Consider the following 144179-nt stretch of genomic DNA (forward strand, 5'->3'; position numbering starts at 1 on the left):
GCCACTTACGTATAGGGAAGCTGATGTACAATTTAAACAGATTGTTATTTTCATGGGAATTGTTACATATGCATAATAGAACTAACTATTTTACATTACGGCGAGTAATTAACCATAGTAAAAATACTAAGAAAACATAAGAAAATTATGTTTCATGTTGCGTTAGAGGTATTTGTTGCGTTATACTTTTTGGTTATGTTTAGCTTTGAAATTAATACGTAAATACTTTTTAAACTTACACTTTTACTGGAAAACTTCAGTAAAAACAATTTTTTTAATTAACTTTTCGGCAATATCGCATTGAGTTTTGATTCCGCGTTTGGACTTACATTGTGACAACACAATGTATAACTGCCCGTGAGTGAATGTCTTTTCTTTCTCTCTAATAAATAAACTGACTTTTTAAATTTGATAATTGTCATAGCACAAGCTATTCTAATGGGAAACTGTAAATGTTTTAATACGAATGGCATATCAAGATCTCCTTTGATGTCTAATGTTATCCACGGAAGATGTACTACATTACCTTTCATGTCGCCTGTTAAAATTTTGCATGTCAGAATACAATTAATCTTGTCCTATTGTATAGCCCACAGGACAGCAGATTCAGTCCTGGAGGGCCGCAGTGATTGCAGGCTTTTGTTCCAACCCAGTTGCTTAATTAAAAAACAATCCTTATCAATTATTTAATTTCATGGCTTGCTAGTGCTTTAACTCTGCCATGTCAAGTCATTCTCGTATCCTAGATTTTTTTTTCCTTTCTAAGGATATCATCCAAATGATTTGAAGTCTAAAACAGATGAGTTATTCTCTGTGCTTCACTTTTTTTCTTCACTTTCCTTCCAAGTATTTAATTAAATCCAATAGTGCATGATAAATACACACAGGTGTAAGTGGAAACAAGGTAAATGGAGAAATGATGTTTTCTTTTGTCATTTGCATCTTATTGCTAATAAGGACCAATTAAAAAACAAGACTACAGCTGTTTAAGACTAAAATAAGCAATAAGCGTTCAGAATCTTAATGAGCGAGACAACTAAAGTGAAACAGAAGTGTTACTTGAGCAATAAGTGTTTCTTATTAAGCAATTGGTTTGGAACAAAAATCTGCAGCCACTGCAACCCTCCAGGACTGAATCTGCCCACCCCTGGCATAGCCCATCACTCAGACATAAATTACGCAATAACATTACATCCTTCTTTCAACAGTAATTCGGCTGGTGGAAGACCAGACTGTGTTAATGGTTGTAGATATTCTATGGGATATTGTAAGTTGATGTTTTCTTCTTCCACACCATCACCACCAACTGTTTCAGCATAGTCTGTTGATACGCATTTAACCAGTTTCCCGTGTAACCGATCGACAATTTTCGCGTTAATTCATTTGACTTCATCGTTGTACTCATTTCTTCTGATGAAATTCTTCAATAAGATTTGGACATAATAAGTCTTCTTTTATTGGGAACTTAAAGTGAGGAAAACTTACAAATTTATAAGACCTGAGAGTGCAGGAACTGTGTCTGACAAAAGCATTCACACGAATGAGAGGTGAGAAGACCGTGGGTGTGGTTGAAATTTCATAGAGTGTGCAGAATGCACCACAGTCGTAACATACAACTCCATCGCTGAGACAAATGAGGGTCAAGTAGCACATACGTCCTCCTCCTCCTCCCTTATGAGCACTGCTGGTGGAAACCCATGGCATTTCCATCCCTTCTCAAAAGACTTTTATCACTCCAGCTGAAACATAAATCTCATCACAAATTTGTCATTTGCTTACTTATTTTCTGTCCTATTGTAGCCATAAATTTTAAGTGTGCCACTGTGATCTGTGACGGTTATTTATACACATTATTTTATTTACAATGGGTATCTAACTGACAGAGTGAATCTAACAGGGAGTCAACATGAGCCACGTGTTACACAGCACACATGTGCCCTGTTTGGTGCTGATCAGTAGCTAAGGGGGCCACTATCAGCTATTTAGAGAAAAAATATGCAAGCCAGCTGACAGAGAGAGAAAATGGATCTTGCCATGCAAGCAACCTGAACTCTGGCAGGCCATTAATGGAGAGCAGGTGGGTTGTGTGCTATTCATGCTTGAGCAGAAAAAAGATTGTTTCTATGTTTGATTGTAGACCTTGGAATTGTAGAAACTGTACAAAAGCTCTGACAATTGCCCTGAAACTTGAAAGCTTACCTACAGACATAGTTCCTGCATCACGCTTTCGCCAATAGCTCTCATCCATCCATCCATTATCCAACCCGCTATATCCTAACTACAGGGTCCCGGAGGTTGCTGGAGCCAATCCCAGCAAACACAGGGCGCAAGGAAAGGAAAAAATCTCGGGCAGGGTGCCAGTTCACCACAGGACACACACACACACACACCAAGCACACACTAGGGACAATTTAGGATCGCCAATGCACCTAACCTGCATGTCTTTGAACCGTGGGAGGAAACCGGAGCACCCGCAGGAAACCCACGCAGACACGGGGAGAACATGCAAGAACCCATGCAGGGAGGACCCAGGAAGCGAACCCAGGTCTCCTTACTGCGAGGCAGCAGAGCTACCACTGCGCCACCGTGCCACCCTGTTGTGACTGTTAAGCTGATATTAAACAGAAGCTAAGTATTTTTGCTGTAGTATTACTGATTCTTTCTTCCTTTTAGAATCACAGCCATACTACTTGGGAAGATATAATATTTTATTTTATAGATATATTTATACAGTACATACTTTTGCTTTAGTAAAGGCTGCAATCTCTTAAGTCTTTTTGGGCTACTTTATTTTTTTTTTCCTTTTGTCTCAGGGCTGAATGTTTTTCCAAAAAACTCAGTTTTCTGAAAAGCGCACAAAGCAATGGTTTCACACATAAATTAACATAAAATACTTATTTAAAACAAATGTCAATCTGCCTCTACAGTATGTAAATTCACGTACTTAACATACTTATTACATACCTGTTTGTCTCATCAGTCATAAGCTGAAAGACAATTTCTAGAAAAAAACAACTTGAAGTAGTCAAGTGGCTGGTAATCTGTAGTGTCCACAAGTACGCCATGTTGTTTGATGAATTCCAGTAGTCAGTTTGCCTCCCATGGATCTACGTATGTCTGTGTAGTTCTTCCTTGGCTGATTTATCAGAGTTAGATAAGTCAAAATCCAATTCAGCAAAAATATGCAAAAAATACAGGGGGGAGTCAAGCTAAAGTTAGAAAATGGGATTTATTAAAAAATGGAACAAACCTTAACAAAACTGATGCTGTCATTTCTCAATGGAGTCTCCACCCTTCTCAATGCACTTGTGCCACCTGCCTGGAAGTGTCTAGGTTTCAGCAGAATAAAAGGATTTGTCTTGCCCTTGCAACCATTCGTGCACCCGAGTTGTTGTTGAACACTACATGCCAAGGGGTACTGCAGTCACTAGTGCAAGTTACTGTGACTTGCTGGATACCAATGTGAAGTTTGCTATTCAATCCAAGAGGCGGGGACTGCTGTCTCAAGGAGTCCTTTTGTTGCAAGACAATGCCCATCCACACACTGCTAAGAACATCAAGGCTTGTCTGGAGAAACTGAAGTTTTTTAGGTATTGCCACATTCTCCTTATTCGCCAGATTTGGCACCGTGTGAATTCCACATTTTTGGACCACTAAAAAAAACATCTGAGTGGTTGTTGATTCAAGACAGATGACGACGTGAAGAAAGCAGTGCACAAGTGGTTGCAAGGACAAGACAAAACTTTATATTCTGCTGGATAGGGATGGGAATTGATAAGATTTTCACGATTCTGATTCCATTTTCGATTCTGTTTAACAATTCGATTCTTTATCGATTCTCCTATCGATTCTTATTTTTAAAAAAGGAGAACACACAGGTCTCTTAGCTTAGAACTTTGTTTTATATCTTATCTTTGAACAAGATAACCTTACAAACCCAACAGTGAGATCTTAAGAGATCCACAGCCTACGGCTCCTCGATGGGGTGCCACGGGGTCCCCAGAAAAAAATTTGTAAATGTAAAATAATAATAAAATAAATATTCTTCTATAGCAATAACAAAGTATAACATAAATTATTCTGTGGCAATTACACAAGAATGTCCAGTAACATTTACACTCTCCTTTTTAAAAGTATATATGAGCTGAGCACTCAAAAATAAAACTACATCAGCCAGCAACAAATACAATCAACTCACGTCCAATGGAAATGTGCACTGTGCAATTCTGCAACCATCAACTATTTTGACAGCTACATCCATGTTGGCCGCATTATCAACAGTGGCTGCCACAACCTTGTCTTTGATACCATACTCCTCCAAGATCTCATCAATCTCCTCTGCTACAGCTGTCCCTGTCTGTGCCTGGTACACTGGTTTGGTTTTGAGGACTTTTTCTTGAGCCTGGCCATTCCTGACATAATGCAGCGTTACTGTGAGGTAATGATCTTGACTAAAACTTGTCCATCCATCTGCAGTGACGGCTGCCTTGAACACATGTTTCAGCTCAGAAATGGAAACGGATGAAACATCTGGTAAGAGGAGAACATGCAACTTTGACATTCCCTGACTTAGCCTACAATTAAACACACCCCGAAAATCGGGGGCATCTACTGTGGCAAATGGGTGCAAGCCTTTTACCACAAACTTAGTCACTGCTCGGTGACATTCGTCTATCCTGGCCTATGTCATTTTACTTTTCCCCGCCTCTGTGAAAGGAGAAGCTACCGGTAGACTGCAGCGAGAACTGCCAGCATCTAAGCCAGCCAGACTCTGTCTGTCTCTCTCGTCATGGTCATCTAAATGCAATGCACAGTAATAGCAGATTTTGCAATAAGGCAAATCGCGCTAACATAATATGCAATGTTAGTTGATTAGTTACCTGCCGTATTAACGGGAGAGGACGTGCAAACGTTACCGCTGCTGCTCGGTTGAGATTCACTAGTCCGGAGCGGATCAAAAACACGACATTCATTTAAGGTTATCGCGTGTTTTGTGAGCAAATGCTTTTGAATATTCGTAGTGTTTCCTCCCTTTGATGAAATATCTACTTTGCAAGTATTGCAAGTTGCCCTGTTGTCTTCCTTTCTCGTAAAGTTTAACCAAACTTTTGAGCATTTGTGCCGCTTAGGCGCCCCATGTTTCCTGCTGGGTAAATGACGCTACGCAACGTGGTGACGTCATTCGAGGCGACTGGAATCGATAGGGGAATCGTTTGCAAAAATGGCAAACAATTCCAAGGAATTGAAACAGTGGGAACCGGTTCTCAACAAGAACCAGTTTTCGATTCCCATCCCTACTGCTGGAATCCTGGCACTTCTATGTAGGTGGCGCAAGTGCATTGAGAAGGGTGGAGACTGCAATGAGAAATGACATTATCAGTTTTGTTAATGTTCGTTCCATTTTCTAATAAATGCCATTTTCTAACTTTAGCTTGACTCCCCCTCGTAAATAAATAAATAATACACACTGAGTATTTTGCTTTGTGCATTCTCTTTGCTCTCTCACCTGATATGAATACCATTCTAGATACTGTTTACTCTATGCTACTCATGCACACGGTGGAATTCGACATCAAGTCAATGAGTTTAATAGTGCTCCAAGCAAAGAGGATCTACCTATAACATAATGGTGAGTTTTATTGACCTTTACAGCTTTTTTTCCTCCCTCAACACCTTGTGTTCACAAATGTCGACATCCGCCCTAAAAGAAAACCTCTTCCCAGGGAGTGTGTTCACCCTGCTGGACACACCTAAAGAAAACTTTATTAAGACCTTTTTGTTAGCAATACAATAAGCATTCAGAAAAGATGGAATGGATTTGTGGTAAGATCTACTTTTAAAGAGTTTTGGAGTGACAAATGTAAAGATCTTTTTCATTTTTCACATGCTTATAAAGTTCTATCTATCTATCTATCTATCTATCTATCTATCTATCTATCTATCTATCTATCTATCTATCTATCTATCTATCTATCTATCTATCTATCTATCTAAATATTTAAAACATTGTAATAATTATTGTGGTCTGATATTAATTTTGTTTTGTTATACACTCCTTTCTAATACTTTTGAAATAAAAGTCACCTTCACATCATTTTGGGTTCCGTAGGTGTTGAAGTTAAAGTACACAAAGCTCCAGTGAAAGTGAGCTTGTCTCAGTTTTTTTTTTGACATGTATATCTATAAAATCTAAAATTGTAATGGCCTATATTCCAATTTAGACTATACCACAGAAAACAGCAAAGTTTTGTAGAAATAGGTGTGGAGGTTTGAGCCATGCATGAATAAAGAGACAGAAATTCAGTTTTATATGTATGGATTATTACAATTTGTTTTGATAACTAATGTTATTGTTAAGCTAAATCTGTCAATTCAACATGCGATTTGGTGTTCTATGATCACAAATAAGGGTCATTTTTGGGGCCAGGGAATGCTTTAAAATGTTTTCCATTTAAATTGTAATTAGTTGCTTACATTATGAAAATTCAATTCACAAAGAGTTTTTTAGGAATAGATTAGCTCCTTCTTAAAAAGAGGAAGTATGCATGCCTCTCATGTCAGAGCCTACCCCACTGAATTGGGATACAATTAATAAAATGTCTGCTTATGTTGAATGTCACTGCTTAGGTTGTAGATACTGGACTTATACTTCAGTGATTGTAATACAAATCAAATTAGTTGGTCAGAAATTTCAGGTTTATACAGTAAGAATGTTTTTGTTTTTAAACACACTACTAGCAAAGTATCTGGGTATAAATAAATGGGGGAAAAACCCTGTCTTCAGCATGGCTAAACACATAGTTTTAGAGTAACGCATAATCCTGTGAGAAAATAAAGTATTCAAATTAATTGAGAAGAAAATGCTGTATGTACCTGCAGTCCTAAATACGATTACACTTTGGCTGCTACAGTGCTGGTAACACTATCCTCACATCAACCCAAAAGCATCTCATGCTGCCTGATGGGAACTATAGACCCCATACGAACAACACTAACCCCTAATGTTAAATTGCACCTAATCTTAACCATTATACTATATGCCAGCCACACTGACCCCTAACCTTAACAACACTGACCCCTAATCTTACCCATAACTTCCACTGCACTGGTGTAGACCTGCAGTAACGTATGGTGCTGTGGCTCTGCAGTTGGAAATTATTGTTTTTTGAGTTGTCCCCTTCTCATTATAACCCCTTTTCCAGATACACCATATAGTCCATATTTTGAGTTGCACTAACGGTGAGGCACGTGAAACATTTTGGGAAAATTGGAAAAGTTGTCTTTGTGTGATTAGTGAGAAAACAAATAGATAAACAAATGGCTTACCATTTTATTTATATAGATATAAAAATGAAGCATGGTGCTTTATGCTTTGGCTCCAAACTTTTTCTAGCAGTGAGTAATACAAACCTCTACCTGCCACAAGTTTAAAAAAGATGGACTGAAGACCTCAAACAAGGATGACCCTTGAAAACATAGTCTTTGCCGAAAACTGTATACTCTTCACACAGTGACTTCAATGTGAAAGTAGAGTGGGCTGAAGATTTTAACCTGTAATGCACCTAAAAAACTCAGAATAAAAAACAAAACAAAAAAAAACTTGTAATTGCTGAATTACATTGAATACAATCATAATCGTTTTTTTTCCTTGTTTATAGTACATAGGAAAATGTTACTTCTCAAGGGTTGATCTTTGATGGCTCATGAAACTTAAAAGAGATTCTCGTTTATGTTTAATTTAAGAATAAACTTTGTCTTTATCTGAAGAAACACCTTCAGATAAAAAGGAGACATAAGATACAACTGAGGTAAAAGGAGTCAAAAAATAAGAATTTGTTTTGAACAGCATATGATATTTTATGAGATCTCTTTCAAGACTTCATATTTTCACATATTATTGGACTGATGCCTTTATCCAGGTGACTTATAACATTTGAGATAAAATCAGTTCTATTTCTTTTGTTTTGCTAATTGGAGCGCAAGCAGGGGAAGTAGTCTGCTTGTGGTTACACAGTGGTGTCAGTAGTGGGATTTGAACACAAAACCTCAGGATTTGCCACATTACCTGCCTTGTCTAGTAGAATGAGTATGGTCTAACTGGAACACAGCAATACAAATGAGAGCAACTGATAGTATTATTCAGAAGGAAGGGCTACAGCTTTGTAATCAGAGTAAAGTGTTTTATTACTACCGTTAATACATTTCAGCATATTTTACTAAGCACAAAATGCTAATACTTTGAAATTGAAAAAAAATGTCAAGACACTACGTGGAAGATTTGAGCCCATTGATATGACTACTGGTGAAAATACTGGGGTGTTTTTTTCTCAGAAAAAAAATCGAAGAAGTATTAGAAAAAAGACAATGTCTCAATTTTATTTCTTTCTGATCTCATTGTTGTTGAGGAGAAACCAAAAAGATATTAAGAAGATCTCTTTTTTGATTTTTCATTCCTATTGGAGAAGTAATATAGGATGTGTACAAGCCAACTTGATACTTTGCTGTGTGAGGTGCCAGTTGATTGTGGTAGGGAAGAGCAAATGGTCAAGGAATAATATACAGGAATACACTAAACTCATTTTTTCTTTTTCCCATGTACAGTTAGAGCAAAAATCTTATATATGGGACCTTAATATTTATTTTTCATTACGCCTGATTGTTTGAGACATTGTGTGTCAGCTCAGAAGCCACCTAAAGATGTAGACTGTGTTTGAAACAATGTTTTGGCTGAGCTGGACGTGATTTGAAAGTTGTTATAATAAAAGAAAAATCAGAAATATGGCATCATGTTTCATTGTCTATGACAAAGAAATTCATCTTTGCTTCCTGTGATGGATGCTTAACCACACTAGCATAAAGCAGCAGTATGTCAGAGATCTCAGGGTTAAGAAGCAGAAGTCTGTCTATTTTGCTAATGATGACTCAAACTAACTGGCAAGCTTTAATGTTTTTTTATCCTTGCTCCCTGTCCTTAGCTGTTTTGTAGTGTGTGTAAGACAGACTTTGGCAATTCAGTTATATGGGACAGATGCACATCAGACCAGTTCTGCAAAGCATAGAACACTTTGTGTTTTATTGTACACGGATAAATAATGGGTCCATCTACTCGTCTGCATCCACTTACTGCTATTAAATTTTAGTCCTGTGTTGCAAAAAATTGAGCAATTCAGACCTTTACTCTACTGGCCTTCTCTCTGGTGCCATTAAGGTTTATAGCAAAACTGCTTCTTTCTCACCACGGTCTCTTTCAGATCCCAAACTGTCACCTGTTAGGACTGGACTCCATTTTTGATTTTGACTTTTTTTCTCATTTATTCTAGTAATCTTACACTTGATGATTTTGATATTCATTTGCTGCAATTCTCTTTTAATTTGAAGGTTTGGCGAGTCAAAATCTGGACACACCAAAAAGTGTTCTGAACTTTAAATGTTTTTTTAATCCTTTAAAGCATTTTTATACGGTACAGTCCATATCATTTTATTAGGAACAGTTTTCTTGTTGAGATCAATCAAGACTGGAGGCTTAGGAGAAAAACCAGACACAATTCTCCAATACCAGCCAACCAGTCCATAAGAAGGGCCATGCAAGGCCTAAGAAAACTGGACCACTTCTGATTCATCCACCTGTGCTCATATAACATCTTGTCCTGAAATGTATCCCAGGTATATCACCTCTGACTTTGCCAGTGAAACTTTGGATGGATTTACAGCTAGTACAGCTTCTTTCAGTCTACAGTATTCAACACCAGGAATACCTGCTGCAAACGATCTCTCCAGGATTTACTGTATACAACCATATTGTACAAATACGCTGCTGCAAAAGCATTAGTTACAACCAATACTTGGTCCATCAATAATAGAAAAGTGGCTGTAGCTCCATGAAGTTCAAACAGCAAAATGGCAAACTGGTAGAAATCAAATTGGGTCTGAAAAGCTGTATACTGTCAACTTTTAGCTACAAGGGACACTTCCCAGTACCTAAAACACAGATCTAATGTGCTGGTATACTAACCCTGTCCAATCCTTTCCACCAGCTCTTCTGTACATGATATAGGATAGGGAACAAATTTTGACATTGAATTTAAACTTCGAAAAACTATACAGAATCTGATGCCCCTATCCTTCTTAGGCACTAATATAACTGGACCACTCCATTTACTATTTACATAACATCTAACTCCAGCATTACTAGTATTTCTTCCTTGAGAGATTAAACCATCTTCTGTGGAAGTCAATTGTAGTGGCCATGAGGTTGTTGCCCAACATGCCCTAAATCTTTTTTGTAATTTGATGCTTCACTACTCTAGGCCTTTCCATTGTTCTTTTAAACAACCCTTTTGGGAAAATAGTTTGAAGATAAAATGCTTGTTTGTTATTAGATGACTAAAATGTAAATGATTATGTCTTTCAATCCTTAGATATCATGTGAATCCTTTTTCTGAAATATCCATATAAAAATTTGCCAGAAAATGCCACTTCCCAAGTAAGTTAAAATGATACACCTGTTTTTTTTCCTTTTTTTACCTGGTGTTTCTATAACAGCTTATTCGCATGTAAAGACAGTAACAATAGGACTTGTTCTCCAGGTTAAAGTGTATGTTCTCTGGCTGTTTGACCCTACAAAGTATTTTGATCTTGTTGGGACCAAGTCATGAGGTGATGGACTCATGTAGATAGCTGTTCAAATTTGCTTCTAATCTGCAAAATGTAACTGACTACACCATTTTGATCCATCTACCATGACTCTCCAAGGACATCTAGAGCAGAGGTTCACAACCTTTTTCATGCCAAGGCCCCTCCTAAGAGACTTTCCTTAGGTTGAGGACCCCGTACCTATCACCACCAAAAAAAATGACATATTCCACATGTCTATAATAAACTGCTATACTTCTACTGTTAAGTGCATGTGACAAAACAATACAAAACAATGCACTTTTACTATGAAAAAAATAGACTGCTCATCTATACATATTAATAAAAGGCAAAGCCCTCACTGACTCACTGACTGACTGACTGACTGACTGATTGACTGACTGACTGACTGACTCACTCATCACTAATTCTCGAACTTCCCGTGTAGGTGGAAGGCTGAAATTTGGCAGGCTCATTCCTTACAGCTTACTTACAAAAGTTAGGCAGGTTTCATTTCGAAATTCTACGCGTAATGGTCATAACTGGAACATATTTTTTGTCCATACACTGTAATGGAGGAGGCGGAGTCACGTATCGTGTCATCACGCCTCCTACGTAATCACGTGAACTAAAAACAAGGAAGAGATTTACAGCACGAGTCAAACGCGGGAACGAAGGTAAATGACGTTAATTTTTGACTGTCTTTTAATACTGTGTAAGCATACATATTAACACATGTGCAATTAAACGTGTGCATTTACGGGGTGATTTCTCAGGCTTAAAAGCTCGCCTTTTACTAAAAAGGTAAATGCAAAACTATTTTCAATCAGTTTAATGAAACGCTCCCGTTAAGGATTGCAATAACATATTCGCGAGATAAAAGAACGAAGTAGGGGGAAATGACGGAAGAGCCGCAAACAGCGAAGAGCAAAAAATTAATTAAACAATTGAGAAGGGAGCGAGTGAAGCATACAAGCATGTTCATAAGGGAAACAAAGCACGGTGTAAAACATAAGTTTAAATTAAGTTTATAGAAACGCTCCCGCTGTGGATTGCAATAACATATTCGCGAGATAAAAGTTTAATGAGAAGACACGAGGTATAAACGAACCACACGCCGTGGCGCAACGTTAGGGGCAACAGTTTCAACCATTCTATGATCTGCTTCTCGCAACTGAAAGACGGCACATGGCGGATGTTAGCCGACTTGCTGACCGCAACATTAGGGGCTTCAACTCTGGCGCTGACGCCACATCTCAGTGCCAACACTTTGCAGACTCTACTTAAAAGACACGCCCTCCTCACTGGACAGTTAAAAAGACCAATCAAACTAACGATGACATCAAGTATTACCCAATCAAAAGTAGGAAAGGAGGCATCTTCATAAAATGCGTGTGGGATGATTTGCATGAGACGCTGATAAAAAAAATACGGGACAAATCCCGTCCAGTATTGATTCAAAACGGGACGCGCAATTTCATTCTCAAATGCGGCACGATTCCGTATTTTAAAGGACGGTGGCAACCCTACAGTGCCAGGTAACCACCCATACAATCAGATTGTGATTCAGACTAGGAATGCAATGAATGTAATTACCCCGATCTACATACAAGGCGAAAGTCTTGCAACATTCAAAGATGATGGTTTGGGATAAGTACACCATACAACATAAAAGAGCTTATGAAGCCTTGAACCGAAAAAAGCAACATCTCAGAGATCGTAAAAAAAAAATAGGAGGTAATGTCGTTTTACTCGCTGTAGATTTTAGTCAAACATTACCAGTTATTCCACGAGGGAGACCAGCAGATGAACTCAACGCGTGTTTAAAATCCATGCTTCTCCCACGCTCGGTTATATGTCGCGTGTTCTCGGGTAGGTACACCAAAAAATGTATACATTTAAGCATGTAATGGGCAAACAAAAAATGAGGTATACCCGAAGGCACTGCAGTAGTACTTAATCTAACTTTACTTCTTAAATGTTAATGTTTTACTGTTTAATAATTTATACGCTTCTTATATGTTGTTCAAATTCTTTTATCAAAATACCAGTGACAGCGCAATGCACGATAACATGGAGTGAATACACCATACGCATCCGCCCACAGCCGCCCTGGTGTGCGCAGATAGGAGTTGATTCTACAATAAAATAAAATAAAGATAAAAAGAATAATACAATCATCACCCATAAAGCGGATAGCAGACGTGACGTACTATATGTGTACCAGATTTCAAGTCAATAGGTGAAACGGTTTGCGAGCTACAGGTGATTTAAAATCCTGGACAGACACACAAATTGCCACGGTAGCAAATTACAGAAGAAGATTTTACTGTTTAATAATTTATATTTATATGAAATGTGCTTCTTATATATTACTTCATATTCTCATATAATAATGATGTTAATGTTCATATTGATTTCTATGTTATTGAAACTGCATGTATGTGTGTATTTGTATGTGTATATATATATATATATATATATATATATATATATATATATATATATATATATATATATATATATACTAGCAAAATACCCGCGACTCGCAGCAGAGAAGTAGTGTGTTAAAGAGGTTATGAAAAAAAAAGGAAACATTTTAAAAATAACGTAACATGATTGTCAATGTAATTGTGTTGTCATTGTTATAAGTGTTGCTGTCTTTTATATATATATATATATATATATATATATATATATATATATATATATATATATATATATATTATATATATAATATACACACACACATAAACATTTATATACATATACATATATATACATATCTACATATATACATATCTACATATATATACACACATACATAAACACACACATAAGACTTATTGACTGAAACGGGTTTTCACGAAAAAAGTTAGGGCTTTGCTACAGGATACACCCTCCACAAGTTAACCAAGTAAAAATAAAATATATATTTCTGTTTTATTTAAACCTTTTAAGTTCATATGCATAGCCCCATTTGGCTGTTTAATTTTTTTTTTCTTTCTTCAGTAATATTTAATCTCCTTAAAGAAAAAGAACATATCCATTTTACTTTTTTTGTATCTCTGTAGTAATATTTTAGTGTAAAAGAATAACCAGTATTTAAACCTTTTATGTTACTTTATACATTTATTTTACACAATGTTGAAAAATTAATAAGAAAGCTACATATTTTGGCAGCTGCTGCTTTCATTTTCAATGAAATGAAAAAAGCTCTCCAAGAGAAAACGTCAATGAAGAAGAAACAGTTTGCACTATCTAAAAAGGAGAAACCCTCATTTATAAAAGTTTGCTGCAGATGACTTAACTGAAAATAAATGAATAGTTCCTATGTGTATAATACATATTTATCTATTTAACTTATACCTTTATTCCACCAACTTACAGCATCTGAAGTACAATTTGTTACATTACTTTTGTTTTTTGCAGCACAGGCAGGTGAAGTGACTTCCTCAGGGTCACACAGTGGTGTCAGTACCAGGATTTGAACTGACAAGCTCCGGGTTTGCTGAAATATTACTGAAGAAAGAAAAAAAACGAAAATGGGCAAATAGGGCTATGCATACAAATGTCCATCCATCCATTATCCAACCTGCCATATCCTAAATACAGGAGCCAATAAGTAGATATGTATATATACAGTATATATATATATATATATATATATATATATATATATATATATATATATATATATATATATGTGAATGTATGTATGTATATATCTATGTCTATATATATATATATATGTAGATATGTAAATTTGTATATGTATATATATGTTTATGTGGATGTGTATATACGTATGTATATGTAGATATGTGTATATGTAGATATGTATATATATATGTATATGTATATATATGTTTATGTGTGTGTGTGTGCATATTATATATATAAAAGACAGCAACACTCATAACAATGACAACACAATTACATTGACAATCATGTTACGTTATTTTTAAAATGTTTCCTTTTCTTTTTCATAACCTCTTTAACACACTACTTCTCCGCTGCGAAGCGCGGGTATTTTGCTATTTATCTCTTTATATAAAGGAGAGTTGGGATCCGAGAGACTGTGTTTGTGTGTTTGTGGAGGGATGGAGAGTTAAGGCAGGTGTTGGAGTCACGTGATCATCTCCCCTCCCATTCACCTCATTTCATTCAATTCATTTCGCTCGAGCTGAGCTCCGCAGTTGGCGCGGTCTTGCTGTTCTTGATTTGCTTTTCACATGGCCAAGTATACGTTGCATGCTCAAGAGTAAGCTCAGCGCAGAACTTGGTCATATTACAACCGGAGGGGCGAACTGACAACATGGTATACAAAGAGATCCTTAACAAATAATTATTGGTATAATTTCCCTCAGTTTATTATATAAAATTTTAAAGCAGTACTTCGCCGCTGCGAAGCGCGGTTATTTTGCTCTATATATATGTGTGTGAATGTATGTATGTATATATGTATGTCTATATTTATATCTATATCTATATCTATATATATAGATATATATATATATATATATATATATATATATATATATATATATATATATATGTGTGTAGATATGTAAATTTGTATATGTGTATGTATATATATATATATATATATATATATATATATATATGTATATATATATATATGTATATATATATATATATATATATATATATATATATATATATATATATATAATGTATATATATATGTATATATGTATATGTGTATATGTATATATATGTATATGTAGATATGTGTATATGTAGATATGTATATATATATACAGTGGAACCTCGAGATACGATCACCTCTGTATACGAGAAATTCAAAATACGAGGAAAGTATGAGCGAAAATTTCTGATCTAAATGCGAGCATTGGCTCGCGTAACGAGCCAGGCTGTGGGTATAGCTCTCAGCTTAGCGAGGGGGCGTGGTAGCAGTTGCGAGCCGCGATCTGCGGTGTCTGCGTTTCTCACTTAAGTGCACAGGTGGGAAACTGCCCACATCCATGATTGTTCCTGTGGCTGATGGGCTGCAGCTGCCATGTCCTCCCCGCATATATAGAGAAGCGCGAGCCGGTTAAGGGGGAGAAGAAGAGAGAGAGAGAGAGAGAGAGAGAGAGAGAGAGAGAGAGAGAGAGAGAGAGAGAGAGAGAGAGAGAGAGAGAGAGAGAGAGCATGCAGGAGGGCGGACGGGCAGGCAGGCAGGAGAGCAGGCTCGCGTATAGCTGAACAGTGAGCTGAACAGACGAGCCAAACAGCTGAAGCAGGACGGTGTAGAGAAGGTCAGCTGCATTAAGAGTGTCTCGCCTGTTGCAGAGCCCGCAGGTGAGACGCTAACAGAGAAGAAGCACCGGGGATTGTCGTCTGTTTTTTAAAGACTGCATCCTTTTGACGTTTTAACCTCGTGTTAAAGGATTGTTATTCTTGTGTATTTTAAACCTCCACTTCACAACTGTTTTAAGGATTATTTATTTAAACATTTATTGAATGCTCTACTGCACTTTGGACACCTGTTTTGATTCTTTTAATAATCAGTTATATTATTTACCAGTGTTATTTATTAAAGGTAGACTACAGTATATATAATTTATCAGTGTTATTTGTTAGGAAAATTGATTTTTATGTTAATATATTTGGGGTGCGGAACGGATTAACTGGATTTCCATTATTTTCAATGGGGAAGTTTGTTCTAGATACGAGAAATTCGCTATACAAGCTCAGTGCTGGAACGAATTAAACTCGTATCTAGAGGTTCCACTGTATATATATGGTTACATAACCTCTTTAACACACTACTTCTCCGCTGCAAAGCGCGGGTATTTTGCTGTATATATATATAAAAGACAGCAACACTTATAACAATGACAACACAATTACATTGACAATCATGTTACGTTATTTTTAAAATGTTTCCTTTTTTTTTCATAACCTCTTTAACACACTACTTCTCCGCTGCGAAGCGCGGGTATTTTGCTAGTAATAAATAAATAATTTAAACTCACCCTAGCCCTAATGAGACTTTTGGGTTTAGGTGTTCTTACACAGTTTGTCCACTCTGGATTACAGTTGGTTTAGTGACAATCTAAAAATCTTTTTACACATTTAGATGTAGTGTGTTTTTCGTTATCAGCACTTTCAATGCAGAAAAAACTGCCTCGCACAGGTACTGTATGTTGCTGCAAATGGTAAGAGGAATCGGATGACTTTTTCACTGAAAAATAGGTATTCATTTCTGAGATTGCTCCAAAATTCTGACAGTGGAATGAAAGATAATTGCATGTTCAAATTTCAAAAAGTCTTTGTCTATTTCAATTAATACTTCTTGTGACCTCAAATGAAGACAATCCTCTCCGCTTCTGGACTCAAATTGGATTTTTCATCCAGTTTAAATGATGATTATCCAGATTATCTAGGAAACAGTTGTTAAAATATTCCGTCAGGTGTGTCAGATGTGACAATATTATAGGCAGGACTATGTCTGCAAGTGCATTGGGTGCTCCTAGCTCCTAGTTAAGGAGCGGGAACATTACAGTATTTCTTTTGTTTAGCTTTTTCTCCCAAAGTCTGATTTTTTGTATTAATGCACAAACTTTGTCTTGCAAATTAAATATGCTGTGATCGCAGCTCTGCATGCTCTGATTTAAGGTATTTAAAAGTTGAAATACACAAGCCTCAGAACCCACAACTGGTTGTCAAAACAGCAGTTCTCAGACGAGAGAAATTCATGCAGCTCTTCGAAGAGACTTGTTGTGAAACTGCCCCATGAGACAGCCACTGGACGTCAGAATGCAGCAGAAGGCTTTCAAAACTGGTGCCCATGTCACTGCACAGTTTGGCAAACAGCCTGTGTTTAAGGGGACATGCTTTGATACTATTTACAACTTTAACAATGTCTTGAAGAACTTGTTGCAATTTGTCCTCCAACCTTTTAGCGACAAGTGCTTCTCTGTGAAGCATGCAGTGTGTACCCATGGCACCTGGAGCTCTGGCCTTTATTAACGTGACAATTCCACTATGCTAGCCTGTCATGGCAGTGGTGCCATCAGTACAGACACCCAAGAAATAAGACCAGTCAATTAAATTTGCCTGCATGAATGACTTGATCTGTTGTCTTCCCCCAAATTTCTTTGCAGAATAAAAGCTCCTTAACAAACTTTCCATCTCCAATAAATCTGACATAGACATTAAGCAATTCTGCATTTTCTACATCTGTGCTTTCATCCAACTAAAACACAAATCAGTGGTTGTTTTTACCTATTCCAATAATAAATCTGTTACATCCTCAGCCATGTACAGATATCCGACACACACAGTGTTGTAAACAAAGGGAAAGTGTCAATTTTATGGGCAGCTTCCTCACCAAGCAATTCCCAAACTATGTCCTTGGTCACCGGTAATATCAGATCTTTTCCAACCATGGTAGCTTTCTTTGAACAGGCAATGCTATACGACGCCAAAAAAGATGCCTTCAGTGCGATCTCTGAAATTGTTACTTACTCTGTGAAAGTGCTCACTTGTTTCATAAACAGTGCTGCTTTCCTTTTGGAAAAAAATCAACATTTTTCCCAACATCAGCTGGATGCTTTTGTTCTAGATGTCTTTTTAGTTTAGATGTTTAGTTTAGACATTTGTTTGACAGAATTACCTGACAAAGAACTTATTTGGGGCAATCAAGTCTGTCTTTTTTCTAAGCCAGCACAAAGCCAAACTCTATAAATAAAGCTTCAGACTTTCAATATTTAAAATTTTGCTTTAGAATATGACTCATTTGATGAATTTAAAGCAGAATTTAAAGATTGGTTTTCTTCAGAATATTTCCTTTTTAAAAAATGATCTATCATTAATGTACAGTATAAATAGTTATAATAATAATAATAATAATAATACATTTTAATTAATAGGTGCCTGTCTTAGCACTCAAGGTTACCTTACAATGAATTAAACAACAGTAATAAAGATAAAAACAAATAGGACAATAAAATCAAATAGCAATAAAGGTACAGAAGTAGTAACAAACATAAAAGGTAACTGGCTATAACAGTGATAAACTCAAAATTTGAATGCCAGTTTGAAAAGATAGAGGGCAGTTTTAAATTCTGTTATTGAGTCTAGCTGATGGATAAGAGAGGGAAGAGAATTCCAGAGCTGAGGAGCACTATGAGAGAATGCTCGAGCTCCCATAGAATAGTGTGGCACAGAAGGCAGAGCTGCAGATGAGGATCTGAAGGAGCAAGAGGGAGTGTAAGTCTGTAGGAGATGTAAGGTTGGGAGGAGCAAGACTGTGGAGAGCTTTAAATGTTAAGAGCAGCATTTTGCTTTTGCATTCGGTAGTAAACAGGGAGCCAATGAAGCTGGGAGAGAATAGGTGTAATATGTTCAATGGATTTAGAAGAGGTAATTAATAATAATAATAATAATACATTTTACTGCGGTGGGTTGGCGCTCTGCCTGGGATTGGTTCCCTGCCTTGTGCCCTGTGTTGGCTGGGATTGGCTCCAGCAGACCCCAGTGACCCTGTGTTCGGATTCAGCGGGTTGGAAAATGGATGGATGGATAATACATTTTATTTATATAGCGCCTTTCCCATGCAGCAGAATTTTGTATAAGTTTTAAGCAATGGATAAGTGTTTAGGGATGCCAAATAGAATAGTACAGGGTGGTTCACAATAAAGTGGCCCTCCTCCACTGAGATGACTGCATTACGTGGTAAAGAGAAAAATTATCAAATTTGGTACTCACATTTACAGAAGATCCAGAACGTGATCTCCTTGTTCGGCAATACATCTCTGTGTCCGTTTTAGCATGTTCATGTACACTCTTTTCAACATCATGAGATTGATTCTCTTTTTCGTGGGCCACCCTGTATTACATTAATCTATACATGAAGTGACTAAGGCATTAACCATTACTTCATTACTGTGTTGTGTAAGAACAGGACGAAGTCTAGAAATGTTTCGGAGATGGAAGAAAGCATTCTGAGAAATATTATTAATATGGGAAGAAAAGAAAGGGTACTGTCTAGAATGATGACCAGGCTCTTAACCTGGGAAGAGATGTTTGTGATAGTGGTGTTAATTAAAATGGAAGAATGGTTAACCTTAGTGAGTGTTGTTTTTGAACCAATGAGAAGCACCTCAGTTTTATTGCCATTTAATTGAAGAAAATAATGAATCATCCATGACTTTATGTCTTGGAGACATGCCATGAGAGTATTTGGAGGGAAAACAGAAGTGTGTTTAGTGGATACACAAAGCTGTGTGTCACCAGAATAACAATGAAATTTAATACCATGGTGTCGAAAGATATTGCCTACTGGAAATATGTAGATTAGAAAAAGAAGCAGCTCCAAAACAGAGCACTGCGGAAATCCCTGAGTAACGACTGCATTCTCTGACTTAAAGCCCTTTGCTTGAAGAAACTACCTCCTATCAGTTAGGCAGAGACAAAAACCATTGCTGGACAAGGCAACGGACACCAAAACTAGCTAGATGTTTCAAAAGTATCTGATGGGATGTGGTGTCAAATGCAGAGCTGAGATCAAAAAGTACAAGAACTGGTAAAGCCCCATGTCAGCTGTCCGGAGTAGATCATTTGTGATTTTGGTCAGGGCAGTTTCTGTGCTGTGTTTAGGATGAAAGCCAGATTGAAACTGTTTAAAAAGGTTATTTTTTGAAAGAGGCACTGATGTTGGGAGGCAACTATCTTTTCTACAATTTTTGATATATGAATGGCACATTTGAGACAGGCCAATAATTATTAGGGTGTAAGCCAGTTTTTTTCAGAATTGGAGTAATTGATTTAATCAGTGGGGGACCATGTCGACAGTAAGGGAAGAGTTAATTATAGTAGTTATCATGGGAGAGATATATGATAAACAGGACTTGACAAAGCTTGTAGGTAATGGATCCAACTAGCAAAAGGAAGAATTACAGTTACACAGTTATAAGCTCCAAGATACCATTTTCAGCTGATAAACTGAACTCTGAGAGTAAGGTGATTGGTAAGAGGATATAGGTGATTGTGGAAAGAGATAGAAGAAGCAAGCTCAGTTTTTGAGTATGTTTTATCATTCAACACACTATTTCTAGCTTCCTGTGAACTTTTTTAATGTCACAATGCAACATGTGTATGACTACAGTAGCCTTTGAGTAGCATTTTAAAAACGTTTTGAATAGGCATAATTGGTAAGTGCATGAACAAAGAGACGTTGATATTATTAAAAGTCAAGGCGAACTACAAAACTTTTTTATTATTTACAACTTTTTTAAATAATAAGATTGTTTTATTCTTTCACCCATTTTGCCAAGGACCCCCAACATATCTCTCAGGACCCCAAGTTGAGAATCACAGATCTAGAGAACCTCTACTTTCCTTTCCATACACTAATTCAAAGAGACACTTCTCCCTAGATTGTACTGTATATGCAAAAAAGCAAATAAGGAAGCCACTTCCCTCAATCTCCTCCTGTTTCATCCATATATTTCTTGAATATTTCTTCCAAAATTCAATTAAATCTTTCAGCTAATTGATCTGTCTGGAGATGGTATGATGTGATCCTAATACTCCTAATGCAGTTGTGGATAGGAAATGTGTAAACTGATCTGTGTTAATGTGTTTTAGTGTGTTCACTCTGGAGAATAGCTACATTAGAGCTCTTGTTGTGGTCCTGTCTTCACCTGATGAAGAAGAAAGGTTAGGGGTAATGCATCATGAAATCACAAATAAGGGAAATATAATAATTGCCCACCTGACTTTGTCCTAATGGCACAATTATGTCTGTCATTATTCTCTCAATAGGCACATCTATTACAATTAAAATCACCAAAGGAAACCTAGATGTTCCCTTAGCCCCAGGCTTTTGGCATATTGGACAAGTCTTGCAGTAATTTTGCACATCACAGTACAAACCAGGCCAGTAAATTCTTTTTGTATTTTTGTTTTTGCACTGCCTAAACGCCCTGCCCATGGGACAATATGATCAAATTTTAACACTTTCTTATTTCTGGGGGCATGCTCTAAATGATCTTGTTTCCCTCCTCTCCTTACAGTAAACCCTTTTTCAATTTAAAATTTTCTTCATTGGTAATCCCTCCAGTTTTTGCTGCACTCCTTCCACATCTGACAACTTACAAAAATAAGTTTGTAATGACAGCTTATCTCTTTGCATCCTTCACGTTTTGTGTATTTTTTTTTTTTTGCGCTCTGGTTCATTTTCCTCATCAAATAAAGACATACTGCTCCAAGGGACTGTTGTGTCGTACTGCATTTTCCTCTGTGATCTAGTACACACTAATTGACAACATTTCTAGTCTTTCAGGAACACAGGAAACTCCAGCCCTAAAACCACTGGTTTAGGTAATTTCTCCACTAGACCAGCAGTTAACATAAATGTCTGCCTTAGCATTCCAGTGGATACAGTACTTCTGAAGTTGGATTAACACTTCTTCACGATGGAAAGACTTAATTCCCACTATGGATGTTTCATTCCATTGATCAACTAGTACTACACTTTACTGAATTAATGTCTGAGTACTACCAGTATCCAATAATGTTTCCACCAGGTGTCCATTTACTAACACCTGGACCACCATCTCTAATCCTTTCTCTAGCCTTGGTTCTGTCTTAAGTTTGTTTCTGTCTCAGTATAACATAGCTGAGCAGACTTACTTCACTTTAAGGAACACATGGCCAAAATGCTCCTCCAAACCACACTCCTAACACACCTTCTCTTTTAGTTGAATGTTATTTGTAGGGCCATCATGTCATTTAAGAGTGCGACCACTGCTATCCAAAACCCCGGCTGACTTATCCTGACTGTGTGTCCTGGCTGTATATTTACTACAGGTTATTGAGTCCCACTTGAGCTATAATCATCATCTCAACCAGTATTATGTATCAAGTTGAGATTATGGTTTTTAGTTTTATTTTTGAATTATTATTTTTCATAGTTTAATGTATTTTCTATTATTTTTGTAATTATGTACTGTGTTTTTAAGTGTACCTCCATTCCATGTATATTGTGGTGGGAGCATCAGGAGGCCGGGCCACCCTGACATCACCACTGTTGGGACCTCCTTCTGCGTTTATCTGGAGGACAGAGTGAGTGATCCAGCCAGTTGGTTTGCATTAGGAGTCTTTTTGTAGGCATTATTATTATTTCTTGTTTTGCTTGTTACTGGATTTTCTTACATGCTTTTTTTATTTGCCTTTGGAATTTGTTTACTGGTTCTTGGTTGCTTTTGATTTCCCTTTTTTGTTCTTTTTAGGATTCTCTCTGTTATTCCTATTTTGTTAAAGGAAGTTTTCCTCTATAAACATTCTTTTTTTTCCTTCTGTTTACAAGTCAGGGGTCTGTGGTTATTTACTCCATTGTTGGACATTTGTATATATTTTGGGAAATTGTTAAGTCATTTTTTCTAACTTTGGGCCTAGCCAGGATGAAGCCTGAGGTCAGTTGTCTGGGACAACAAGTTGTACTAAGTGTTGCAGCAGCTGCAAGACGTAAAGATTCACACTATCCTAATACTGTGTGAATGTTGATGTTAATGTCAATTTATTTATAGAGCACATTTAAAACAATTAAGCAATGCTATATCCAAATGCTTTACGTAGAACATACAATTAACATTAAATAAAAATGAATAGAATAAAATACAATATAACACAATACACCCAGCAGTAAACTGAAACAAACCACTGACTAAAAGGGGAGAATCACCAGTATCATTGAAGGTCATGGAAAGCTAGAGAATAAAAATGAGTTGTCAGTCTAGTTTTAAACAGATCAATTGTAATTAGGTAAAGAACTACCCAGACGAGGTGCAGCAGCTGCAAAAGCCCTGCCTCCCCCCCTTAGTTTTACACTTAGTACAAGAGACCGCAACAGACAACTACTGCTAGATCTAAGCTCTCTGGATGGCTGGTGTAAAACACACAATTTAGATAAGCAGATGAGAGCATACCCATGTACTGATTTAAAAAATAGCAGCAAAATTTTAAAATCAATTCTGAAACTAACGGGCAGCCAATGTAAACAGGCTAAAATTGGAGATACAGAATCAAAAAGCGAGCAGCATTCTAAACAAGTTGCAACTTGCATATCAGGAATTTGCTGATCCCAGAATACAATGAGCTATAGTATTCAAGTTGAGAAAAGATAAAAGTACGAGTAACTTTCTCAAGATCCCTAGAAGATAAAAAAAGGCCTAACCTTGGCTAAAAGACGAACCTGGAAAAAGCAATTCTTGACCATAGAATTAATCTGTTTCTCAAATGATAGGTTACTGTACTTTGTTTAGTTTATTTTGGGGACCCACTCACAGATGGAGTCACATAATATATTAACTCAAATCAGTAGACAATAAAGAATATATTAAACAAATAAAGAATGCAAAAAAAAACAATTGTTAAACAAACAACACCCACACAAATGTCCACCTAATTACCCTGATGGATAGTTAATTAATTAATGCTGAACAAGAAGAAACCAGACAAAACACTGAGCACAAAACAGTAAACACACATGGTCAAAGTCCAAATTCAGTCCAATACAACAGATGCAGATGATGATAGTGAGTGGAATGAAAAACCCTGTAAATAGCCCACTGAATGAATTATAAAGTTTTGTCCTATTGATTTGAAGTGATTGGAAGCACTACCCTGGCAAAAAAATCTTCAGCCAAGAAAAACTCACTTGAAGAAGAAGGCACAAGACAAGAACATAAATCCAGAAAAACTGTAATCTGAGGTGGTTGTTGTAATCCAATTGAGGGTGAAATTTTGAAACAAAGGAACATAGATGATTTCCTCTGAACACCTTATGGCTCCTTTTTAAAAAAAGTTATGGTACTTGTAAAAGTTAGCTTTTTTTCAGTTTTATTCCCTCAGTCACGTTCACATTCTCCCCATAAATTTACACCCGATCTGACACTGTTTCAAATAATATTGCATTAGTGCAATGATGTTTTCTGATTGGTACTATTCAGGTCATAAAATGATTTCTTCAAAATGTCACATATATTTTGTCGCTTTCTTTTTTCTGCCCGGTGCTGTGTTGACCATCATGGACCACAAGGCGTGAGCTTATTCAGTGCGAGCAGGAACACGCAGTTGGCCGGTTGCAGTGTGCTACAACATGCTGGCTGTGATCAATGCACATGTACTGTACAAGGCATGCACGGGTCCACTGAGAAAAGAAGAGTGTTCTTTGCTCACCTTACAGAGGAATTTCATTGTTGCTTCTTACAAGAAAAGGCAGTGGAAAAAGAAAAAGAGGATGCAACATTGACAAGCTTCTGTTCCAAGACCGCCGTTTCCCCCAGGAAAGCCAACTCAGTCAGTGTCAGACGCACCTTCAATGTAATAGGAACCAGAGCAGAGAGAGAAGTGTGTACATTGCAACAGGTACACATGTCATAAATGTAGGAAGGACAGTCCTTGGGTGTGTGGGAACTGTTAACATTTGAATTAATGATTGCATATAGCTTGGAATTGATCTCTCTGTACTATTCTTTCCTCTACATGTCCTGGAGTACAAAAGAAACACCACCATGCACCAAAATGTGGAGACTGGGCAAGATCGGAAAAAAAAAAAATATGGTCACTGATTAAACTGCAAGAAGGCATGCATGTGAATGAATATGAATAATGTGAATAATGTTGCATCAGTGCCACAGTGTTTTTTCCGAAATGTACTATACATGTCATAAAATGAATTATTCCAAATATCATATATACATATTTCTCTGTTCTCTTTTTTGTCAGTGCAGCTTTGATATCATGGACCATAAGGTGCATACTAATTCAGTGTGAGCAGGAACACTCAAGAATAAAACTGAATAAAAAAAAATTCAAGTGACAATGAGATACGAAGAAGGCAGATTCATCAGCATTTGTGTGTCAGCTTTTATCCCTCCAGATCAGAGAATTTCCAGTTCCACTGTCTTAAAAACAGCACTCACTTCTATAGTTTTTCCCAGTTTCAAATAAAAACTAACAGTGTCAGATCTTTGGGGGATTGTATTGTGATTATGACTGAGAGAATAAAAGTGGAAAAAAACGCTAGCTTTTACAAGTCGTATAAATTTACACCGGCTGTTACAGACGCAAATCAAATGTATGTTTTTATTGCATAATATTAACAATAAGAGCAGCTCACTACTCAAAACAGTTAATTTTCACGGCACCCATGATCAATCCCGCAACCTTTTGATTACAAATCAGAAGTTCTTACCACTGCACCATGGAAGCTGTCGTACTGCACTTGCCCATTTTGTGAAAGTGTTTTTTTGATATTTTGTCTTCAGCTTTTACGCATTATACAATTCATGTCTACATTTTGTCATTTATTACTAAAACAAGAAAAAGTTTCTGTTTTAATGATGTGTTTACGTAGATTGTTGTAGATAAAGAACACACATGAAATGCATGTATTCCGAATAACTATCTATTATTTCTCCTCTAAAACAACAACATTTATTTATATAGCACATTTTCATACAAATGATGTAGTTCAAAGTGTTTTACATGTTGAAGAAAGAGAAAAAAGACAAAATAAACAAGAAAATAGAATTAGGGAACACTAATTAACATAAAATAAAAGTAAGGTCCAATGGCCAGGGAGGACAAAAAAACAAAAAAAACTCCAGATGGCTGGATAAAAAAAAAAATCTGCAGGGGTTCCTAGGCCTTGAGACCGCCCAGCCCCCTCTAGGCATTCTACCTAACATAAATAGATAGATAGATAGATAGATAGATAGATAGATAGATAGATAGATAGATAGATAGATAGATAGATAGATAGATAGATAGATAGATAGATAGATAGATAGATAGATAGATAGATAGATAGATACTTTATTAATCCCAATGGGAAATTCACAATAAATAAATATAAATGACCTCATAATCAGTCCTCATTATATTCAGGGTACACATAGAAGAATTGATGATGACGGTCCTGCTCCACCACTTCACTCCAAGATAATCAAGACTTGAACTAGGAGAATGTCTTGCCCTATCGAACTGTGAACTGATTTAAGGTGGGCCGGATTTACAAGTTTTTTCGTAGGCTTTGGTAATTCTAGTGTTAAGACGTACACGGAGTTCTTTCACTTTATCATAGTCTAGAGCATCATTTAGATCCATGGCCAAATTATGCACTTTGTGCCTTGCCTGTTAATAATGGCACTAGCTGTACTGGGTAAGTGGTGAACTGTCAACAGACATTGAAAATTTAGCAAATACTGCTCAATATCATTTGCTTCTTTCAGTGTAGGCAATTTCACATTTTGGTTAGCATTAACATAGTGGGCTAGGTTTCTCACCTCTTTGCAATTGCTATAACTCATGTTGCATTACTATTCCCTAGTCTTGTTTCAAGGAACCATGTTTCAACCTCTCCTTACAGCTTTGCTGCACTTGTTGGTAGGACTTGAACATTTGTGCAGAACTACCAATGTCTTCAGTGCCCATTTGAACATAAAGATTTTATTCAAACATTGTTTCCCCTGCACCTCCTTGGTCATCTCTCCCTCCATATGGACTTCTATCAATAGCAGGTTCAGTGGTCTCTGCTGACTTTTGATTTGGAGCCATTAGGGTTGTGTAGCAAAACTGCTTCCTTCTCACTACATTCTCTTTTGGATCCCACCTCTGCCACCAAATGTAGCACAAACTCAGCTGTTCAGGCTACTGTAGCAATTCAGTTAAATAGCAGAGATGGACAATCAGACTAGTTCTGTCAATCATGGAACGCTTTGTGTTTTATTGCCCACAGCAGATTCCACAAATAAAGTGTGGACCACAACCCTAATTATGGTGTGCTTTGAGGAGGTAAAGAATACAAAAATACATTACTCTTTAAAAGTTCTGTTTACATTTAAAACTTCACATAGAATTAATTATGGGTAAGTACAAAACAAATGCCTACTTTGTCCAAACCAACAGCCTTATAAACCCTATATAGTTACACACCCCTCCTTAGGACATCTTATTTAGCAAAGCATAAAATGACAATGGCTATTTAAAAAAAAAATTAAATAAAAGACAAATAAAATATACAGAAAAAAAGGAAGAGAAAAACCAAACACATAAGTTAACATTATTACCTACTACTAAGTTAAAGAAGATAATCATAAATTACCAACACAAATGATTAACTTTCCACCTCTTACAAATATGTGTGGTGTGCTCCTAGTTTATTTCACATCTCCTGCTGTGTGCTCCCTTAAATCCGGAAGACCACCCACACATTCACTGCAGCTCCCCATGCCGGTAAGGCCTCATCCCATTATTTTATGTTTTAAGGGCAAAGGTCAATGCACTATTGAGTGAAAGAAAACAGACTGAAAAACTATGCATCCTACAACAATTAATACAAAATAAATAAGTAATAATTACTTCCAATATAAAATAAACAGCATATACTGATAATAGAAGGTATACAAATTTCAGGATTTTCTAATGTTAAGTACCTGTAATGACAGCCTTCTTCACATGGTGGCTAAATGTTTTTGATTGATGATACAGTGTTTTCTTTTTTCCACTCAGCTTCTTCTAATACTGTTATCTTTCTTTAGAACAAATCTTTTTTGTGTCTGCTTTGATTGTTGCCTTACAAGTGATGTTGTCGGGTAATTTTACATAATTTTTTTAATAACCAAGCTGTATGCAACACATTATTTAAAAAGGGTAGGTGGTTGTCCTCAATTGTTTTAACGAATGAATTAATAAAGTAATTTATGAATTAAATGTGCTAAAATGGTTTTAGTAAACATGCCATTTTAATAAATACATTTTCAGGTGAGTTTGTTAATGTATAAAAGTTGCTACATAAAAATAAATCACTATATTGCATAATCTTAAGTAGTCACCATCCATCTATCTTGAACGATAATGTTACTCTTAAGTAGTGCTCACAGGGTAATCAAACTGAAAATGTTTGCTTATAAAGCAAAACGTTTGCACACATGAATCTGGACAATGGAGACAGCATTGGTATGCATACTGTACAAATAAAGTGCCTTCACATGTTATCATGTAACATATGGCTGCATCTGAAACTTGCACAGTGTATTCCAAATTTTATTTTTATTGCAAAATTGCAAGCGCACAGGACCCCAACCAATACTTGCCACCATTCCGTCGATTATCAAACCTGCTTAAACCAGGTCAGGGCAATGATGAGCCATAGCCTATTAAATCTATAACACAATAAAGTGTGTAGAAAGTGGAGGAGCCTGAATACTTTATGAATCCAATGTAGATGTCCATGATTCCTTAAAATGTTTTGTCAAAGGCTCTGAAAAGAAACAAGTGCAGTCCAGTATAAGGTTCAAAATGTGTTACTTCAAATTAAAACTCCTCTGTTTTTTCAAAATCCAGCCATGGATTTCAGATATTGTTCCTATTAGTTATTATCATTTGTTCATATCTTAGTTTTTGGAATGAGAGGTGAAAGTCAATTGTTACCTTGAACGCTCTGTATAATTATTTTATGAAACCCTTTTTTATTAACAGCTATAGATATCTGACTACAAATACACTGAAACTCAAACCTAGAACTATGAGGCAGCAGGAGGGTGGCACAGTGACACCTCAAGACAGCTCTGTGTATGACAACCAGAAAAGGATGTACAAATGTAATCTGCATTACTGATACACTCTCAATACAATAATGGAAATACTGAGTGTGACCATCAAGGTCAGTGGCAGCAGTATACAACGTCTGCCTCTCTGTTTGTCTTTCTACCGTATTATTAAGTTGGTGGACCCAGTGAGGACACCCACAGAGATGTCTTGGGTGTCGCTATGGGGTGTGGCATGGGCAGGGACTCCCTGTTTCAGGAGGCATCTATCTAACCCGGAGGTGCTTCTGTCAGGCTTTGCCCCGGTATTGGAAGTACTCCTGATATAAAAGCAAGCCATCCATCCTTTACCAGGGAGTCAGAGTAGGCAGGCAGAAGGCCAAGCTCAACTGGAGGAGGCAGAGGAGGATTGTTTATTGAAAGGCTGTGGACTGGTTGGAAAAGAGGTATTTTGTGAAAATAAAAACCTTTATTTTACACCTGAGACTTTTTACACTATCTATCTATCTATCTATCTATCTATCTATCTATCTATCTATCTATCTATCTATCTATCTATCTATCTATCTATCTATCTATCTATCTATCTATCTATCTATCTATCTATCTATCTATCTATCTATCTGCAGATCTTATTTTTTATCTCCAGCTGTCTGGAGTTTTTTTTGTTTTTTCTGTCCTCCTTGGCCATCAGACCTTACTTTTATTCTATGTTAATTAGTGTTCCCTAATTTTAATTATTTATTTTGTCTTTTTTCTCTTCATCATGTAAAGCACTTTGAGCTACATTGTTTGTATGAAAATGTGCTATGTAAATAAATAATGTTGTTGTTGTTGTTGAATGCCATTTTAAATCAAGGTGTCCCTGTGTTTGCTTGTATGAACTTGTCTCACACAAAAATGAATAAAGCTGTATCAAATATGTCATCTTCTTTTTCTTCTTTCGGCTACTCCCGTTAGGGGTTGCCACAGCAGATCATCTTCTTCCATATCTTTTCTTGTTCTTGTTACACCCATCACCTGCATGTCTTCTCTCACCACATCCATAAACCTCTTTTCCTTTATCCTTTATCACCCTAACCTGCTGCACATCTTTCCCAGCTCAATGTCAAATATGTCATACTCTTGAATAAATCACTCATGGCTTTGTTTACTCTATAAGGAAAGTTCATCCAAATTATTTACCCCAATTGTCCCTGGAATTCAGTTTATGGTTACCATGTTCCCATCTCCCTACCAACTGAAAGAAAGAAAGAACTATTGCCAACAGTATTCTCTTTTCATGAAGAGATGCCACCAGGACTGTTTATTCAGGCTCAATTGTGTATTTCTGTTGGTTGAAAATAAGGTGCAGTATGATTGTTATGATTTTGAGTTTTATTTAATATTTTGTGTAATTCAGTGATCCCTTTTACATAATATACTGTATATCGTCACCCTGCCAAATAAATGAACCAGCCACCGTGGCACAGTGTTGGAGAAATCGCCTGGAACACTTATATCTGAGGTTTGATCCCCGTGAGGGGATGCAAAAGTGCATACACCTGATGAGCCCCAATAAGGGAGAAACATGTGTCATGTACTCTTTGTATCATTTGGCAGATACTGTATCACATATGGGGCGGCACGGTGGCGCAGTGGGTAGCACTGCTGCCTCGCAGTTGGGAGACCTGGGTTCGCTTCCCAGGTCCTCCCTGCGTGGAGTTTGCATGTTCTCCCCGTGTCTGCGTGGGTTTCCTCCGGGCGCTCCGGTTTCCTCCCACAGTCCAAAGACATGCTGGTTAGGTGGATTGGCGATTCTAAATTGGCCCTAGTGTATGCTTGGTGTGTGGGTGGGTGTGTTTGTGTGTGTCCTGCGGTGGATTGGCACCCTGCCCAGGATTGGTTCCTGCCTTGTGCCCTGTGTTGGCTGGGATTGGCTCCAGCAGACCCCCGTGACCCTGTGTTCGGATTCAGCGGGTTGGAAAATGGATGGATGGATGGATGTATCACATATCTATGAGCTACTTGTTGCGACTGAGAGGACATGGCGGATGTTTGCTGAATGGCTGACCAACCACAAGTGTTACCTGGTAAGTAGCCACCTAACAATCAGATAGTGATTCAGACTTAAAAAAATACATACATACATACATACATATATATATATATATATATTGTGGAAAGTATACCCCCGGACACAGACAGACAGACACCAGAATGTCCAAAACACACTTCTTTATTTCTTCAAAGCACCACAATGCCTTCCTCCAACACTCTTTTTCTCCTTCCTTCCTTTCTTTTCTCTTTCTCTTTCTATTTCCGACCTCCTCTCCTCACAAGCTTCATCTCCTTCCTCCCAACTCTGGCTCAGCTTCTGGAGGGAGGCGGTCCCTTATATACCGGCCCGGATGAGCTCCAGGTGCTCCCCCAGACGACACTTCCTGGTGTGGCGGAAGTGTCGAGAGAGCCCCTGGAAGCACTCCAGGTACCCCTGGGAATTCTTCCAGCAGGACTTCCGCCACACCAGGACCTCAGCTGTCTGGGCGCCCCCTGGCGGTGGCCACGTCCTCCGGTAGGGATGAGTGTCCCAGCTCCAGTCCAGTGGCCCATAAATAGCCCCAGGCGGCTGCCCCCTTGTGGCCCAGGGGAGGTATTGTCCATCACAGGGACCATCAAGGCGTCCCGGCTGGGTAGGGTCCCCATCTATCTGGGACTATATATATATATATATATATATATATATATATATATATATATATATATATATATATATATATATATATATATATATATATATATATATATATATATATATTTTGCAGTTGGAGATCCACAAAGGGAGAAAAAACGAATCACGTATCATAAAATAGTTTTATTCCTGAGCTTTCAACCCCTGTCAGGGGTCTTCATCAGAGGATAATGCTTAGACTTACAAGAATCAAAGGCAATATATAGCAACACATTCAGTGGGGGGTGGGTGGAGGTGACTAAGTCCGTATGATCAAAGGGGGGGGGGGGGGGGAGGACCGTATCACAGACCTTCTCTTCCATATATATATATATATATATATATATATATATATATATATATTTATGTATGTCACACATATATATATGTTTGACCTTAGGTGCCACCATTTTCTGCACGATTGTTTAGCCATATGGGTGGCATCCAGAGTCATACTATGCATATCATTAGGGGTCAAGGATATCAAGGTCAGCTCTAGAATCCAAGATTAGATAAAAAATGTGTTGGTGTGTGATTCTTGCTATAAAAGTTTTCCTGGTTAACAACCTCGCTTATGGTATTCAGATCTTTCATTTTTGCTTAGTGTTTCAACTCTGGATGACAGATCAGTTAGACTTTTGGATAGGGCTTCAGCTTGATTTTTAAGCTACATTTCAGCTGCCTGATATTGAAGGTGATGTATTTTCATTTTTCAACTTGTGTTCTGTGAGTTTTCAGATGTAAAAATGGATTTTTCTTTGTGAAGTTCTTGATGTTGTTTTTCACTTGATTGATATTGGTAGTCAAACGACACAGAGATGTTTTTCTATTGTCCGTTGAATCTCAACTCAATAAAGATACCGCAGTGCTAGAAATTTGCATTTTTGCCATAGTTGTCATTGATTGATAGATAGATTGATAATGCCTTTTCAGCTTTGATCACTTTAGCTAGAGTAAAAACATTCATAGGTCAGTCTATCTATCTATCTATCTATCTATCTATCTATCTATCTATCTATCTATCTATCTATCTATCTATCTATCTATCTATCTATCTATCTATCTATCTATCTATCTATCTATCTATCTATCTATCTATCTATCTATCTATTATTATACAGTGCCTTTCACATCTATCTATCTATCTATCTATCTATCTATCTATCTATCTATCTATCTATCTATCTATCTATCTATCTATCTATCTATCTATCTATCTATCTATCTATCTATCTATCTATCTATCTATCTATCTATCTATCTATCTATCTATCTATCTATCTATCTATCTATCTACTGTATCTTAGGCTACTTCCACATTACTGTGTTTTTGTTTAAAAACACAGACATTGATCTTGGTTTTCACCTATTGTCTGCGCTACCCTTGTATTTTTAATGCCCGATAACTGAGACTTTGGAAAATGCTCTGCAGAGATGTATATTTCTGAAAACCGCGGCTTAGCATTATAGTGTTGATGGATGAAAATGAAGGGTTTTGAAAATGTAAACTCTAGTCACACTCTGATTGCTTTGTGCTCTTTATGTGGCCCTTGCCTACTCTTTGCATTTTCTCTGCCGCTTTGCTAGTCTTATACTCATATGTTACTCTTATTAACAATTCCAACTTATCATTTGTCCAAACAAAAGAAATATTTTTTTTTTGTATTAACCAAATGAATGCCTAGTTTGGAGAACACTTCCTCTTCCTGTTTCCATCAAAGTGTGCACGCCCAGTGTAGGCAAACAGCTATATTTTATGTGTTGTCAGTTGTTTCAGTGTGAGTGGAGAAACTTTTGTAAATGATGTAAAAACATTCTTTTAAATTAAAACTTATTAGTGTGGATGTAGCCTAAGAAATGTCTACCAGTCAAAAACCAAAAATGGTCAAAACCTTTACAACATTGTCATATTTTGATTTGATCCACACAGGTGTGAGGCTGCCCACCATCACAACAGATAGCCTAAGCCTTTGGGGAATATCAGTGTAATGAAAAGTGACTTGTTTCTCCTTTACTAATTAATGTAATTGGTTTTATTGGATCAGTAAAATACAACACCAACATTTAAGATAATATACAGCTTACAGTAACTTAATGAATATAAAGTCCAGGGGCTTCATTTATAAAGCTTGTGTACACACAAATTGAAGCTCGAAATGTGTGTATGCAACTTCACATGCAAATGTCGGAATTTATAAAAACTTTAAGAGGGAATGTGTGTACATTAATGAGAACTCTGACCCATGCTTATGCAACATTTAGGAGAAACTGGGAAATGACGACACCCTCAAGGAGGGAAATGCAGCCAACCCAGCTAAATGATGACTCTTACGTATAATAATTAATATCACATAGCTGTCATTATAATTTGCGTTGACATGAGTTGCCATCTGTTAATATGCAAGTCATCTCTGATGGCAAGATAAGATCCACAATCATCAAGACTGCTCTGGCATAATGCTGCATAAAAGGGCATCTCCAGTTACAGATTGAAATCACAGAGCATAGATGTGTTATTTCCTCCTACCATTAATGCACATTCTGCTGGTGACCAGTGGTCTGGTTCATCACCAGAGATCAGACCTTATTTATTTATTTATTTTATTTTATTTTAGGCATGGAGCTCATAGCATTTATGGCAGCAGTAACATGTTGCCATTTAACATATTTGCACTTATATTTGCACTGCTGACACCTGCACTGAGGCCACCAAATGAAGGCTCTTTGTGTGCCACTAACCTAGAGATGAAAACGTCCATTGCACACTACCAGATGCATCATGTGGGAGGGTGCTTTACCAGCCAATAAGGGTTATCAGTATTGTGAATATATATATATGAGGGTGATTAGCATGGGTCAAATATGTTTGATTCAGGGTGGTAACCAGCTGGGTTTGGAGGCACGCTCACAAATGCGGATTTACTAGCTGATTGTAATTTATAAAGGGTAAGTTGTGTAGAAATGTGTGTACGATCAGATGTTTTTTGGTGTATGCATTTTCATATTTTTTGGCATATTTTCACTTTCGAAATCAGGCAAAGTTTTATAAATAAGGCATCAGGTGACTTACCATTTTAATTAAAATGTAATAATAAATCTTCTAAAAACAAAGGGTTGTTTTAGGGTTTAAGTAATTGAGCTAAAATTATCCCTCTAATGTAATTGTGATTGATAAAGGGGGAATTGTGTGGAAATTTGCGTACCAGGGTTTTAGAAATCAGTTTGTCTGGCGTACGCATTTTCCTGTTTTTTGGCATACGCATATACTCATACTCGAAATCACACAAAGTTTTAAAAGTGAGGCTCCTGATATCACATTCACATCCCCTTTCCCCACAAAGAACAAATGTGTACATGAATGTTACTATTTATAAATGCAAATAGGATCAAATTAAACCTGAGACTTCTAAATATGTTAAGATAAATAAAGGAATGGACTGGGGATTTACATTGATTAAGTCGATTATTTTAGAAAAACTGCAGGCTGAGAACTGCTTATTGAGGAACTGCCGTATAATGAGAATGTTTTGAGTTCTTCCTCATAGAGGAGAAAATTTACATGTCTTTCATTTTAGGTAGTACAGGACATGTCTCCCCATTTAATTGTAACAGGTGAACTTGCTCCGTTGTAGGGGCTGTTATGATGGTGTTGATGATGGTGTGATGGTCCATTCAGTACTTCACTGAAAAAAGCTATTAATAGGTGGAGATTTATGATTACCCCATGATACTTAATACGTACAAATGCTGTACAAAGATGTTTGAAAGAGAGGGTGAAACAAGGACATGTGACCAAGAGATGCAGCATTTCTTGGCATCTATCATGGGTAGGGGCAAATCTGGAGAGATTTTGGGATAGGTGCTTGTTACAAGTTTAAATTCAATCACAAGCTTTATTCAGCATACATGTACAGTTCCAAACTAAGGTTTGGACACACCTGGCCAAATTACATATTTTGTAGCAAACCAATAAAAGAAATTATATTTTTGTGAAAACATTAATGTACAGTTGTGGTTTATATGAGGGACTAAAATGTAAAACAATAAAATAGCAAATGTAGAGTTTGCAAACGTTTAGAACTTTTTCCATTGTAAGGTTTCTAAACTTGTTAGGTTGTTAGTCTGGTCTAGCTTAGCTTGTAAGGTGTTAGACTTGTTAAGAAGTGTCATTAGGGACACTCAACTGATGACCATCCCAGAGCCTGACTAAATCTTGGACTCTTCAAAAATTGTGCAACACTCAACATCCATGGGCTCTTCTGAAGATCTCAATGAAAGGCTATTAAAAGACATCAAAGTGCTTCCAACTAGCAATTGTGCAAGAATAAAAAACAAAACTTGCACAGGACCTTGTGACGGATCACTGGGTCCCTTTCCCAGCCGGGACTCTGTCATAATGGAAGGCCTGAGGAAGCGGACATATAAGGAGCTGCCTGTCTTCACTCAAGGAGCCAAAGTTGTGAGGAAGAATACGAAAGTTGCCAGAGGATGAGTGGAGACAGAAGATAGAGACAGAGAGAATAAGAGAAAAAGTGTTTATACCCTTGTGCTTTGTACTGTGTTCTGGGACTGTGTGGGGGTAATGATTTGGGAAGTGTTTTCCCACACTGAAATAAATGTGTATTGCTGGACTTGTGCCTAGTGTCTGTCTCTGTCTGGCTTGGGGAGCTGGTGTGCCCCCTGGTGGCCACAACCTGTAAGCAAGTTTAGATGGGATTCAGTGATGCTTACACAGACATGGCCCTTCATGGAAAGCCATCAGAAGTAAATCTTCACTGCAATCTCATCACGACAAACAATGTTTTAAGCAAAACATTAGAACATTAGAAAAATTTAGATGAGAACAGGCCATTCAGCCCAACAAAGCTTGCCATTCCTATCCACTTAATTCTTCCAAATTAGCATTAAGTACAGTTTTGAAAGTCTCTAAAATCCAACTGTTTACCACACTACTTGGTAGCTTATTCCATGTTCCTGAGGTTCTCTGTGTGAAGAACAACTTCCTAATGTTTGTGTGAAATTTACTCTTTCTCTTCTGCATGCATCTATGCCAAACCCATCCTCTGGTGTTGGTTGCTAAAAAGCTCTGTTTTTGACTCATCTCACCATAAAACTTTGTACCATTAAAAGATCCAGAAGTGGCTGGAAACTGTAGGCACTTAAGTTTATTTTTTGAGGACAGTACAGTTTTTTTCTTGCCACCCTTCCAAAGAACTTGTGGTTATCATAGTTCCTGACCCCAAGACTCAACTAGCTGTAATTCTTGAAGATTCTTTTGCCACTTGAACCATCTTCCCCAGTGTGTTTGGTGTCAATTTAGACACATGTCCTATGCCAGGCTGAATCCTAACATTCTCCAGTTGCTTTAAACCTAAGAAATTATTGCCAGAATAGTAGAAATGGACATTTTCAACCATTGAGCTATTTTCCCAAATCCTTTTTTGATTCTGGCAGCTGAACAGCCATTTCTTCGCACATCATTACTGAAACAATGTGAAGGGTGACTAAGGGAGTTAGTCCTGCATGTCACCTTATATTTATACCCTAGTAAATCAAGAAGCCATAGCTGGCCACTTCAATGTACCTACTCACTCAGAGAAACGTATCAAATACTGTAATTGCTTTATAATGAGAACTTGTTTTTCCTTTCAATTATTTTACTTCAGTTAAAGGGTAGATTTTTGCTAATTTAATTGCTTTAATTTTAAATTAAAGATCAAAACAATAGAGACATTTTTTACAGCCCATTTTTCTTTTATTTTCCAAAAGTGCCAATATTGGTGAAGGGCACTGTAGCAATGCAGTCGGGTAAGTCCCTTGTGCCATAAACACTGATGCTTCCTTGTCAGATGAGCTTAGCACCTCCTGTGCTGTGTAATTTGAATAAAACAAATGCCAATATCCATAAGAGCTGCAGCTCTGCCAAGTGCCTAGGCCCTCAAGGAGATTCCTAATTAGAGTGAACACTCATAAAGATGCCAGTCCAGATACCATCCCTGGCTGTGCACTCACAGCATTTGCTAATCAGCTGTCGGGCATCTTCTGCGACGTATTCAGTATGTCCCTGACACAAGCTACAGCATCCACCTGCTTTAAGACAAGCACCATTATTCCGGTGCCAAATGAATCTACAGTCACATACTGGAATGACTGCCAGGCTGTGCCATCCACCCCAACATTATTAAGTGCTTCAAGCAGTTGGTTATGACCCTTATTAAAGCCAGCATTTTGAAACATTGGACTGTGCAAAAAGATCAACAGAGCATGCACTTTTTGTAGCCATTTTGTAGCTATCCATGAAAAGGAACACTTAAAGAGGTGGACAGAATAGCAGAACCACAACACAAAAAATTATTAATAACAATGTGCCTCATAAAGAGAAGAACCATCCTTGCGAAATTCAAAATCACTATAGACCTACTTGGAATGCTGTCATAAAAATTCTGTCATTTTTTCTAGTGACGTATTGCACCATTCTTGAAGAAGAAAAGTCTTTGGTTTGTTGAATGATGAAGGAGGTGAAAATCAACTTCACACTATGCATTCCAGAACATCCTGTAAAGGTTCAAAGATGGTTAGAGCTAGTGGCTGTAAAATCCATGTAGGATGTTTGAGTGTATCCTGATATTCCAGGTATCACTATGGCATAGGTGCAGTATCATCTAGGATAGGAAAACATCATGATATTAGGTGTTCAGGCATATTTTGGGCTAGCATTACGACACAAGATAAAAGAATCTAATTATCAGCAAGTGTGTGCCCACTGCAAAGTACAGAAGGAGTGGGTGGTCATGAGGGAACAGTACCATAGAGTTCACCTGACCAAACATTCCTTTGCTGTTGTGGAGCAATCATTAGACTTAATGATTCCAGTGAGACGGTTGCCCATACAATTATGGATCCCACACCAGTTTTAATAGTTGAAAAAAGGACAGTCAATGTTGAAGACCATCTCCAAGTACAAATGTATCAAATTGTTGGAAATTGGATGAAAGCTTGTAGCAGCGCTACAGATAAATAGACTCCATTTCCCAGCTGCCCCAAGGGTATTGCCCTGATTGGACGTCTGCAACGATGAATGGAGCAGCCTGTAGGGGCTGCTGGGGACAAGAAGGGCCGACGGGAACTTGTTTTATGTTCTGGATCGTCCAGGTGTTTTGTTCCTTACACCAGGTTATGTGGCTTTGTGCATTGGTTTTAGATATGAAGGGTTTGTGAAAGGCAGCCCTGCAATAAGTGCACAGCTTTTCATGTGACGGGGTCACAAATGTGTTGCTTCAGTTCTTTCATTCTTTTTGAGGATGTACTTTTGTTGCATTAAATAACTATCCTGTAAAGTGTCAGTGGCCTTTGACTTGTGACCACGATTATCATTGCTGATGCAGTTTGTCCACATTTGATATATTCTGTCATGATTTTTGAGACTGTATCTCTTGATATGGAAGATAATTCAGCTCTTTTGTAAACAATGTGTCTGCAGTTCTGGCACTGACTACTTGGCCTCTCAGTTAGTTACCTCCTGCTGCTTTGAAAACTCTCAAATCCGAGTGCTAATTGTCACACCTCTTTTATTGCTTCGACAGAATGCTAAAGGGCAATCAACTTAAAACCTTCCTCTTGTGTTAGGGTCTGCACCGACCCATTTTAAATTTTAAATGCATACAAGAATCACATAAATTTGTTTATTGCATCAAGGCTTTTTGACTTTGTCAGGAACCTCTATTTCAACAAAATAAAGCAAAAAAGAATATTTTTACTAAATTATAAAATGCTCTGGTTGAAATTATGACCTTTGTGTTGTTAGGGTCGGTTTCGACCCAGTTATGATAATACGATGATAAAGCAATAATTAGAGCCAAAACTGAAATCCTAATTGCACTGTCAGCTGACACACTGACAACCAGCTCCTCTCCTAATCATATGAGCTTTCTCATTTTGCGTGGCTTTCCAGTATACCTGCACAAAAACAAAATAAACAAAGACGGGCATGTCCAGACATGTGAGGTGAATTCACTCATTTGAGTGGCCACTTGACTTGCAGAGTGCACATTTACAATTTGCAGCATGCAAAAATGAGAAGAAGATTTACAGTGAGCCAAGTTCTGGATCATATTTTTGGTGAAAATGAAGGAGAGGACACAGAGCAGCATAGCGATTCAGATGAGCAGGTTTCTGAGGAGGAAGACAATGTGGAGTATCATCCAGAAGACACAGACACATCTGATGAGTCGGATGAGGAGGTCTCTGGTGCTGAAGCTGCTCCTGCTGAAAGATTCAAGTCCAAAAATGGTAAGATCTTTTGGAGCTCAGTACCTCATGATGTACATGGCAGGGCAGCTGCTGCAAATGTCATCAAAATGACCCCTGGAATCACAAGGTTTGCTCTGACCAGAGTCAGTGACATCAAAACATGTTTTGAGCTATTTATGCCATTGTCACTAAAAAGAATCATCATTACTATGACGAACCTTGAAGGAAAAAAAGTCCATGGCGACATGTGGAAAGACATTGATGAGGAATACCTGGATGCTTTCATTGGTGTTCTTCTTCTTGCTGGAGTGTACAGATCCTGCAATGAGGCCACTGATAGTCTATGGGACGCATCAACAGGCAGAAATATTTTCCGGGCAACAATGTCACTTCAGACATTTCTAATGATATCAAGAATCCTCAGATTTGACAACAGAGAGACCAGAGTGAGATCTGACAAGCTTGGTCCCATCAGGGATGTCTGGGAGAGATGGGTGCAGTTCCTTCCGCTGATGTTCAACCCAGGGCCAGAGGTGACAGTGGATGAACGTCTTGTCCCTTTTCGAGGAAAATGCCCCTTCCGGCAATACATACCCAGTAAGCCAGGGAAATACGGCATAAAAATCTGGGCAGCCTGTGACGCAAGAACCAGCTATGCCTGGAATCTACAGATTTACACAGGCAAAGCTGCGAGTGGCATCCCTGAGAAAAACCAAGGAAAATGTGTGGTCCTCGATATGACCACTGGACTGCAGGGTCACAATATCACTTGTGACAATTTTTTTACCAGCTATGACCTTGGACAAGAACTTCTCAAGAGGAAACTTACCATGGTGGGAACAGTGAAGAAAAATAAACCTGAGTTGCCTGCTGAAATCTTGCAGGTGAAGGGCAGGGCTCCACTTTCCTCAAAGTTTGCTTTTACAGACACCACCACTGTTGTCTCATATTGTCCAAAAAGAAACCGGAATGTGATACTCATGTCTACTCTTCACAAAGACGCAGCTGTATCATCAGGAAGTGACAAAAAGCCGACAATTATCCACGACTATAACAAAAACAAAGGAGGAGTGGACAACCTGGACAAGCTGACAGCCACATACGCATGCCAGCGAATGACCAGAAGATGGCCAATGGTTGTGTTTAACAACATCCTTGATGTGTCTGCATATAATGCATTTGTGTTGTGGAGCCACATCCACCAAGGGTGGAACTCAACCAAAAAAAACAAGCGGAGACTGTTTCTTGAGGAGTTGGGAAATTCCCTTGTCAAGCCACACATTAGGCGAAGGGAACGGGTGCCCCGAGACCCAGACGCTGCAGCCTTTGTCAGACAGCTGCAGAGCTCACCCAGCACTCCATCCTCACCATCAGCAACACAGAGAGAATCTGCATCAGCATCCTCCTCAGCCAGCCCTGCCTCAACACCAACCGAAACAGCCCCAACCCCAGTCAGGCCGCCTGATTCGAAAAGAAAGAGGTGTCAGGTCTGCCCAAGCAGTAAGGACAGAAAGACAAATGTATTGTGTTTCAACTGCAAGAAATATCTCTGCAAAGAACACTCAAAAAGTGTCACTTTTTGCCACACATGCCTCTAAACACACACATACACAAGCATGTTCTTGCACACAGAGGTTTTTACTCTGATTTAACTTTGTATTAGTTTTGGAATTTGTAATTGATTTCTATTTGTTTGATTTTCTTGATTGGTTTTTGTTTAGTTGACCATGCAAATATATATTTTGTGTCATGACCTGTTCTGCTTTTCATTTTTTTCAGTTTATATTAAAGTTCTATTGCTGAAAAAAATATTTTTTTGCCTTTTCTTGATGAAAATATCTATGGGTCGAAATTGACCCGTAACACCATAGATGTCACTTTAGTTATTAATATTAAAATGAAAAAATAAATAAAACAAATTTATTTAAGAGATGTGTTCTATACCCCTCAGTATTAGTCAGGTAACACAAGAACCTTTTATTTATTAATATGATTCTCTTGAGGTTCATTTTACCATTTTTTAAAATTGAAATCAAGGGGTATACTGACAAAAAAAGGCCCAGAGGCCCACACCAAAAGTATTAAAGCCAACATTTTCATGGATAAGGAAGCCTAACAAGGTAACCAAGAGATGAGAAACAAATTGGATGATAGCTTATTGTTTTTAGTGTATTTTATAGCTGATTTAATACACGGGTCAAAACCAACCCGTTAACATAAGAGATGATAACAGAAAGCTAACACAAGAGGAAGGTTAAATGCTTTTGTTCTGTAATTTTTAGTTCTTTGTCCTGTGCTTCCTGCACAGTGTATGCCCACTGAAAAAAATGGGGGGGGGGGGGGGGGGTTGGGGGGGGCGGGAAGTTGAGTTCATGTATCTATTGACATTTTTGGATTGCTGTTTAAAGACCTTTAAGACCGAGTAACCTTAAGCTGTTTGGGGCCCACATCCCTGACTGTCTGCCATGGTCCCTTTAACATCTATTATCTTTTTAAGAAGGCTCACTTATTGGGAAGATGTGATGGGCTGCATCACAGTTCACTTTCTTTTGAGTATTGTAACTATTTATAGCCTGTTCTCAATTACAAATAGTTAATATTGCACTTACCAGGAGTTAAATGAGGAAGTGCTCCATCAAGGATCTGTGCCGTAATGGTGTGAAGATGTGCTTTGGCATGCAGTTTTCTCAGGACTTGGAGACCTACAAGCCATCACGTGTCTCGTGGATTGAAGGACTCAACGTTTCATCTACTTCTATGAGAAGAAGAGGAGCATACAGTAGGTTAGTTGCTGGTAAACACATACACATTAAAAAGGATCCTTCATAAGAGTTTCATAAGTTTTGAAGGTAACTATTTGAATGTAGAGAGAGAACCTAACTGCATGCATGCATACACAATTAAGGAAGTAGAGATACAGGGAGCACTCATCCGCTTGCCATCTTCAGCAATTGCCTGATGCCAGCAAGTGTATTCTGGGATTAGTCTGGTATAACCTTTTCATGTGCAAAACAAGTGAGTAGACACGAGGCTGTCATTGGATTGTAAGCAGTGAAGAAGAGGGAGGCCAGAGTGAAAGGACAGAGAAGGACTGGCATTACGATCAGGTTACGAATTGATCCCTTGCCAGGAAGGGAAGCCAAACTAATGGAAGGACTGGGGCGGTTACCCTGTCCAGAATATATACTCCCCCAACATGCTAGAGGACAGCATCCATGTGTTGCTGCTCCCATTTTCCGGGTAGGCTGGGAGTCATAGTTATGTGGGACAGCCTTGCTGAGTGACCTGGATGATGTTAGCAGGAGCTGCAGGTATGGACCATCCCTATTTTATGACACTTCTGCCTGACCAGGAAGTACCTTCTCCAGACTTTGCTAAAACACTGGAAGAACTTCCAATGTCTGACTAAAATGGTGCTCTTAACCTCACCTCGGGAGTCGGGAGGTAGAGGGGAACACTTGTATGGAGGAAGAGGAGTTGGGAGGAGGAGGAGGAGAAAGAGGAAGGAGTCACTGTCCCTGCCTATACAGTGCTATGTAAAGGTACTTCGACTAAATAATTTTATTTGAACACATGACTGTGTTTGTGTCAGTTGTGTCCAGGGTTCAACAGTATATATACCCTGACCACAAGAGGGCACCAGACAACACCGACCCACAGGCACAAAAAAGCATCCATCCATCCATTATCCAACCTGCTATATCCCAACCACAGGGTCACGGGGGTCTGCTGGAGCCAATCCCAGCCAACACAGGATGCAAGGCAGGAAACAAACCCCGGGCAGGGCGCCAGCCCACCGCGGGGCACACACACACACCCACACACCAAGCACACACTAGGGACAATTTAGAATCACCAGTACACCTAACCTGCATGTCTTTGGACTGTGGGAGGAAACCGGAGTACCCGGAGGAAACCCACGCAGACACGGGGAGAACATGCAAACTCCATGCAAGGAGGACCCAGAAGGCGAACCCAGGTCTCCAGGTCTCCCAACTGCGAGGCAGCAGCGCTACCCACTGCACCACCATGCCGCCCACGGTAAAGCACCACATGTTAAATGAATAAAATAAAGCTTATTATTCTTTCAAAACACCTCTTTCCAATATTTCCAGTAATATGCCACAACTGTACCACAGATCACAATAAGCTGCCAATTCGTTCTTCCTTTTGTTCTCCAGCTGAGTGTTGCCCACTTCCTCCTGACTCTGACTCCAAGAGTTATGGCAGTGGGTTCCTTTTAAGATAAACCTGGGAGTACATCCAGTGATGTTATGTGACCAATTGGAAGCACTTTCAGGCTACAAGAAAACAAGAGACATCCTTTCCTGGCAGTGCCCTCTACCCCCCAGGAACCCTACAGGGCTACACTTCCGGACTCCATCTCCCATGTAGCCCTGCAGGTATCCAGAATGGGACCCTACCTAGAATGGTGGAGGATGAATTGCTCCCCTGATGGTTCCTGATTTCTTTGAGCATCCCAGTCAGGATGAGAATCATAAGGTGACCTGTCCTGGTATTGTACCCACTTATTCCATGTTTTGGTTATGGAATCCCAGCTGGGTAAGGAATTCTCTTCCATCCTGGGCAGGATGCCCACTCACCTCTAGGGTATCTACAATATTTTTATTATGTAGAGGTGTTTGGGATTTGAGGGTCTGCCTATTTTTGTGTCTGTCTTGACTTTTGATTTTGCTTATTTCTTTTTCTCATTTCAGTTATTGACTGGTTTAACCTAACTGAAGTTTGCTCCTTTATTAAAGAAGGCAATCATTTGTTTTTTATTTTTTTTTTGTTTACTGCATAGATTTTTGGAGCTGTTGTAAATATTATACATATTTACTTACTTTATTGGTTTTTGCATTTTGTCATTGCCTTTGAACTGTGCCTTGCTAATGACATGACGCAGGACTGTTGCAGAAGATTGAGAAAAGTTCATCTTTAATTCTGGATCCTCACCATTTTTTAAACATAGTGGACAACATCAGGAATTCACAGTCTGATGTGGAAACTTCAACGCTGGGCAAGTGGAGATTAAAAAAGCCCAGTTCATCACTAACCTCACATGTCCAGCTTATGACAAAAGCTGCACGAGGAAAGCACTTTCCACTGTCTCAGGTACCACACAGCCCAGCAGCAAACTGTCTGATATGCATGGACCAGATATTTATTTATACATTGATTTTTAATTTAGAGTGGTTCCATTTTTATGTATATTTAATTATCACTGCTCTGTTTTAGTAACTTGTGTCATTCTCCTTTGCACTCTATTGCTGCTGCTTCTTTCTGCACAAGAGAAATGAGCAACAGATGTAAGATAAAACTACAGCACATAGAACAGAACATGCTAAATCCACACAGTGGCTGGTCATTGAACTCACATCCCTTGAGTTGTGAGGTTAGACTACTGAGCCACTGTTTAAATAACATACCTGTTTTAAGACTCTTCTTCCATTTGCTCTGGGAAGTGCTCCAATTTGACCAAGTGTTGCTTTTGTTTGGTCTCAGTGAGTTTATTTTCCATCATTCCTATGTCTCTAAGGATCAGATATATCTACAGCATGGGAACACCTTGCTCTAATCCTTTTTCTTTTCTTTTTTTCTCTCTGTAAATAATGTATAAGGCAACAACTGCATGGCTCGGAACATTCACACCAGATACTTGGATAAAGCACAATTGAAATAAATCACATATATCCGGGAAAACAGCACTTCTTCACAGTTTATTTTCCCAGGGCCTGGTGACAAGGTAAGTATGTAAACACTGCTTTTTAGGAAGGGCAGAACTGGGTCAGGGGCTCTGGTCTCTATTTTTAAGTCATTTACATTAACTGCATTTCTGTGGCTTTTGGTATGTTTTATTTAATCATGTTCTTTTTTTAATTAAACAAATGCAAGAATTAAGCAATTACAACCTATTTGGAATCAAACAGATACAAGAAAAAACTGCTGGAGCATTCCCCTTTTGCAGCTGTTTTCACATCTTTTTGAAAAATCAGAAAAAGTCTCACTTTCTAGACAAGCTGACCAGAATTCTAGTCAACATAGCCTGGTATTTTACAGTATATGTGGCCCTTATTATAATGGCATCCACTTGTTGTACTCCAATACTTAGTGAATACTGCCCACTAGCTCCGGCAAGGTTGTGTTCTCTGTCTAGTATTGTACATTTTATACATCATATAACTTAATTTTGTTTCTCTGTTAATAACCAATATCTCTTGAGATTTTTCAGGAAAGAGAAACAGATGTTTAAATGTAAGAATATTATACTCACTAATCATGGTGCTCAAGAGTGGCGATGTGTTGCATGTTGATTAGCACGTGCAAGTAAGAATTTCACTGTACTCTGTAAAATAAAGATGTAAAAACATATAAACCTCAAGGTGTACTTGAAAGAGCAGTTTGTTATGATCTTTTACAGTTTAGACATGGCCTCCAAAAGTAACTGAACTTCATTTTGGTGGTTTTAGAGATCAAGGAATTCATTCCTCACATTGGTTTTTGAATCTGCTACATTTTTCATGGTGATAATAAGCACCTATATTCTCCTGCGTCACCATCTTGTCTTCGTTAGTAGGAACACTCATACTAGGAGATGCATTTACAAGTTACCAAATGACTCCAAGAAGATGCACTTAATAATGTCATTAATGAAATGACTCAAAAGTTCATCATCCAAATTTGTACAACCTAATATTTCATAGTTTAGGCTGGGTATTTTCTTTCCTTTTGCAGGTACACACTGACTAACTCCATTCAATAAACTTATTTTTATCTTTTGCAAGGCAAACTTAGTTTAGCCACCTTAGTTGCATCAATGATCATCTTTATTGTCTGCTTTTAAAAGCATCAAATGTCAAGGGGCGAAGTGTCTGGTGGAGTTAATAACAATGCTGAAAATAAATCAGAGTTGATTTGAACTGAAAACTTAATAAATGTATCTGCCAGTTTTTTTGTTTGTGTGTTAAGCACTGGGATGAATGCCATTGTGCCACGTGCCTGGTTGAATTTTAAAGAAAGAGTGCATGCTAGAGTCAAGGCCAGAGTCCAGGTAGCATGCAGGCCCCTCAACCAAAATCATTTTCCCTCACAAGCAGCATCAGAAATATTGCATGCTTTGAGCCAGGAAAAAAGTTTTGATGCATAGAATGAGACACGGAGATTCACCGCGTGATGCACTTCAGCTTCAGCTTCATGTGTCTCTGGCCAGGACAAGGGAGGACCATGAGGTCAACTTTAAACTTTTGAGGCTACTACAGGTCAGAATTCTAATAATTATAACTTAATTTGAGTTTGTTGTTAGACTGGTGGGCGGCACGTTGGCACAGTGGTAGTGCTACTGCCTCGCAGTAAGGAAAACTGGGTTCGCTTCCCGGGTCCTCCCTGTGTGGAGTTTGCATGTTATCCCTGTGTCTGCGTGGGTTTCCTCCAGGTGCTCTGGTTTCCCCCCACAGTCCAAAGACATGTATGTTAGGTGCATTGGCGATCCTAAATTGTCCCTAGTGTGTGCTTGGTGTGTGTGTGTGCCCTGCGGTGAGCTGGCACCCTGCTCGGGATTTGTTCCTGACTTGCGCCCTGAGCTGGCAGGGATTGGCTCCAGCAGACCCCCGTGACCCTGTGTTATGATATAACGGGTTGGATAATGACTGTTATACCGGTTTAGTGTGATACACATTGTTTTTATATTCACACATGCGTTTATGAATTTTTTGAGCCTACTTATCCTCTACACTCGTACAAATCAAGAACCTACCATCAAGGCTCAGTCAAGGGCACTCACACTCACAAATACAGGACCAATTTAAAGCTGCCAGTCATCTTATGATGAATGTTTAGGATTTTGAAAAAAACAGAATACCCAGAGAAAATCCAAGCAGACAATGCTTAGGCCTGAAATTGAATCCTGGCGTCATGAGCTGTGAAGCCGCTGTAACCTCTGTTATACGTTGAAGCCCACTGTCTCAGATGGTTTTCTCACATTAAATGGCACAAAAGCCAATAATAAAAGCAAGCATTATTTAAAAAGTATTAATAATCTCACAAGTGCTGGTATTAATTATAGTAAGTCAAAGCAGCTATGCACCATTATTATCTTCTTCTTCTTCCTCTTCGTCTTTCTGCACTTCTATATGGGGGTCAATGTGCTTGATCAACCTTCTCCATACAACCTGGTCCCACACTTCCTCATCAGTCAAGCTTTTTTCCTTCAGATCTTTTTTAACGCTATCTATCCACCTCCCCTTTGGCCTTCATCACTTTCTCTTCCCATGCACTTCCATTTCCATCACTCTTTCCCCACATATTTATTGTCTCTCCTCATTACATGTCCATACCACTTCAGTTTCTTAGACATCTCTCCCACTTTTGTAGTACCTCTGACTGCTCTGTTTCTTATCCTGTCCTTTTTTGTAACTCCATACATCCATCTCAACATTCTTATTTCTACCACATCCAACTTCTTCTCCTGTGCCCCCTTTACTGCCCATGTCTCAGCTCCATACATAACTGCTAGTCTTACCACTGTCTTAAAAGCCTAACCTTTAACCTTTGACTTAATTCTTTGATCACACAATACTCCTGATACCTTCTTTCAATTGTTCCATGCACACCACACTCTATGGGTTATCTCTGCATCTGATTCTCCATCTTTGGCTACTCTAGATATCTTAGATGTTTAAATTTGCCTCTTTTCTTACCTCTCCCTGTAGGTAACTTCTGAACCCTGGTCACCATTAAACCTCATGTATTGTCTTCTTCCTAATTATCTTCAATCCTCCATCTTGTAAGATTTATGCAGCATCATTGTCTAAACAGCTTAATTTAAGTAAGGATCACAGGGGTTATTCTAGCAGCACCAGGGGGAAGGCATGAAACAAACTTGGGGAGAAAGCCGCTCCATTGCAGGGGAGACCAAAACATGTATACCCATCATCAGGGATACATGGTCAAGGTTGAGTTACCAGTTGATCCAACACTGGTCTTCTATAGGACATGAGGAGCCCATGGGGGGTCCACACTGGGTGCAGGTTTTTGTTTCACCCAAGAGCTGCTTTTAATTAGAACTCTTGTGTTAATTAAGCATCATTTTATTTACTGCATTAAATCTTTATTGAGTCATTACAGAATGATATAATATTAATGACTTTTATAGGAATTTTAAAAATATAACATTTTCCAGATCTTAAGATTCTGCTGTTATTTATTGTGGAATACCATTGCTATTTAAGCAGTTACATCCTGCTGATTTCACAGACAAAGCCGTCATTGAAATAACAGCTTCTCTTTAGCATTTACAGCCTGCCTCCTTTATTTTTCAATTCTCATTTCTGGATACAATTTAGAGATCATGATCCACAAACATGTGAAATAAGAGGAAAATAAAAAAATTGGATGCCTGTTTATTGTAATTAGTGAAAACAAAATTCAAATTTCACATTGAATTGTCTTTCTAACTGCAAAATGACAGCTTGAAAAGGCACATCAGTTACATGAGGAGTTTAATTTGAAGCAGTATTATTTTGTAAATACTGTCAGTTAATAGAAACTGAACAATCTTAAAATGACAGATCAGTATAGCTCAGACATACTTGATAAATTCCTTTGAATAATAAAGGAACACTGTTGGGCATTTTTCAAATGACACAATAATTTGGAAAGTGGCATATGATGGCATAGCTAAATAGGTGGACTGAGGTGAGGCAGATGTTAATGAATAGCCACAACAGTCTGTGTGAGCTGAACTGCTTACTGATGCTTTACTTTAATTCAGCATCTTCAAGACTAGTCAACACAGGACCCCTTTGCGCTTGTGACCTAGGCTCAAATGTTAGGTGAGTTCTGTATGTTCCCTCCATGTCTGTGTGTGTTTTCTTTGGGTATTCTGCTTTCCTCTATAATCTTAAAGATGTGACTCGAAATTAGGCTGTTATGACAAAATGAAAGTATGTAACTTAATGTATGGGGCAACCACACTCTTAAAAATACTGGTTCTTTAATGGCATTTTATGGTTCTTTAATGGGTTACATTGTTCCTCATAGAATTATTGCTTGACAAAGCTCCATTTCATTATAAGAAGGGTTCTTTGCATATGAAGTTGGTTCTTCGTGCTTTGGAAAAATTCCTAATATGTTAGAAAAAACCTGAAATCTTTAATGTATGCTAGGCTACCTAGCAGGACCTGCTTTATAACACACTGGTGAGGCTTCATCTGGAGTACTGTGTGCATTTTTTGTCTCCAAGCTACAAAAAGGCCATAGAAGCACTAGGAAAGGTCTCGAGAAGAGCAACTAGGTTGATTCCAGGGCTACAGGGGTTGAATTAAGAGGAAAGATGATAGTTTAAGCAAATAAAGATTAAGAGGAAATGTGATTGAAGTGTTTAAAATTATGAAGGGAATTACTGCAGTGGATCAAGACTGTTACTTTGAAATAAATTCATCAAGTACATGGGGACACAGTTGGAAACTTGCTAAGGGTAAATTTTGCACAAGCATTAGGAAGTTTTTCTTCAGAAAGAGAGACATGGACACTTGGAATAAGCTACCAAGTAGCATGGTAGACAATAGGAGTTTAGGGACTTTCAAAACTTCACATGATTTTTTTTAGAAGAATGAAGTGGACAGGACTGGTGAGCTTTGTTGGCCTGAATGGCCTGTTCTTGTCTAGATTGTTCTAATGTTCTAAAAATGACACTAACAAATTAAGAAAACTTGTTCGGTGTTACAATATGTATGCAACAAGAGTCCTTTTAAAATCATGAGCCTCTGGTATTTTACAGATCTATTACCATCTCTTCATGGTATTTACTGTATGGATCAAAATAAATAAGCTTCTTTCATGAGCCTCCATCTGGATGGGTCTTTTGGGGACCACAAATGGTTCCCCTATGGTATCACTCTAAAGAACCACTCTGGAAGTTTCATTTTTAAGAGTGCACAATAGGTTTATATCTTGAACCAAAATAATTGTGATTAAATAGTGCATGGAACACACACTCTATGCCTGCACTAAGTAATGGATGCTATGCAAAAAAAAAAAAAAAAACAACTAAATTGAACTGAATATAGTACATCAGTTTACAATATTAATGTTTATAATGGTAAATATTTCCACAGTATGTAGCAAAAACACATTTCAGTTTTTTGATTTAAACTATAAATTAATTTACTAAATGTAATTGTAAATTTTCATCTAATCATATTGGAAATGGCATGGAACCTCTTCTGTAGTAATATAGCTTTGTAAATGAAATGCCATTTCTGCTCAGAGAGAATTGCCGCCTGCATAATGTCACACATACCTTAGTCTTACATTATGAGGAACACTAAGATGAACAGAATGATATCCACCACTGCTTCATAACAGAGAAAGCAACAATACTAAAGGACCTCATACTCTCAAGGTTTATAGGGTCATTAGCATTACATGTACAATGAAAATGTTACATGAATGTGCTAATTAACATACAGTCTATGACCATAAACAAAAACAAAAAACTGTGGCAGGAAAGCATCATTGCAGATGCCATGAGCTCACTTAATATTAACCTGAATATTCCTTGATATGTTAGCCACTAGAGAAATAAGACAAAAAAGCATTATGCCAAAAAGCTTGCCATGAAAGCCTTCTTGGAAAAATCTGCTGTGCTCAGGAATGAACATAAAACTCAAATACAATCTGCCAATTACTATACAATATACAGCCATCCGATTTCATAAATTACATTTACCTTGTCAGTAACTTGATGGGGATTACACTTCTGGCTGAGGTGTTGTTAGCTGACTAGTTATTTCCTTTCTTCTCTTTAGTGCAAAAAATTAGAATTTAATGCTCTGCTTGTGAGGTAGGGTATGTTGTAATGTAATGAGATATTAAGTCAAGACTCCACTTATAGCCATCAAAGAGGTCATTGATTAAGAGCAGAAGCACAAATCCTATTACTTTAGACAGGCTGCTCTCCAGGCTCATTTTAGTTCAGTTCTCTAAGTGTGACGATCACATTACCTTCCTCCTTCGTCTGTCAATGTACAGTTAATTAATTTCTAGAGAGTACATAAAGTTCAGGTTAGATAGCCTTTTGCCACTGTCCAAAATCAAGTTTATATTTGCTGAAAAAATTTGAAAATGGATGGATAGATGAATGGATGAATGGATGGATGGATGGATGGACATCTGTGTTTTAACATCCTATCATGAATGCACAAAATAACAGCTTCATCCTGACATTTTGTGCTTATAGATGCTGGACTGCTCATGAAAAGCCAGATATCAATGGACAGATAGATAGATAGATAGATAGATAGATAGATAGATAGATAGATAGATAGATAGATAGATAGATAGATAGATAGATAGATAGATAGATAGATAGATAGATAGATAAGATAGATGTGCCTGCATTTTTAAAAATACTGGTTCTTCAGTGGCACCTTACTAGTTTGTGCGTTTCCTCTTAGCAGGGCCATCTTAACGCATTGGCACGCTGGGCAGTTGCCCGGGAGCCCCATGCTAATCTATGTATTTTGTGACTTGCTGAGTGGTTATGTAGGTAGGAGCCCCAGTGCACTGCTTTGCCTAGGGGCCTATAATGCTGTTAAGATGGCCCTGCCTCTTAGAACTATTTCTTGACAAAGAACTATTTACTTTTAGGTATGATTGTTTGGGCTTCGAAAAGGTTCCTAATATTTGGCCAAAAAATGTGAAATGTTTCAAGTATTGTAGGCTACCTTACACTCTTAAAAATAACGGTTCTACATGCCACTGGGTTGTGTAGTTCCTTATAGAACCATTTCTTGACAAAGAACCATTTAATTCTGTGGTGGGGTTATTTGTAAATTATAGTAGGTCTTTGGGTATTAAAAAGGATAAATTGTAATATATGAACAAAACAGAAATCTCTAAAGTACAACACATCAAAAAACCCAGAACTTGGCCTGTGTTATTGCATGCACCAAAAGTCCTTTATAAACTTATGAACCCATCGGTATTGCACAAATCTATTATCATCTGTTCATGGTTATTTATGGAACCTGTTATGGATCGAAAGAAATGTTCTTTTATGGATCCATCATGTGGATGTTTCTGTTGGGAACTGAAAACGATTCCCCTATGGTATTACTCTTATGAGCCACTTTGGTACCTTTATTTTTAAGAGCTTGAGACACCACAAAACTCCTCTATATAGATAATGGGCTACTCAGAAATGACAGGGAGATAAGAAAGGGAGAGGATTTAGACGTGGATGATTAAATAGCTATGCCTAAGTCAATTGTAAGAGTTTGCATTAAGCTCATTATAACAAATTAGCTTTGCACTCTTTTATGAGGAGACAATATCTGAACATATCTGCATTAAAATTAACTCCAGTTCCTTTTTCATTATTGAATTAATTAGATCCTGTATGGAATTCACATTTTGCAGGTGCCCAATCCACACCGTTAACTGATTTATTTATATATGATGGATAGATATAAGGAGGAGATCGCTCATGGTGCTTTTTTTCTCATGCCACCAAAAACAACCAACTTAGGACGGACTGGCATCGTCGCCAGTTCCTGTTAGAATTTCATAAATATTTAGCGTATTCACTTTGCATCTTCTGTGAGCTGGCGCTAGTTATACTGCAGTTAAACAATCGCCTTGTTCTGGGGAGGTGGTTGCGCTTTGTTTCTCAACAGGTAACTGCGAACCAGCTTTGATTCCAAAGGCTTTACGCACCACTGGGATCGATTGGCTAGCATTTGTGTTCTCTCTCTCTCTCTCTCTCTCTCTCTCTCTCTCTCTCTCTCTCTCTCTCTCTCTCTCTGGTTTCATTCGCCTATAAAAAAAAAGTATCACACCCCCACCATGCAGTCCACCCCCTCAACCAGGCGAAGCTGCAAGAAGCTGCCACTGGTTATCTCTGTCTATGTCTCCTAAGCTGAAGCGGGAGCCTCGCATCAGACATAGGCAGCTACGGCGCTTCGGGGTTCGTAATAATCAGTATTATACTTTGATTTCATTAGCGCAAAGCGAACTACTCAGTTTCTTCCCTAAGGGAAGAAGTTTTTAAAATTAGCCCAGATCCTTCTTTTGGAAGCAAGTTCGAGGAGAGACATGCTGGGTGCACTCGGACTGCCACCCGGTTTCAGTGGCAGAGCTCATCGGGGATTCCTTCAATTTTCAGACTGCTGAAGTCGCTCCTAAGGTAAGAATGTTGCGCTTTATACCTGTCGTTCGTGTCGGAGTGCACATAGTAGGCGATTCATTTTGGCACTTGTTGTATTGTCTTATTATCTTTTTATATGCTATTTTTTCAGGCTGTGGCACTGACACATAAGGGTTCCGAAATGGAAAGTCGCAGTCAAAGAGCACATTAGGAAGCAATCGTTTTCCCGTTGCCAAGGAAAAAGCAAACATCATGAAATGCCGAGTACAATTTATGAAAAATAATTGATCCTCCAGGATGGTAGTCGTATTACGACTGTTTTAAAAGGCACCATTAGCTCAGTCAGCATTGTGGCCAGCGTTTATTATGACTGATAAGGCAAAATCGTTTTTGGGTCAATATGCCGAGTGTTTTCTTTCTTTCTTTCTTTCTTTCTTTCTTTCTTTCTTTCTTTCTTTCTTTCTTTCTTTCTTTCTAGTTTTCACTTATCGGTTTAATAATGCATGCGTTAGATTTGCTTTTTCACTTATTCCGGGCATTTTCGTTTTCTTTCTGTTAACTTCATTACTCATTAACCTTGCGATAAAATTTCCACAAACTGTCAGCCGTAAGTATTTAAGGTAGCAGTGCCTTTAAGAGTAAGATTGTATAGAAAACATGGTGGTAATCCGCTATATAAACTGGGGACATGCGAACCGCTAACTGAGCCTATGAATCTGCTGCATCCATTAAAGTCACCCCTTATTTAACTGAACATAATAAATCAACATTCTAATGTCAATTAAACAATAATAATGTTATGTATATCTGTAAAAAGGCTTGATGAAACAACCATAATATTAATCACGCATCGTCTTCACACCACCACGTGAGGTGGGGTATTACTTTATGTACAGAAAATAACACAAACAAATATTCCTAGAATAAAGCCTCACAGATTAATTTACTAATAATGCTATACACCATTTTCGCTGACAGTGTTGTTCATGCCGCATCAATTTAAAAGTTCCATTATTCTGTAAGCCTTCGGGTCTCCGAGCTTTAACTGAGCATTTGTATTTTATTGATTCAGTTAATTGTGACTGCACATTCGTTACAAATGTGAAGAGTAATGCGCGAATTCACCTTTTTACCTTTTAAATTGAATTTAACAAAAATGCGTTAGCTTTTAGGTCTATAGATGAATTTTATTCTTGGCATAATTGTCTTTAAAGAATAGGGGCGTGAGAAGATTGCACTAAACCCAACAGTGTAAGGGGCCATTCTTCAATAGTGTTAATTACCCCAGAAAAAAGCCGTGCTGACAGATGCCCCCGCACTCCCTCTGCTGCACGTTCTTTGTTTGTGCATTACTTTATAATTACCATGTCATTCCAACCGAATCCGGCGACCAGTGATTGTTAATGTGAAGTTCATACGCTGTCCCAGTATACGCGTTGGCTTTCCTCCCACTTCCCCAGAGACCTGCAGGCGATATTGTTGGAGACTGCAAAGTGGACCCCTGACAGCCTGACTGTGGGTGTGTGCATGAGTGGGGTATGAGATGAACTGGCGCCCTGTTCGGGGGTCATGTCCTACCTTGTGCCCAGCGCTGCCGAGGTAGGGTCCGCCCCCCACACATTTGAATTCGGCACTCTATGATAGATAGATAGATAGATAGATAGATAGATAGATAGATAGATAGATAGATAGATAGATAGATTGCGCCCTGCTGCTACTGACCCCAGGTGGTCAAGCCAAATATTTGTTGTGCAGAGACTGTTTTCAGGCAAGCAGAGCGTGCTACTCCAAGTCACACAGCCCCACTCTGATCTTCTCAAGGAAAAAAGATCTTGGAAAATAAACGAATGAATAATCTACTCTTATATGACTGATACAAACGATGACAGTGTAAAGACATTTTTAAAATTAAATTATCTATTATATTAGACTCATAAATAATCCAGCAGTTTAGTAAATTATATACAGTACAGTAAATATTTAAAGCATAAAATTTAACCTCAGAACAGGTTCCAACACTGAAAGTTCAAAGTCTTTAGAAAGCCAATCTTGTTTAGCCAGTTCTGTGCATTTGTGGTATTTTTTTTACTTTCTGGGAGATGTTCAGGCTGAGGTTTTGTATTAAATACTACTCTTTAAAAAGCAGCCACTTTACTTTCCAATTCATGCCCATGTGTCTGTTGCTTCACCCATATGAACATTATCTAAATCACAGCCCTGACTGACACAACAGATAAGGATGTTTACTTTTCATATATCCTGTGCATATGTCAAAGGATTATTAATGGCTGTGTTAAAGTATTTCACAGAGCATAGAAATCACTGCTATCCAATTTATTTAATATTAGAAGATGAAATAAACCAAACTTAGTTGTTTTGATCTGCTTCTAATGCCAGGAAAACTTGTCAGCTTTTTATATTCAGGGAATCTCATGATTTGATTAATTAGACCATAACATTATACTTATTTTCCAAGAAAGTATTACAAATAATATTACAATGAGCACCATAATTAGCTAACTATCAAACAGTTATGGTGGTGCAGTGGTAGCGCTGCTACCTGGCAGTAAGGAGACCAGGGCTCGCATCCTATATCTTCCTTGCATGTAATTTGCATGTTCTCCTTGTCTGTATGGATTTCCTCCACAGGCTGAATGAACTGGCGACTCTAAATTGGCTCTAGTGTGTGTGTGTGTATTTTTGTCATGCGGTGGACTGGCACTCTGTCCAGGGTTTCTTCCTGCTCTATGGCAGATGGGATAGGCCCCTGCAGCCCTGGTATGGATTAAGTCAGTGCTTCCTAAACTCGGTCCTGAGGACCCAATGTAGCTACAGGTGTTTGTTCCAACCAGATTCATAATCAGTGATAAAACCTGATAACACTGATCTCATTTAATTAGCTAGTGTTCTTTTCTATTATTCTACATTCAGAAAAGCACAGCAGCATGATTTTTTACATGTATAAGACATTTAGAAATATTTCTGCTTTTGCTATAGATTTAAATGCTTAACTCTCTTTTGTTGATTTCATTATATTTTGCCCTTTCTCTGTGCAGTTTTCCACCTTTGTTGTATCTTATTAATGACAATTAAAAACGAGCAGAGCTGACACCCAGACAAACAACATTGATTAATCAAAGGCTGAAACTAGTTTAGCGTCAGATCCATAAATTAGTAAATAATGAATTAATTAAACAATTAGAACACCCAGAAAAGTAGAATGAAAATCAAGATGAAAATATTGTTAAAAAGAACAAAAAATACATAATTCCCATATAATTGCTTGGTACTTTTTTTAAACCAAACAGTTTTCTAATTTCTATATTGGATTAAGTGGGTTAGAGGGGCTTGATGACTTGACTTTTGAACAGTTCATTATTAGAAATAATGGTTCTAAAATCACAGTTTACTGGGTTGTGTGATTTCTCATAGAACTATTACTTGAGAAAGAATACGAAATTGTTTTTCTGGGTTTTGAAAAGGTTCCTAATATGTGGACAAAACAGAAAAGATAAACAGGATAGTAACAGATCAAGGACTTTATTTTTATGAGTGCAGGTGCCCTAGTAATTACAGACAGTCCTGTTCATAGAGTTGCCAATGCATTGACTCCAGTTTTCATTGCAGATATTATTTTAACGGGAGCACAAAAGTGCTTTTAAATGAGCTGCATGTCTGATTGTATGTGAAATCAAAAAGAATCAGTAAGTTAAAAATAAAACAAAGATGTTTTATGTTTTGTTGCTTTTAAAGCTTGCAATTCTCTGTTCTCTGCAAGTTTCTAGTGCATTGTTTGAGCCGTAAGGTACAAGTGTGGATGTTGATGAATAATAGGCTCTTTACAAGGTAGATGCTAAATTAAACCGGTGTTTAGTTCACACAGTTCTCTGCATATTTCAGGAGGCCAGTCAATGGAATGATCTTTTCGAAGAAGCAGTCTTGTTAGCTTCTAATTAAAACTTTGACATTTTATTCCCCCACCTTAAAACTTGGGCTATGGACTGTTTGCTGACCCTATTTTGTCCTGGTATTCACGTGTGTCTTGTGACAGACTTGCATCCCATTTGAGCTTGTTCCCAGTATTGCTTGAATAATTTCTGTTACTCCAAATCCCTGCACCAGAATAAGCTAGCAAATAGCAAATGGAGTACATGAGTGGATATCAAGAGTTTAACATTTCTTTAAAAAAAGACTTCAATGTACAGCACTGTGTCTCAGACTTAAGAAGTCCCTTTGATTTCATCAGCAAGGGCTCTAACAATGGTGCAGGGGTCAGCTTTACTGTGTTTAGTTTCTGGGATCCGGGTTCTATTCATAGTTGGCTGTTTACAAGGTGTTGGCTCATTCTCTCAGTCCTGTGGATTTTGTCTTTGTACTTCAGTTTCTTCCTACTTCTCAGATTTGTGTTATTTTAATTGGTAATTTTCAGGGAGTAGTACCCTGTTTTAGGTCCTGTTCCTGTTTTGTGCTACAATAGACTGTCATGTTGCAAATGGGAATTTCATTGAACCCTGTGCATGTGACAATAATGACCCTATAAACCCTGACAGTGAAATGGGAAAGGTACACTCAGGAAATAATGGAATAATTCATCCACCTTATTGATGAATTCATCTGAAAGTACAATTTACTCTTGGGTATTTCTAGAGACAAAATAATTACAGAAACAGGGGAACATTTATGATTAATTATCCATTTAAAGGCAGGTATTGGCCATTGATTGAGAAAAGGGTTGAAACAAAGATGAGCACCCATTTTGGAATCCCACAGCTAAGTTTTGCAGCCAAAGATATATGTACATTATATTCATTAAAAATGTTCAGCAATTGTAATACAATGAAAGGATTGAATCTCCTTATTATCAGGTAACATTCAAGATAATATCTGGTAGCACTTATCCCAAAATGTTAAACCCCTACAGAAAGGTCTAGCATAACCATGTAAGACTTAACAGGTTACAACGAATGGATGTTCCAAATTTAATAAGTTGCATCTCATTTTTTTTCCATTTTACTCAATCTAAATGCTAGAGGATTTATCTATTTTTTAAAGCAATATAATGTCACGACTTACTCACAGAAATAGACGGCTGTTTTTCATAACACAGAGGTCCAGATGTGCTGTTGCCAACTCCTGACTGACTGGCAGGTATAAAAGGTCAGTCCAGTGCCTTTACCTCTAGTAAATGTTTACCTACTGTGTGTGCTGTTTTATTTTTTTGGGAATTCTTGTCTATGCATACTCATTAGGAAATCTATAAGCTGTTTTCCAAAGCATTAATAAATAGTGATTATTCTTTCAAAATATTAATCAGCCTATATTTTGCAAGAAAAGGCCATATTGATTAGGTGTATTATGACTGTTAGGAAGGAAATCTGGACTTGTGACCCTCATCGACAAGAAGGACCCAGGATAAATGTCTGTCTCACGATTTCCTATAGGAAGTGGAATTGAGCTCTCAATATGCCATAATACAGACTAATGTGCAAATGCAATCCTTATTATTATTTTTCCCCTCACATCCTATGAGGAGACAAGCAATGACTAACTCACAGCCAAGGTTTAATTTGTTGAAACAGCATTCAGGTAAATTATTTGAGCACTTTTATTAAAATTGTACAGGAGTGACTAGTAGACAAATAGCACGTGAGAATAAGAAGCTAGTAAGTGGTTTGGAGGGCACAATGAGCATGACTATCTGTTTGACCTTTTATGCTTTCTTCCCTAAGAAGCTCCATGAAGAGACTTATTATAGTTCACAGTTGTTGCCACATGTCACACTTAATCTATATATCTCTTCTGCTCATATTTTGTTATTGAACATTAGCACAGAGCAGGGGCAGAGTGGGACCGTCTTTCAGCCCTGGAGTGACATGATACAGACCACCCCAATACCACTTGGGGAGATGGTGGCGGCGGGGGAATATTATTACTAAGCGTCTATGGTAACTGTCAACAAAAAGAAAGAGTTCATACAACTCCTACATAACTCATCTCTTGTTCTTCTTAATGCACTCATGTGGATGTTGGTGCAAGCAGGTGTCATATTTGTCCTGCCCTGCTCCACTGACAGACTGAGGAGATCGTTCCTCCCCCACACTATGTGACTCTTCAGTTCCAATGGGAGGGGGGGGGTTGGTTTGGGGGGGGTAAACAGTAAACATTATACAATGTTATTGACTGTTATACCTGCCTCGCACTCTCCACCTTGCACTTTTTAACTTGCACTGTGTTTTTATCACTCTTTAATTAATATTGTTTTTATCGGTATGCTGCTGCTGGAGTATGTGAATTTCCCCTTGGGGATTGATAAAGTATCTATCTATCTATCTATCTATCTATCTATCTATCTATCTATCTATCTATCTATCTATCTATCTATCTATCTATCTATCTATCTATCTATCTATCTATCTATCTATCTATCTATCTATCTATCTATCTATCTATCTATCTATCTATCTATCTATCTATCTATCTACTAAGGAGCAACAAGTTGCCATGGTCAAGAGTATTGTCTTGTAGAGTACAGGAAGATTCAACTTTGTACCCTCAATAATTAAGGCTATGCTTTCCCAACATTTTTACTGCATCCACAACACTCTCTGTTTTAGGGATTGTTGGGGGTGATAGCAGAAAAAAATAGGTCAAAATATTTGGACTGGAGACGTGCAAAGTAATCAAAGGTTGCAGTAGCCTTCTTTACCTTAATTTCTACTGCCCGAGTTTTTCCTTCTTTGCCCTTCTCAACTGTTGTTGCCTCTGTCATGTATTAAGAACCCTCTACTGTTTCTGGCATGGACCCTAAAGTTGAACAAATATCATCCCTTCACACAGAGCCACACTTATCTTTAATAACAAATTCAATTAAACTCAATAATCCATGATGACAAAGTGAAAATATGTTTTCAGAAATATGTTCTCAGGAAGGTTTGCAAGTTTACTAAAAATCAAAAAATGAAATCTGTCAATTTATATAAGTATTCAGACCCTTTACTATGGCGCTCCAAATTGTGGTCAAGAATACAGTATCTTGTTTGCTTTAATTATCATTGAGATATTTCTAGAACTTGTTTGGTGTCCACCTGTGGCACATTCAGTTGATTAGATATTGGTCAGAAGGGCACACACCTGTACGTATAAGGTCCCAAAAACCAAGCCATGAAGTCCAAGTAACTCTCTGTAGACCACTGTGATCAAACTGTGGTGAGGCATAGATCTGTGCATGGGTATCAAACCATTTCTAAAGCTTTGAGTGTCCCCATAGTTACTAAATGGAATCACCAGGACACTTCCTGGAATTGGCTGTCTGATCAAACTGAGTAATTTGGTCAGGGAAGTGACCAAAAACCCAATGATCACTCTTAACAGAGATTCAGAAGTTCTTTGCTGATATGGGAGAACCTGTCCAAAGGATGACCATCTTTGCAGCACTCCATTAGTCAGGCATTTATAGTAGATTGTCTAAATGGAAGACCCTCTTGAGTAAAAGGCATATTGCAGCCCACTTGGAGTTTGCCAAACGACAATTAAAGATTCTCTGATCCGATGAGACAAAATTGAATTCTTTTGTCAGAACTCTCAGCACTGTGTCTAGTGAAGACCAGGCACTGTTCATCACTGGCCTAATACCATCCCTACGGTAAAGCATGATGGTAATATGCTATGGGGGGTGCTTCTCAGTGGCAAGGATCAGGAGACTGGTCAGAATTGAGGGAAGGATGAATGCAGCCACATACAGAATGGTCTTGAAAAACCTTCTCCAGAGTGCTTGTGACCTCAGACTGAGAGGTGGCTCACCTTGCAGCATGATAATGACCTGAAGCATACAGTCAAAACAATGCTGAAATAGTTTGAGACAAGCCTTATTATCCTTGAGTGGCCCAACCAAAGCCCAGGCTTCAGTCCAAACAGAACATCTGTGCAGAAACCTGAGGATGGCAGTTTACAGATATTTCCCATCAAATCTAACAGAGTTTGAGAAGCTCCGACAGAAAGAAAGGGAAAAAACTGCCAAAATACTGGTGTGCACTGGGTGAGACTTACCCAAGAAGACTCAAAACTGTAAGTCCTACAAAAGGAGCTTCTACAAAGTACTGAATTAAGGGTTTGAATCCTTATATGAATGAGAGATGTCAGTTTTTAATTTTTAATAAATCTGCAAGTCCTTCTGAAAACATGTTTTCACGTTTTCATTATTGAGTGTAGATTGATGGGAAATTTATCCATTTAAATTAAATCAACAACAACAACACACATTTATTTATATAGCACGTTTTCATACAAATGATGTAGCTCAAATGCTTTACAAAATGAAGAAAGAAAAAAGAAAAAATATAAAAATTAGAAAATACTAATTAACAAAGAATAGAGTAAGGTCTGATGGCCAGGGAGGACAGAAAAAACAAAACAAACAAACAAAAAAAAAAAAACTCCAGAGGGCTGGAGAAAAAAACCAAAATCTGCAGGTGTTCCAAGGCCATGAGACCACCCAGCCCCCATTGGGCATTCTACTAATATAGATAATAAAATATCTATTATTATAATATATAATAATATAAATTATTTCAATCAGTCCTCATGGTTTTCAGGCTTCACATGGAAGAATTAGATGATGATGGTCATGTGGACTTCAATCCATAAATGTAGGGACTACATTGTGGTTTGATCAGGTGGTGGTGATGCAGATCACCACCACAGAAAACTGGAAAGAGAACAGCAGAGAAAGTAGGGGTTAGTTTCTGTCGGTAAGCTATTCCAGATTTAAGGTACATAACAGCAGAAGGCTGCCTCACCACTTCTTTTAAGTTCAGTTCCTGGAATTATAAGCAGACTCTCATTTGAAGATCTAAGGTTATGATTTGGAGTGTAAGGTGAGAGACATTCCGAAATATAGGATGGAACGAGATTATTTAAGGCTTTGTAAACTATAAGCAGTATTTTAAAGTCAATTATAAATGGCAAAGGTAACCAGTGTAGTGACATCAAAACTGGAGAGATGTGCTCAGATTTTCTTTTCCTAGTTAAGATTCTGGCAGCTGCATTCTGCACTAGTTGTAACCGATTGATGTCTCTTTTGGGTAGTCCTGAGAGGAATGCATTACAGTAATCTACTCGACTAAAAACAAAAGCATGAACTAATTTTTCAGCATCTTGAAAAGTTATAAGGGATCTAATTTTTGCTGTATTTCTTAAGTTAAAAAATGCTATCCTAGTAATCTGACAACACAATAAAGTGTGCAGAGTGTGAAGGGGTCTGAATATTTTCTGAATCTACTGTATGCCTTGAACAATGGCGGCTGGCTTCTAGAAGAGTATAAAAATATTGTTTTACCTCCAGCAAAAGTTTATGCCAGCTCTCTCTCTACAGCATCTCTGTCTTCTGGGACATACTTAGTTTTTGTAGCTAAGAGAAGAAAAAGAAGCTTCTGCTAAATACTTCACAATAAATTTGCTACAATAACTACAACAAATATCCAATTCATACACAAAAAAGAAACCATAATTACTTTTTACAAACACTAAAATTAAAACTCTCAATTCAGGGACCTTCTCCGTTGAAACAGCCAACATACATAAACTGAAGATTTGACTTTTAACCTTTCTATTCCCCATTAATTATATTTGGCTTCAACCAAAGTGTTCAAATCCTTGGACATCATTAAGGCAACTCCCTGCTGCCTTACACTTAAAAGGTAAGAAACATAAACGATTGTACAAACCCAAAACCATTTTTCACTCCTTCCATTATTTAAACCTACTGGCTAAACTGTAATGCGAACCAAATGCATTAAAACTGTTGTATCCAGACACAAAAACTCGTCACACACGGGTTTTGCCCAAACGTTTTCTTACTTTTTATTTCAACCTTCTTTTTCCCACAAACCACCAGCTCACCACACCCCCTTTGTTCCCATCCTGTCCCTTGTCTTTTAGTAAATCAACTATGTACAAACTCTTAAAGAAACACAGGGTTCAATTCTGGACATAACATTTTCCCCCCTTTCCCCTTTAACTTTCTGTTACATAGTCATTGAGCCAATTCAGGGAAATCCATGCTCTTTGGGGTCGATGATAACTTTGTGATGAAGCAGGAAGAGTCTGGGAAGATAACCCCAAAGATGTAGCTTCTGTTGGGGGGCACTGCCAAGTGAGGACCGAAGTCTCCGAAAGTGTAGTGCTGGCTGATGAAGGTGGTGGCACTGCACACAGATGATTAGCATGCCAACGTGACCCATCTGTAAGCTGGAAAGTGGCAGGACCCAGTTGCCTTAGAATTTGAATGGTATCTGACCAGTAAGACTGTAGCTTGTTCTTGCGATTTGCATGCTTTACCCTTACCCAATCTGAAACAGCCAGTCTGGGTGACTTTGCATGTTTGGCCCTGTCATAATTATGTTTCATTTGATACTGTGACTATAGTACCTTTTGAGCTGCTTTTGTGGGCATGTGTGCCCCATAAATAGGTTTGGATTTTGGCGCTGGTCACGTTAAAGGCAATTTTAGTTCCCGGCCTATCATTAAAGAATCAGGGGAGACACCTGTAGTAGCATGCAGGGAAGCTCATGTGTGCAGCAGAGTTAGGTGGAGAGTATCATCAAAAATCCTTCCTTCCATTAAGTATCCTCTGATCCTCTCTTTCAGTCTACGGTTCTGGCGTTCCATCCCACCATTAGCTTCAGAGTGATACACTGCTGTTTTGATGTGTTTAATACCATTGTCTTTGAGAAAAGAAGTAAACACTACTGATGAAAACTGGGGTCCATTGTCTGTTGTAATAACACTTGGCAAACCCCACTGACTGAACATGTGGCTTAGGGAGCGTATGATAGAGTGTGTTGTGGTGGAGCACAGCATGATGGGCTCAGGCCATTTTGAGTACAAGTCATGCACAACCAAAAGGTACCTTGCATGAGCCGGAGCCCCATGGAGTTCCCCACAAATATCTATTTCTAAGTGTTCCCAAGGGGATGCCGGCCATGCCACAGGTCTCAAAGGAGCTGGTGTGGGCCTCAGTGTCTTGCCACTCGCTAAACACGCTGAGCAGTCTTTCACCAGCAGTTCCACATCACGGTCAATGTTTGGCCACCAGACCATGTCCCTGCAGCGTTGTTTTACTTTCACAATCCCCAAATGGCCCTCATGGGCCATGTGGAGTACTCTTGCCCGGAAAGACTCAGGGATTAAGGTTCGGTGGCCCCTTACTACACATACTTCGTCCCAACAAGAAAGTTCATCTTGCACCCGATAAAAGGGAAGAAATGATGACTCCACAACTTTTGGCCATCCCTCCACAATATATTTTCGTATCAGACAGAGTAGTTCATCCTCAAAGGAGGCCTGACGTAGTTCCTCCATGGCCACTGTGCCCTTAAGTGCTTCCTGCAGCATGTGAATCCAAGCACTCTCCTCCTCTGAGACCACACCCACAGGCAGGGATAAGGAAACAGCCCTAGAAAGTAAATCAGCAACTGTATTTTCATAGCCAGGTATGAACTGTAGTTTAAAGTTATACTGGTTTAACCGATCTGCCCACCGGAGGAGACAGAGTGGCTTGTGACCTGAACCCCGCTTGCCCAGAAGAGTGGTTAATGCCTGGTGGTCAGTGTGCAAGGTAAAATGCCGGCCATAAAAATAAATATGCCAATGTTCACAGGCTCACAAGTAAGCCAGTGCTTCTCTCTCTCCCACAGAGTACTTCTGTTCAGCTTCTGTGAGGGCACAGGAGGCAAAAGCAACTGGGCGCTGCACACCATCAACTATCAGGGATAGAACAGCGCCCAGTGCCACAGCTGAGGCATCATATGTGACCAGAGTGGGGGCAGCTAGGCTGAAATGAGCTAGTGTTGGTGGCCTTGGGAGATGTTGTTTGATGTCATGAATTGCCTGTGTACAAGCAGCAGTCCAAACCCATGTAGCATCCTTTTTCAAAAGGGCCCTCAATGGTGCTGTTTTGTCAGCATAATGTGGTAGAAAACGAAAGTAGTAATTTGCCATACCCAAAAATGAAGCCAATTTGGTAGTTGATTTAGGCTCTGGCAAGGCTAGTATAACATCCACATTAGACAGCAAGGGCTGGATGCCATTGTGCATAAGTTTGTGCCCCACAAAATCAATTTCTGGAGTGCTAAAAATACACTTTTCAACATTTAAGGTGGCCTGGCTTTGCTCCTGTCTGTGTAGTACCTGCTGCAAATGAATATCATGCTGTTCTTGTGTGGGGCCATGTACCAGAATGTCATCTAAATATATCGACACACCAGAAATGTTTTCCAGTAGTAGTGACATAATCTTTTGGAAACAGCTTGGAGCTGAGCTTAATCCAAAAGCCATCCATGTGAACCTGAAAACCCCCACATGAGAAACAAAAGCAGTCAAATCCTGGCTAGATAGATAGATAGATAGATAGGCTAGCAGCATGTAATGACACCTGTAAATAGGAGTGGTGGCTCTGAGGCTAAGGATCTGCGCTGGTATCCCGAAGGTTGCCGGTTCGAATCCCCGTCACTGCCAAAAAGGCCACTGCTCTGCTGGGCCCTTGAGCAAGGCCCTTAACTTGAAATTGCTCCAGGGGCGCTGTACAATGGCTGACCCTGTGCTCTGACCCCAAGGGGTATGCGAAAACTACCAAATTCCTAATACAAGAAATTGTATAAGGCAAAATAAAGAACAAAAAAAAAAAAAAATAACCCTGTGCCACATCCAATTTAGTGAAAATAGCTGAGCCCTGGAACTGCGTCGTGAGCTCCTCTGTTGTAGGCAATGGATATTTATCAGGAATTATGGCTTTATTAACTTCCCTGAAATCCACACACAAGCGAATTTTGCCATTCTTTTTCTGTGCCATAACAAGATTTGATATCCAAGATAAAGCATCAACTGGCTCAATGAGGCCAACCTCCTGCAACCTTTCCAACTCTGCAGAGATCTCCTCACATAGTGCCAGCGGAATCCGACGAAGGGGCTGAATCACTGGGGCCATGTCTGGGGTAATCGTCAGCTTGTGGACAAAGCCAGTGATGCAGCCAAGACTTGTGAATAAGTCCACAACTTGCAAAATTTGGCAACCCTCAAAGTCTGATACTGTAAAGCTTAAAGCAAGGAAAAGATCAAGCCCCATGATATTAGCTCCACCTGTTGTGATGTGAAAAGACACTGCTGAAGCGGTTCTATCTTTGTAACTCATAGTGAATGTAACTGTACCCAGGACATTTATAGGGGACTGATCATAGTCAGTGAGTTGTACAGCTGCGGGTTTAACAGGTACATGAGAAAAAACCTGTCAAACGTGGGTTTATTTAAAAGAGACACTCTAGCACCAGTATCTAGTAGGAGTGGGATTTTCACACCACCCACCACGCAGATGCAGTGTTTTAAGAACGGTGTGTCCCACTGCACCCAATTTATTGGTTCTGGCGAGTGAGCACACCGATACTCCTGTGCAGGCTCATGTGCAGTAACAGGTGCGAGAGCTGACCGGCACCAGCATGCGAAATGATTAAGCTTGTTACAGCGGCGGCATCGCTGGCCTTGTGCAGGGCATGTGGCTATCCTCATATTATGCTGATTTGACCCACAGTTTTAACAACTTTGCGATGTAGTCGCAGCCGTGACTTTGTGCACAGGGATTTGATTTGAAGTCTCCGCGTACGCTCCTTGGTAACTTTTGTGCATCCGCGATAGCAGTTTCTGTCTGTTTTCCTAGTGACACCGTTTTCTCTAGTGTGAGGTCATCAGGTTCAAGCAGTAACCTAGCACGCAGCTGATTGCAATTGGTTTTCTCTATGATTTGATCGCGGATCATTTCGTTTTGCAGGGTTCCAAAATTACAATGTCACGCTAGTTCATGTAAAGCAGAGACGTACTGAGTTATCGACTCACCCGGCTGCTGTGCTCGTTGACGAAAATGAAAACGATGCATAAGGACACTGTGACCAGAGCTGAGATATGCCACTAATGCTGCCTTTGCTGCTGCATACGTAGGTACATCCGGTTGCAACGTGGAGAAAATGCGCTGTCCCTCTACACCCAAACAGTGCAACAACAAAGCCCTCTTCCTAGCATCCGCCATATCCTGAACATCAAGGGCTACCAAATATAGTTCAAACGACTCAATCCATCTCTGCCAGGGCACCGGAGGCTCTCCTGGGATGGTCAGGAACGGGTTAGGAGGTGGTAACGTGAACTCAGCCATCCTCGTCTGCCAAAATGTTGTATCCAGACACAAAAACTCGTCACACACGGGTTTTGTCCAAACGTTTTTTTTACTTTTTATTTCAGCCTTCTTTTTCCCACAAACCACCAGTCCACCACACTCCCTTTATTCCCACCCTGCCCCTTGTCTTTTAGTAAATCAACTATGTACAAACTCTTAAAGAAACACAGGGTTCAATTCTGGACATATCAAAAACAAAGTGACTTCATGATATTTGAACAATGTTTAAACCAATTAATTAATTAGTAGCAATATTAGTGATGGCTTTAGTCCACCACATCCTGAGTTTCACAATATAGTTATTTTTAAGTAGTGTCTTCCAAATGAATGCTACTGTCTCATGACAATTGGGGAGAATAAGGCACTATGATTAGTACACAATTTGTTAACCATCTTTTACCTGCTTTCTCCATATTTCAAAGGAAAATCAGAATATGTATTATTTCTTGTAGAATTGACTACCGTAATGCATTATTCACACGCTGTTAAAATTTTCAGATTTCAGGAACACTCTAAAAAGTATTAGTTGAAGAAGGTTAATTAAATTATGTATAAAAATAAATTGAGAGCTTCAAAATCAGTGTTATCTTCACACTATCCAAATGATTTCTTCTTTGTTCAGCTGCTCCCATTAGGGGTTGCCACAGTGGATCATCTTTTTCCATATCTTCCTCTCCTCAGCATCTTGTTTTGTTACACCCACCACCTGCATGTCCTCTCTCACCACATCCATAAACCTCCTCTTAGGCCTTCCTCTTTTCATCTTTCCTGGCAGCTCTATCATTAACATCCTTTTCCCAATATACCCAGCATCTCTCCTCTGCACATGTCCAAACCAACGCAATCTCGCCTCTCTGACTTTGTCTCCCTACCGTCCAACCTCTAATGTACTCATTTCTAATCCTGTCCATTCTTGTCACACCCAATACAAATCTTAGCTTAATGATGTAAAAACTACATTACTGAATGTTTCTTAAATTTAAATATACTGATTGTATGATCTTGCATTGTATGGATAACTTTAGGTCAATTATCTAAACCCTAAAACAAACCTTTGTTTTTAGAAGTTTTATTTTTGCATTTTAATGAAACTGGTATGTCACCTGGGGCTTTATTTATAAAACTTACAACTTACAATATGCTGTAATAAGTTCCACACAACACGGAAAGAGGTTTGGGGGCAGTCACCCATATACTTGAATTTGGCTGCCAAAATAAGTGAAGGTTGTGGTTCAATGTTACAGCTTTTAGTCCAGAACAAGAACAAAGCAAACAGGCAAACATGGTGGTTATATAGTGTAAAACAGGAAATGATGTCATCAGACAGGAACTGGAAGTGATGTCCTCACGGCCAGGGCTGGAAGTGACATGGCTGGAAACGGAAATGGCGCCCTCCGTGCCAGAACTGGAAGTGACATCTTGGGTCCGGAACCAGAAGTGACATCATCGGACCTAAGTGGAATTTCCTGTGATCGGTCTGTCAATTGGAAAGAGCAAAGATTAGTGCAATCTCTAATCCCCTGATTTGGCTAGGAATTACCATCTTTTGAGCCTTTTAGCTGCCTCCTATGTGCACATGTGTGACAACGCATACGCCAAAAAACAGGAAAATGTATACACCAAAAAACACATATTTCTATGCAATATACCCTTTATAAATCACAATCATCTAGTAAATGTGCTGTAGTAAAAGGCGCTATATTGCGCCGGACCCGACACAGAGTCACACTGAGTCACGTGTAAAAGCACAAGGATCTTTTATTCTTCTTCACCTGTGGGGCACGTCTTCCCCGTGAACCCCACAGGCAATACACAGTCCGAAGCACTTAATCAAAACATACAATCCTCCACCTTGGCACCACCACTCCTCCCAGGCAACCTCGTCCTCTTCCTCCCGATTCTGGCTCCTGAGTGGTGGATGCTGGCCCTTTTTATAGCCCACCCGGAAGTGCTCCAGGTGCTTGATCACCTGTTGCTAATTGCACTGCCGGGAGGGGCTGTAGAGATGTCCAAAATGGCTCCGGGATCCATGCAGCACCCCCTGGCAGCCACCCCAGATACCCACAGAGTTGTGGAGAACTCCATCTCCCATGGAGCCCTGCGGGAAACTGAGGCACCATCGTCACCCAGGGAGGCTGCCACCAAGCGTCCTGGGGGAGGTACTGAGGAGCCCATGGTTGCTCCCCCAGAACATATGAACATATGCAGCAGGGGTGTCCTGGCCAGGCATGGGACCCGGTCGCCCGTTACAGTGCATTCGTGAATGTACCTCAAATCCAGTCCGGTTCCACCCTAACACAACCATATATGGAGCATATCCAGTCTGTATCTGTATCCAGTAGTGTGAGACAGATGTTCTTGTCTCTAAATTAGGGGCATACAAAGAACCTTTATTTTGTGACCTAAGCGATGGCATCAGCAATAAGCATAAATATGGTGAATGGCAACATGTTACTGCTGCTGTAAATGCCATGAGGTCCAGCCACACCATGCCTGAACGAAAAAAAGGTCCGATCTCTAGCAATGAAGTAGATCACTAGTCACCAGCAGAGTGTGTGTATAACAGGAGGAGGAAAAAAAAAACATCTTCACTTTCTGATCTCGATCTGTGATTGGCATCTATAATTAGAGATGTCTTTTTATGCAGCATTATGGCAGAGCAGTCCTGATGATTGTCAGTCCTATCTTGATATCACAGATAACATGCATGTCAATAGAATGTCACTGCTTACAGTTAACAAACATTCCTTCACCCTCTCTAGGTGCCTTTATGGCAGTATGAGAGCATTAAAGTGCTACAATTACATTAGGAAAACAGGCACTGGTGCAAAAAGTCCTTTTTATGTTGGTAACACGTTATGTTATGTTATACAGTATGTATATGCACCCACACCATACAAAAACTGGAAGTTTAAAGGCTTCCAGCACTGTAAGCATGATGGAGTGAAGCCTGACTGAAATCTTCCTGACCTGTCTGTCAGCTCAGTGAGAAGTGACAACAGGTAGTGTGAACTGACAAAAAAAAAATACAAAAAAGATCTTCACTGCAAATACGTAGTATTGGTCCTCTTGAAAGGGAAATAAATGCAGTCTGTGTATCATATTAACCACATTTGAGCTTTAACATTTTTGTCACGTCAACACACATTATAATAACAACTCGCTGATGTTAATTATGCATGCCAGCTGTCATTTAGATGGTTTGCCTGCATTTCCCTGATTGATCAACAGTATTGTCATTTCTCAGTTTCTTCGATATGTTGCATATGCATGGGTCAGAGCTGCACATTCTCCCCTCAAGTTTTCATTTATAAATCCCGATGTTTGTGTTGGAAGTTGCGTACACACATTTCAAGACTCTTTTTGTATGTACTTAAGCTTAATAAATTAGGCCCCTAACCATAACCACATTATTATAAAATGATATTGTCAAGTGGCCAATTACACAAATGTAATTTATACATTAGAGAGCCTATTGTCGTCACAAGGAGAAGAAAAGACTCTTCATGTGGAGATGGTGTGCCATTTTCTCAAAGACAAATGCAGTCAAGGCCACTTTCATAACCTCACAAATCTTTGGTATTTAAAGTACTGTTATTTCTGGTCTTTATCTGTCTCTGACATGAATAAATGGGTGGAGATTGAAAACACTCAGTGATATCTTGCAAATCAACTAAATTTATGCTAGTAAGGATTTTTTTGCCACCAAAACTTTTTAAACATTTTAGAAAATATCTCCCAAAATAGCACTCTTTTCAGTCATCTTTTTCCAACCCGGAAAATATAAAATAAAAAATATTACAGTGTGACATTCTAACGTGATTGGTGATTCAACTGTAAATTAATGTTATTATGACATCTAACCAAATTACAGTATGTCAATTGTATTAGAAAGGGACGCATAAAGTGTGTAAATTTGCTCAGTGAAACAACTTGAAGATAGCTGCATAATGACAAATGTTCCAAAAAGTAAATATGTAAAGCTTAAAACCAAAAGTCAACCAAAGGTAACTGAGTGATGCCAGTATGCCTTAGAAATGATTTCTGTGAATGGTGCTGTTATAGGAATGAGATTTATATATATTGTTTTTACATAAATTAAACATATTATGAGACACTTGAAAAAATCAGGTCTGTTGCTATAGAAATGGGTGTTGTGAAAGAAGTCACTCTCAGACACACAAAAAGATTTGGGGCAGCCACCCATATATTTTATCTAGCTGCAAAGGTTAATTGAAATTACACAGATGTGCTCAGGATGAGTTCTCAACATGAACTGATGAGTAGTGCCAAAGATGACGGTTTTAAAGGCCATCAAAGGAAGTCATGTCATCTATGTCGGAACCGGAAGTGACATCTTTCTTGGTGTCGTAACCGAAAGTGATATCTTTTTTGGTGCTGGAACTGGAAGTGACGTCTTACTGGGAGTTGGAACTGGAACTGATGTCACTCTTGGCACCGGAACCGGAAGTTATGTCTTGTATGAGAAATCAGGCAGGTTTTCCTGTGTTTGCTCTGCAGAGAAAATAGAGAAAGATTTGGTGCGCCCTGCCGCCCCCTGGCCTGGCGTGGAATTACCTTCTTTCGGTCCACTCAGCTTCTTCCTACTCACACGTGTGTGACAGTGTATAAAGCCTTAAAAGCTACTTATTTTTAGTAAAGTAAATTTAAGTTAGCTGAGCAAAGCAATGTACCCCAATAATCCTTTTTTAATGTAATTCAATATATTGCTGCAAGAATCATTACTAGAACTAGAAAGTACAACCACATAACCCCTGTTCTTAGGTCTTTACACTGGCTTTCAGTTATATTTGATTCTGATTTAAAAAAGTCAATTTCTTACAAATGAAGGTTTAAATTGCTTCAGCCCCTGAACGTATCAATTCATACAAATTGGAACATAATGTTAAAATCTAAAGGTGCTGGTTTAATACAGATTTCAAGATTAATAAAAACAGTGAGAGATTACCATAGGGTCTTAAAGCTCTTGTAAGAGATGCCCACCCAGGCTGGAGACTTCTACTTTAGTCTGGCATACACTGATTAGAGCTGCTGATTAACTGTGCATATTGAACTTCTGTGTGTTAGTCATTAACATAACAATATCAGTGTTACACTCATTATGAGCAGTTACTGACACTCCTCTGTTCTGTTTTTATTCTCACTGTCATGGTGTGGTATTTGATGCCACTGCTGTCCTTCTTACTTGTGTCCTTGAGAGATCACTTGAGAGAAAGGATGAAAAGATTATTGGACTGCTCTGCATGTGCTTATGATACTGTAGAATGGCCAGAAGTGGGATGGCAGCCAGTTGGCTGAGTCACCAGAACTATGAACTAGAATGCTTCTCACTAGAGTTTTTCTTTTCCATTCTGTTGCTGTCAGCTACCTACACTTTAGTGTTTAATGGACTTCTATTCTGCTGATTTGTTTATGTTACTCAAATCAAAATTGTACTTTCACTGTTGTGATTAACTTATCTTTTCATGTATGCAAATTATGTATGTTGTAATTATTTCTTTAATTGTCTTTAAATTATATGGGTGCTCTGAGCCTTTACAACAACAACAACAACATTTATTTATATAGCACATTTTCATACAAAAAGTAGCTCAAAGTGCTTTACATAATGAAGAAAAGAAAAATAAAAGACAAAGTAAGAAATTAAAATAAGACAGCATTAGTTAACATAGAAAGGAGTAAGGTCCGATGGCCAGGGTGGACAGAAAAAACAAAAAAAAAACTCCAGAAGGCTGGAGAAAAAAATTAAATCTGTAGGGGTTCCAGGCCATGAGACCGCCCAGTCCCCTCTGTGTGCATTACACAAAATAAACTAAAATTGAAATTGCACCGAATCACAAAGTTTAAAAAACAGGAGGAGGCCATTCACACCATGAAGCTGGTTTGGTTTGTTAAAAGCTAAGCTGTTTCAACATTTCATTCAGATACTTTTTGACGTTGTCGAGGTTCTCCTTCAACAACATCAATCAGTAGTTTGCTAAAGATGCATGTGTGTCACTGATTTATGTAACTCCAGAAAGTTTTTTACTCATACAATCACTTTTTGCCTCTGCTTTTTTTGAGTTTTGCTATTATTATGGTAAGATAATTTTATGCTACCTTGTCTCTGGAACAACTACGAATTTTAATAGCATTATGTTTGGTGTATACCACATCACTGTTTAGTTTTCTAGCAGGCTCTGTTCATTTGCTATGATTTGACAGCATGTTGCTATTGGCTCGGTTCCCCCGAAGTTGCACATAGTTACATCACTTGTTCAATGCTTGAAAGGCCAACCTGTGTGTTTTGTGGTGTCCAAGACTGCAGATTGCTGTCAAAGACATTTGTGCATTAAAATCAGTATGGTATTTTGACAAAGATTTATGGTTTACAATTTGGTTACAAAATTTGAGTAACTTGATTTCCTGATTACTAATCTTGATAGCGTTTAAGTAGATACTCAGCATCTAGTCACCATATGCAAGCATGTTGCTTGCCACTGTATTTTCACTTGTGGCAGAATACAAGCAGAGTTCCTAGGTTTCTGCATATGCTTCTTCTTGACTTCAGCTGAATTCATGGAGTACATGCTTCAATATTTGAGTGAAGACATTCTAATGACTTTTATTAATGCCTTTGAGAACTGTGAAGACGTGGATTAATTTCTCATGTAGCTAATATCTATATCTGCTCAAAAGGTTTATTTTTTTAGCTTCCCATAGTAGTCGTTTTCAGTCCAGGCATGCATTTGGTCGCTCCTCTCAAGATAAGATCAAGAGGTGTGATGTCTTTTTTTTTAGCACGGGCACCACAACTTCAGATAGCACTCCAAATTAGGTTTCCCAACAATCATTACTTAGTCTTGGTATAGCATCTGTTGATTCATATTCAGACTTTTTACCTTATAATGTAACAATTTACTTGCTTATCTTGATGCTGTTCCTTAAAGCTATTCTTTGTATTCAGTGACTTAGTGTTGATCATCACATGTAGTTCAAATTATGCAGAGCCCAGAACTGTAATTTTTTTCAGCTTCTAAATATTTTAGCTACTCCTTACTGTCTTTGTAGCCGCCGAAGCATAAGACGAGATCAAGCACGGGTAAAATGCGTGTCAAAAGAAATCTCTCAGCCAAAAGTTCTTTTTAAAATTATTTAGTGAAAGTTAAAAGCAAATAATCCACACAAGAATAAAAGAAAAAATAGTTACACACATAGAATAAAAGTCAAAAAAAGGGAAAAATGTATCTTCTCTAAACTTAGCTTTTCTTGAGAAACTTTAGTTATTTCTGTACTTAAAGTTCTTTACTTCTTCTTCTTTACTTAAAGATTCTTAGCTTCTTCTTCTGTACGCTTTAAACGTACGGCTTTGCGCTTAAATAAGCACGAGTTACTTCACACACTCAAACGGCCCGTAGCCCCATTAGCACGAGCACGTGCCCAGGCAAGTCACAGTTTAAAACCGTATGCCTCTACACCTTACACATGGCAAGGCTGTCACTAACTGAAGAATAATGTTTACTCAAAGCTGTTAGAAATGGCAAGAATATACGAATACAATTCTACTTATGGGGGTTTTAGGAACCTCCCATAGATTAGGCATTGTCATCTAGTAAAATATTTATGAATCTTATATAACTAGGAAAATGGCTCTTACACATCTGGCCCCTAATTGTTTATGCTAGAGCAGAAATCAATTACTTTAACATTACTTAATAAGAGCCTTCACTACTTTACTTAACTTAAACCAAACTTAAGAAACTTAAAACTTAAATTCTACTGTAAAAACACAAACACAATTAAAATTTAAGCATGCAAAAAGAAAAATTAATCATTTCAATCATTTACTGCTTCTTGGAGCAGGCACAGTTTGTTCACAGGTCTGTCCAGTGTGCAGGTCTTGGTCTGCACCCAGATTTTTCTGACTGCCCTTTTGCATCTTGCATTGTCTTGATGACTTTACCCTTTACCCAGGAGGGTGTAGCATCTTGTAATTATGCCCACAATGTCAATTTCTTTATGAACTTGTTGCATAATGAGTGTAGCAATATGTGAATTCTTCTGAATGATTGCTGAGTGTTTTGCCTCTTCCTCGAACTCTCAATATTCCTTCTTGCAGGACTGGGTCCAGTTTGTTAAATTTACCTTTCTTTACAAGCTGATTTTTGAGCAAGGCTTTAACCTTCTCTGGGTAAGCTTGTAGTTGACTGAGGAAAATAAGTTTGTCTTCTGCTTTAGACAAGTAATTTAGAGACAGTGGCTTTTGCCTCATTGTTGGTTTATATTCCTTCATATGTTCTGAGATTAGTGTCTTTTGATTCTCTGGGCTGTGTCCAGATTGACTGAATATATATTGAATTGCCTTTCTCTCTCCTTTCAGACGCAGTAGCACTTCTTTGAACTTAAGGAATCACGCTACTGCTTTCTTCAAATTGAACCATTCTGAAAAATACTCTACAAGTCCTTTTATTGGTTCGATTTTTTCTTCTACACTTGTGAAATTCACTATTCACCTTTTGATTTCTGGATCGTCATTAGTAGACAGGTCCACTTCATCTAGGGCCTCATGTATAAACGGTGCATACGCACAGAAATGTTGCGTACGAACATTTCCACGCTCAAATCGCAATGTATAAAACCTAAACTTGGCGTAAAGCCACGCACATTTCCATGGTACCTCATACCCTGGCGTTCGCAATTTCTCCGCTCGGTTTTGCAGACTGGCGGCACCCAGTACTACTGTTCCTGTGTGGTTACCCTTTCTTTCTTAGACCCACATTCCTGACGCGGCTTTATAAATACACTGAAATTAACTGCATATTGTTTATTAGTGTAATGCATCTGATTGTAATTAACCTGCAGCAATATAATGGTCCAGGGAATAGCCATAGTATTCCAAATACCATAACTGCTTTAGCGTTGTTACTCTCACTGCATCTTGTTCTTCTTTCAGCTGCTCTTGTTAAGGGTTGCCACAGCGGATCATCTTTTTCCATATTACTCTCACTGCACCACTCGGAGTATTTATATCACTGTATCTGAGTGGGGAATCACAGCAGCAGCTGATCGGAAAGAGAATTATCGGTATACAGATTCAAGCACACACTACCTCAGCCATGGCAAAACGCGTCAAAGTCTTTCCTGTACGGACCCCGCGTTTCAGAAACAGTTTCATCCCAAGAACTATAAACGCACTCAATCAAGTGCTCCTTGTAGAACTGTTTGTACTTATAACTACAATTACCCCACTGTAAACTTGCACTACAGTTATAATATTGCACAACCTGCACCACTTTATAAAGCGCGTATGATGACGATATCCTTTTTAAGATGAAATGCAGCAAAATATGTTGCTTATAGTATACAGATAAAACTTTAACTTCATTTAAATAATCAGTATCTATATATATAATTCACTAAGCCAGAAGACAAGTAGCCAACCATGGAAAGCACGCCGGAAGGGGCGTGGATTCACTAAGCCGCCGACAAGTAAGACACCCATGGCGCACGCAGGAAGGAGCCACGCCCACCAACTCTAAGACCATTGGATACGACGACAACTCGCAGAGCCATGCCCACCAACTCGGACGCGATGCCTTGGAAAACATGCCGTCATTTCTGTTTGTCTGTGCCACAGTCCACATGCAGCTCTGAGCCACGTTGACTTTTCATTAGTCATCCTCAGTGGAACCTTGGTTCACACAGAGGCAGCGCCAGAGAGAGACAGAGGCACACACAGGCAGCGTGAGAAAGAGAGAGAGGCACACACAGGCAGCCCCAGAGAGAGAGCCGCGCACACACAGGCAGCGCGACAGAGAGAGCCGCACAATCCTTTAAAACTGAGGTTGAAACACAATGAAGGAAGCAGTCTTTAAAAACCAATAAGCCCTGTGCCTCTTAGCGTCTCACCTGCTTCACCGCCCTGCAACAGTGGAGACGCTTTCTCAGCAGCTGACCTTCTCTGTGCCTGACTCCAGTACTGTCAGTCGCCTGATTAAAAATGGTGAACTCCTCCAATGTTACTATCATGGTTGGCTTTTACATAAAGTTCGGATTTGTTCAAATGTTCCTTTTTTTCCCCTGTGCTTAAAACTCATAAAAAAAAAAGTGTTTGTACAACTGCTGCAATGTTAGAGAGAGAGGGCTCGCCTGCTTCTGAGAGACAGAGGGGGAGGGGGCTCCCGTGCTGCTGAGAGAGAGGGAGGGGGCTGGGGAGGCTCCCGTGCTGCTGAGAGAGAGAGAGGGCTGGGGAGGCTCGCGTGCTGCTGAGAGAGACAGAGGGCTGGGGAGGCTCGCGTGCTGCTGAGAGAGAGAGAGAGAGAGCCTGCGCACGCAGGGAGCCTGAGTTTTTTTCCCCCGTGCTTAAAACTCATTTAAAAAAAAGTGTTTATACAACTGCTGCAATGTTACAGAGAGAGAGAGAGTTCGCATGCTTCTGAGAGACAGAGGGTGAGGGGGCTCGCGTGCTGCTCAGAGAGAGAGAGAGAGAGAGAGAGAAAGGGGGGGCTGGGGAGGCTCGCGTGCTGCTGAGAGAGAGAGAGGGCTGGGGAGGCTCGCGTGCTGCTGAGAGAGAGAGAGAGCGAGCCTGCGCATGCAGGGAGCCTGGGTTTTTTTCCCCCTGTGCTTAAAACTCATTTAAAAAAAAAGTGTTTATACAACTGCTGCAATGTTACAAAGAGAGAGGGCTCCCGTGCTTCTGAGAGACAGAGGGGGAGGGAGCTCGCGTGCTGCTGAGAGAGAGCCTACGCGTGCATCTGAGCAAAGACAATTTCCTGTTAGATTTGCCTTTGCAATGACAATTAATAAGGCACAGGGCCAAACTTTCAAAAAGATGTGAATGTATCTGCCAAAACCAGTTTTCAGTTACGGACAGTTGTATGTTGCTCTCTCCAGAGTTCCATCTTTTCATTCACTTACTGGTATGCCTGCAGGAACACGTGCAGCGAGCGAGAGAGAGCGAGCGACACACATACAGGTGCGTGAGAGAGAGAGCACTGGACGCATACGAATAATAATACTTCATTACATTGATATACCAGTGTTTTCAGTATTCAAAGCGCTATCCACACAGGGAGAAACCGGGAAGCGAACCCAAAATTGCGCTACAAGGCAGTTAAAGAATGCACCGGTTTCGATTTTGTTTTCACTTCTGTTTACAGTGATCGGATCGTAGCGTGTATTGTTGCAATGTTACTTTTCTTGGTGGCTTATTACATTACGGATGTTTCACATGTTAATTTTTTTCCCTGTGCTTAAAAGACATAAAAAAAGTGCTTCTCAACTGTGACTCCGGAACAACTCAGTACGCAAGCTATATTAAGCGTCAACAACGAAGACTCGCTACACCTTAATGAACAAGTGCTGAAACTTATCCCTACCGACGAAGTAACTTTCACCAGCGTGGCTTCCATCATCACAGACGATCCCGCTTTCAGTCACGGACAATTGTATGTTGCTCTCTCCAGAGGTCCATCTTTTCATTCACTCACAGTGGTATCCACAAACCCACCCCATTTGGACAACTGTGTCGTTCAGCAAGTGTTCACCCATCAATACATAATTATGCGGCGTATGTTACGCTGTGGGTTGGCTAGTTGTTAATAATTAAACATGTGAGGACACGGTGCCGCAGCGCTAGCTAGTTCATGGATAGCTCCTGCCTTGCGCTGTATTATTGCTGGTGCTGACGCGACACTGGAAGGTTAGACGGATAGAATAATTAAACATGTACTACGAAGATATTTCAATGTTCCTTAAAAGTTTTGAAGAATCAGCGTTCTAAGCTTACAAATGGCTTCACGTCTATTACAGAGCTGATTGTGTGGTGATTGGGTATTTGGAGAAAGAAAAGTAAGGGCACTACGTTTGAAACAGACAGTACTTCTGTAATAAATTATTTCATCGAAGGTCGCGCATGGCGCAGCAAGCCTCTTGTGTGAGATATGAACAAGCACTGCGCCACCGTGTTCCCATGTTTAATAACATGCTTTCATTCCTATCATCATGAAAAAGATATCACATATACATCTCAGTATTTTAATTATTCAGAGAGCTGTAATATCACGAATGTAATGGATTCTGTGTCCTGTCGGAGAAAGAGAAAGAACGGAAGTACGTAGTGATTCACACACACAGAGCACATAGAAGATCAAACACAGAACAAAGCATTTAACGTCCTACTTTAGTTACAATAGGATTTGAGAAACTAGTAAAATAAACGATTTTAAGATGAAGTTTATGATGTTCTACTTTAATGACAAAATAAACTATGTGATTAAAGTGGAAATTTCGAGATTAAAGTTGACATTTCATGTTTTTTTCCCACTGTGTGCCTATTTTTTTTCTCTGTACCCTAATAAGCTTTCATATGACATTCAGATGGTCCGCTACGAGTCACTTTTTCACACCGACTTTGACATGTGACAACTTCTTTTTTATTTTGGGCACTGTGCGACTTTGTGAACTTGAACTTTCGAGTTTCTCCGACACTATGTCACTCGATCAACTTTCTTTTGTTGATTTGTTGACACAGTTCTTTTATATCAACAAATAGTATGTTTTTCCTTTGCCTCCACTTGGTATTCGCTGAAATTCTTATATTTTCCCCTGTGCTTTTCCCATTGTCTTTTCACAGAAGGCTATTTATATCGATTTGCATATTCAAAGCGGCATAATTCTGGGAGGAGTTGGGGTGGGACAGAAGGCGTGTGCACGTGCGTTACTTTTCACGCTGATCGGGATTTATGTAGTGGAAGAACGTGAAAGTTTGCGTACGCACAGATTCTTGCATCTGGATTTTTCTGTGCATACGCACATTCCCGCTTTTGTGCTTACGCCATGTTATAGTGTGAGTTCTACGCACGGCGTTATACATGAGGCCCCTGGTCTCTTAGGCCATTCGTTCTCTAGCTGTAGCAGGAAGTTTGGGCTTTGTATCCAAGTCTTACTTTTAATGAAGCTTTCTATTGACAATCCTCTCGATGCCTGATCCGCAGGATTTTGTGAAGATGCGACATACCTCCATTGCGAGGGTTGTGTGTGCTTTCTTATCACTGCGATTCTGCTGGCAGCAAAAGTTTTGTAGTGTGTACTTTCATTTGCAATTTACCTTAGTACTTTGGTGCTGTCAGTCCAAAAGATTGACTCTTGCAGGGGAATCTTTAGTTCTTGTTTTAACATTGTGTCCATTTTGACTGCAACCACTGCTGCTATAAGTTCTAACCTTGGTATAGTGACAGGTTTTAGTGGTGCCACTCTTGATTTCCCCATTAGAAATGAACAATGTCTCTTATTTTCTCTATTAGTCAGAAGGAGGTAGGAAACAGTGCCATACCCATTTTCTGAAGCACTTCCAAAATGATGCATTTGTGCAGTCATTATTTGACCAAATCCAGGTGGTTTAATGCACCTGTCTACATTGTAATCCACAAGTAGCTGTAAGTCATCCATCCATTTTTTTCATTGCTGGACGTACTTAACTTCCACTTCCTGATCCCAAGCATATTTTTCTTTACACAGCTCTCTTAGAATAAGCTTAGCAGGCAGTATGACTGGTGCTAAAGATCCAAGTGGGTCATATATGGAACTGACCACTGACAGTATACCGCGTCTTGTAGCAGGCTTACAGTATCTTGCAGCTTTACCTGAAACTTGAAACTGTCAGTTTGTGTGCACCATTGAACGCTCAAGGCTCTTTCAACTGGTAGCAAATCATGACTTAAGTCCAAGTCCTTTTGATCTATTACCCTGTCTTCTTCAGGAATAGATGACAAGAGTGCTCTATTATTACTTATCCATTTTGTAAGATAAAATCCTCCCGTAAGCACAGGGCTTGAAGATCTTTGGCCAATTTTATGGCTTGTTCTTCTGTATCAACTGACTTTAAACAGTCATCAACACAGAAGTTATGCAGCACAGTGTTAACTGCTTCCTCTGGAGCTGTGCCTCTTGCATCCTCTGCTGTTCTTCTTAAGGCATAAGAAACACAACTCGGTGATGAAGTTGCACCAAAAAGATGCACTGTCATTTTGTATTCCTCAAGTTCGTTGTTTAGATTACCTTCAGGCCACCACAGAAAACAAAGAAGATCTGTGTCTTCATCTGAAACTTTCACTTGGTATATCATTAATTTAATGTCTGCCATGAGAGCAATTGGCTCCTCTCTGAATTTTGTAAGAACTCCAATGAGTGTATTATCTATCTATCTATCTATCTATCTATCTATCTATCTATCTATCTATCTATCTATCTATCTATCTATCTATCTATCTATCTATCTATCTATCTAGTTAAATCAGGTCCTTTCAGCAACTGTCCATTTAGTGAAAAGCCTTTGTAAGCAGCTGTACAGTCAAAGACCACTCTTATTTTATTTTTCTTTGGATGATATACTCCATGGTGGGGTATGTACCACACTCTCTCTTTTCAAGGGTTAGCTGTTCAGTGGGTACCTTGATAGCATATCCTTTGTCTGAAATGTCTTTCATGAAAAATTTGTAATCCTCATGGAATGTTGGATACTTTGTAAGTTTCCTTTTAAGTCCAATGGCATGTTGTTCTGCAACACAAGGATGGTTTGGCACTTTAAGAGTCTCATTTTTAAAAGGCAGATTAATGCAATAGTGTCCATTCACTAGCCTGGTATAATCTGAGGCTATGCGCATGAATTTAATGTCCTCCTGTGACATTTCCTCCTTTTCTTCACAACTGCGCTCTAGAAAGTCTATATTGTATTGCTGGAGTAACATTTGTTCTATCTCCATTATTGTCACATGATTGACTAAATAACTTTGCAGTCTTTCTTTATCGAAGTCCTTTATCAATCCATTAACAATCCACCTACGGAATGTTTTCACAGCATAAAGTCTTTCATCTTCACTATGTGTGATTTGCTATGGCTCCATGACTTTGCAGGCATTTGTACTTAACAGCAACAATATTAATAATAGAATTGTAATTACAATATTATTGCTTTGGTCAGCATTTATCTGGGGTTGATACACGTCTTTTAGATAAGACAATTTCTTGACATCTTCTTGCATGGGGATGTTCTCTCTTTTCACTGGTACAGGGTTCAGTGTGAACACATCTGGTACATTAAAAAATGTATTTTCTTCTATCCCCCAGACTTGTAATTCCGTTAAAACTGAACACTTTATTAATTTCTGTCTATTTACTTTGTCTCTTTCTACAGTGCTGATGTAGATGTGAGACTTTCTTCCAGAAAGATTTAACTGCTCTTGCAAACTTTCTGTGCAAAATGTAACTGAGCTGCCAGAGTCTTTTAGAGCATATGTTTCTACACATTTTTCACTCGTTTCAGACTTAACTTTAACTGGAGTCACAGCTAAGACACACTCTTTACCGGCCCCAGTATCAGAACATGTCTCTAATGGTTCAACAGAAATATGGGCAGAAGAAATGTTCTTCTCTTCCGACTTAGCGTTCTCCTTTTTAGGAGGTGTGTCTTTAACGTCGGTGCTTTTTTCCTTATTCAAATGCAGAATGAATGGATGTAAATGAGAGCACATTTTGCATTTAATCTTTTCTTCACAGTCTTTACTAAGATGTCCTTGTTTAAGGCATTTAAAGCATAAGCCTTTGGATTTCAAAAAGTTAATTTTACTTTCATAAGTTAGTTTCTGAATTGCAGTGCATTTGTTAAGATTGTGATTTTCTTTGCAAAAAAGACAGTGCTTACCGCTTGTTCGTCCAGCCGTCTCCGCCGTTTTGACTGAGGTGTCTGTATCCCTTTTTTCGTCTGCAGCAGAAAAGTTTGTAGCAAAACTGCTTTCTCTCAGGACTCCTTTCAAAGGATACTCCTCTTGATCAGTGTTGTCCTTTTCCTTCTTAAAGGTATGGCTTTGTAGAGCTGAGCCATACACGGGGTTCAAAGCTGATGTTGTCTGTTCATCCAGAAAGTTCACTGGATCGGCAAGAGGGGCTTGTCTGCTCTCCGTACTTTCAATACGCTGAACTTTGTATTGCCACGGTGCTAGTTGGTCTTAAGGTTTGGAGACTATCGTACAAAGGTTATCATTAGTTTCAATTTGTTGTCCGCTTTGTAAGTCGGGCATAATGTTCGTACATCCTCCAGGAAAGTTCGCATAATCGCTCAGACCTTCTCCTTTCCGTAGCTGGTTTCCATAAAGACTTTCGAGCTTAATTGTGGCCTTTTGATAACCTTCTAATGGTGACATGTATTTACAGTTTTTAACAATCTCGTGAGGTGTACCTTTAGTAAACTGTACCAAAAAGTCCAATTTATCTTGCAGATTCCCTTTCACATCATTGATATCTCGGTCAAATGCTCCAATAAAGTCCACATATTTCAAGGGATCACAGTCAAATATTGAAGTCTTTCTGTATGGCACATAAGGCGCTTGAGTCTTATACTGTTGTTCTTTCTGTTGATCGTGACTCTGTTCATAATTCGTTTGTTGAAGAGTTGCTGGTGCTTTATTTTGTTTATAAAGCGGTTGCTGAGGATTGTTTTTACTTTTGTTGTTACGTGGAAAGTCACGAATACTTGCATCTTGTGGTTTTTCATTTCTTACATCTGGTTTCCGAGGAACATTATTAGGATTTGGTTTATCTGAGCTTCGATTGCATCTTTGAAGAGCTCTCAATTCTGCATCAGATTCTGCAATTGCTGCCTGCAACGCCAATTGATCTCTTTTAGCTTTTAACTGCATTTGCTCAACTTCTCGCTGTGCTTTTTCAGCCTCTCGTTGTGTTTCCTCAGTCTTTCTTTTGGCTATCAGCTGTGTTTCCGCAAAATATAGAGTCTGTAGCCTTCTTTGGTTCTCTGCTTTAGCCAACAGCACAGCATGTGCTGCTTCTTGAGATCTGATAGCACTAATTGAAGTAGCTGCTGAACTTGCACGACTTTTAGTTTTTGCAGAAACTGCAGGAGAAATGTCATCTTCCGTTCTGTAGTCCCTGGATTGTTTGCCGCAAAAGTCAGGTTGCTGGTTGAGGCTTTTATTTTGGCATGCTTCAAAAACCCAATTCATTGTATAGTCCATAAATGTATTAAAAGTTTTCATTTCAGCTTCAAAATCCTTTTGTAACATTTTCCGTGTATCTTCGTTACTCTGGAAGGATACAAGTTTGTTGCTTAACCTTTTATATTTCATTCTCAGATTGAGGAACTGATTTTTGATAATTATGTCTACATTTTTCCAGTTAAATTCATTTTGTTGTAAATCCCTTTCCAGTGAGAGTTGGACTCCACCAGGGCTGCCCTTTGTCACCGATTCTGTTCATAACTTTTATGGACAGAATTTCTAGGCGCAGCCAGGGTGTTGAGGGGGTCCAGTTTGGTGGACTCAGGACTGGGTCACTGCTTTTTGCAGATGATGTTGTCCTGTTTGCTTCATCAGGCCGTGATATTCAGCTCTCTCTGGATCGGTTCGCAGCTGAGTGTGAAGCGGCTGGGATGGGAATCAGCACCTCCAAATCCGAGACCATGGTCCTCAGCCGGAAAAGGGTGGAGTGCCCTCTCAGGGTTGGGAGCGAGATCCTGCCTCAAGTGGAGGAGTTCAAGTATCTTGGGGTCTTGTTCACGAGTGAGGGAAGAATGGAGCGTGAGATTGACAGGCGGATCGGTGCGGCATCCGCAGTAATGCGGGCTCTGCATCGGTCTGTCGTGGTGAAAAAGGAGCTGAGCCGTAAGGCAAAGCTCTCAATTTACCAGTCGATCTATGTTCCTACCCTCACCTATGGTCATGAGCTATGGGTAGTGACCGAAAGAACGAGATCGCGAATACAAGCGGCTGAAATGAGTTTCCTCCACAGGGTGTCTGGGCTCTCCCTTAAAGATAGGGTGAGAAGCTCAGTCATCCGGGAGGGGCTCAGAGTAGAGCCGCTGCTCCCCCGCATCGAGAGGAGTCAGATGAGGTGGCTCAGGCATCTGATCAGGATGCCTCCTGGACGCCTCCCTGGTGAGGTGTTCCGGGCACGTCCAACTGGGAGGAGGCCCCGGGGAAGACCCAGGACACGCTGGAGGGACTATGTCTCCCGTCTGGCCTGGGAACGCCTCGGGATTTTCCCAGAAGAGCTAGAAGAAGTGGCCGGGGAGAGGGAAGTCTGGGTATCTCTGCTCAAGCTGCTGCCCCCGTGACCCGACCTCGGATAAGCGGAAGAGGATGGATGGATGGATGGATGGATGGAAATCCCTTATGATCTTCATCAGACGATATAATTGTTTGTATTTGTAGTCCATTTCTGATTGAAGATTAGTTGTCACTGAATTGAACGGCTTTCTGTCGTCTTGGAGATGGTCCATTGTGACAACATATTCAATGCAACTTTCATTTATGCCACGCAGATGTTTCCTCTAGATGCTGGAAACAGGTGCCATGACGATTTTATTAGGTGTTTAAGCTTCTTTATAATTTATACAGTCTCACGAGGAGTACTAGCAATTCTCAAATATGTCCTACTCAGATCAAAGACAAAGATTAAAAGTACATGTCGAGTTTTTTCAAGTTGTCGTTGCTTTCTTTTGTCGCAGTCCAATTTCAGGCGTAGAACATGCAGGTTACTTTCTTTTTATAATCCAAGGCAGTTTTCAAGCTTTCAATCTTAGGCAGACATAGAATAAAAGGCAAAAAAGGGAAAAATGTATCTTCTCTAAACTTAGCTTTTCTTGAGAAACTTCAGTTATTTCTGTACTTAAAGTTCTTTACTTCTTCTTCTTTACTTAAAGATTCTTAGCTTTTTCTTCTGTACGCTTTAAACGTATGGCTTTGCGCTTAAACAAGCACAAGTTACTTCACAAACTCAAATGGTCTATAGCAGTGCTTCCCAAACTCGGTCCTGGGGACCCACTGTGGCAGCAGGTTTTTGTTCCAACCAGATTCACAATCGGTGATAGTAATCGATAACAACTGATCTCATTTAATTAGCTGGACTTTTTTTTTACTTGTCTCTTATTCTGCATTCAGAAAAACACAACAGTATGTTTTTTACATTTATAAGGCATTTAAAAATATTTTTATTTTTTCTAAAGCTATAAATGCTTAACTCACTTTTCTTGTTTTTCTATTATTTTCCCCCTTTTCCTGTGTAGTTTGCCCCCTTCATTTAACCTTAATAGTGACAATTAACAACCAGCAGAGCAGACACCCGGGATGACGAAAGCAGCAACGACGTCAGTGTCAGACCCGCTAATTAGTAAATAATCAATTAAATAACCAGAACACCTGGAAAAGCAGAATGAAAATTAGGTTGAAAATACTGCTCTGCAATTAATGACTTAAAAAATCTACCCATTCTCCATATAACTGCTTATTACATTGCAATAAAAATCTACCAAACTTAGGTTGTAATTTCTACATTGACTCCAAGACACAGAAACTGGGAAATAATGACTTAATTAGGCTAAGAGTCCAATGAAAAATGGAAGTTGGTTGCAACAAAAACCTGCAGCTACACTGGGTCCCCAGGACCGAGTTTGGGACTCCCTGGTCTATAGCCCTTTTAGCACGAGCATGTGCCCAGGCACGGTCACGTGTGCAAGCACGGTCACGGTTTAAAACTATATGCCTCTACACCTTACACATGGCAAGGCTGTCACTAACTGAGGATTAATGTTTACTCAAAGCTGTTAGAAATGGCAAGAATATACCAATACAATTCTACTTATGGGGGTTTTAGGAACCTGCCATAGATTATGCATTGTCATCTAATAAAATATTTATGAATCTTATATAACTAGGAAAATGGATCTTACAGTCTTGAATTCAATTTTGATAATGATTTTTGCATTAAAAATGTATTTGCAATACTCTATTTCCAATGCCATTGTGTTGTTCATGGGTGCTACCATTTTGTAGAGCAGTTCCACAATGTTGTTAGAGAATAGGAAAGGAAATGCGCAGCACATGACATCTTCACCATGATGGAATAAGGGTCAACACCATGCAATTTCTGCTCATCCGAGAGTTTAGATAAATACTTGAAATTGAGCCTGCAAGTTACTTTGGTTAATTTGGTTAACGTTAGGCTACATACTTCAAGTTCAATGGACAGTGACACAATTTTCATAATTATCTATTAAGTATAGATTTTCAGGTTTAATTCAAAAGGTTTAACAAAAACATTGTATGAGCTGTTCAGAAAAGACAGACATTTTATGCCTGTTTCCCTTATTTTCAGGGGCTCAAAAGTATTTGGACAGACTAACATAATCATAAATATAATGATCATGTTCAATATTTGGTTGAAAATCCTTTACAATCAATGACTGCCTGAAGTCTGAACCCATGGCAATCTCCAAGTGCTGGGTTTCCACCCTAGTGATGCTTTGCTAGGCCTTTACTGCAGCTGTCTTCAGGTGCTGCTTATTTGTTCGACTTTCTGCCATCAGTTTTGTCTTTAGTATGTGAATTGCATGTCCAGTTGGGATGAGGTCAGTTGATTGACTTGGCCTTTGAAGAATCTTCCACTACTTTGCAATTAGAAGCACTTGGCTTGCTTTTGGAGTATGTACTATGAAGTGTCATCCTATTGGTTTGGCTGAATCTGAGCAGAGAGTACAGCCCAATGCACTTCAGTATTCATCCTCCTACTTCAGCCAGCAGTCATATCATCATAAAACAGCAGTGACTGACTTCCATTTGCAGATATGCATCCTCATGCCATAACACTGCCTCTGGCATGTTTCACAGATGATGTGGTATTCATCGGATCATGAGCAGTTTTTTCTCTTCTCCATACTCTTCTCTTTCCATCATTCTGGTATTTATTGATCTTAGTTTCCTTTGTCCAAAGAAAATTGTTCCAGAACTGGACAGGCTTTTAAAAAATATTTTCTGGCAAAGTCTAATCTGCCCTTCCTATGCTTGAGGTTTACCAGTGGTTTGCACCTTGTGGTAAACCCTCTGTCTTTACTTTCATGAAGTCTTCACTTGATTGTAGACTTTGGCAATGATAGGACTACCTCCCGGAGAGTGTTCTTTGTTTGGCTAAATGTTGTTAAGGGGTTCTTCTTCACTAAGGGCAGAATTCTGCAATCATCTAGTACAGTTACCTTCTGTAGTTTTCCAGAACGTCTGGTGTTGCTGAGCTCACCAGTGTACTTCTTTTTAAGAATATACTACATGGTTGATTTGACCATTCCTTGGGCCTCATGTATAAACGGTGTGTACGCACAAAAATGTTGCATAATCCCGTTTCCACGCTCAAATCGCAATGAATAAAACCTAAACTTGGCGTAAAGCCACGCACATTTTCATGCCAGCTAAATGCTTGGCATACGCAAGTTCTCCACTCAGTTTTGCAAACTGGCAGCACCCAGCGTCAAAGCAGTGCTACTGTTCCTGTGTGGTTTCCCTTTCTTTTTTAGATCCACATCCCTGACGCGGCATTATCATATTCACTGAAATTAACCGCATATTATTTATTAGTTTAAGGCATTTAATTGTAATTAACCTGTAACAATATAATGGTCCACAGAATAGCCAAACTATTCCAAATACCATAGCTGCCTTAGTGTTGTTACTCTCACTGCACCTTCTTCTTCTTCTTTCAGCTGCTCTCGTTAGGGGTTGCCACAGCAGATCATCTCTTTCCATATTACTCTCACTGCACCACTCAGAGTATTTATATCACTGTATCTGAGTGTGGAATCACAGCTCTATAGAAGCTGATTGGAAAGAAGAACACATACAAAGCAAAGCATTTAACATGCTACTTTAGTTATGATTGTATTTGAGAAACTAGTAAATTAAACAATTTTAAGATGAGGTTTATGATGTTCTACTTTAATGACAAAATAAACTACGTGATTAAAGTGGAAATTTGAAATTAAAGTTGACATTTAGAGCTTTTTTCCCACTGTGTCCCTATTTTTTTCTTTTCTCTGTACCCTAATAAGCTTTCATATGACACTCAGATGGTGGGCTATGACTCGCCTTTTCACTGCGACTTTGATATCTGACAACTTTTTTATTTCGAGCACTGTGCGACTTTGTGAACTTGAGCTTTCGAGTTTCTCCGACACTCTATGTCAGTCGATCGACTTCCTTTTGTTGTTTATACCACTGCTTAAACCAACAAATAGTAAGTTTTCCTTGCCTCCACTTGGTATTTGCTGAAATTCTTCTATTTCCCACCGTTTCTTTGCCATTGCCTTTCATCAGAACGCTGAGCTTAAGGGCTATTTATATTGATTTGCATATTCAAAGAGGCATAATTCTGGGAGGAGTTTGGGGAGTGGCAGCAGGTGCAGGCACATGCGTTACTTTTCACGTTGACCGGGATTTATGGAGCAGAAGAACGTGGAAGTTGGAGTTCGCAAAGATTTATGCATCTGGTTTTTTTTGTGCATACACACATTTCCGCTTTTGTCCTTATGCCATGTTTTAGTGTGAGTTCTATGCACGGCGTTATGCATGAGGCCCCTGGTGTTTCTGCTATCTCTCTAAAGGGTTTGTTTTGTTTTCTCTGCCTAATGATGTTCTGTTTTTACTTGCATGAACAGTTCTTTGGACCTCATATTGAGACTTCACAATGACAGCTTCCAAATGCAAATTCCACACTTTGAATCAACTCCAGATCTTCTACCTGCTCAATAGTTAATGAGATAATGAAGAAACTGTGCACATCTGGCTTTGGAACAGTTTGTCAGTCAAATGTCCAAAAACCTCCTGAAAATGGGGGCTATGCAGAAAAATGGCTGTCATTCCTTAACGGCTCATACAATAGTTTTGGTAAACCCCTTAAATTAAAGCTGAAATTCTACACTTCAATCACATAATGATTGTTTTATTTCAAATCTATTGTGGTGGCATACAGAGCCAAAATGATAAAAATTGTATCACAGTCCAAATACTTATGGACCCAACTGTAGGTTTATTGTTTTGAGTTTGACTACAGACTATTTCAACTTTCCAGTTATAAATTTTGCTTTGTATTGTCATAAGCTTCTCCTCTTTTGGACCCTTATGACTACCTCTGCCAGTAACATGTTCAAATTAATTGGATAGGAACACATTTGCTTATGTCTCCAGTAAGGTTAAATTAAGTGTTAAGTGACCTCTTGCTTTCAATATAATTTCAGATGAGTTCATTTTACTTTGAGGATTTTGCTGTGAAATTTTTATTAGAAGGTTGCCTGTAGCCTATAAGGTTCATATCTCTATCTCCAATATTAATACCTTTTCTCTTCTTAATCATATTTTAGGTTGGATGGCACTGCATCGATCCCATCAACATTCCTTGCAAGAAACTGACACCATGTTGTTTTTGACATCCCCACAGCCTCCCAACTCTACCTACTCCTGGACGTACACCAGTTTTCTGATGGAAACCGACTCTATGAATGCTACCAACAATGGCACAAAAAACATAACCGATCCAAATATTGACAAAACAAGCAATGCAGTGATCAGTTTTATGTATTTTGTAGTGTGCGCTGTGGGGTTGAGTGGGAACACACTGGTCATTTATGTTATCCTGCGCTATGCCAAGATGAAAACAGTCACAAATATTTACATCCTCAACTTGGCTATTGCTGATGAGCTATTCATGCTTGGCTTACCCTTCATTGCAATTCAGTTGGCCCTTGTCCACTGGCCTTTTGGTCAGGCCCTTTGCAGAGTTGTTATAACAGTGGATGGACTAAATCAGTTCACCAGTATCTTCTGTCTCACAGTCATGAGCATCGACAGGTACCTAGCAGTGGTTCATCCTATCAAGTCTACAAAATGGAGGAAACCTCGAGTGGCCAAAATGATAAATGGTGCAGTGTGGGGACTCTCACTGCTTGTCAATTTGCCCATCATAATTTATAGTGGTCAGAGAATAAAAGATGGCAGAAGTAGCTGCACTATTGTCTGGCCTGATCCCCCAGAAGCATACTACACTGGATTCATGTTCTATACTTTCTTCCTGGGCTTTTTCTTACCATTGACTGTCATCTGTCTGTGCTATCTGTTTATCATCATTAAGGTAAAGTCCTCTGGCATTAGAGTTGGATCCTCTAAGAGAAAGAAGTCAGAGAGAAAGGTAACCAGGATGGTGTCCATTGTGGTTGCAGTTTTTGTTTTCTGCTGGCTGCCATTCTATGTCTTCAATGTCACTTCAGTGACATGCTCCCTTGAGACCACACCTGTGATGAAGGGCATGTTTGATTTTGTAGTCATTCTTGGCTATGCCAACAGCTGTGCCAACCCTATCCTCTATGCTTTCTTGTCAGAAAACTTTAAGAAGAGCTTTCAGAATGTCCTTTGCATCAAGAGGGTTGGAGGGTTAGATGATATAGAAAGAAGCGATAGCAGGCAGGATAAAACCAGGATGATGAATGATGCAACTGAAACTCAAAGTTCACTGCTAAATGGAGACCTTCAGACCAGCATTTGATTTGGAAGGCAAGCAAGTATGTAATCACACTCACCTCATCCTTTGAAGAGGTTATTATCTTTCTGAATTGTCTTTTGCCTGTGTCAGGAGATGTATTTGCACTTTAGTATTAGAATTAAAGTGGAAAATGGTTGGCTAGATCTTCAAAACTAGCACAGAATTTTATATTGTTATCATATGTTCTCAAGATCTCAGCTCTACAAAATGGACACTTGGCCAGTCCACTGACAGATACTCAAAGCTTGGAAGAAAAAGACTTTATACTTTAAGATTACATGTTTTTAACAGTTGTTTTATTTTTGGTGTTTGTTCTTAAACAATCTAAGAAACTGAAGATGCATTTAAATACTGGTTCACTGTTAGCAGGTCTAGGGCGATACAGCCTTTGTTTCATTAAGGGCATTTGTTTTTCTTAGTAGTTATCAGAAGCAAAAGAAAAATAAAGAGATTTAAACAAAACAAAGCAAACAACATGCACACAGGCACATTCATACTTATAGCATTAGGGTTAGGGTTGTAGTGTCTTCTCCTTGATGCCTTTGATTTACAGTACCTTCATGACACTTGAAAGTTTAAAGAATTTTAGAAAATGGAAGTATGAATGAAATACCAAACTCCACCTAAGAAAATACTCAGACTACGTCCACATACTACATTTTCATTTAGGAATGCAGACATTATTCTCCATTTTCACCTTTTTGTCCATGCTACCTCAGCATTTTAACCCCCAAAACAAAGACTTCTGAAAAAGCTCTTCAGAGTTGTCTACCTCTGAAAATGTCAGCTAAACTTTGCAAATTGAATGGATAAAAATGTAGGCTTTTCAAACTGCAGGCTGTAATTGTGCTCTGATTTGTCCTTCTTTACTATGTAATCCTTTCCTGTTTGGATCCTTCTCATTACAACATCCCTTTCTCTGACTGGTCACCCTTCATGGAAGAAAACTGTCTTGCAATATACCAGACACAGGAAAGCTGCTTTCTTTGGACTTAAATTCTGTACAATTTGAATGACACATACTTGCGCAAAAGGCAAATAATTCACTGGTCACTATAGTCAGTCAGTCATTGTCCAACCCGCTGGGATTGGTCACTATAGTTTCATGATAAATTCTGTAGCCAGAAATGTTACTATCCCTTCAAGGATTTTTCTACCAATATGCGCATGCCCAATGAAGCCGAATATCTACGTTATTTTCATTTCAAGTACTTTCATTGTGGACAGGGATACATTCGTAAATGATGTGAACATGCTAGAGTGGACGGAGATAATTTTCATTTAAAAGCACCTTTTTTAAAAGAAAATGTAGTAGTGTGGACGTAGACTTGGACTAGCAAATTCTCCTTTCTAAATTCTCATTGAAATTTTCCCCAGTGTTTTTTAGTCAAAGACTAATGCTGCCTGTTCATTAGGAGAAAACAATCATGTTAATTAACTACAACCTTCTTCTCATAAATGTCTGTGGAAACAGACCTGCTCAGACATCGCCCAGAATAATAAAATACAGATTAGGGAGTTCCCCATAGGATTACTTTTTTTCTTTGTACAGGTCAGAGTATTTTTTTGCCCACTTGTAGAACTTGCTGTTCTTTCTCCTTTAGACAAAAGTAGTCATACTTGCATTCACTGCTGATACATAACTTCATAAGCCAATGGCCTAATTTTTAAGAAGATAACTTTTGAAGCATAGCTGTCATTTTCTTCCAGGGATTTCAGAACCATTGTACAGTTTTAGGCAAGTTATGCTAAATAGTATTTTGCATCATTAGTTTAAAAGCTATATAAACTTAACATACAACTTGCTAAGTCATATCTCTTCTTCAGCATTTTTGTCTTTGTAACTGGTAATGCTTTAACACAGTATTTATATCACACTACAGTGAACTGTATTTCACCATTGCACTTGAATGTTTGTTCTTGATTAATTGTAGATAATGAAAATAGTTCTTTTTGAGCCTAATTCCTTTTATTATGCTTTACTGAATAAATGATTGGTCTTAAAGTTGAACAATAGTAGATCATTATTTGCTTAAAGCTAAAATGAAAACACAGTTTTATTTTTATTTATTTATTTATTTAAGAGCTATAGGATACTACAGAGGACCAGACTTTGCCAATAAAACTACTGTTGTAAATGTGGCTAAAATCTACTCTCACATCTCTCCACCACCTCCCACCATCAGCAAAGTTTATGATATAACAGTAAAGGATATTAAAAACAACTATGGAAAAAAATCATGTGTAATCAACATGTTAGTTATTCAGTTATATTGACAACATGCAAAACACAGACAATTTTTTCAATTTAAATTTTGTTAAATAAACACTTCCAGAAAAATAATCTTAAGGCATTCACACAGGATTAAAATTTTGAATTGAAGACTGTATGGCAAGCCAAATTAACATTTAGAGATATCTTAAAATACATTTTATGATATCTGGAAATGCATTTTAGATATCATAAATTGAATTATAGATATCTAAAAATACATCTATTTTAAGATATCTAAAAAGAATTGTATGATATCTTAAACAGATTTCAAGATATCTTGAAGTGATATGCTGTACATTTTCAGATATCTGAAATACATTTTCAGATATCTTAAAATAGCTTTCTGCACATTTCAAGATATCTCAAATACATTTTCAGATATCTTAAAATAACTTCCTGCGTATTTCAAGATATCTCGAATACATTTTCATATATCTTAAAATCACTTCCTGTAAAATTTCTTATACTTTCAATGGAACTTCCTGCCTATTTTAAGATATCTCGAAATGCATTTAAGATATCTCGAAATGCACAGGAAGTGATTTTGAGATATCTTGAAATGTATCTGAGATATCTTGAAATGTATTTGAGATATCTTGAAATGTGCAGTAAGTCATTTTAAGATATCTGAAAATGCATTTCAGATATCTCAAAATGAATTTGGGATATCTTAAAATGAGAAGGAAGTTATTTTAAGATATCTCGAAATATAATTTAGATATCTTAAAAAGCATTTAAGATATCTTGAAATTCACTGTTGTTTCAGATATCTGAAATACATTTTTAGATATCTAAAATTAATTTCATGATATCTTAAAATGGGTCTCTGCTCTATTTCAGATATCTAACAATGTATTTCAAGATATCTAAAATTGTATTTCAAGATATCTAAAATGCATTTTAAGATATCTTTAAAAGGACACTCAATTATTTCAAGATATCTCAATAGCACTTTCAGATATCTACAATACAATTTAAGATATCTCAAATACATTTCCAGATATCTCAAAACAGCTTCCTGTCCATTTTCAGATATCTCAAATACATTTTCAGATATCTCAACATCACTTCCTGCTCATTTCAAGATATCTCAAATACATTTTAAGATATATTATAATAAACAAGAAGTCCCATTGAAATAATAGGCAGTTTTACAGGAAATTATTTTGAGATATCTTGAAATGCATTTAAGATATCTGAAAATTCATTTAAGATATCTTGAAATGCAGACACAATTATTTTGAGATATCTGAAACTGTATTTGAGATATCTTGAAATGCATTTGAGATATCCCGAAATCTATTGCAGATATCTTAAAATGTAAAGGAAATTATTTTAAGATATCTCAAAGCGAGTTTCTGGTATCTTAAAAAGTAAATTACATTTTAAGATATCTGAAATTCATTTTGAGATATCTCTAAATGTTAATTCGGCTTGCCATAAAGACTGACCAATGAATGAGAGGACGAGATAGATCTGTATTTGAAAAGCTCAGTCTCATGTGAACGTGCATCCTGTTTTGCAAATTGTAAACAGACGACTAGATATCTGAGATGTGAGTTATGTGATACAAGTAATAAGAGTTTTTTTTACCCCCATGGACATTATTGATATTATTTAACATAATACATTGTTGGTCTCCATAGACAATCTGTCTATGAAAATCTTCTTTTTTATCCCCGTTCTCCAATAAAACATGAGTTTAATTGTTTTATTGGTTATCACTACAAAACACTTGGGGTAGGTAACACAAAAAACACATTTTTTGTGCATTCCTTTAATTTTTTTTCTAAATTGCATTTTTGCTGAAATGTTGCACCACTGCCTTTTAACGTATGTGGGAATTTAGGTAAACAATATGGTGGAAATGTAGCTTTTTTATACACATATTTTAGATTTATGCATCCTTCTGTGCTCTGCACAGAGTCATGTCTACAGTCTCAGATGTAGTTACACTCTTCTACCTCCCTTTTAAATCTGATATCACTTTCCACCCATTGTTTTTGATACAGTTTCAGTTTTGCTAGCTTAGCGGATCAATAATTTAGCTGATCAGTGATTACTGTTCAGGAGGGCAACAAAGTTTAAAGTACATATGGAGAGCTTCTTGCTTAACCGGAATGGTTCAACCTGTTTGCTGGACTGTAGAATGTAAAGCAACCAACAGAATTAAAAAAAAACCCCAAAAAAAAAAACCCCAAAACATAAAGACCTGAAATGAAAAGAGTGTTTTTTACATTTTCCTCGTGTCCACACCTTTACTCCTCACCATAACATACATATATTGTTGCTAGGCGTTGATAATTATCCCACCATTACAAGTGGCTCATTTTCAGTTCAGCTTCTTTTAGAAATTAAGGAATCTCTCAGAAGTCAGCAGGAACTAAGTCTCAAGCAGCTCATCTAGTATTTCTCTGCTAGTGTTTATGTTCTTTGCTTCCTATTTTTTTTTAATTATATTTTTGCATTTGTCCTCTGCTTTTAGTTTTTCCTTGCTCTTTTAAACTGTTATCCTCTAACAATGTAAATAGCGGCATACGTCTCAACAGGTTGGTATATGACCCGTGTGCCTGCTTAGCCATTATATGCCAATGTGAACATGATTGAGGGCACTTGCCACAGGTTAAAGGCTTGATGGTGTATAAACCTGCCAATTAAAATTTCAAGAAGTGGGAAATTCCGAAGTCAAATATTTTTTATTGTGCTTCTTCCTTATACCGTCCAATGTTTTTTTTTTATTCTTTGCATGTATTGTTTTCTACAACCATTAGTCACATAATTTAATTGGACATGAAGACAGAAAAAGTGAAACATTATATTAATGCAAATATATTCAGTGAAGACAGTGGAAACAGTTACTACATCTTCTACTGTCAGTTTGGCTGATACAAAATGATTTTCTGCTAGTTTTCTTTTACTCCATGTGATCTGCCCAACTACTAGCTTAAACTTTTCCCTTTACTTTCACAATCATTGTTCTCCTGCTTTCATTCTTTCTTCTGCCAGTTGACATATCACCTCAAAATTTCAAATAACAGTGGCATCACTTGTCATGTTAATAGAAACTAGTTATGTTCTTCACATCTGAACAACAACAGCAACATTCATTAATATAGCACATTTTCGTGCAAACAATGCAGCTCAAAGTACTTTACAAGCTGTCAAAGAGAAAGTTACAAGAAAAGTAAAAACAAATAAGTTTAGGTAATAATATTAAAGATTAAGTAACAAAGAAAGAAAAAAAAACACATTAAATGATCTTAAAAACAGATAAATAGCAAGCAGAAGGGTATAGTCCTTATATACAGTGCCATATTGTAAGTCTCTAAAGATGAGTCCAGCAATAAGGTCAGATTGCTGGGAGGACAGAAAAAAAAAAAAAAAACTCCAGTAAGGCTGGAGAGAAAAACACAATCTGCAGGGGTTCCAAGGTCAAAACACCACCCAAATCCCACTAGGCATTCTATTGAACATAAATGCTCTTAATTCATTACTGTTTGCTTTCAGGCTTCAAATGATAGGATCTGATGAAGTTGGTCTCATGGACAGCTGGGACACCCACCTTCATTCCATCTCTTACAGTGGTTACATCACTTACAAGCAAAGAAGCAATATATTTCTGTGAGATTCAGTAAAGTTCAACTTACAGTGAAAATGCAACAAACTCATGGAGCTTACCTGATCTTTTTCTTTTCTGGTCATACCAGCTTAAACTGTATTCCTCAACTTCTTCATCCACACACACAAAAAAGGTAATTCTAAATTACAAAGAATATCTAAGCAGAGGATCATGAATTTAGCCTTAGTGAAGCCTGTTCTGGAGGTACAATTGCATTTGCAGGACCAGGCTTGTGACACTTCTAAATAGAAAGGTTCCCACTACAAATGTATCCCTCTGTGAGGCTGAAACAAAAACCGGCAGGCAAACAGACACATGCAAGTAGTCACAACAACAAACAGCCCCTTTAGATTTCTAAGGTGAGGTTTTCGATAGATAGATAGATAGATAGATAGATAGATAGATAGATAGATAGATAGATAGATAGATAGATAGATAGATAGATAGATAATTTAATTAAAGTTACTACTTTAGATGAACAATGTATTAAAACTATAAAAACATATCATAGATTAAACAAAAAATACACGCAGAGCGGCACTAATAAAAATAACTTAATTCCTGTTCCATATATCAATAACACACATAGTATTCATCTCTGCTCCTCCGAAACATTGAATATGGCTCTATTAAATGTTAGAGCTTTAACTAACAAGACGTTTTTTATCAACGATCTTATTAGTGATAAAAAAATAGATTTTATTGCACTAAGTGAAACGTGGCTTAGCTCAGATGGCGCAGCTGTTTTAATCGAATCTGCGCCTCCGGATTACAGTTTTACTCGTGCTGATTGCCAAGGAAAGAGAGGTGGAGGGCTAGCAAACATTTACTCAAGCAGGTTAAAATGTAAAAATATCAGTTTTGGTAAATTCAAGTCTTTTGAGTAGCTCGCCATTATTATTCAGGGAGATTCTCACGTTCTAGTATTATCCGTGTATAGACCTCCAAAATTCAACGCGTCTTTCTTTGAGGAATTCTCTGACTTGATGTCAATCTTAATTACGAACTATGACACACTCTTAATAGTCGGCGACTTTAATTTTCATATAGATAATCAATGTGACCAGAAAGTAAAAGAATTTATGAACCTCCTGGACTCTTTTGATTTGAGACAGCTCGTTAATCAGCCTACACATAAAGCAGGTCATACGTTAGACTTAGTAATTACTAAAGGACTAAAAGTTGATATAAAGCAGGTCATTGATACGGGTCTATCAGACCATTTTCTTCTACTCTTTAATATAGAAATAATGATAGAAAACACTCATGAGAAGCATATTGTTAAAAAACGCTTCTTTGACTCCTCAGCAGCTTTAAAACTTTCAAACATTCTAACCAATCAGTCCATTTATAGTGCCAACTATAATAGCGAGGAGAATGTAAATAGTAAGGTGGAAAGATTTAATACTAAAGTGAGGGCTGCTGTTGACTTAGTTGCACCTGAAAAGACAGTTAAAAAATCTTCTAGCATTGTTATACCATGGAAGACCCAAAGAGTGTCTGATTTAAAGAGAACATGCCGTAGAGCTGAGCGTAAATGGAGGAAAACTAAACTAACTATTGACTATGAAATATTAAAAGTTAAAATAACAGAATACAATAACACAGTCCGTCTTGAGAGGCGCTGCTATTTCTCTAAGATTATAAATAACAATGCTAGTAATCCCAGAGTCTTATTTTCGACAATTGATCATCTGTTAAACCCAGGTAACTCAAAGGAATGCCTCCTAAGTACTTCCAGTAAAACCTGTGAGGCTATCGCTGTATTTTTCAATCAAAAAATTAATGATATTAGAAATAACATAGTATATCTCCCCAACACTAAGAATCCTCCTAAACCCCAGTACCCCATAATAAACAAATTAAAGTCTTTCACTAGGATAGATTTACCTGATTTACATAAAATAATTTCTCAAATGAAACCTTCCACCTGTGCCCTTGACCCAATACCAACAAATTTTTTCAAAGAAGTATCGGGCGTGCTTAGTGATAATGTTCTTGACATAGTAAATTCGTCAATAGATACAGGGGTCTTCCCAGACTGTCTTAAGACTGCGGTAGTTAAACCCCTACTTAAGAAAAATAATCTCGATCCCTCTGCTCTTGAAAATTATAGACCCATCTCTAACCTGCCTTTCTTAAGTAAAATTCTAGAGAAGGCAGTCATTATACAGTTAAATGAGCACCTCAATAAACATGCTATTCTTGATAAATTTCAGTCAGGTTTTAGAACAAATCACAGCACAGAAACTGCACTCGTTAAAGTAGTAAATGACTTGCGGGTAAATGCAGACAGAGGCCATTTATCTGTTCTCATCCTCTTAGATCTGAGTGCCGCATTTGACACCATTGATCATAATATTCTTAAGAATCGCCTTAGTCAATGGGTGGGCCTCTCTGGCAGTGTCTTAAATTGGTTTGAATCCTACCTGGCAGGGAGAAAATTCTTTGTTAGTTGTGGTAATTATAACTCAAAAACACGTGATATTCTATATGGTGTTCCACAAGGCTCTATCCTGGGTCCACTGCTCTTCTCAATCTACATGCTTCCATTAGGTCAGATTATCTCAGGGCACAACATGAGCACACAGCTGTATTTATCAATAGCACCTGATGACCCCAAATCTCTTGATTCGCTAACACAATGTCTAACTTGTATCTCAGAATGGATGAATAGTAACTTTCTCAAATTAAATAAAGAAAAAACCGAAATCTTAGTGATTGGCAATAATGGATACAATGAGGCTATTAGAAATAAACTGGATGCATTAGGATTAAAAGTCAAATCGGAGGTAAAAAGCTTAGGGGTAACCGTTGATTGTAATCTGAATTTTAAATCGCATATTAATCAGATCACTAGAACAGCATTTTTTCACCTAAGAAACATAGCAAAAGTTAGACCTCTTATATCATCGAAAGATGCAGAGAAATTAGTTCATGCGTTTGTTTTCAGTCGGCTAGATTACTGTAACGCACTCCTCTCAGGACTACCCAAAAAAGACATCAATCGTTTGCAACTAGTGCAGAATGCGGCTGCTAGAATCCTTACCAGGAAAAGAAAATCCGAACACATTTCTCCAGTTTTGATGTCACTACACTGGTTACCTGTGTCATTCAGAATTGACTTTAAAATTCTGCTTATGGTTTATAAAGCTTTAAAGAATCTCGCCCTGGCTTATATATCGGAATGTCTGACACCTTATATTCCAAATCGTAACCTCAGATCCTCAACTGAGTGTCTCCTTAGAATTCCAAGAGCAGAACTTAAAAGAAGTGGTGAGGCGGCCTTCTGCTGTTATGCACCTAAAATCTGGAATAGCCTGCCAGTAGGAATTCGCCAGGCTAATACAGTGGAGCACTTTAAAAAACTACTGAAAACACATTATTTTAACATGGCCTTCTCATAACTTCACTGTAATTTAATCCTGATACTCTGTATATCCAATTCATTATAATAACTATTCATTCAAAATCTGTACTAACCCCTACTCTCTCTTCTGTTTCCTTTTCCGGTGTCCTGTTGGTGGTGGCGTGCGCCACCACCATCTACCCAAAGCACCATGATGTTCCAACAATGATGGATGGATTAAAAGCCAGAAGTCTGTATGACCATCAGCATCAAGTGACTCCGTGAAAAACCCGAACTACCAAGAGGACTATTTCATTTATGTTAGGTAGAATGCCCAAAGGGGACTGGGCGGTCTCGTGGCCTGGAACCCCTACAGATTTTATTTTTTTCTCCAGCCTTCTGGAGTTTTTTTTTGTTTTTTCTGTCCACCCTGGCCATCAGACCTTACTCCTTTCTATGTTAATTAATGTTGTCTTATTTTAATTTCTTGTTTTGTCTTTTATTTTTCTTCTCTTCATTATGTAAAGCACTTTGAGCTACTTTTTGTATGAAAATGTGCTATATAAATAAATGTTGTTGTTGTTGTTGTAGATAGATAGATAGATAGATAGATAGATAGATAGATAGATAGATAGATAGATAGATAGATAGATAGATAGATAGATAATAACAACAACATTTATTTATGTTGCACATTTTCATACAAACAATGTAGCTCAAAGTGCTGTACATGATGAAGAAAGAGAAAAAGACAAAATAAATAAGAATTTAAATTAGGGAACACTAATTAATATAGAATAAAAGTAAGGTTCGATGGCCAAGGATGACAGAAAAAACAAAAAAAAATTACAGACGGCTGGAGAAAAAAATAAAATTTGCAGGGGTTCCAGGCCACGAGACCGCCCAGCCCCCTCTAGGCATTCTACCTAGCATAAATGACCTCAATCAGTCCTCATTGTATTCAGGGTTCTCATGGAGGAACTTGAGAAATAATAATAAAGAGAAATAATAACTAAAAAACTTCAAGAAACATAAAAATTATAACATGCCACAACATTCCACAACCCCACAAACTCACACAAGAACAAGAAGGATAATAAGAGAGGCATATAGATGCTTATAGATGGCAATAAGATGTGGTTAGACCTGCCCAGTTGTACCACATGCTTACATTTAGAGGCATTAACACTTGAACAGAGCATGTCTAGCTTGCTGTGTCCACAAAGAGAACATCCTGGTAGATTTTTGTTCTTTCTAAAGTTTCCTGGTTGAAGTCAACAGCATTCAGGAGTTTTAGTTCTGAAAGAATTCAAAGAATGTATAATCTATGTTCTAGCAAAAAACTTACAGAGAGGTTGTATAGTGTGAAGAAAAGTCTCCATGTCTATAGCAATTCTTAGGTTCCTTCATATGCAGACTATTTGTTGGAAAATCCATTATCCTTTGTTAGATTTTCTGTAATGTGAGGCAGTTGCTAGTAGCAGACACTCTTATCTGATGCTCTTTTTCTCAAGGTTAATCCCTGTCATGGCTTCATATAACCCGTACAAATGCTTGTCCATTTTTGCACCAACAGTAGCTATTAATTCAGTCTTGAACTTGACTATGATATTTGCAGACTATGGCAATGTCATGTCTGAAAAAACCATTGTTTCAAATATTTCAACAATATTATTTGAGGAATTATTTACAGATCAGTACAGAGTTATTTAGTTATTAATGCTGTCCATGCTTCCTGTGTTACTAGTATAACAAAGTGCTCATTCAGTCTGCTTCTCCTGCATAATGCAGGGCAGTGAGACCACCCTCCACAACAGAGTGTGAAATGCCCACCACCCTGACTTAATGAGTGTAAACTGATGAATACAAGGCCTGCAGGTTAGCGTGATTCTCGGTCTGTTTTATCTCAATATTTATGATATGGCCTATGCAGATACACAGTGAAATGATAGCAGATGGTGTGTGGGATTTGACAGTAGTGAAAGTTTTCCTGTTAAGGAGTACTTAGTCATTCTTGACCAGAAAACATGGCACCTCTCCTAGCATAAAAGGCAACGTGTCATGATAGTACACTATTCACATATGAAAAGAACACATTCTACACAAGTATGAACACATTTACTTGAGTGCAAGGTTAAATCTGATCCTTGATGTACTTCATTACTGGAACCTCATACCATGTCCTAGTCTTTCTCTTGCAATACATGGCAATGTATTTAGGTTGACTCATACCCTGTAAAATACACACTAGAGGAATTAAAAGGAGTTTTAAAAAGATATGAACATACTGGCTTTGTATGGGAGGGATTATTTCAAAGTTGTTTAGCCATCTGGAAGAGCATAGGCAATGGCAGAATGTGTGAACATCTGAGTGTTTCATAGGGCATCACATTGCAGAACTTTGACAGTCTCTGAGATGAGACTTTGGTACTTAAGGTAAAGGGTTTTTGCAAACTTTTATTTTAAGAAAGACTTGTAGTATTGGGCTTGTGTTGTAGATAGATAGATAGATAGATAGATAGATAGATAGATAGATAGATAGATAGATAGATAGATAGATAGATAGATAGATAGATAGATAGATAGATAGATAGATAGATAGATAGAACTTTATTCGTTCCAAGGATGGAACTTCGCACAATCCAATCATGAACACTTATTTGAAGCTTTTATTAATCATTGTTTTCTATCATATTGTTTACTTCCTAATATGACATCATTTTATAAAATAACATTGATTTTAGATATCCTGAAGTAAGACACATGGCATTAAATATGGAATTTACTTAGTCATTACTTCATCTTACTGTATTTTCCCTTAATGCGTTACAAGAGTTGTTTGAAAAGTATAAAATACAAATTATTCCACAAACAAGTTAAAGTAATTTGCAGGCCGTAGCATGCACATTGCACCAGGGCAGTCTTCATTATCCTACAACAAATGCATCAATGAATGGGACAGCTTGTTAAGATGGCAAACAATCTTGAAGGAGTCAGGAATTTCTACATAAGATACCCAGGTCTAGAGTTACAGAAAACTGGCAAAATAATATCATAGCTACTTGCTGAAAAATAAGCCTCACAACATTTAACAAAAATCTTGTTCAGTTTTTCACATAAATGAATAACATGTAAATGTTTAAACATTTGTATTTTTAATCATATTGCCATGGTCTCATGTTCCCAAAAATAACTAACTTTTATAATTTTGAATTTGTAAGACAGTGCCTGAAAAATGATCTGATTTAATATCAAGTATAGAGTGATCATGAGTGAAATTATACAGAAATGGCCAGATGTGCAAAAGCTTTCAGTCCGTGAACATGGTGCCTAGCATTGACACTGAAACTATGAACAGAACATCCAAGGGTTTACCATTTGAATATTCGTTGCTACTCATACATTCAGTGTGCTGTCTCTGGTTGAGCATTTTCATGTTGCAAAACTATACCTTGATTTAGGAATCTGAGACACTTGTTTTTTTAACACATAATGCAATTTTTTAAATGTTTTTTTCCACCTGTTTAAATGACAGGCATCACATCAGCCTAACTCATGATAAATATGAGCTGGATTGGAGTTTTTGAGTATTGAAGAAACAAATAATGACATAGCATATCTCCAAGACAGCACCCTAGAACATTTCTATGGTCCATGGCTTCTCAGAAAATTAATCAACTGGGACAATTTGGCATCAGAATGACCACACTGAGAAACCCCTAGCAATGGTTATGAGATAAGGATTTTGAAAATGTCTCCAGCCCACTACAAGGCCATACATACAGTAGCATTCAATTTAATGAAGTCAGATGCAGCCCAGGGTGGATTGAGTTTTACATAATGCTGACATTTAAAAGGCATATGATGAAATGTGTTGCTCAATGTTGTTGTTTTTGCAGATAAATGGTTTTTAGCTTGTTACCTTCAAACTGCTCTGTTTATTTCAATGATTTCTAGCACCTGCAAATTTTATTTAACATTAATTAAACATACTTAGAAAGGGAACAGCCAAATTTAGGTAGTGTTCTGTTATTGGGGATGGTGGTGATTAAAATACGCATTTGGGGACGCTAATATATAAATTGATGTGAGGGACAGTTTTTACAAACAATGATGGTGTTAGAACTCAACAATGTTTACAATTAAAGTAGATTACTTACTCCCTGGAACTTCATATAAATGGAGATGTAGGGGTTGGGAGGATGGACTATAAAAATGTCTTTGTCAAAGCTGAGTTTATGATTAGCTAATTTACTAATACATGAGAACACAATATAAATATATTGTTTAAACATTGCCATAAGTACACATATGTACTTTGGTCATCAGTGCAGTATCTGGAAAAGTGTGACTGCAAATATAACTGGTAAAGTGTGCTGTTCTTTTTGATTATCGTCAGCATTCCAGTTTTTCACAGTAATATTGTAGATATTGGCATTAATATTAAGCAGTAGAACACTGTCCAAAATGAGAAAAGACACTGCTGAAGGTCACGGCACTTTCTGAAAAGGCGGAGGACTCTCTAAATCTGGCTGCACATCTTCCCCACCTTAAAGCAATGCTAAATAAATGTGCCTACAGACAGGAACTTGTCATTTGCTTTAAGACAGAGGTGTAGCTAAGGGAGGAATACAGGTTTGAACCTCCATAAATTGTATTTTACGATAATTCCCAATGAATCATCACAAACAGACTTTTGATTCATATACTTTCTCCTCCCCCACTTTGATTAATTTCAGCCCTACACATTATGGCAGAAGGGTGCTGTCTCTTGTTTTTAACTTTGCTTTGATGGGATGATTTGCACTTCAGAGAGCTAAACCTATAAAAACTGGCACATTCCTCGGTCACCGGGGTGTTTTCAATGACATGATTACACCTGCTACAAACAGCAGATAAAGACTGTGCAGGGTATGGCAGACTGTGTCACTTAATATGTTTTGTAAGGCCTTGAACTCTTCCTACACTGCAAAAAATGAAATCTTAACAAGCCAGACAATCTTGAAAAGAAATAATAGATCTTGTTTTTTTTATTTTAAGAATAACTGACTTGAGGAGATTTGTATGTGTAAGATATATAATCTCATTTTTAGAAAATTTAACAAGTTAACAAGTTAAACTTTCTCACTATATTGGCAGATAATTTTGCTTGATTCTAATACCTTTTTCTTGTTTTTTATGTATTTTTTCTCATTTTTTCACACTGATTTTTTGCAGGTATTAGAATCAAGCAAAATTATCTGCCAATATAGTGAGAAAGTTTAACTTGTTAACTTGTTAAATTTTCTAAAAATGAGATTATATATCTTACACATACAAATCTACTCAAGTCAGTTATTCTTAAAATAAAAAAACCAAGATCTATTATTTCTTTTCAAGATTGTCTGGCTTGTTAAGACTTCATTTTTTGCAGTGTACCCCCACATGCAGTTAATAATATTAACTCTGCATAATTAAAATACGGAGTTTGCATGTTCTCCCCGTGTCTGCGTGGGTTTCCTCCGGGCGCTCCGGTTTCCTCCCACAGTCCAAAGACATGCAGGTTAGGTGGATTGGTGATTCTAAATTGGCCCTAGTGTGTGCTTGGTGTGTGGGTGTGTTTGTGTGTGTCCTGCGGTGGGTTGGCGCCCTGCCCGGGATTGGTTCCCTGCCTTGTGCCCTGTGTTGGCTGGGATTGGCTCCAGCAGACCCCCGTGACCCTGTGTTCGGATTCAGCGGGTTGGAAAATGGATGGATGGATGGATAATTAAAATACACCAATTTTTTTTAAATGGGTTATAAAACACGTACATTAGTGTTCCTGTGGAAATGGATTGAATATGGAAGCCCATCCCATCCTTTTTGAACCAACTTATTCCAGTTCGGTGTTGTGGGCTTTAGAAGCTAATCTGGAAGCATTCGGTACAAAAATGGAAGCTACTTTGTTGTGCCATTGCAGGTCTCCCTCCTGCATACACTCACATTCATGCAAATAAAGCCAAATCAGAGATATAACTTAAGTACCCTGAGATATGTGGGAAAAACATTGGAGAAAACTCCAGATAGAGATAGGAAGAAGGGGCCAATTGTACTGACAGGGGCAAATGGGCTGAGATTCAAACCCAGAACAGTGGAGCTGGATCACTGTGCTGCGGAATTCACTTTGCATTTTCAAGTGGATTCATAAAATGAAAGTTAAATTGTAGAGTCTATGGATGGAAATTGAAAATTCTTTATGCATTTTAAATGGTAATGCCTTTCTCTCTAGATTTGGCTTTTATATGTTTGTTACAATGAAGATGTTCTCCTTTCTTTATTTTACTTTGGTTATAGAATAAAGATCAGGAAGGTAAAATGCAAAGCAAAACACTGACTTACTGGTTAGCCCAGTTAGCACCATTTGAATAGAACTATATACCAAGCTCAGTAAAGAGCCATTTCTACTTTTGCTCATACAGGTTCATTGTGTGGCTGCAAAAAGATGATATTTCCATGATATTTTTCAAATCTGAGAGCTCATCTTTAAGTTAAGCAGCAGTGTGGATAAATGATCTTTTATTGTTTTGACATTTAGCCATGATTACTGTTGACAAGGCTGTTTTTCTTCTCTAGTTACTGCTAAGTGTTGAGTAATAACATTAAAATGCATTTGTGTCAAAGTGCACAAGGCAGATATGAAACTAATCCTTTACAGGCAGAAATGTGGAGGACAGGCTTGTGCTCCCTTTGCATGCTTTGCCACTTTGAAATTGCTGTTTAAATAAGACTGAAGTTCAAAGCTGGGGTTTGATTTTAAACCACCACAGGCCTACTCTAGAAGCAGCAATCTAGTAATTTAAACGTCTTGTCCAGAACAATAGCATCTGTCCATCACATAGTAGACAGTGTCTCTGTGCAAGTTATTGTATAAAAAAAGTAAATATATAATTGCTTTAATTTAGCAAGAAATCCTAAAACTTGAAATATTCAATACTGATCAGGTTTTTATAATATTCTACCTAAGCTAACAACTGCTGGGTGTGTGGGTGTGTGTGTGTGCGTGTGTGTGCGTGTGTGTGTGTGTGTGTGTGTGTGTGTGTGTGGGGGGGGGGGGCATTTAATGGGAATGGATTTTTTGCTTTGTGTTGAATATAGTGCAATGCTCAGAGGTGTCTGCCCCTCCAAAAGGTAGAAGTACTAAGCATGTCATATCTGTACTACTGTAACAGAAAAATGAACTGTGAACTATGTAGAGTCCCAGAAGTGTGGATCCTCAATATAAGAAAGTGATGGATGTGGGAAGATTCACTTTATTGTCATTGCTGAGGAGACTTGCAACCATGATTCTTTCATGAGAGAAAGAATTTCTATCGACCTAGTCAACCTACCTATGGCGTGAAAAGCTTAATTCCTGTAAGTCTGCACAGTCTTGTAAAACAACAGACAGAAAGCAAAGTTAAGAAGATTTGGTTGTGAGATAATTAGCAAGAGTTTGTGTGACTTGAACAAAAAAAAAATGTGTTATGGAGCAGATTTTATTATTGCAGACAGTGTGTCCTGACTTTGTTGCTGGGAAGGCTCTTTATCTTCTGAGGGTGGGCTTGCATTGCCAGCTATTATTGCTTTTATGGGTGAGTGAGGAATTTAACCGTTAATTTATTTATTTGCTGACTAACTTTATTTTGCTAAGTGGCTGGCTGTGTCACCATTTCACACTAGGAATGACATGTTGTAGTGTCCTAGTTTTATATATTGCTTATGCTTTTTAACTTATCTGTTGTTGAAATGCTTAATTTAGTATATTTTTTGCTCATTAGTATATTTTTGCTCATTAAACAATTAAAGCACATGTCTGTGATATAGTAAATTATTAATTGAAATAAATAATTTTACGCATTCAGCCTGTGTCTTACATTTCTCAAGAATTTCAAGCAAATAAAATCTTCACAGATAATGTGGCAAAGTGAAACCTTTCTGTGAAATGAACATCGATCCATTCAAGTGGTGAGTAGTGAGTGTGTTAAAGAGAATAACAGCTTCACTTTTGACTCTTTGCCATTTTCCCTTTACAAAGACTCAATGACTCTGAGGCCCTTCTTATTTGAAATGGTGATGGTCAGGTTGATAGACAAGATTAGACAGGAGTCCCTGTGGACTATAATGTTGTCAGATGACAGAGAGTAGGGAGTAGGGTGAGGAGACCCTGGAAAGGTGGAGATATGCTCTAGGGAGAAGAGGAATAAAGGTCAGTAGGGCCAAGACAGAATACATGTGTGTGAATGAGAAGAGTTGACGAAGGTGGATGAGTTTAAATACTTGGGATCAACAGTACAGAGTAACAGGGATTGTGGAAGAGAGGTGAAAAAGAGAGTGAAGGCAGGGTGGAATGGGTGGAAAAGAGTGATTTGTAATAGATGGGTACGGGCAAGAGTGAAAGGAAAGGTCTACAAGATGGTTGTGTGACCTTGCTTTGTTATATGGGTTGGATACAGTGCCACTGATCAGAAAGCAGGAGACAGAGCTGGAGGTGGCAGAGTTAAAGATGCTAAGATTTGCATTGGGTGTGACAAGCATGGACAGGATTAGAAATGAGTACATTAGAAGGTCAGCTTGGGTTGGATGGTTTAGAGACCAAGCCAGAGAGGCGAGATTGTGTTGGTTTGGACATCTACAGAGGAGAAATGCTGAGAACATTGGGAGAAGGATGCTAAGGATGGAGCTGCCAGGCAAGACGAAAAAAGGAAGGTCTAAGAGGAGGTTTATGGAGGTGGTGAGAGAGGACATGTAGACAGTGAAAGTGACAGACCAAGATGCAGAGGACCTGAAGATATGGAACAGATGATCAACTGTTGCGACCCCTAACAGGAACAGCTGAAAGATGAAGAAAAAGAATGAGATAGATTTGCCTAGAAGAAAGAATTACTAGCTGACTAGAAAATGATGGATAGCAGACTGGTACTCAGGGAAGCAGCTTAAAATAAGTGCTGGCAAGTGAGCCACACTCCCATCCTTGATACATACTCACACTAAATCTTGTATTTCGAGGTCATCTGAAGGACATTAACAAGTTTCTTAATAGCACTGAAAATCCCAGCTCTCACTCTTGTAAATGTCTTTGCACTTATTCAGAAGCAGAATGCCATCTTCCTAATAAAAACATCATCGCAGAAGGCTTCAGAACATCATGTTAACTCCTAGTGCTGCCTGTTACATGTTTTGAGAGACTTTTCATAATGTTTTTAATAAATTCAATCAAAAATCACATTGTTTAAAGTGGAAGATGTGATTTTCATTCCCAAACAACTGCCTCAAAACTGCCAACTGCAGGTTTCCAGCCTAGAATACCTCCAACAAGCCAAGCAGGCAAAATAACTAGAAATGTCCCAAAAATATAACAAAAGACCTGCAATAGGAAGGATGACCATACAACTGTGGCTTATGGACAAACTGGCAACCAAACAATCTTTTTAAATGAAGGATTTATTAGAAAAATAGAAAAATACAAGCAAAATTCTCAAAAGAACAAAATTAAGCAAAAGGGAGTTTCTTAAGCAAACAAGTCCAAATTCACAATCCAGAAAAGGAACCACAGAGAAAATCAAGGAAACCAAAAAATCCAAAGAAAACAGCAACACTCCTTCAAAAACTGAATGTTCTCCTGCTCTTGAGCCTTTTCTTCTCCGATTAAATATCCAGAGGGAGGGTTCATGCTGGTGTTGTTAGGGTGCCTACCTCCTTGGGCTCCACTTCTTAAAGCACAAGGAATATAAGGAGATTTAAATGAATGGTACATAACTACAAACATCACAGAAAATACATACAAATCCAAAAAATAATAAAACTCATAAATACATGTTAATGCAACAGTAGAAGCCAGACGTTCTTTCTAATAAAATAAAAATTGTATACAAATAATTTTAAATATCCAACCAACATTCCAAAACAAAACTATATGCACACGTTTGCCAGGAAGGTGAATCACACAATATGTTGTCACCCCTGATTTGCAAGCACCTGCACTTCAAAGACAATGGAAATGCATACAATGTGTTAGAATGACCAAAAAACACAAAATGTAAACAAATACTTCAAAGTCATGATGTGTTCTTAAACTGCCACCTTATCGTGGTGGAGGGGTTTGCATGTCCCAATGATCCTAGGAGCTCTGTTGTCCGGGGCTTTATGCCCCTGGTAGGGCCACCCAAGGCAAACTGGTCCTAGGTGAGGGATGAGACAAAGAGCGGTTAAACAAAACCTCCTATGATGGAAAACAATTTTGGACGGCGTTTTCCCTTGCCCGGACGCGGGTCACTGGGGCCCCACTCTGGAGCCAGGCCTGGAGGTGGGGCTCGATGGCGAGCGCCTGGTGGCCAGGCCTGCACCCATGGGGCTCGGCCGGGCACAGCCCGAAGAGGCAACGTGGGTCCCCCTTCCCATGGGCTCACCACCTATGGGAGGGGCCAAGGAGGTCGGGTGCAGTGTGAGTTGGGCGGTGGCCGAAGGCGGGGACCTTGGCGGTCCGATCCTCGGCTACAGAAGCTGGCTCTTGGGACGTGGAATGTCACCTCTCTGAAGGGGAAGGAGCCTGAGCTAGTGCGCGAAGTTGAGAGGTTCCGGCTAGATTTAGTCGGACTCACCACGACGCACAATTTGGACTCTGGAACCAATCTCCTTGAGAGGGGCTGGACTCTCTACCACTCTGGAGTTGCCCCCGGTGAGAGGCGCCGAGCAGGTGTGGGTATACTTATTGCCCCCCGACTTGGAGCCTGTACATTGGGGTTTACCCCGGTGGACGAGAAGGTAGCCTCCCTTCGCCTTCGGGTGGGGGGACGGGTCCTAACTGTTGTTTGTGCGTATGCACCGAACAGCAGTTCAGAGTACCCACCCTTTTTGGAGTCCCTGGATGGGGTGCTAGAGGGCATACCTTCTGGGGACTCACTCGTTCTGCTGGGAGACTTCAATGCTCACGTGGGCAATGACAGTGAGACCTGGAAGGGCGTGATTGGGAGGAATGGCCCCCCCGATCTGAACCCGAGTGGTGTTTTGTTATTGGACTTCTGTGCTCATCACGGATTGTCCATAACGAACACCATGTTCAAGCATAGGGGTGTTCATATGTGCACTTGGCACCAGGACACCCTAGGCCTCAGTTCGATGATCGACTTTGTGGTCGTGTCGTCGGACTTGCGGCCACATGTCTTGGACACTCGGGTGAAGAGAGGGGCGGAGCTGTCAACTGATCACCACCTGGTGGTGAGTTGGTTTCGATGGTGGGGGAGGATGCCGGTCAGGCGTGGTAGACCCAAACGTGTTGTGAGGGTCTGCTGGGAACGTCTGGCAGACGTTTTTTTTCAATGCTCATCAAAAACCCCATAAAACCACCCAACTTAACACTGCAAACTTCATATGAATACAACAAAGAAAGCAAAGGAGCCCATGCAGACCATCAAGTGAGGAAACAGCACATCACCAACCTCATTATACAGAAGAAAAGCTAACTATTAAGGTTTGCAGCCTTGACCAGGGGCAACCATAGTTGGACCAGCTTCAATATTAGAACCAGATGTACAGCTGATTCTTGCTGCTGACAATTTCAAAAGGACTCCATTAAAAAAAGAAGATTTCCTGACAGAAAAAAGGATTCCGAAAATTTCCATTGAGTGGTAAGGGCAACTTTAGCAGTGATTGTTCCTAATGCAGATAGCCTCTGCTAGATAACAGTTAAATGAACTGAAGAAAACATGTAGAAAAATGAGAGGAAGGAAGGGGATGATACTAGCGAAAACGGAAGTAAGAAAATCAGCCGTCCCAGACCAAAAACTGCACACAGAAGGACAGTTCCAAAACATGTACAAAAATATACTTGAGGTGCTCCTTGTACAAAAGCGACAACTAGGTTAGAGGACAGTCCCAAGGTATATTGTTTACTGGGTTTTGGGTATAATACCAATTAAATAAATTGGTAAAATTAAACTTGAATTTTAGTAGATCACTAGGGGCATTTCCCAGAAACAGTAGAGTATGATCTGCTAAACAGTGATATTTTATGGTGGGAGACAAATATTGAGACTGAGGTAATGAACTCAAGAGTTCACAAGGCTCAAGAGAGAGACAGAGTAAGTAAAGGTGATAATGGGCATCTCTGTCTAGCACTTTAAAGAATTTGGAAAGGGGGAGAGATATCTAAATTAGTCTGCATCAATGTCATAAGAGACAAACATAGGGTCTTGATCATGCTGATGAAACATGAGGTACCCCCTTAATTGCATTAGTTTGCCATTCTTTGTAATTTCTGTTAAATTCTGAGTTTATCTGCTGTAAGGCTTTTTCTGCATCCATCCATCCATTTTCCAACCCGCTGAATCCAAACACAGGGTCACGGGGGTCTGCTGGAGCCAATCCCAGCCAACACAGGGCACAAGGCAGGAACCAATCCCGGGCAGGGTGCCAACCCACCGCAGCTTTTTCTTTATCCAGTGCCAAAAGTACCGTCAGAGGGGATGGAGATTGGACAGCATCTAATACATGTAGAAGACATCGGACATTATCTACTAATAAAACCAGTATGATCCAAATGAATCAGCTTGTGAGTTAAGATATAGAAGGCTGTCCAAAAAATCAAGTGCAGGAGGAGTAAATATGAGCTCCACCTGGTGCCTGGAAGTGGATCTGTTACATGAGGATGAAATGAGTCACTCATGTCTCCAGGAACTACAATGTCCAAACGACAACGAAACTAAACCATCACTGGAAGCAATTTCATTGAACAGTAAAAATAATAACCAGCGACAAAATTAATCTTACAAGGAACTGTAGTAACACTGAAAGAACATGCAACTTATGTATACATTTAGGAAAAAAATGCTCCTAAACAATTCAATGCATTCTGGGATGGAAAAGCCACCATTACAAAGGAAAGATACTGGTAAAGCAAAAATGGTCAGTTGTCTCTGTAGTCTATTTTGATTTGTTGTAGCAAACACAGCTAGCCATGCGAGTGAGCTTAATGCGAGCTGGATACAACAAGGGAGGGTTAAGTCCAGTTTTATTTTTCAGGACCAAGGAGAGAGGAATACACTACAGTTGCACTAAACAAAAAACTGAAATTTGAAATCATAGTTATAATTAGAATCCGTAAATTATTAAACTATGAATCAAAATAGAATCTGTAAACTTACACTGACAAGAAGTTTTGTTTTTTTTCTATTCATAATCTTAGATGACCAGGAAGGACATGGTGCTGACTTTCAAATTTTGAGATGATGATGCCATGTGTCACTCACTTACAGTCAAGAGCTCCTTGCAACGTGGTAACAGCTGCCTCACAAAATGGTGGCACCTTAGGATAACCAAAATTGCATTGGGAAAGACACAAAATATTTTTTATTATTCCAAAACAAATTACAAGCTAAAAATACAAGAAAATGGATTCTGTGACTCAAAAAAAACTATAATGGAATATAAATAATCACAAAATTTCTGAAAAAGTGAAAAAAAAATAAAACAAAACTAGTTCATAACAATTCAAAGAAGCAGGATATATGGTTGTTGCAAGCTCTAAGTTGAAGGGGAACTAAGTGCCCATCTCAGGACAGGCCCTTGTAATCAATCCTACTGTAAGAATTTTCTTCTCATGTCAGTTCAGCTAGGCACACAATTTGATTTTTTTTCTATGATTGATTCAGAATCTCCAGAAATTGTTATTAGTAAAGGACTAATTGATCAATTGAGCATTCCTAAAAATCCATAACAAAATAATTAAGGATTACTTACGTAGAGAGTAGCCAGATTGGCAAACAAGCATCTGAGGTTATTATAGCACAATCACATCTTAGAGTGGGCTGCCTTCATTCTTAGCATATAGAATTTTATATATAGAGTACCAATGAACCAAAGATAATTTAATCGCCTGTTATCAAGTGGTACAACAAAAGAATATTAGCTTGGGAAAACAACTGTTTTCAGTCACCTTGTGATAAATTGTTGAACCTGAAATGTAATACTTCAATTCAGAACTGATGCCTCAAGACTATGTAGAATTTCAAGATACAGTATATTTAAAAGAAAAGCTTTGGAGCTACCTCTACATCATTCCTGCAACTGTGTAATTAAGTTACTTCCAGGTACACTGCTCCCAAAAGAGAAAATCTGTGCATTTTTACATCCTGAAACTAAAGCAGTTAATGATTATATATGGGGATATTTAATAATTGGCTTTATGAGAATGTAAAGCAGTCATAAAAAGACATTTTGGTTTTCTGTTGAGACAAAATATTAATCCATGCATTGATTACTGAGAATTGAACAAAATAGTTATCAAGATTAGTTACCATTTACAGTTACTTAATTAAATAAGTGGGTCAACTATATTCACCAAAGTATATCTCAAAGGCACGTATAACTTTACTCATATTAAGTAACGTGATCACGGGGAAATAGAATACAACACCATCACTGCTGTCTAATATGTATATTGTTCATTATTTCAGTCTTTTTTGAATGAAGTCGGCGGCGCGGTGGCGCAGTGGTAGCGCTGCTGCCTTGCAGTAAAAAGACCCGGGTTCGCTTCCCAGGTCCTCCCTGCGTGGAGTTTGCATGTTCTCTTTGTGGGTTTCCTCTGGGCACTCCAGTTTCCTCCCACAGTCCAAAGACATGCAGGTTAGGTTGATTGGCGATTCTAAATTGGCCTTGGTGTTTGTGTGTGTGTCCTGCAGTGGGTTGGCCCCTTCCCGGAATTGGTTCCCTGCCTTGTGCCCTGGGATTGGCTCCAGCAGACCCCTGTGTTCGGATTCAGTGGGTTGGAAAATGGATGGATGGATGAATGAAGTCCTTTGAAACTACCGGTAGTTATGGACTTCTGTACTAAGGTATATTGATGACAATTTTATTTTTACATGAAGACTGGAAATCTACATAAATGATGTTTGAAATGTTTTACCCAGATTAAGGGCCAACTCATTATTTCCAAAACTTAGGAAATGTGAGTTCCATAAAACATCTGTAATATTTTTAGATTATAAAATCTCTTGGATGCGATTAAGTATGGACCCAACTAAGATGACTACTGTCCGAAAATGAAAAGGTTTGTAATCTACCAAAGAAGTTAATCAGTTTATTAGATTTGGAAATTATTATAGGAGATTTATCATATATTTTGTTATCATTATTTCTCCTATCACTAATTTTTTTTTTTGGACTCCAGAGACACAAAAGGCATTTAGAGCCTTTTGTGATTTCCTTTTTCTTTCTAAAGGTTCCAAATTCTCTTTCCTTTTATTTAATCTGTTCATTACTGTATTTTTGAATTCTATATTTTTTAATATTTTCATTTTGTTTAATATATAAATTTAGTACATTTAATTCTTGTATTGAGCAAATTTTTGTCAGTTTTGGTTTCCCATCTAGTAATAAATCACAACAGCTGGAAACAAGAAATGATAAAAGTCTTCAATGGAGGGCCACTGGGAAAGTTGAAAACTCTCACACTTGAGTGGCTGCTATAATCAATAGCAACATCAGAGTATTGATGGTAACTAACAATAAAGACAAATGTAATTGGAGGAAATTTAAAAAGGAAAAAAGATAAAGTCATGGTGGAGCAATAGTGGAAACATGGCAAACAAATACTGTAGTACTGACATGGGTGCAGCCATTTTGTTTGTGGTTGTTATGGCAGTTACTGGTCACGTGATCTTCAGCATTGCTGCATGTAGTGACTGGCATTTGCTTTATATATTTTTTAGTTTTTCCTTGACCTCTAAAAATAATTGAGACATCATTTTGGTGGTTTATAGATCAGATAATCTAATTAGTACATTTATTTTTGAATTAGATGTGTTTTTACTATGTTAACAAGTTAGAAAATGTATGCATGGCACAACAAGTAAACAGAAAATCAAATGTCAGTGCTCAAAATCATGACAACATCCTCTTGTGTTCTTTTTCCTGTAATTGTTAAGTAATGACTGAGTGCCTGAATCGGGATTATAGTGACACAGGAAGAACCAACTTGGCAATGTCAAAGTTTAATAACATGCTGGAACCCGGAACCAAAATCTAATAACCTGGCTGTGTTTCTGAAGCTGCACTAGCAAGAACTGCACCCTGACCAAAGCTGAAACAGAGTCATGGAACAAAGATTAATTTTCTTTCAATTTATCCCAAGAATATGATACTGCATTTAAGTATAAAGTTGCTCGGTTATAACATCAAGTGATGCACCAACTCTCATGTGATAGCAGCCAACTTAGCAATCACTGGTGTGTTTGGAATGAAAATTCTGGTGGGGCCACACGGACCTGAAAGTGAGAATCTTTTAGAATAGGCAGATTGTTCCTAAGGAGCTGTGCAGGAGGGGTTTGTGTGTGTGTGTGTGTGTGTGTGTGTGTGTGTGTGTGTGTGTGTGCGTGTGTGTGTGTGTGTACTGTATGTGAAAGTATGACAGACACAGAAACAGAAAGAAAGTGACTGAATGAGACACAGAGACAGGGATAGAGAGAGGATAAAGCACTTAAAGTGAAACACTTACAGGACCTGCTTGGCTTCTTAAATCCTTTAGCTTGAGTACATGTCTACCGGTGAGTCTCAGAAAGTATCTTGGTTTGGATAAGATCATGAAGTTGGGAAAAATGAGTGCAGATGCCATTGCCTCTGACCCCAAGTCAGTGGTGTGAGACAGAGCCACTTCCGTGAATGTGTAAGCAGTCAGTGCAGCAGAGAAGAGATCATGTTAGCTACATGAAAGAAGCCTTGGAAGAAGCAAGGGAAAAACATCGAGTTTCATAATAGAGTAAAATATCAGCTCAATTATGCCTTAAAAAATCACACCAAATGAACATCTATCAAAATATAGTCTTGCCATAGAGTACAATCACCAAATGAAGGTATTAAATATATCAGAACATCAACATTAAATACACAACAACAAGAGCAGAAATAAAAAAAACAAATGTTCATACATTTCCATTTTAATTCAATGGACAAAATGCTAAATCATATTGTACATAAAAGTACAAGACCCAAAGTGGAAGCTTGTTCATGCATACACAAGGAAATGTAAGTCTAGAGTACCGTAAGGTTGAAGGGCCTACCCAAGCACCTGAAAACAGATTAGTGGTATAAGGCTCAAAGAAAATTTTACACACTTAGAAAAATGTATTTTTCTCTTTTAGATATTATATTGAACATATTTGAAAAATTAGGAAGATCTGCTAAATTGTCCCATTTGAGTGTACATGGGTGTGTATCTCTGTGTAGCCTGTGATGGACTGGTGCCCTTTTCAGGTGTTGTTCCTGCCTTGCATCTTATGATCATTAGTATGGGCTCCAGCTGCCCTGTGATGCTGCCCTTGTTAAACGGTTTAGAAAAATTAATGAAGAGACGGATAATTATCTCAATTAAGTTGAGTTTGTAACAATATGTTACATAACTAATTTGTGATGTCATGTTTTCGGCTTATGTGTACTTTACTATTGTTTCTGTTATTTTTTAATTATTATTTTATGTGTTTATGTAATTTCTGTTATGTTTGTTCATTACTTACCATTTATGTAATTCTTTAAGTTAATATATGCATCTTGTGCTCTGTGACTGGAACCCTAAGAGGTAGGACCACTATAACATCACTTGAGGGACTGTTCTCCACTCTTTTATTCTGATGGATGAGATTACTTCCCTCAGGTTATCATTGAGAGTTATCACTGCAGTTTTTAAGCATTGCTTTGTTCAGTTGGGTAGCAAGATGGTGCAGTGGTAGCGCTGCTGCCTAGCAGTAAGGAGACCTGGGTACGCTTCCCGGGTGCTCCCTGCGTGGAGTTTGCATGTTTTCTCCGTGTTTGCGTGAGTGTGCTCTGGTTTCCTCCCACAGTCCAAAGAAATGTGGGTTAGGTGCATTGGCAATCCTAAATTGTCCCTAGTGTGTGATTGGTGTGGGTGTGTGCATGTGTGTGTGCTCTGCGGTGGGCTGGCGCCCTGCCTGGGATTTGTTCCTGCCTTGCACCCTGTGCTGGCTGGGATTGGCTCCAGCAGACCCCCGTGACCCTGTGTTAGGATATAGCGGGTTGGAAAATGACTGACTGACTGGCTTTGTTCAGTTTTTTTCTGGTTATTGGATTTTTTGTTCTGTTTATTTGATTTCTGCTTTGGATTGTGTAATGGGACTTATTTGCTTTGGATTGCCTTTTAGGAAAATCCTTTGTTTCTCTTTTTTGTATTTTCATGTTTTTTTTAATTCTTCTATCTTTGTTAATAAGTCTTCATTTTTATAAACATTTAACATTGGCTGTTGTTATCAAGCCAGTGGTTTACAGTTACCCTCTCCCTAGCAGTACATTTTACAAATTTTGGTATTTTAATAGTCTTCTTCAACTTTCAAAGTCAACTTCCTAGTTTAGGCCTGCATAGGTCAAAGCCTGCAGGTAGCAGTTGGAGGGTTGACTGTCCTGAGGTGAGCCCTTTTTGGGGAAGCTGGTGAAGGTCTTGGCATGCTTTTGTGGCTGTTTTGGAGGCTTCATGCCCATTTTGCCATGTCTGAGATTTCTTTTCACAAAACTGTACAATAGCACCATCTGTTAGAGGATGAGGGACAGTGCTCCATCTGCCCTTAATGAAGATGTGCTGCTACCAGTAACAGGTAAACAACAGTGATGTGAACATCAACACAGATTGAAAATGAGGACTAAACTCAGGTTGGGGTTGAATTCTGGTTTATTAGGCTTTGTCACTTTTTGATCCTGCTTTCTTTAGAACATTAGAAAACTCTAAACGAGAACAGGCCATTCGGCCCAACAAAGCTCGCCAGTCCTATCCACTTATTTCCTCCAAAAAAACATCAAGTCGAGTTTTGAAAGTCCCTACAGTCTTACTGTCTACCACACTACTTGGTGGCTTATTTCAAGTGTCTATCGTTCTTTATGTAAAGAAAAACTTGCTAATGTTTGTTCGAAATCTACCCTTAACAAGTTTCCAAATGTGTCCACATATTCTTGATGAAGTAATTTTAAAATAACAGTCTAGATCTACTGTACTAATTCCCTTCATAATTTTAAACACTTCAATCATGTCACCTCTTAATCTTCTTTTGCTTAATCTGTATAGACTCAGCTCTTTAATCTTTCCTCATAATTCAACCCCTGTAGCCCTGGAATCAGCCTAGTCACTCTTCTCTGGACCTTTTCTAGCGCTGCTATGTCCATTTTGTATCCTGGAGACCAAAACTGCACACAGTACTCCAGATGAGGTCTCACCATTGCATTATGAAGGTTGAGCATAACCACCTTGGACTTGTACTACACACATCGTGCTATATAAACTTCTGTTAGCCTTCTTAATGGCTTCTGGGCACTGTCAGGAAGTCGATAGCTTAGAGTTCACTATGACTCCTAAATCCATCTCATAAGGTGTACACCCGATTTTCGGACTGCCCATTGTGTATTAAAACCTAACATTTTTACTTCCTATGTGTAATACTTTACATTTACTGACATTAAATTTCATCTGCCACAAATCTGCCCAAGCCTGTATGGTATCCAAGTCCTTCTGTAATGATATAATGGATTCTAAATTATCTGCTAACCCACCTATCTTGGTATCATGTGCAAACTTAACCAGCTTGTTACTTATATTCCTGTCTAAATCTATAATAATAAAAGGCAAAGCCCTCACTGACTGACTCACTCACTCACTGACTCACTCATCACTAATTCTCCAACTTCCCGTGTAGGTGGAAGGCTGAAATTTGGCAGGCTCATTCCTTACAGCTTACTTACAAAAGTTAGGCAGGTTTCATTTCGAAATTCAAAGCATAATGGTCATAACTGGAACATATTTTTTGTCCATACACTGTAATGGAGGAGGCGGAGTCACGTATCGCGTCATCACGCCTCCTACGTAATCACGTGAACTAAAAACAAGGAAGACATTTACAGCACGAGTCACACGCGGGAACGAAGGTAAATGACGTTAATTTTTCACTGTCTTTTAATACTGTGTAAGCTACATATTAACACATGTGCAATTAAACGTGTGCATTTACGGGGTGATTTCTCAGGCTTAAAAGCTCACCTTTTATCAAACGCGGGAAGAAAGGTAACTGACGTTGTTCACTGTCTTTTAATACTGTGTAACCATACATATTAACACATGTCCAATTAAACGTGTGCATTTACGGGGTGATTTCTCAGGCTTAAAAGCTCGCCTTTTACTAAAAAGGTAAATGCAAAACAATTTTCAATCAGTTTATTGAAACGCTCCCGTTAAGGATTGCAATAACATATTCGCGAGATAAAAGAACGAAGTAGGGGGAAATGGAGGAACAGCCGCAAACAGCGAAGAGCAAAAAATTAATTAAACAATTGAGAACGGAGCGAGTTAAGCATACAAGCATGTTCATAAGGGAAACAAAGCACGGTGTAAAACGTAAGTTTCAATTAAGTTTATAGAAACTCTCCCGCTGCGGATTGCAATAACATATTCGCGAGATAAAAGTTTAATGAGAAGACACGAGGTATAAACTAACCACACGCCGTGGCGCAACGTTAGGGGCAACAGTTTCAACCAATCAGTTTATTGAAACGCTCCCGTTAAGGATTGCAATAACATATTCGCGAGATAAAAGAACGAAGTAGGGGGAAATGGAGGAACAGCCGCAAACAGCGAAGAGCAAAAAATTAATTAAACAATTGAGAACGGAGCGAGTTAAGCATACAAGCATGTTCATAAGGGAAACAAAGCACGGTGTAAAACGTAAGTTTCAATTAAATTTATAGAAACTCTCCCGCTGCGGATTGCAATAACATATTCGCGAGATAAAAGTTTAATGAGAAGACACGAGGTATAAACTAACCACACGCCGTGGCGCAACGTTAGGGGCAACAGTTTCAACCATTCTATGATCTGCTTCTCGCAACTGAAAGACGGCACATGGCGGATGTTAGCCGACTTGCTGACCGCAACGTTAAGGGCTTCAACTATGGCGCTGACGCCACATCTCAGTGCCAACACTTTGCAGACTGTACTTAAAAGACACGCCCTCCTCACTGGACAGTTAAAAACACCAATCAAACTAACGATGACATCAAGTATTACCCAATCCAAAGTAGGAAAGGAGGCATCTTCATAAAATGCGTGTGGGATGATTTGCATGAGACGCTGCTTTAAAAAAAAATGATAAAAAAAAAACGGGATAAATCCCGTCCAGTATTGATTCAAAACGGGACGCGCAATTTCATTCTCAAACGCGGCACGATTCCGTATTTTAAAGGACGGGTGGCAACCCTACAGTGCCAGGTAACCACCCATACAATCAGATTGTGATTCAGACTAGGAATGCAATGAATGTAATTACCCCGATCTACATACAAGGCGAAAGTCTTGCAACATTCAAAGATGATGGTTTGGGATAAGTACACCATACAACATAAAAGAGCTTATGAAGCCTTGAACCGAAAAAAGCAAGATCTCAGAGATCGTAAAAAAAAAAATAGGAGGTAATGTCGTTTTACTCGCTGTACATTTTAGTCAAACATTACCAGTTATTCCACGAGGGAGACCAGCAGATGAACTCAACGCGTGTTTAAAATCCATGCTTCTCCCACGCTCGGTTATATGTCGCGTGTTCTCGGGTAGGTGCACCAAAAAATTTATACATTTAAGCATGTAATGGGCAAACAAAAAATGAGGTATACCCGAAGGCACTGCAGTAGTACTTCATGTAACTTTACTTCTTAAATGTTAATGTTTTACTGTTTAATAATTTATACGCTTCTTATATGTTGTTCAAATTCTTTTATCAAAATAACACTGACAGCGCAATGCACGATAACATGGAGTGAATACACCATACGCATCCGCCCACGGCTGCCCTGCTGTGCGCAGATAGGAGTTGATTCTACAATAAAATAAAATAAAGATAAAAAGAGTAAAACAATCATCACCCATAAAGCGTGTGTGTGTGTATATATGTGTACATATATATGTTGATATGTGGATGTGTATATGTATATATATATATATATATATATATATATATATATATATATGTAGATATGTATATATATGTGTATATGTATATGTATATATATGTTTATATGTGTGTGTGTGTATTTTATATATATAAAACACAGGAACACTCATAACAATGACAACACAATTACATTGACAATCATGTTACGTTATTTTTAAAATGTTTCCTTTTTTTTTCATTCCCTCTTTAACACACTACTTCTCCGCTGCGAAGCGCGGGTATTTTGCTAGTCATTTATATATACATATTAAAAATAGCAGCAGCCCTAGCACTGACCCCTGTGTAACACCACTCTTTACATCTGCCACTTCTGATGAAGTTCCTTGTACCATCACCTTCTGCTTCCTGTGTCTGAGCCAATTCTGCGCCCATCTAAAAACATAACCCTGAACTCCTACTTCTTTTAGTTTGATGCCCAACCTCTCATGTGGCACCTTATCAAATGTTTTCTGAAAGTCAAGATAAATAATATCATATGCTCCACTTTGATCGTATCCTTTTGTTGCCACCTCATAGAATTCCAGCATGTTACTAAAACACATAATGGGATGATATTTGTCATTTTCCAGTCCTTCGGAATCTCTCCAGTGCGCAGTGACTTCCTAAAAGTATTTGTCAAGGGTTTATATATGTACTCACTAACCTCCTTAAGAACTTGAGGGTAAATATTATCTGGTCCTGGTGATTTGTTTGATTTCAGCCCGTTTAATCTGAGCAGTACTTCTCCCGCTACAATTTTCAAATTCCTCAGTAGCTCCGTAGTAGTCCCTGTTACCTCTTGGAGGTTATCCACTTTCTCACTTGCAAACACCTCAGAAAAATGTAAGTTTATTGCACCCGCTGTTTCATTGTCTGTATCTTTTAAATCCCCTTTACTATTTCTGATGCACTTGACCTCCTCTTTTCCTGTTCTTTTACTACTAAAATACTGAAAGAATCTTTTAGGATCGTCTTTCGCCTTATCTGCTATATTCCTCTCCAGCTGTCTTTTAGCCTCCCTGATGTTCTTCTTAATGGTTGCTCTTATTTTCTGATACGCTCTACGATTCACTTTGCAGTCATTAGTCTTATATGCCTTAAAAAGCACTTTTTTCCATTGCAACTTCTTTTTTTTAAATCTTTACTAATCCACTGTGGAGTTCCAAATTTAGGTATGTATCTGTCCTGCATTACATGTAGAACATTTTTGAACCTGTTCCACTGCTCCTCGACTGTCTCCACACTTAAAAGCTTAACCCAGTGTATCCTACTTAGACATTGTCGCACCTGGTCAAAATTAGCCCTACCAAAGTTCAAGTAACAATTTTAGTCTTTGCATCTGCACTCTTACAACATACTGAGAATTGTATTATATTATGGTCACTTGACCCTAATGGTTCTACACCCTCAATTCTATCTTGATTATTACAAAATACTAAATCCAGACAGTCTTCACCCCATGTTGGTGCTTTAACATGCTGTGTTAAAAAACAGTCACGGATTACTTCTAAAAACTCCTGCTATTGTGCTCCTCCATCTGCAAGTCTCCCTGTTAAATTGACTTTTTGATATTACTAAAAAGATGTGTGTTGAAATTACTGTCTGAATTGGGTGGTCTATAATGCACTCCTAAAATAAGACCTCTTTCCCAAATTTTTTCCAGGCTAAGCCACATGTCCTCACTAAGATGGGGCTCATCATCCAACTGAAGAGGTCTTACATTTAAATTCTGTTTGGCATAAACAGCAACCCCACCTCCTTTTCTGTTCTGTCTATCCATCCTAAAAAATGTGTATCCCTCTATGTTACACTCATGCCCATCTTTGTTATTTAGCCAGGTTTCCGTTATTGCTATAAGATCATAATTATGCTCTGCTACATACAACTCCAACTCACTTATCTTATTAATTGATACTTCTAGCATTAAGGCAAGCTATTTTTAATGTGTCACTCCTTTTACATTTAAATGTTTACTTAGAATTTACATTACTACACATTTTTATTTCTACATCGTTGTTTGTAACTTCATGCATAGATCTCAACATGGCCTGTCCTAAACTCCCTGTCCCCCATTCCCTAGTTCAAATAATCCTCGACTAGCCTACATATACGCCTCCACAATACATTGGTGCCTCTCCAGTTCAGATGTAACCCATCACGGCAGTACAGATCCCATCTGTGCCAAAAGGAGTCCCAATGCCCCATAAACTTATACCCTTCTACCCTGCACCAAGATTTGAGCCACGCGTTAAGCCTTCTAATCTCCTCAGTCTTACTGGGACTGGCGCATGGCAGAGGCAGAACTTTGGAGAAGCCTACCTTGTCAGTTCTGCTCCTCAGCTTGGCACCTAACTCTTTGAATTTGAATTGCAGAACTGACAGACTACCCCTTATGTATGTCTTTTGTTCCAACATGGACAATGACAACTGGATCCACCCCTGTTCTGGCCAAGAGCCTATCCACCCTTCCAGCGTGGTCCCCCACCTGTGCACCCAGAAGGCAACACACTGTGTGAAATTCTTTCACTCTTGAGCACACCTGCTCTTCAATCTCCCTAATAATTGAGTCCCCAACTATCACTACCTCTGTCTTTCTGGGAACTGGTTTGAAGGTGGCCTGTTGGGGCTCCTCATCCCTGCCTACCACCTCAGAATTATCAGAGACTCCGTCCAGCTCCACAAGGACATGATAACAGTTTGAGTCTTCTAATTCTGAGGTTGATGCCCCCGGACAGTGTGCAACCTTTACCTTACACCTTGTGACTGTGACCCACCCATTTCTACTTGTCTGGTCTAGAATCTCCTCCCATGCCACCTTGGGGGTGCGCACTATCTCTCTAATGGACACCTATTACAACGCAGGTCAGCCAACTCCTCCTCCAGTTCAGCGACCCTGAGTTCGAGGTGCTGGATCAGCTGGCATCTCCTGCAAATGTCGCCCTCATAGACAACTGGCTCTTCCAAACCATCATCTAAAAAGTCCAACATCTAACAGGACTTGCATTGTACTGGCCTCATTATTAAAATTTGATTTAGGATTAGTAAAACTGCCTTAACTTTTTTTCTTAAAATTAAATTATTTAATTTTAGTGGTAACACTAAGAACTGCTACAGCTATTTTACACCTTTTCCCCTTAAGCTCCTGTACTGTTCTCCCTCTCAGCTGCCTGCTGTTTATCCTTCTAGGAGGTTAACTTTACTTATTTCTGTCTCTTCTCCCAACTTTGCACTCCTCTTACTTATATGCTCTCCACTCGCACTGTTTGTATTATCCCGTATTAATGAACCCTTACACTGTTGCCCATTTAACTGTTCTAAATCTGGATCACTAAGGACTGTTCAATCTAAAATAAACAAATACATAAAACTTTACTACCTTATGTGCTCCTACAGCCCCTTGTGCCTGATCAGCGTCTTAACTCTGGCCGCTTACCTGCGCAATGCTGAGCCTTCCCCTTTACTGCTTTGAAGTCAGCCACAGCCTCTTTTTTCTTTTCCTTTAAACCAGTGGTTCTCAACCTTTTTTTGGCCATGCCCCACCTAGGCTGTCTAAAATCATGATGTCCCCCACTGTGGCATATACCTTATTCTTGTTATTACCTATTAGAAAAGTGAACTCCTATTCACATGGAGGAAGGCCATAATGTCATTAATTTGGTCTAAACAAGGTTCCAAAGAACATGGAAACAAAAGAGAGAAAGGATAGTTGAAGTACTGATAAAGTAATCACTAAGAAATTGTTAAAAAAAATAATATAATATGAAGTAATATGAGAATACAGCAAATACAGTTTTGAAAACATATAATATAAGAGATGTGATATTCATAAATATAAAATAACTTTAATGACAGTTTTTCTGTAATATTTTTTGTTATATTGCAAAATTTTATAATCATTGTTGCAATTCATATTATTTTAATGGTAAAAACAATTTCTAAGTAGAAAAACCCAAGCCGATTGTAAAATCATAAATTAAAGGGTTCTTCACCATCCCTTCTATGTTTATATAAATATATGAATGTCTCTGTAAAAAATAAAAATTATTTGTTTATTTTTTCTATCATTTTTAACAGTGAATTTCTGTTTTTTCATTTTATAAACTGTTTAATGTCTCGAATTGCCCCCCATAAAAATCAAATTGCCCCCCAGTGGGGTGTGTGCCCCATGTTTGGAATCACAGCTTTAAACTAAGGAACTGCTATTATGACAACGTAGTTATTTGCTTACAAATGGCGATATCAGTTACTGCTGCTTTCTTCCCTGCCTCCTCGATGCTAGTTCAAATACAGATAACAAGAACAAGCACACGTAAAAGTACAAGTAACTTTTCCAAGCGCACCTCCAAACGCCCAGCTACTTTTGCTCTTGTGCGGGTGAAAGAAAAGCAAAAAAAAAAAAAAAAAAAAAAACCTTCTAAAGGGAAAAAAGCTTTAAAAGTTCCCGCACGGTTCCTTAGTGGCAATCAAAACTCAAGTTTTTAAGAGCAAAATTTATTTTTTATTTAACTCTCACACAATAGAAAACACAAAAACTAGGCTGCTCGATACTGACGCGTCGAACCTTTGAAGCACTGGTGCTCGAAGTAGTGATGGGCTGCTCGATACTGACGTTTCGACACTGTGTCGAGCTTTCGAAGCATTGGTGCTCGAAGTCCTGCTCCAAGACTTGTTTCAAATGTGCCCATTACGTGATTTTGAGGCACACTAGCGTCATGACGTCATTGATATCCATGCAGTTAGCTGCCGATTTGGTGAACCACTTACCTGCCAAACTTCTTTGGCTCAAAGCGTAAAAGCAATTGGCCCTATAGCATGTGTAATGTGCGCTGACGTGAGTTCAGATCCTAGTTGGGGCTCGCCTATGGTCCCTGCCCAAAGTTAAAATAAGGATTTAAAAAAAAAATAGTTATGTGGTACTTGTCTGTAAGTTTACAAATACGTTTAGGACAGGGGTGGGCAGATTCAGTCCTGGAGGGCCGCAGTGGTTGCAGGTTTTTGTTCCAACCCAGTTGCTTAATTAAAAACCAATCCTTGCCAATTATTTAATTAACTCTGCCATGTCAGGTCATTCTCATATCCTAGATTTATTTTCCTTTCTAAGGATATCATCCAAATGATTGGAAGTCTAAAACAGATGAGTAATTCTCAGTGCTTCACTTTTTTCTCTTCACTTTCCTTCCAAGTATTTAATTAAACCAAATAGTGCATGGTAAATACACACAGGTATAAATGAAAACAAGCTAAATGGAGAAACGCTGATCTCTTTTGTCATTTGCATGGTATTGCTAATTAGGAGCAATTAAAAACCAAGAATACAGCTGTTTAAGACTAAAATAAGCAATAAGGGTTCAAAATCTTAACGAGAGAGACAATTAAAGTGAAGCTGAAGTGTTACTTGAGCAATAAGGGCTTATTATTAAGCAATTGCGTTGGAGCAAAAACCTGCAGCCACTGCGGCCCTCCAGGACTGAATCTGCCCACCCCTGGTTTAGGAGACATTATGAACGATTCACATGGGGCACCTTGTTCCTTGTTGTGGAATCATGTCCACCTAGAATCTGTAACAAATTGATGAGAGTATTTTGCATAAGACAGCACATATTATAAAAATCCAACATCTATTCTACCCCATGTCCATTATATCAGAGAAGCTATGAAACGGTTCACTAAAGCTGACGTGGTCATTACACCAGTATATGCGCAAGACACTCCTCATTAAACATTTTTAACATTCAGTGATTCGCAGATCTGCTGCTGATATGTATTTTTGATTTCCAAAAAGCAATGTGAGTAAAAGCGTGTGCTGTATAACTAATCACAACTGTCTTTAAAACAGAATCAGTGCAATCGACAGCGTCTTCTGCAATTTAGGGAAAGCCTTGGGATTTCTGCGTTAATGAGACAAAAAGGTTGTAAAGAATCTTTGCAAATTCATCCAGAGGTGGACATAAAGATCACTCAAGTAGTGACAAGAATGAATAGCTGGATAAGCACATCTGGAGTCAAACTTTCAAAAAAGCACCTGACTTTGTTAGCAACATCCTTTCCTTGTGAATGCATCTTCTCAAATGCTGCGGTGGGGGTAAATAAGTAGTCTGCTTACTGCAGCACATCAGAGTAAATAATTGAAAGACTAAGCTTCTGTTGTTTCTATATTCTTAAACCATCTTCCAGTTACACAATCCCCTGCAGCCACTGACACATTTAAAAATCCTTGTTCCTTACCTGTCGTGTTACCCAAAGCATCAACACTGTATTCATTCACATTTCCTCTACATAATAATAATAATAATAATAATAATAATAATAGTAAACTGAAAGGAATGAGAAAAAGCACAGGATGGGAATATTTATGAGAAGAGCCTGCATGGGTATCAGGGCGAGGAGGTGTCTTGTCTCATTACATGAGCTTGTCTGCTGCCCCTCAATTACAGTAGCATCTGTTACACTGGGGGGAAATGCAATGTAGAACACTGACAATGTATACCTTCAGAAGTGGAATAAATCGACTGTATAATGAAGCATTCCATTGCCAGACATATAAATACAAAGAAGAACATTCAAGATAAATGATGAGTTTTGTTAATTATAAACAATGCAACATAACTAATATATGTGTTGTTAATTTTTTATTTATTCTCACCAAACGTTACATATATACATGGAAATGAATATGGGTAATATGTTTATAATTCTGATTAAAATCTTTCTTTTCTTCTTCTTTTTCTTTCAGCTGCTCCTGTTAGGGGTTGCCACAGCGGATCACCCTCTTCCATATTGTCCTGTCTCTGTCAAACTCATCACCTGCATGTCCCCTCTCACCACATCCATGAACCTTCTCTTAGGCCTTCCTCTTTTCCTCTTGCCTGGCAGTTCTATCCTTCACATCCTTTTCCCAATATACCCAGCATCTCTTCTCTGCACATGTCCAAACCATCGCAATCTCGTTGCATGCGTGCGACGATTCCAGTGAGCATGCCTGCTCAGTGCCTCGAAACCTCGCTTGACGATTAAAATGCACATGTCTGCTCAGTGCTTAGAACCACGCTCGATGATCCCAGTGTGCATGTCTGTATTCATCTAAAATCTAAAGAGGTCCAATTAGAGAAAATTCCTTGAAGCAATGGTCGGGAAGATCATGTTGTCTAACTATTTAGTATCATATATATTTAAATAGCCTAGTAGTTGTATCAGCATCTGCATGTAATCAATACCAGACTTTCAAATCAAATGAGTTCAGTACAATTCAAAAACTTTTTGACAATATTTATTGTCACGTAACACAGAACTGAACTGACTGCAGATATGTATAATGTTCCGTCACAGTATATAATGTTCGTAAATTTACTAAATAAAAGTAGGGCTGCATTTCAAAATAAGACAAAATAAATAAAATGTGAAAAATGTGCATGTTTAAATAAAGTGCTTAACTTCAGAAAAATAAAATAAATGGAGAAAAAGCTTGAATTTCCTCTTTTCTGTTTCACGTCTTGACTCAACAGTCTCAACCAATTTTACAGATAATAAATCTCAACACATCTTAACAATTAAACAGTTTTAAATGCTCACTTTCTTCCCCTCTTATATTCATCACCCCACTTTTTTCCTCAGTGAGAGAATTGAGCTCTAGCGTGTCCTGCCAGGATTTAAAACCTGGGCTTGAATGGAGTCAGTGCCATTCTCATAGAAATGTGGAGGTGTTCATTGTTGAGCCTGGAATGATATTTAGTTTTGATTATGTTCATTGTGGAGAAAGCTGCGTTGCAATTGTGTGTGGAGCCAAACATGGTCAAGATGGTACAAGGCTACTTTCCTCAGACCTGGGAAAGCTGTCCCAGGGACCATTTGAAGCCAGAAAGTGGAAGGGTCAGTTCTTCCACACTGCTCTTTCAGGGCCACATCTGCTTGGAAATCAACCAGTTGCATCTGAAGAGGCCCAGCATTTACCCATTTAAAGTTCTGTGTGACTTCCTTTGAGAACCCCCTGACATCTGTGATGAGAAATGGGCTCTGAATGAACATGGTGAGCTGCTGTCCAAAGCTGAAGGTGTCAAAATGGTTGCTGAAGTTTACAATCAGCTTATTAATAAAGTCAACAAAAGAAGACACATCTCGCTGTCCCTGAACCTGTTCCTCCACTGCTGGGAAGTGTTCACAGTCTCCCTGCAAGTCTTCCTTGAACACCTCAAGTTTCCTCTGAAAGGATCGGACAGCCGTCATCAGTTCACAAACTGAATTGTCTTTGCCCTGTAGCCTCAAATTCAGTTCATTCAGATGTGAAGTGATACCAACCAAAAAGGCCACCTTGTCCATCTGTTTATTATTTTCTAAAAAGAAAGAAAACTGTGACTTCTGAACATATGAGACACAATGGTTAAGTGCTCCCAGTGGGAAGTATGAACAGAAATGAGTTTGTCCATTCCGGATTAAATGCCCTATTTTCGCTGTCCACTTTACTTTTTTTGGAGAGCGCCATTTGTTCCTTATTGTTCTGTCCCTTTCTCTGTCTCACCCGTCTTTTTTTTTTCCAGCGCAGTCATCTGTATCTCTCATTTTCTTTGGCTTATTTTTCCCTTTATTTTTTCTACATGTATCACTATCTTTCTTTTTCTTTCTCTCTTCCTTGCCTCTAACTCTTTCATCTGTCTGCGCTGTAAAGTAAAGTAAAGCAATGTTCACCACCTAGAATCCACAGACTTTGATTGGCTGAGTGGCATCACGTGAAATGGCTTAACGCGTATACAATTGGTCTGTGCATTTCCTCATCCACTACTAAAACATTACCGTAAAGACTACAAAAGCTGCGCCGGATAAAATAGAAGCACCCTGTCAGGTTTTAAATCATAACCTTCTGTTTTGGCTGTAAGTCTGGGTCCATATGAGACAGCTTCTGGGTCCGGACCCGGACCGCTGTCCGCCAGTTAGTCACCTCTGCCCTAGGGAATAAAATTAGCCTTCTAGACATTAAACATTTTCTCTCATCCATAAAACACATCTCAACCCTTACAAAAATTAAATATATGTAAAATATATTTTAAAAATACATTGTATATTGATAGCAATATAAATGTTTTAAAATATGTTAACAATACAAATATTAACTGGGATGCTCTTGCAAATAGTGGAGCGCAAGAGCTTTTAAATGTAATCAGTGACTGTTTTTTTAACACATTATGTTAAAGCACCAACATGGGATGAAGCCTGTCTGGATTTAGTATTTTTGTAATAATCAGGATAGAATTGAGGGTGTAGCGGTGATTGAACCACTAGGGTCAAGTTACCATAATATAATACAATTCTCAGGGTGTTGGAAGAGTGAGGATGCAAAGACTAAAATTACGTTTATCTTTGATAGAGCAAATTTTGAGCAGATGCAGCAAAATCAAAGGAGAATGGACTGGGATAAGATTTTATGTGTGGAGACAGGTGAGGATCACTGCAACAGGTTTAAAAATCTTCTTATATATAAACATCTATGTGCGAAAGTGTGTCTGTCTGTCTGGCCCGGAAATGTGAGGCTACAGCATGAAGCTCAAAGAGCCGGCAAGGCGACCCCAAGTTAATGACTCAGAAGAAGAAAGAAGTATGAGGCTACAGCATGAAGCTGAAAGAAAGCGACTCCGTCACCAAAGTGAAACCACTGAGGAAAGACAAACGAGAGACAAAGTTTACCCAAGACAAGTTTCCTTGCGTTCATATAAAGGGTCAAGCCAAAATGTTCCTGACCACTCTCCCAGCCCTCACGCTCTTCAGTCAGGCAACTAGGAATTTGTTTACAACACCACAGAAACTTCCACTCAAATGATCCCTTGAATTGAGGTGGCACCTGGATTTGGAAATGGCTGTCATTGCAGCGTGGTTCCAAAGAATCACATCCATGATTGACAGCACCACCAACAACAGAATGGGTTATTGGGCACTCAAACCGAATCTTTCCCTCTTCCATAATTGGGCTACACATTCAGCATTTTCCAGGCCTTTTCCTCCCAAGACATTTTTATAGGAAATAACACTTGATCTTTCCAGTTTTAAATTAATCTTATGGGGGTGGAGAAGGCTTCTTTGATGGATTTAGAATGACACTTATCTCCTTACCAGTGTTCTACTTCTTCCTCTTAAGGGGACTCCTGCCCCAGTAATTGGATGTATGTCGCCTGCAGAAGTATGAGAACACATCTTATGCATTACTCCAATTGCGGAATCAAAAAGCTGCCCAGAACAACACCCACTCTTGACATGCTGATTTTCAGTAAACTTTTTAAGAATCCATTCCTCCACACTTTGCTATTTTATTTTCTACTAAACTTTCTTCTGTTGGTGTTATTATACTTTGTTACAATGTTGCTTTTACAATTCTATATGTTGTCTTTATAGCTCAAGTAACTGAAGAAATAAAGCAATTATTCGGGCACCTGGTGCAGGAGAGATCGCCATTTGCCCAGCCCTGCAGGATTAGCAAGGCTGAAATGTCATACCTCCATAGACAGGACAAGCGTAATAGAAGTGAGACATCATTGGTTGGTATGAGGCATATAAAACAAATGTGATAGTGTGGGAGATAGCAAGTTGCTGTGTGGTGTACTGAGGAGTGATAGGCATTGTAGTCCTCACTCATGCGTATTTATGAGGACAGGACCCTATGCGAAATACTACCTTGACAGGCTTCGAGCACATATGGAACATACTAGAGCATGCAAAACTGCATTCTATACATCAGTACAAAATGTCTAAAGAGGTACCTGTAACCATACAGGCTTGAGGACAGATTAAACCAAAGCACGACACAATGGAAATCTGCAAAGTGAAAAAAAGACATTTTAAAAAGTAAACAAAAGCAAGAATGAACAACTCTGTATTGACACACAAGCTCCCTAGGCTACTAAAATGCAGATGAGCTGTCGGTTTAAAATTCAGCAATCAAGGGACTTCACTGTAGGAATGGAAGGGATTCTCTGTTCAGGTTTTTTAAGGCTGAAACCAATCACCAATTTCACGTTTCTTGATAAGCTGATTCCAAAACCCATTCCAATTTTTTTTCTTTATCCCTAAAATAACTATACACTATCTCCTGCATAACCAGACGAACAGAACTTATGTCCTACATTAAAGTTAATTTTAATAATTATTGACCACAGGTTTAACTGTTCATTTATTATTAACAAAATGAAATTCTTTAGGCTTATTGTTCAGTGACCATCTTCTTTTTCTTCTTTTGGCTGCTCCCGTTAGGGGTTGCCACAGCAGATCATCTTGTTCCATATCTTACTGTCCTCTACATCTTGCTCTGTCAAACCCATCACCTGCATGTCCTCTCTCACCACATCCAAAAACCTTTACTTAGGCTTTCCTCTTTTCCTCGTGCATGTCAACTCTGTCTTTAACATCCTTTTCCCAATATACTCAGCATCTCTCCTCTGCACATGTCCAAACCAAAGCAATCTTGCCTCTCTGACTTTGTCTCCCAACCGTCCAACCTGAGCCGACCCTCTAATGTACTCATTTCTAATCCTGTCCATCCTTGTAACACCCAAGGCAAATCTTAGCATCTTTAACTCTGTCACCTCCAGCTCTGTCTCCTGCTTTCTGATCAGTGGCACTGTATCCAACCCATATAACAAAGCTGGTTTCAGTACCGTGCTGTAGATCTTCCCTTTCACTCTTGCTGATAACTGTCGGTCACAAATTACTCCTGACACTCTTCTCCACCCATTCCACCCTGTCTGCACTCTCTTGTTCACCTCTCTTCCACAATCCCCGTTACTCTGTACTGTTGATCCCAAGTTTTTAAATTCATCCATCTTTGCCAACTCTACTCTCTGCATCCTCACCATGTCACTGACCTTTCTCTCATTCACACACGTATTCTGTCTTGTTCCTACTGACCTTTATTCCTCTCCTCTCTAGAGCATATCTATACCATTCCAGAGTCACCTCAACCTGCTCCCTACTCTCGCTACAGATTACAATGTCATACGCAAACATCTTAGTCCAAGGGGACTCCTGTCTAATCTCATCTGTCAACCTGTCCATTAATGTTGCAAATAAGAAAGAGCTCAAGGCCGATCCCTGATGTAATTCCATCTCCTTGTTGAATGCATCCATCACTCTTACTGCAGACCTCACCACTGTCATACTTCCCTCGTAGATATCCAGTACAACTCTTACATACTTTTGTGCTACTCCCGACTTCCTCATACAATACCACATCTCCTCTCGAGGCACCCTGTCATATGCTTTCTCCAGGTCCACAAAGACACAATGCATCTCCTTCTAGCCTTCTCCATATTTCTCCATTAACACCCTCAGAGCAAATATTGCATCTGTTGTGGTCTTTCTTGGCATGAAACAATACTGCTACTCACTAATCATCACATCCCTTCTTAACCTAGCTTCCACTACTCTTTTCCCATAACTTCATGCTGTGGCTCATCAGTTTTATCTCCCTGTAGTTACTACAGCTCTGCACATCCCCCTTATTGTTAAAAATCAGTACCAGTACACTTCTTTTCCACTCCTCAGGCATCCTCTCACTTTTCCAAGATTCAATTAAACAATCTGGTTGAAAATTCCACTGTCATCTCTCCTAAGCACCTCCATGCTTCCACAGATATGTCATCTGGACCGACAGCCTTTCCATTCTTCATCCTCTTTATAGCTGTACTTCCTTCCTCCTTGATAATCCGTTGAACTTCCTGATTCACCATCTCCACATCATCCAACCTTTTCTCTTTCTCATTCTTTTCATTCATGAGCCTCTCAAAGTACTCCTTTCATCTTCTCATCACACCCTCCTCATTTGTGAGTGTGTTTCCATCTTTATCCTTTATCACCCTAACCTGCTGTACATCTTTCCCAGCTCGGTCCCTCTGTCTAGCCAATCGGTACAGGTCCTTTTCTCCCTCTTTAGTGTCCAACTTCTCTTACAACATCATACCCCTTTTCTTTAGCCTTTCACACCTCTCTTCACCTTGCACCTTATCTCCTTGTACTCTTGTCTACTTTCTTCATCTCTCTGACTATCCCACTTCTTCTTTGCCTCTTCCTCTGTATACTCTCCTGTACTTCCCCATTCCACCACCAGGTTTTCTTTTCCTCCTTCCTCTATCCAGATGTCATGCCAAGCACCATTTTTGCTGTCACTCTTACTATTTCTGCTGTAGTTGCCCAAGTGTCTGGTAACTCTTCATTGCCACCCAGTGCCTGTCTTACCTACTCCATAAACTCAACCTTGCACTCTTGCTTTTTCAATTTTCACCATTTGATCCTTGGCTCTGCCCTCACTCTCGACCTCTTTTTGATCTCCATGTCATCCTACAGACCACCATCCTATGCTGTCTAACTACACTTTCCCCTGCTATCACTTAGCAGTCTTTAATCTCTTTCAGATTGTCTCTTCTGCATAGGATATAATCTATCTGTGTGCATCTTCCTCCACTCTTGTACACCACCATATTTTCCTCCCTCTTCTTAAAATATGTATTCACCACAGCCTTGCCCATCCTTTTTGCTAAATCCACTATCATCTGACCTTCTTCATTTCTCTTCATGACACTATACCTACCCATCACCTCTTTGTCTCCTCTCTTCCCTTCACCAACATGTCCATTGAAATCCACTTCAATCAACACTTTCTGTCCCTTGGGTACACTGTCCATCACTTCATCCAACTCACTCCAGAAATCTTCTTTCTCACCCATTGCACACCCAACTTGCAGGGCATATGCACTAACAGCATTCATCATCACCTCTTCAATTTCCAGGTTCATAATCATTACTCTGTCTGGCACTCTTTTGACCTCCAAAACACTCTTGACATACTGCTCCTTCAGAAAAAACCCTACCCCATTTCTCCAACAATCCAAACCATGACAGGACAATTTAAATCCACCTTTGATCCACCAGGCCTTACTCCCCTTCCATTTAGTCTCTTGTACGCACAATATATCAACCTACCTTCTCTCCATCATATCGGCTAACTCTCTCCCCTTACCAGTCATACTGCCAACATTCAAAGCTCCTACCCTCAGTTCCACCTTTTCTCCTCTATCCTCCTGACATGTCTCCCCCCTCTTCTTCTCCTTCTTCAGCCAACAGTAGGCCAATTTCCACCAGCACCCTGTTGACTAACAGTACTGGTGGTGGTCGTCGTTAACCCGGGACTCGAACGATCCGGTATGGAAATCTGTATTGTTGTCTACATGTTGATCTGGCAAAATTTTACACCAGATGCCCTTCCTAACGTAACCCTCCCCATTTATCTGGACTTGGGACCAGCATGAAGAAACACACTGGTTTGTACATCCCCTGTGGCTGGGTTGAACAAGAGAACTACTCAACGGTTTCAAATCGGGTTTTTCTCTATAATCTGCTTGAACATTCTGGTTGATTTTGCTACTTCTCTCATTTTGCTAAGAATCACAGATCACTTGCAGTAGTGATATATTTGCACCAATCCGAGAAAGAGGCTGGGGGCCGAGGGAAGGGGGAAGCATGATGTCAGGAGTTGGGGGCCGGGCAGGGCCTTCCTCACTCATGCGCCAGCCTCCGCTCGAGTCAGTGTACCTCTGCATTTTGGAGTGTACATTGCCCCCGTTTAGCTAGTGATACCCGTTTGTTTATTTATTTTCAAAGATTGTCCTGTATTACAACTACGCAGGCAGGACTGCTAGTATATACTGTATATATATATATATATATATATATATATATATATATATATATATATATATATATATATATATATATATATATATATATATATACTGTGGTGGGCTGGTGCCCTGCCCTGGGTTTGTTTCCTGCCTTGCGCCCTGTGTTGGCTGGGATTGGCTCCAGCACACCCCTCTGAACTTGTAGTTAGGATATAGCGGGTTGGATAATGGATAGATGGCTATTTATATATATATATATATATATATATATATATATATATATATATATATATATATATATATATATATATATATATATATATATATATATATATATATATATATATATATATATATATATATATATATATATATATATTTAAGGCCTGGGAAAGTTAACACATTAATTTTTGTGAATAATGTTGTCTATTTAACGTGTTATTGTCGTATCCTAGGCTGACAATGAGACGATCGCCTCAGGCAGTTCTTTGGTTTGGGTGGCATTTTCATGTAATTTTATTTTTTTTAATGTCATGAAACAATATTACAAAAAGTTAAGTGTGTACCTAAACAATTACGTACACATCCAGTACCGTATTTATGTACTACCATTAAAACTTTTATGAAATAAAATTTTCATTTGAAGACTTAAAATTTTACGTGTTTCTCAACAATTTGCTACATGTCAATACATAGCACTAGTGTTCATTTTCTTGATTTATACATACTGTGATGAAATAACGTTGACAAAACATCAAAAAAGAGTTGGGGAATTGCCCCGTATAATATCTGGTTCAGGTTGGTCAAAACAAAATGAAATAAATCAAACATTCGACAACCAAACAATGCTGACATGATTGTTGATATAAGAAAATGGCCACAGGAAATGAGTTGGCAGGAAGTTAGAGGGAATCGGAAGTGATGTCATCTGGGAGGGACGGAAGTAACGTCATCACCGAGGGATTGGAAGTGACATCATCTGAATTGGCCGGAAGTGACGTCATCCACGGGAGCCAGAAGTGATGTCATCTCAGAAGTAATGGTTGGTGCGGGGCCATTTTCCAATATCTGAAATGTTGTTGGTGAGTGTGGATAATTATTATTTTTTTTCTTTGGTTCTGTAAATGTAGAGAGAGAGACATTAGTACCCCAATTCAACCCTTCGTTGGACATTATATCGCTCACCTCCGGGTTTGTTGACTGCCACATAAGCGCACGTGTGTGACAATACTGACATAGGTGCTGCAGAATGAAAGGAAAGGAGGTGGAAAGGTGGGGGGTTTGTGGCAGTCCTGGGGCAATGCTAGAGAAAAGTTGCAAAGGTAAAAATTACATTCTCTCTCTTGTTTCTTTTTTTCATTTCATGTTTCAATTGAGTATAGTATTTGCAGAATTGTAACACAGGTTTTAATGTATGCCCGTGTAAGAGATGTGTATTCTTTCAATTAAATCAATTTTCAGCAGTGCTTTCAAAGTCAACAGTCATTTTAATAGTTTTTTTTTACTTTGACACATAATACATTGACCTCATTTTCTTATTATCTTCTTTTCAACTTGCCTTTTAGGAAGGCATTCAAATTCAGGTAGTACTTGCTCAAATAGTATTTTGGTAGTATTTTGTTAAAAGTTCAGATTTAAGTTTAAACCATGGCATTATTTTATTTTTAATTTCTTTGCATTGATTCTACATTACTTTTGTGATTCAGTATGTATTTACTTTATAATTTATGTATTAATTTTATAATTACATGTTTTAATGATAGATGTGATTAATCAAGATTAATTACATATATTTAGGGGATTAATTAGTTCATTTTTATATAATTTTAATATATACTGTATATAATCACACACATGCGCGTGGGAGGCATCTAAAGAGCTCAAATGGTTGTAATTACATGCCAAACCAGGGGGTGGCAGAGTGCACTGATTCTTTCTCTCTTTCCTCTGCAGGCCAGCCGAAGGACATCCCGCCTGAGTCTAAGGACGTCACTTTTAGTTTCACCTTCACTGACCTCATTTTCGGTTCCGGACTTTTTGACATCACTTCCGTCAGTTCTCTGCCAGTTAACTGCCATTTTCAATACTATTACTCAGTTCTAGTTTGGACTCCAGGATGTAAGGACTGTTTTTTCACTCAGGCTACTTGTTACCAAGTATATTGGCTGGCTACCCCAAACTTCTTTCTGTTTCTTTTGTTCTTTATTTCCACAGTTGGCGTAGTCGGCAGGATTTGCTCCAAAGTTGAGCCAGGACAAGGACCTCAACACAATTCTAGCTAATATGGCCTCAAAGCTCCTGATCCTGAAACTCCAGGTGGGAGAATAATGAATGCAGCATGCCGAGTCTGAGGCGTGAGCACAAGCATGTGTGGTTGTCCAACAGGACAAGGTGTGGGCTCCATCCCATGTATTGCTACCCCTCCAGGATAACAACAATATTGGATCTTATTTTTTTAATCTTTGAATGTACAGCCTTCCCATGGGCTCACCACCTATGAGAGGGGCCAAGGAGGTCGGGTGCAATGTGAGTTGGGTGGTGGCCGAAGGCGGGGACCTTGGCGGTCCGATCCTCGGCTACAGAAGCTGGCTCTTGGGACGTGGAATGTCACCTCTCTGAAGGGGAAGGAGCCTGAGCTAGTGTGCGAGGTTGAGAGGTTCCGGCTAGATATAGTCGGACTCACCTCGACGCACAGCTTGGATTCTGGAACCAATCTCCTTGAGAGGGGCTGGACTCTCTACCACTCTGGAGTTGCCCCCGGTGAGAGGCACCGAGCAGGTGTGGGTATACTTATTGCCCCCCAACTTGGAGCCTGTTCATTGAGGTTTACCCCGGTAGACGAGAGGGTAGCCTCCCTCCGCCTTCGGGTGGGGGGACGGGTCCTAACTGTTATTTGTGCGTATGCACCGAACAGCAGTTCGGAGTACCCACCCTTTTTGGAGTCCCTGGAGGGGGTGCTAGAGGGCATAACTTCTGGGGACTCCCTCGTACTGCTGGGAGACTTCAATGCTCATGTGGGCAATGACAGTGAGACCTGGAAGGGCGTGATTGGGAGGAATGGCCCCCCGATCTGAACCCGAGCGGTGTTTTGTTATTGGACTTCTGTGCTCGTCACAGATTGTCCATAACGAACACCATGTTCAAGCATAGGGGTGTTCATATGTGCACTTGGCACCAGGACACCCTAGGCCTCAGTTCGATGATCGAATTTGTGGTCGTGTCATCAGACTTGCGGCCACATGTCTTGGACACTCGGGTGAAAAGAGGGGCGGAGCTGTCAACTGATCACCACCTGGTGATGAGTTGACTTCGATGGTGGGGGAGGATGGCGGTCAGGCCTGGTATGCCCAAACGTGTTGTGAGGGCCTGCTGGGAATGTCTGGCAGAGCCCCCTGTCAGAAGTAGCTTCAACTCCCACCTCCGGCAGATCTTCGACCACATCCCGAGGGAGGTGGGGGACATTGAGTCCGAATGGGCCATGTTACGTGCCTCTATTGTTGAGGCAGCTGACTGGAGCTGTGGCCGTAATGTGGTCGGTGCCTGTCGTGGTGGCAATCCCAGAACCCGTTGGTGGACACCGGCGGTGAGGGATGCCGTCAAGCTGAAGAAGGAGTCCTACAGGACTCTTTTGTCCTGTGGGATTCTGGAGGCAGCTGATAGGTACCGGCAGGCCAAGCGGAATGCGGCTTTGGTGGTTGCTGAGGCAAAAACTCGGGCGTGGGAGGAATTTGGGGAGGCCATGGACAACGACTTTCGGATGGCTTCGAGGAGATTCTGGTCCACCGTCCGGCGTCTCAGGAGGGGGAAGCAGTGCAGTGTCAACACTGTATATGGTGGTAATGGTGTGCTGCTGACCTCGACTCGGGACATTGTGGGTCGGTGTGGGGAGTACTTTGAAGACCTCCTCAATCGCACTAACATGCCTTCCAATGAGGAAGCAGAGCCTGGGGACTCAGAGGTGGGCTCCCCCATCTCTGGGACTGAGGTCGCTGAGGTGGTCAAAAAACTCCTTGGTGGCAGGGCCCCGGGGGTTGATGAGATATGCCCGGAGTTCCTCAAGGCTCTGGATGTTGTAGGACTGTCTTGGTTGACACGCCTCTGGAACATCGCATGGACATCAAGGATAGTGCCTCTAGATTGGCACTCTTTAAGAAAGGGGACCGGAGGGTGTGTTCCAGCTACAGAGGGATCACACTCCTCAGCCTCCCTGGAAAAGTCTATTTGGGGGTCCTGGAGAGGAGGGTCCGTCGGATAGTCGAGCCTCGGATTCAGGAGGAACAGTGTGGTTTTCGTCCTGGCCGCGGAACAGTGGACCAGCTCTACACCCTTAGCGGGGTCCTGGAGGGTGCATGGGAGTTTGCCCAACCAGTCTACATGTGTTTTGTGGACTTGGAAAAGGCATTCGACCGTGTCCCTCGGGGAATCCTGTGGGGGGTACTCCGAGAGTATGGGGTACCGGACCCCCTGATAAGGGCTGTTCGGTCCCTGTACGATCGGTGCCAGAGCTTGGTCCGCATTACTGGCAGTAAGTCGAACCCGTTTCCAGTGAGAGTTGGACTCCGCCAGGGCTGCCCTTTGTTACCAATTCTGTTCATAACTTTTATGGTCAGTCAAGAGGCAGGGCCTGTTAAAGCCCATTGCGGCACTTCTTGTGTGATTTTGGGCTATACAAAAATAAATTGTATTGTATTGTATTGTATTGTATTGTATGATATTCCAACTCTCTGCACATTTAGAATCCTTAGATTTATACTTGATATCACTTTCATGATGAAATGCATTAAAGTATGTATGTTACATTTTACAAATAAATTGTTTCATTTAAATAATGAATACTGTTAATAATTACACACAAGGGGGTCATATGGTGGCGGAGCGGTAGCACTGCTGTCTCGTAGAGAGTTAATGTCGCTGGTATTCCCTGCTTGGAGTTTACATGTTTTCCAGCTGGGTTTCCTTGTAAAGATATGCAGATTTGGTGATGCTAATCACTATATGTGAGTGCTTGTATTCGCCTTTGCGATGAGCTGATGCCCCGTCTAGGGATTGTTTCGATGTTGTGCCCAATGCTTGCTGGAAAGGACACATCCCTGGATTGATGGATTTAATCATTAAACATCCTTTTCAGAGATATTGTCATCAGAATTTAATGGGTGTTCCAGGCAATTCACAACACAGTGAAGGTGAACCTGTTCTCACCGTGATAATATCTCGCACTGCATAAACAGTAAAACACTTGTGTAGCGGCCGTCCACTGGAGCACGTGTCGCATTGCGTGAAGTATAAACATGGCTTAAGGCAGTCTCAAGTTCCTCAAAGCTTGAGGAGACAGGCGAAGGAATGGATCAGCCAGGACCTTACGAAACATCATCTACTCCCACTGACAGTGAATGTGGGAGCAAAAAGGAAATGAA

At 38.9% G+C, this 144179-nt stretch overlaps 1 protein-coding gene across 2 annotated transcripts; it reads left to right on the top strand.

Annotated features, from left to right (window-relative positions):
* Positions 1-47253: 47253 nt before the first annotated feature.
* On the top strand, positions 47254-95243 carry LOC114665097 (somatostatin receptor type 2-like). Of its 2 annotated transcripts, none has more exons than XM_028819481.2 (2): positions 47254-47444; positions 91738-95243. In XM_028819481.2, the coding sequence occupies exon 2, from the start codon at positions 91743-91745 to the stop codon at positions 92913-92915; it is 1173 nt and encodes a 390-aa protein (XP_028675314.1). In that variant the 5' UTR covers positions 47254-47444; positions 91738-91742; the 3' UTR covers positions 92916-95243. The 2 variants fall into 2 exon arrangements, with proteins under 2 accessions (XP_028675314.1, XP_028675312.1); XM_028819479.2 differs by lacking the exon at positions 47254-47444 and adding an exon at positions 54049-54370.
* Positions 95244-144179: the final 48936 nt, after the last annotated feature.

Source organism: Erpetoichthys calabaricus, chromosome 14, assembly GCF_900747795.2.
Source record: "Erpetoichthys calabaricus chromosome 14, fErpCal1.3, whole genome shotgun sequence".
NCBI classification, from domain to species: domain Eukaryota; kingdom Metazoa; phylum Chordata; class Cladistia; order Polypteriformes; family Polypteridae; genus Erpetoichthys; species Erpetoichthys calabaricus.

Excerpts from the sequence above, each read along its gene's own strand:
- LOC114665097 (XM_028819481.2), top strand. The coding sequence starts at position 91,743 with ATGGCACTGCATCGATCCCATCAACATTCCTTGCAAGAAACTGACACC.